Raw genomic sequence first — 141,924 nt, 5'->3', positions numbered from 1 at the left:
ATTTTCCCGCTGAATTGACGTGTGACGCCACATGACACGTCACCTGAGATTTTAAGTGTGACGTCACGTGACGTCACACGGGTAAAATTTTTTCTCTAAATTTAGCATAAAAATTTTCCACGAAACTTGGCAAAAACTTTTACCGCTAAAATTAGCCGAACAATTTTACCCTCGTGGCGTCACACGTGACGACACACGCGACGTCACGTGTGACGTCATTTTGTGAAACAGCCCTTAATGCAACGCGCGGTTACGCCGACGCCGCTCAACTTAGAAACGGGTTCCTAGGAGCTGTGCTCTAAAACAACGTTACAATAATTAATGATTTTACGCCAACTGGATGATTCTGATCGATCATCGCAAGCCAAGATAATGAACGAAGCATATCCAACTTTGGCGTTCCGCTTCGTTCCATGGAAGTCTACGAGGAGGCCCTGAAACTGCCTAATTAGATCATAATTATCCTGTGGTCTCGAATAGTTACATGCTGAAACAAAAGTAGGCTCCATCATTCTCTGCTAACCAAGATAGCCTTTGAATGTCTGACTTTGTCGTCGTCTTTCATCAATTCGCGCTGCGCTAATCTTGGTTCAGATCAGCCTAAACTCCAAGTCCACCCCACTATTTTTTTGCAATGCCACTCTTCTACATGTCCTCTCTTTGACGAATTTATTTTTCTTTATAAAATAAAACTTACGCCACCCTTTTGGTTTCTGTGTTGTTATGTATTACTGTTGAAACACTCCTATTGATGCCACGCACTCGATCGAGCGAAGGGAGTTCGTCAAACTCACTCCAAGCCAAGTGTGTTCCTCAGGAAGGAGCCGTGTGGCACACTACAGAAATGACACTAAGGGCGAAGTGCACTCGCTTGTAGTGACACTAAACTAGCCCGTCTGACAGGGGTATTAGTCGTCAAAGCATGACTGTAGTCAACTTCAACGATGAGTTTTATGTGCAAAAAGCGGGTGTTTGTATTGGTTCCTCATAGCCCCAGTTTTGTGTGATATTTTTTTAGCATCAATGCTAAAAAGCATGGATGCTAAAAAGCAGCGAATAAAAAGACTGAAGGGGAGATAGTTAAGCGTATTTTATAAAGTCCTCAGGTGACAACTGCGTCAGCACGCCTTCGATTTTACTAAATGACAAGAAAATTTTCTTTCTACAGGGTGTCACAAATGAAAATTTACACGGTCTTTTTTACCGCAAAAATAAACTAGGCATCGCCGAACGCTCATTCTGCGCCCAAAGGTAGAGCTAGAGGTCACAACCAGATGCCAAAGTTTCAGCCCGATCCGATTACTTAATCAAAAGTTATAACTGATTTTCTGAAAATTTCAATGGGAAAATGGAGCCCATTTTTGCCCGTTTTCGGTTTCTGGTGCCATAGAGCCCCATGTGTTCGAAAACTCCGGCGGCCACCATTTTCCCATTGAAATTTTCAGAAAATCATTTATAACTTTTTATTAAGTTATCGGATCGGGCTGAAACTTTGGCATCTGGTTGTGACCTCTAGCTCTACCTTTGGGCGGAGAAAGAGCGTTCGGCGATGCCTAGTATATTTTTGCGGTAAAAAAGACCGTGTAAATTTTCTTTTGTGACACCCTGTAGATGGTTGAACTGATACGAATGTTTAAATCATTGTCATCTGTTGTTTGTTGTTTATGGGTTGTTTTATCCGATGTGGTTGGCATGATGGGAAAGAGTGTTCACGCACGTGTGCTGGGTAGTTTGCCTTGATTAAATCAGTTGAAAGTTAGCGCCAGTCCGTGTTCTATGTGTCCCTTCGTCCGTGTGTTTTTTTTTTTGTTTTTTTGCGCATTTTAGTTTTTTAGATTACAATGAACAAACTAGCCCAATCCAAAGTTTTAATTCGGAAAAATTCCCCTTGTCCCACTTCTTTGGACAACACTCATTCACCATTGTTATCCTGGTTTCCTCCCTTGAGATAAACTTACTAGTTCTTTATCCCGATTGTTGTATCTTTAAAAAATCAGGGGCACTCCTGTACCCATTTGTTTTTATACACACACTGGACTTTACTAAGCTTAATAAAATCACCAGCAGCATCACGTTTATTATTTTAGTAATTACAGTAGAGAAGTGAATGACCCCAGCATATAAAGTGTGGATGACTGAGTCTTTACAGAGTTAATGAAAAAACAAATGTTGCATTGTGAAGAAGCACACAATTTAAAAGCATACCTCGAACTAAAAGAAAAAAAAAACTGAAAACAAACCATTATGCAAAATTTAAAATTAGAAGAAAAAAAATTAACATAGGCAAGCTTCTAGTGGAAATAGCTTTGTCAAATTATCTTTATTAACGAGTTATATTGTTAAGATCGTGCATTTAAACTAACAAATCATTTGATCTACAGTTAACGATTCAGCGACAAACATTTGAGAAATTGTACAAATGTAGACGTTATGTGATGACCATAATGACAGTACAATAAAAAAAGAAAGGACATGTGAGATTTCTTTAAATCTGACCCGCGAGTGAAGAAAGTACTTTTTTGGTCCAAATTACTGTCAATGAGACACAACAAACCTTAGGATCGCAGCCAGTATTTTGGGACGTAATATGACATTTTGTCTTGCTGGCCATAAGCCGTCTATAATAATGAACACTCGTAGCGTTGAGCATAAACGTTCAGCAACGCACCTTTTATTGAACAAAAAAAAATCCCAATGGCGAAATAGTGAAACATCCCGATGTTTCACTATTTCACCATCAAAAATCCCGATGGACGAAATAGTGAAACATCCAACATATGTTTACTTTTTTATATTTTTTTCGATCACAACGCTACGCCGCAGCTACTGCACCGTAAGAAAGGCAAAAACTTCTTCCAATGTGAAATCCTCGGGACCCGTATTGCTGAACCGACACAGGAGCATTCTTTCGTTTCGGACATCATAAAAAGGACTTCATTCTTTCAACTTTGCAGCACGACAGGTGAAACGGACGACACAACGAAACAAATGCGGGCGCGGGGGAAAGGAAAGACGGATTATCCGATTATCGTTGTCGCCGAGTCCTGCCAGTGGATTCCGTACGGAGAATGAAACAGACACTCGCGAAGAAAAAAAAAAAATTTCAGACTTTCCACTCTGGTGAAGAAGGAAGCAGAGCAGCGGAGCTGTACTATATGCCGCCATCTATGAGCGACGGTGGCAACCAGACAACCGGCAATTCTGTTGTCTGGTTGCCGCCGTCGCTCATAGATGACGGTAATTGTCCAGAGGGTCGTGTCGAGATTTATTTGTCCACGGACATGAAACTGGGGAACCTAGCTCCGCTGTAAAAGCAAAACATAATACAATATACAACACGATTCGTCGTGAAAGCATCTGATAAGGGGTTCGGGCCCACCATCGCGCTCGTCCACTCCCTTTTTGCCCTTTATTAATACAATCTCTACTTATACTCGGATATGGATGGAAACGTATGGGAGAGCAAGTCGTCTGCTTCTTGCGCAAGAGTTGCGATGACGTCAGAACGACGCCGAGCTCTGATTGGCTTATAGCGAGTTCGTTTCACGGCACTCGTGCCCACGCGTGCCCACTCGCAGCGTGGAACGGGTTCGTTTCGGCCGGCACTCCACGAGTGGTTGCACTCTCCGAGTTCGTTTCAGCGCTGACACCCCACGCGTGCATGCACTCGCTGCACCGAGAAAATCGGGAGTGCGCCAAAATGCAATCCCGTCATGCCTCGCTCCGGTCGAGCCGGCGAGGAGCGGGAGCAGACGACGAGGGTTCGTCTGCTACGATGTGTCGCGGAACCGAACGGGAAAAAAAGTAGATTTTCTCATAGATATCGCGTCCCGCGGGCCATGAAATCAAACGCGAGCTTGAATTGTGGGCGTCTGCTATTTCCCGAAGGAAGCAATTGACAACCCGTGATTTATTTGCAGGTTTTAAATCGCTCTGTTGCCGCACAAACGCTGAAATATACCAGTGTGTAAAGAAATGCTCAGAACAAACGCAACAGCGGCCCCCGAGATGTCTATCACCATCCGCGTGCGGGTGAAAAATTTAACATTTTTCGACAAAACTCCCCCAGCAGAAACCTCTGACTGCCCAATGAGCATCAGAGAAAGCTAAAGATGGAGACCGAGGGTTGGGCAACATCATCATGTTTAACATTTACCTACGTCAGCTAACTTACCCCGTCGTATTTTGTTCGAGAAAGCTCTCATTCTCGACGCCCTCGCCAAGGCTAATATCTAATCCTGACGATCCAAATCGAAAGTCCCAGTTTTGCTGGATATTCCAACAGGATAGTCTTAAGCCGTACCCTTTCAGTAGTTCACGAATAATACCATGCTCAAACGGATCAAGCTTCTGCTCGGACAGCATCATCAGTTTTCTTCAGTGTAAACGGTTATAAGAATTGAAAGATCGCAACCAGCTGCTTTGTAGACAGCTGGTTGCGGAAATTTACGCCGTCTGTAATTATCTCTACAGCAGCCTAGCTGCTTGAAGTCATTGCAACTATAAACTACAGGTTGCAGCGACCAACGTTTGTAGATAAACGTTGGTAGCCGACTGCATTCTCGCATTCCCACGCATCACTCCGAACAGAAAGGCGCTAGTTTTGGTTTGAAGTCGGTACCTTTTCTACAACATAGATGGCGGCAGCGTCAGTTTTCTGCACTCGGTGCATTTGGCGAGTTCGTTTGAGTCCAGTTTTCCGTGCAACACTCTGTGAGTGCGATGCATTCTGGGAGAGAACTCGAACGGTGCCAGTGCGTGTGAAACGAACTCGCTATTAGATTGAGAGGACAGTGCGTAGGCCTCAACACTAGATGCCTTGAGGTCTACCCACTATTTTTTTTTTTTCTCCTTCAAATCAGCCAATAGGAGCTCGGCGTCGTTCTGACGTCATCGCAACTCTTGCGCAAGAAGCAGACGAACTTTCACAGCGCATACCTTTTTCGGTCGCGTATGTTGTGTCACCGCTGAAAGAACAATAGAGAACCAACCACCGCGCCGCGTCCGAAAGAAAGCAATCACGCCGTATACCGCTATGTCGCGCGCGATGTAAACGAACCGGGCACCCTCACGTTCCGGGAATCACGTGACATTCGCGTGCTGCTCAGTGGTGACCCCTAGCGTGGTTCTCGCCGCGAATAAAGCGATTCCCAGCCTTATGCGTACTCAATACAAGAGGCTAAATGAAAATAAAAATTGGCTGTTTGAGAAAACTTCTCTCAAAATTCTTGCAAATTTAGGTTTTTTTAACAAGTTTGGAGCAGGATATATAATTTTTATTCATAAACGCTACGAACATGTACAATACCTCATCAGATGGCTTACCTTCACAGCTACCCAGTGGTAGTTGTTTCATGACATAGTGCTTATATACACCAACTCATGTTTACAAACAAACCGGAGCGCCCCTAGCGGACGTCACCGGCGCCGCGCATGCGCCGTGGATGGTGGGCAAGAAGCCCGCCGTCGCCCATAAACAAACCATTGAACTGCGTTGTTGTCGGCGTCGGTGGGAGTCCCCGTGCTCTTTTTCGCGTTGGAATCGTTGATTCTACGTCCTCCTAACAAGGTCTGACTACTTGAGCGGCTTCAGCAAAACTATCGAGGCAAAACTTTGCGTGAATAATGTGACTTGCGGCGATTCATTTCACGTGGACGCCGCAGAATGGGCGCTAAAGCCTGACTCCCACGTCGAGATTCTGCTCGCTATTTTCAGTCGCGACGTCGCTCGGACTGCAAAAGCGTGGACCGTAGCTGAGATGGTGGACATCGATACTGAAAACCTCAAGTAGAATCGGGCATTACAAGTCGGTGATGGCCACTGGTAACAATGATCAACAACTTCTTGTATCTGTTTACACTTAGCCGACTTACCCCAACCAACCTTCAAAAGTGTTTTGAGACCTGCACTTAGTTCTTATCGCAATTACCGGGTCAATGTTTGGTTTACGAGCCGCTGTCGTTTGAACGAACTGACGACAAAAAGCAGCCAAGTTTGAAAGAGCAGACGACAGTTGGAACGCACGCGCAATGGAGTACGGGCAAGACGCACCGCGTCCCGCGTCAACAAACCATTCGAATGTCACGTTGTCGGCGTCTGTGTGAGTCTGCATACTCTTTTTCGCGTTGGAGTTGTCGATTCTACGTCCTCATCGCAATGTCTTACCACTTTAATCGCCTGAGCGAAATCATCAAGGCTCGTTACGCTGCTAAACTTTGCATAAATAATTTGACGTGCGGCGATGTATTTGCATGACCGCCGCAGAATGGACGTACAAAACCATGATGAGACTCTTCTAGTTATTTTCGGTCGCGACGACCCTCGTGCTGCAAAAGTGTAGAAGGTATGGGCGATGATCGACGTCGATGCTGAAAATCGGAAGCGGGAACAGACAAAGCGTAACAAGTAGGTGATGGCCACCGGTACCAATGATTAACATCTTGTATCTACTGCTTACACCGAGCCTACTTAAGTCTTTTGAGGCCTGCAATTACTTCTTATTGCAATCACCGGGTCAAAGTTTGGTCTACGGGCCGCTTTTGTTTGAACGAGCAGACGACAAAAAACAGACAACTTTGAAAGAGCAGACGAAAGTTCGAACGATCAGGCGGCCGTGTGAATTTAAAGACGCACTGAATCCGTGGGTGGTCCGGACAACTTGGGGGTTTTCTCTCGGTCATGTTGGAACAAAGCAAATACATCTGGCGACTACAAATTGTGGCCCGCACACGCAATCGTAGTTCGACAGCGTCAGGTTTGCCCTTTTCACGGCTGCTATCGACGTTCTCGGACGAACGGAGGGTGCAAAAACACATGAAAACTGATCTTCAAACCTTCCCAGACTCTCTTTGTAAAGCCCCCATCGCAGCATTTTGACGAGAACGCAGGTTTTTTGTCTCGTTTCTTCCAAAGGAACACAGGAATGCATGTCTGGCACGGCGACTTCTGCCCACCGCCCCAGACCGGAAGTGCGTCCGGCGCGCCACCACCGCGGCGTGACGTAGGAGAGTTGAGTCATTTCCGTTGCCCTCCAGAGAAGAGGGGAAGAAGGAGCTCCCCTCTTATCAGGATCCTCCTTTGTGCCTCCCGGATTTGCACAGGCGTCGCCATTCTCCTCCCAGAAGATTATAGAAGATTAACCTGTCACTCAAAATTCTTACAAAAGCAGCTTCCCTCTCCTCCTTTTACTTGGTGTTCAAAAAAGCCAAAAGTGCTCAAAAGAGCAAGCTTGCAATTTCCTAAAAAAAAAATGAACATAAAAGCTAAAAGTATTTAGTTTTATTTTATAAATAGTCTCTAGTAGTTTCTATTAGGTGTAAAATAAATAAGTAGTCTGAGTGAAGTCTGTAACAAAACAGCCAAATTTCTAAAAAAAAAAGTCAGGTCGAGTTGCTTTATTTATTCCACCAGGTGTCATTTTAATGCGGACCGCAAGTTCGTCTGCTTTTTGCGCAGGGGCAACGTTATTAGATTAGCTGAGTAACGGAACTGCTCATAGACGCTGCTTGCACGAGCAGTATACGGCTCTGCCCCTCCCCCCTCTCCCCCCCCCCTCTCTCTCTCTCACCAAGGCTCACCCCCCCCTCGTTCGACGCGCCGGACGGCTGCTATGGGAACTGCCGTGTATTCTATGGAATACGCACGTTTTGAAGCGCAGCGTCTAGATGGCGTTCTACCGTACTCTATGAAACAAACAGTTTTGAAACGAAAATCTAGATGGCGCTTCGAACGACGGGAGGGCAGAGCCGTATATTGTGAGAGTTTGGCCACTAGGCGGAGCAAAGGCCGCCGCCAGCGCCGAATATTCCCCCCGCGGTTAGAGCGTAAACTAAATATGTGACAACGCGTCGACCAATCAGCAAACCACGACGTCACAACATTGGAAACGACATTTAAAGCGTGATATAGAAGCGTTCAATCTCGCAGCAGCACTGGCAGCACGACGACGACGACGACGACGTTTAGAGGATGCCACAGCGGGCGTCGGCATTGCCTCAATCTATACTTCGTTTCAGCTTCGGTCCAGACGCAGCCAAAGCTACAAGCGCGAGCTCTGGGCTTTCAGCATCCCTGCCAAGCACGCGCGCTCGTGCAGTGCAAGCACTGTTCTGGGCCACATGCTCGCGCTTGTAGCATCGGCTGCGTCTGGACCGAAGCTGAAACGAAGTATAGTCCCTGGGTCTCGGTACCTCGGAGGCGGCAGCTTTCTGCTCTGACTGAGCTACCCCCTTGGAGCCTGATGCTTCGACCCCAGTGAGCGACAGCATCATCATGCTCCTGGGGCTCCTTTGTGCAACTGTGCGCCGATCGAACGGCAGGCTGCAGATCCCCCTGGCCCGCTGCTGACCTGCCTCAACGAAATGTGGGCATTTTCAAATTGGATTGGCATCCTCCTCCGCAATAGCAACAATCCATCTCGTCGTCATCTTGCATGTATAGGGTGGTTCAAGTCACCAGGCTCGATCCAAAATGGACCGTAAAAATCTACGCCTGCACGTAGCAATCTAAACCTTTCGTCAAAGGTGTAATTCACAGGTCGGTTTTTTCTTGTAAAATTACAAAGCGTAGCTCTCTTTCTGTAAAAAATAAAGCCAAGAACTTGCCAGGGTCTACGGCGGGCGGCGAACCAGACGACACAGTCCAGTAGCGGGGTGTGTGTTGGCGTTCGTATTGATAGATGGCGTCGGGAGCAGCGTCTGAAGGTGCAGCCGACCAGCGAAAGAAAGCAGACGAAATTCGTTGGCAGCAAAAGCGCCGCCGTTATGTAGACGCGTTTCTTTTTTACTTTAAGGATTATTTTTATTGTTCGCATTTATTTTCTAACCGAAGGTACATTTCAAAAAGATTATATTCATTTTAATAAAGCACGGTGGTCGCGAGCCGTCGCGATAAGGAGGTAGCGCCATGTATCAATACGAACGCCAAACACACCCAGCCACTGGACCCCTGTCGTCTGCGTTGCTGCCCGCCGTAGACCCTGGCAAGTTTCTTGGCCTTATTTTTTACAGAAAGAGAGCTACGTTTTGTAATTTTACAAAAAAAAACGACCTGTGAATGACATCTTTGACGAAAAGTTTAGATGGCTACGTGCAGGCGTCGATTTTTACGGTCCATTTTAGATCGAGCCTGGTGACTTGAACCACCCTATATATACTCATCGCATTATCATGTTCCTTATAGACGCGGCACCGCGGGCCTCCATGGTACGGGCTGTTGCCTTTTCACGGTGCCGCCGCTCTCCAAAGCCAAATAAAGATATTATTATTAATAATAAAACAGTGAAAAGGGGTGGGGCGCGCGAGCGTCTTGAGACGCGGTTGGCTCGGCTCAGGCTGAGACGGTCCCGCACGGCTCGTACGCTGACTTTGGCAGTGCTTTCCTTCCCCCAGTCTCAGCTGAGACGCTGTTTCTAGCAAGTCGGCCCTGGTTCGAACCGCACGTTCGTTTATTCTACCGTTGAATCTGGACCTGACGAAATCCTAACATGCGCCAAGTTTTCAGTCACCAAAAGTTATACCTTCTTACTCAAGTCACGTTAAAACGTCTTAAATTAGTCGTGTCACATATTTAGAGCTCACGACCACCGCTAGGGGCTGTTTCGAGGCCTGTGATTGGCCCCGAGACGCTCGCCTATTCCAACCAATGTATGGCCAAACTCTCCCCATACACGGCTCTGCGGGAGGGTGACATTAAGTGAGTGCGGGGGAGGGGTGGTACCCCCTCCGCGGGAGTTCCGCAACTGAGGTGATCTATATGTTGCGCACGGGTTGCAGTGGCGTCATAACGCCAAGCTCTCATTGGCTCTGGTGAGAAGAATAGTGAGTATACCTCAATGCTAGCTGCCTTGAGGCTAGCTACCCACTATCCTTCAAATCAAAGCTAAGCAGAGTTCGCCGTTCTGGCGTCAAAGCAACCCCTGCGCAAGAGGCAGACGAACTTTCGCTCCGCGTTGCTCTGCTATAAAACCGTGCGGAAAAAAAAAATAATATATTACTTTTTTTTTTTTTTTTCCCGACAAATTTGGAGAATTCCGGTCGACTTAAAATGAAACCACTCAAAATAACTTTTTCTTCCCTCGACTAAATGCCGATAGCAAGCAGTGCGTCTAGTCAATGGATGGAAGCTGAGCGCCATCTATCGGCAGGACCACAAAATGAAATACCCGCGATTTGCAGACGACAAGTTTGTCGGCGTCCGGGCTTAGAAAAACTCTCGATGTCGTACTTCTCTCGTAGCCTTTGACCAAGTGATGTTTCATCCTTCAAACCTTTTGAGAGGTGAGGGCTAATAGGTCTCTTGGAAGCCTTTCTTAAATGTAGGTTAAGATTGGTGCAGAAGTTTCGCCTCCAGCTCGAACTTTCTATTTTCTTCGATAACACCTGGCTGTCTCGTGAGCTCCGAGCGTGCCGGTACAGAAGCACGACGGAAGGCTAGGAGCGCGCTTGTTGGAGGCGGAGCTTGTTCTGCACTCTTTGCACAGTAGATTAAACTACGTGTAATACTCCATTTTGCTTTAGGTACGAGCGAAGCAGGAACTACAAAAGCGAGCTCCGGGCTTTACAGCGTCCCTGCCGAATACGCGCGCGTGCGCGCGGCCGAAACATTGTTTATTACTGCTCGTGCCTGTAGCTTCCGTGTTGCTCAGTTGTATAGTCACTGTCCAGAGTGAGCTCTTTCCGATGCCCCGTCTGCAACACCCGCCCGTTGCCTTCCGGCGTGTTTTGCCCGAGCGTGCACGGTCGAGGCTCCCGAGACGCCCAAGCGTTACCGAACGGAAGCTTGTGCTGGAGTCGGAACAACCGAAGAACGGCCCTGTACCATTCTAATCATGTCAGTAACTGTAATAGTCATCGAGCAAATGGTTTATGCCGATCGGTAAGTGTTTCACGATGATGCCCCAGCAAAATTTTGTTTGCAAAGATGAACCCCGGAGAAGGGCTTCGAAATTAATACTATTTTCTCTGTGCTCTTCCACAATGAACTAAGGACTCTTTGTCTCAGCCAGTCGCAGTCAATTCGGGAGCACAAGTTCGTCTGCTTTTTGCACAGGGGTCGTGATGATGTCAGAACGCCTACCTCCTATTGGCTGATTGAAAACAAAAAGAAAAAAGTAGTGGGACTAGGCTTAGCGTTGTTGTCTACCGTTGGGGTCTAACCACTCTCCTTCCGATCAAAACCAATTAGAGGTCGGCGTCTTTCTGGCGTGACCGCAACTCCTGAGCAAGAAGCAGACGACATGCTCTCCACATTTTCAAAACGGTGCCTTTTTCCCTGCGTCTCCTGCGCTGAAGCTTTGAACAAATTGTGGCGCCCTCATTTTGGATATAGTACAAGCTTACCTGATTGAGCCTCGCACTTCTTATGGCACGTTAATAGAGTTGTTTTGTTTTTTTCTGTGTGGTTATGAAGAACGGAAAAACACTTTTGGACGCTCTAAATCGGATAGATTCAACGCCGTAAGTCAATCGAAAGTGCCAAAATCATGCCACCAACACTAGAATTCGCGTCTCTTATGGTAGTGACGTCAGAACATCTGTATTGCGCCGCATTCATTTTTTTTTTATTATTTCTACTTTGGATTGCGTGAAACGGCGTCTTTTTGCTCACGCTCTTAGCGTCTTAGCTTTGACCTGTGCTTCGACAGCGTTTGAATTTTGTTTCTTTCTATCCTGTCTCGCCACCACGCGTCCTGCACCAGAGCTGGCGCGCTTCTGCTTTCGTGAAAGGTCGAGACGCTCAAGTTTGTACTACCCAAAACAAGCCGCTTTTCGCAGCGCCCACTGGGCAACGCAGGAGACCCATGGCTAGGAAAAGTAAGAATAACGAAGGGATCTTTGACCCTTTGAAAGGACCGCGGAAGTCGGTTTCTTAACTATCGAGCTAAGATTTTGTATGAAGGTGGTCGAAGATGGTTCATTTTGTGTCTCAAAATTTCAAAGGATGGTCTTACCTGAGTAAATAGTAAAGCGTGAATTCGTTACCAACAGGCGTTCGTCTGCTAACGAAAAGCATCGGACTTTCGCAGCAGCCGACAGAAGGCGGCAGCTGCAGTATATAACCGAAATATCCCGACAAATTATATTTTTCCTTGGTTTTGTGTCTTTTCTGTGTTTTAGTAGTAACAATACCCAAATAATGCGCTACACCGAAATTACCCACGCCGCACTCGACTAATAACATCGTCTGCTATCGGAGATCAGTGTCTGCGTTCATCGTCTTACTTGCTTTCATAAATCGGCTGTTACGCCAGACACCTTTCCTTAGCAGACGGATACCGTAGGTAGCGAATTCACGCTCCCAACTTTTTAGTCCTTATTCAGGTAAACTCATTCTATGAAATTTTGAAACACAAACGGCACCATCTTTGGGCACTTCTGTACAAAAGCTTGGCTCGATACGTTAAAAAAAAAAAAACGATTTATGCGGTTTCTTCAAAGGGCCAACCAAGCATTTGACTCACTCCGTCATGCCTCGTCTCAACAGCGTGGCCTACACTTTCCGGGTCGATTAACAACCTGTGTACAAGGACCTATCCTCCCATAAATTCCAAAATTTCAACACCTGCCCCTGATGCAGAACACGAAGATTCTTCCCTCTCCCACACTATCGTGGCAAATGCAGTAGTAGGATAAAATGTATTGTGTATTGCTTCGCGATAATCTTTCACAAATGAATTTGGAACGCAATTTTTTTTTAGTGTGTGTGTGTGTCTCGACGGTGCGAACATCGTCGTGCATAGTTAGCGTCTCTCAAAAAAAGCCCTACCAAAGCTAGCGCTCCAGCGGAAGTGGAACGCCGAGTCCGTGTCTCTTGCAGTCACACACTCCAGCTATGGCGGGCTAGAGAAGTGGAGGTGTGAATGCCCCGCGACTGCCCAGAACACAACAACTTTCTTCTATTCCTCAACACGCTCTCTTCTAACGGCGGTACTCCACTTTTAGCCCACCTTAGCTGGACTGTGTGACTGCAAGAGACGCGAGCTCGGCGTTCCACTCCCGCTGGAGCGCTAGCTTTGGCAGGGCTTTCTTTGAGAGACGGGATACCTATGCACGACGATGTTCGCGCCGTCGAGACACACAAAAAAGAAAAAAAGAATGCGTTCCAAGTTTGTTTGTGTAACAGTATCGCGAAGCAGGTGAGAATGTTCGGGCAACGGTACAAGGACCGGAGTAGCCCGGAATCGCGGAAGCAGCTCGGAGTAGCAGTTGGGGCGCCGAAGAACGTGCTTATTCACTTCCCCTTTCGCCTCCTCCCCATTCTCCCACCATATGAGCGAGTGCGCTCGCTCAAACACCCCGTGACGTCACATGAACCTGGGACGTCATTATGTCACGGGATATCGCGCAGGTGACATAACCACGTCGCATGACGTCGTGAGATCACGTACGTGACTCTGTGACGTCCCAGTCATGTGACCCCATGACATCGTGACATCGCACACAGCTTATGCCCAGCTCATTCACAAAACATTCTGTGCTCCCCGGCTTTGTCAGCATGATCACGATAGTGGAAATATTATTTATTCATTTTTTTGTGAATCCCGCTATTCGCCAGAGTCAAAGAGCTTAAAGTCCCTAAAACCTTTCGCGAACTTGGCGCTAAATCTAATGATCCGATGACTCGCAGTTGTACGAAGCGACAGCAGACTATGGTAAACAAAAACGCGTCGTTTTTGAATCCACGCTGTTGCGATTAATCTTGTGCCCAAATGTGTTCACTTCGCCAGTTTTCCGGGACTCAGCAAGTATTGACTGCATGTGGGGAGCCACAGATCGACCGCTAGTGGTGCCACCACCCGGTGACGACTTCTGTCCCAGCTGCGCTCGCACCGGAGGCGAGCACCCGGTGAGGACGTGAACCGGCGGCCCGGACGTTCCCTCGTTCGCCCGCTACTCGCGATTTCGACCCCGCGTCTTTAACCTTACTTTCACGGGCTCGCCTTTTTGATCATCTGTAGCTGTGGATGTAGGTAGCACCCGCGACTGCCCGGAACACACTAAACGCGCCAAAAGAAGGGGACAGAGCAAAGATTGACGGCAACACAAGGCGCCCTCGCAACGAAAAGTTCACTAGATGAACACTGACTTGCGTACCAATCCAGAAAACAAACACGTCATTTTCAGCCACGGCCGGACTGGAAGCGAGCGCTCTCTTTCTCTTCTTACGGCCTTCGCAATCGCCCGGGAGTCAATGGCATTTTTTCTCCGTGTGTAGCTCACTTGCTTGCCGCCAGGGGCGCAACCACCTCACCTCTCTCAGAGAATCCCTTCGAGCTGCTATCTGCTATCTGGTGAAACTCATTAGTCAGTTTGGGTGCGCCGCTTGTGTTAGCTGTTGACTATGAGTAACAGAGGTGATCCTCTGTTCGTCTTAATGCAAGGCCAGGATGAAAGCGGACTTCATTATCCAAATCCTAGGTTCCTCTCACTTCTGGACAACATTGTTGTTTTTGTTTTTTTAAAGGCTGTTAAGCACCTTCCGCGAATAAATATGCACGAAGTTCTGCAACTACTCATTGCATCCTATCTTGAAGACGCGCCAATCTAAGTTGCCCAGAGGGCATTGACAACACTCACTAAAAGCGCTTGGCTTGTTTAATTTGCAACAAGTTCCTCAGAATGCTTCTGATTTACCATGCAAAGACGGTCACGGACAGAAACGAAAAATCAGCTGGATATGTGCACAAGCCCTCGAGGAAGCACTTTAGGCTGTAATATGCACTGTGCGAAAATAATACAGACTACTACACCCACGTCTAGAGCAGCTGACCCACTTCATGTGCGGCCTATGAAATTATGATGCAGACCACGGCAATAGATAGATTGGGCCTGCACACATTTCACGAGAAAGTACGAATTACTTATCATTTAAAGTTCCTCCACGTAGAAGGGGTCTGTCTCCTCCTGTTCTTGAGTTGCAACAGAATTCCTGGAGGTAAAGACGAGTCTAGTTCTTCCGCAATTTCATTCGCTGTCTCTATACTTACTACTTTTTAGTCCCGAATATCTCGGAGATGTGCGTCAAATACTCACCGTTTCGGGCTCATCAGAAGCGCATTAGATAGTGGCTGAGGGTCTAAACGTAAGGATCAGGTGTCAAAGGCTATCAAAATCTCGGCCGCAAGTTGCGACAGCGCTGAGATACACTGTCAGACGCGCTTTGTGCAAACGGCAAAGGGTAGCCAAGGTGTCAGGTGACAGCGCCCCCCGCGAATGGCGGCGGGAGGTGGCGATTGCCCCGATTGCAAAGGCCGTAAGAAGAGAAAGAGAGCGCGCGCTTCCAGTCCGGACGTGTTTCAGCGTGCCCACTCTTCCTCTCAAAATAAAAGTCTATTATTAATCGAGGACAAGGAAGGTTCGCTGAAACACTTATTAGTACCCATTGTTTTGATCACACACGATTTATAGATTTCCCTGGTTGTTTTTCCGCTATGTCGCCAGAGAATCGTAGTGTTTGGAAAAAGTGGAGTGCACACACACATCGGTTGCATGCAACCGATGTGTGTGTGCACTCCACTTTTTCACTCCACTCCACTGTAACGGGTACAGCATTTTGGGGCATTCAGCAGTCTACTGCAGTAGACTGCTGAATGCCCCAAAATGCTGTACCCGTTACAGAAAGTAAGTAACGAAAGCGCTACTTGTGCCAAAAATTAACGAGCAACTCAGATTCGCAACCGTCCCACAAATGTAACGAAATATCGCCACCATTAATTTCAAGTGTAACGAACGTTACTTTTTTTTAGAAAGTAAGCCTATTTTTTTTGTAATTTTCCCAATTCCCTAGTTAATTGAAATAAATTAATATACGTTTGAAATATTCAGTGTATAGCAAAGTTTCCAATCCCAAACGTGTGGAACGTCCTCAGAAACATCAAATCTAGTCGTTTTTATCTAGAAACCTCTCACACGGTTTACAGGAATTTAAAAAAAGCGCGCGAATTATGAGAAAAAAAAAAACGATAAAACGCGAATCTCTCAACAGCGCCTTGTCAAAGGGGTCATGAAATGATATCGGGTTGGAATGTTCATGACTTTGCACTGGTCCTAGTCTGGCCCAAGTATATTCGCACAGACCGCCCACTGAATCAGAATCTTCACTGTCGCGGTGAATTTGCGAGGATAAAAGGGGACTACTTCTTCCATTCTTGCCTTCGCAAAGCTTGATGACGTAATTGTGGGATCGAAACCATCCGTCTGACGACCGTCGAGCGCGGCTCATAGATTGCATGCAAGAACTGCGTGAGCACTCGACTTCGGCTCGAAACAATCAATGCCTCGGCGGACACCCGGGTAGTGGCTCGTGTCCAACCGCTGCGGTGATGGGAATAGCCGAACCCTAACAACGCCTGGAGCTCGGCACGCGTTTTGCTATTTGCCAACCCCAGCGCGTGGCTAGGATTAACGTTGGCGCCATAGGATGGGCACCAGGCCACGTGGCCGCTTGCTCTGGCTCCGAGTTGAGGGGATGAACGATGCTCAAATTTCTCGAATTTTTCTGGCGACTGCCATAGCCTAGAAAGAAAAAAAAAAAAAACTAAGGGAGATTTATATAGTTATTAACGTTAGGGAGTGATTCTAAGTAATATTTAGCGAAAGTAAGAAAATCGTTTCATGTCGGAATAAACTCTTTTTAAAAGTGGGCGAACAAGCGCACTCTGCTGGCTGTATACGCGCAGAGTAGAGACCGCGAGCAGATTCGCCGGTTCTTCAGATAAGTTCGTTCGGATGCTTTTTTTAGGTGCACTTAAAAAAGGGCCATTAAAGGTATGCCATGACGGAGTCGGGGCATTACGAAATTTATCAGAATCCCGTGAGGAAAAACTAGTTTGATCAGGTGGACAGATGCTAGGGCTCATTCAAGTAGAATAAGTAGTGAGGCGACGTTCGTGCCGTTGATAAAACTATAATTTTATTAATGATAAGTCGAATCAACGGCGTACAACAAAACAAATTAAGAATCAAAACAGATAGGCCAACGAACGGCACACTCTAAACGTGACTTAAACGTGGAAACCAAGCCTGCATCCGAACAAAAAAAAAGAAAAAGCTTGACTCGCCTGGTACCAATCCTGTACACCATTCCAATATTTACAAGTCGTTCACCCAGCACGCGCATGTTCGTCGCTTCGGAAAGCGAGTAAATTACGCGCCTCACGCACGAACACTGCAAATGAAACCGGCCAGGAGCCCTGTATTTTGCAAAGGTCCCGACTGGTGTCCCATGCGTGCAAGCACGTGCAGCTTGCAATTACACGGGCTTGTCAGCACGAGCAGAGACATGGCGGCGGCCAGTCGCTTTGCTGAGAAAAAGTGCGCATTATTTTAAAAGTTTGTCACGACCACAACCAAGAAAATAGATCACTAATTAAAAACAAAACGAAAAAAAAAAAAAAACTTAGCTTTTTGGTTGCCAGGTCCTCATGCCATCCAATGCCTGGTGTCGATTAATCCAGTGACTTCAGTGTTGATGGCCATCGCAAGAATAGCACCACACACGCATTTTCACAAGGAAAGAAGCTGTACAGAAATTGGGCAAAAAACAGCCAATCGGCTCGGCGGTACGCGCGGAAGAGCCGCCTTGACAAGCTTTCCGGCAAAGGTGGGCAGTAGATCGAACTATAGGGGGCGCTTTATCGAGCTTGTTGTCCCCACGGCCCGGTGTTTACTAACAAAGAATAACAAAGAAACTGAACCTCGCCTTGCACGGCCTGGCCACGAGCGCTTCGCTTTGACCAGGGCTTTTGGTCGCACGAGGAGCGGCCTTCGAATCGTCATCTTCGATTTCTCTAAACAAAAAAACAAACAAGAAAATTCAGTTTCCTGTCCCCACAGCTGAAGCGTTCCGCTAAAGGCGTGACTGTTCGATCTCCTCCCCAATAACTGTTCCGAATATCCATGACGGTATCATAATAACATACCAACTGAGGCTCAGACGACGGGATTCGTGCGTTTCAAGTGGAAGCATGCCCCGAAGTTCCAACCTCCCACACTAGGACGCCAGTGTGCCAAAGAGCCAACACTAACCTACAAGAAATATTGGAAGGTCGCGAAGCTGGAATGCAAGAACCGCTGTTGACAGACAGTGTAATAACATCCACCTACGTCAAGGGCTTTCGAAAAAAAGAGAAAAGCTACAAAGGCAAAAAGTGCTCCTCTTTTGTGCACTTGCGTCTTTTTGCGTATTATATCGTAGCCTTAGGAGTCATTATATAATCCGCGAACGCGGAGGGTACATGGATGTAACAGGAACGATTGGAAGGTAGAGTGCGCTCCCCCCGTGATCACGTGGGTTCTTCGGAATAGTGGCGGCCGCGGCGTAGAGGAAAGGGGGGGGGGGGGGGGGGGGGGGGGGGGGGGGGGTTTGCAGTTGGCGTGTATGAAGGCAGTTCAAGACTGGGGTCTTGCGTTCATACATAAGCATTTTTCAACAAGAAAAGGCGCTAACAGCTACCGCTGTAAATAAAAAAAAATAAAAAATAAAGTAAGGAGTAACCAACAACGTAATTTTAAAGACGATAGGCTAAAATAGTAAAGCTGATACTTTACTCGTTTGTCATTTAGGAATGTAACGAGTACGTTAATGCGTTACTGAAAAAGTAACGCGTTACCAGAGACGTCGTTAATTGACGGCGTGCAAGTTTTGTCCGCTCTTCGCGCACCTTATAGTATAGGGCTGTGCGGCTGAAGCTTCGCCGCGCAAACGCAGCGCCACTCCTCCCCCTGGCGAGGCGCGCCCATATTTGTTAGCAGTGCGAAGAGCAAACGACGCGGGAGGCTGGTGCGCTTGTCGTGCTGGCCTCGCGCTTCGTAAAGTAATGTACCGAATGTAAAATGGTAGGGCACCCGTATATTCACCCTAAAAAAAGCCCGTGCGTCTACTTTCCCGCACAACACCCGGAGAGCCAATCACCGCAACTTACGGACGCAGCTCAGCGAATGACGATGCCCAAATATAGTTTAGACCAAAAAACGCAGTCTGAGTTGTGACATTAAGCAATGCAAGCGTGACGTTTTGCATTGCTGTATATATTATATATATATATATATATATAGAGAGAGAGAGAGAGAAAGATGCAGGGTGACGGTATATATATATGTATATATATATATATATATATATACCGTCACCCTGCATCTCTCTCTCTCTCTCTCTCTATATATATATATATATAGGGTGTTTTTTTTAAGCTTAACAGATTTGTTTAAAAAAATCCGTGAAAGCTACACTTATGCCGCTTGTGGATGTGAGTTATACGGCCAGGGGGACATATTATAGAGGCCTAATCGTAACGATCAGTCGTCTAATTAATTCAAATTCGTTAATTAACTTTTTAATTAATGAAAATAGGCATGTGGTCCCAATTAGAAACTTGCTCAGCGTCATCGAAAACCACTAAATCAGTCATTTTCAGAAAGACTTTCGGCGCGTGAGAAGCGTAGTATTATACTAAAGTTACCACTCGTGGAGCAGGTATAAGGCTAAGGCTAGATAAGAGAGGGAAAAATCGCGCGGGCGCCTTATCGCAACCGCTAGCTTTGTACCTGCTCCACGAGCGGTAACTTTAGTGCACCAGTGCGCTTCTCACGCGCTCAAAGTCTTTCTGAAAATTACTAATTTAGTGGTTTGCGGTGACGCTGAGCAAGTTTCTAATTGGAACCATATGTCTATTTTCATTAATTAAAAAGTTAATTAACGAATTTTAATTAATTAGTCGATTAATCGTTATGATTATCTCCCTATATTATGTCCCCCTGGCCGTATAACTCACCTCCACAAGCGGCCTAAGTGTAACTTTCACGGCTTTTTTTAAACAAATCTGTTAAGCTTAGAAAAAAACACGCGGTATATATATATATATGTCATGTGCCATTCCAATTTGTGAAGGTGAATGACCAGCGAACCTGTATAGCACACGACATAGACGTGGCACAGAATTTTGAACAAAGGTACGAACACATTGATTGTCTTGATCGGTGGTTATCGTGACGAGAGGTACGCACACTCATTTATGGTTGTCTCGATCGCTGGTCAATGTTTCGCGTGGACGACTGTCGCCGCCCCGAGGAGCCGGCGGAAACTAGAGACGCGCGACGGGACCGCCACCCCGGGAGAGCGGAAATAAAGGAAACTAGGCACGCAAGCGGGCATGGAACGACGACAAAGAGAGGGCGGTGCCAGCGTAGTCGGGGGCCGACGCGGGTCGCACCGCGGGAAATCTTTGAGAAACCTTTATCATCTACCTGAGAGTCTACTGATCTTGAAAATGGTGCCTACTGATAACTAATCTACTGAACAGAAATATTGCTAAATTACCCAAGCATCCAAGGAGAATGCAGAAAATGGTGTTCTACGCGCCGCACATGCCGGCGTCTGCAGCAGCATAGCCTCCTCAATACTGACAAAGCCTGGCAGATCGCCACGAGAAGCAGCCGCCGAAATTAAAAAGGTATAGAGCGGAAGACCACGGATGAGAGGAGAGCCACGAACGTGCGTGCAAGATCCCATTTGTTTTAGGCTTTTGCTTTAGAACAGTTACAGCTGCCATAGCCTCCTCTATTGGCGACGTGAGCGATCGAAAGTATCGCTGTGGTCGGTCCACCACCATTGGCCGTATGCTGACTATAACGTCAGCAAAGCATGTCTTATCGACGGAAATAAGAGGAATGGAAGAACTTCAATTTTGACGGTGTTGGCAGTGTTGCTTCGAGACCGCTATATATGATTTCAGGCTTCCAGTATGCTCATTACAAACACCATCGAGCTTGTTGTTCACAAGGTAATCACGTCACGAAAGGTAACCGAACGAGGGCGCCACAGAAACATAATACTCACAATGACTGGCATGTAGTTCGACGACGGAGAGAGCGCACCGTTGCAGATTTAGATCGCGAGAATATGGTAGCAGAGAGCAGTGGCGTAGCCAGGATTTTATTTCGGGAGGGGTTTAACGGCATCCCCCCCCCCCCCCCCCCCCCCCCCCCCCTTGAATGACGGAGAATGAGCTCGCTGACACGGGCGCTCAGACAAAGATTAGGGAGGCACTGTTAAGATAAAAAGGGTAACGCTGCATTGTCGTTTTTCAAAACGGAGCAGGCTTCATTTACAGGAATACGGGCGGGGTGGCTCATTGTTCTACTGTCGTCGTAATTGCGGCCCACCAACCTTAAAAACTTCCTCACAACACACAACTCCCTCCACTTTTTGAAGTAGCACTGCAATACCAAGGCGTGAACGCCAGACAAAACACAAAAATAGCTATAGTTTCACAAGAAACAAAAAAATTAAACAGCGAACAATTTTTTTTGACACTGAAAAATTGGAGCAACTGACCACGCACAAACACCAGGGGTCCATATTTAGAAGGAAGGTAATTCTGAAGAATCACAAAACCAAATTCTATCATCAATTAACGGTTTAACAAATTCGTGCTACAGAACCAGATGCCGAAGGAAAGAGATCGAGCGTTATCTTTGCTAGGCCGTTTTATCTTGCAGCGTGGTCCAAAGGCAGCAGCAGCATATCCTCGGGGTAAGAAGAAGTCATCAGTGCGAACTCGTCGTTCGTCACCCGGAGGAATGACATGACGCACCACAAAGAAACTACACGCCGAACGTGGAAAGGAACTTGACTAGCCTTGCGCCTGTGCGTAGTGAGAATATAAAGGCTTGTCTCTTCAAGTTTTGATGTTCCGTGAAACGAAGAGATTAAGCTAAGAGTAATAAGGTATTGCATCGGATGCCACCTTCACATACAAAGCAGAAAGCCAGACGGACTTCATCGGATCCGTGAGCGACGATTTTCGCAAAGTCAAGGAAACTTCGCCAAAAATAGGGAAATTTTAGGCGTCCAATGCAAGAGGGAGAAACGTGAAGCGCCGGTCACGTCTGCGGTATACTGGCGGTCGCCCTCTGTCCGGAGGCCCTATTTCAGAACGTCCATCGTCTCCTCAAGATCCTAGTGGCTCTGCAACTGCGGAAGCCGAGCGCTCGTTCTCTTCACTACGACGGTTGAAAACATACCTCAGAGCGTCCACTTCGAGTGAGCGATGCTTGGTGTATACTTCGTTTCAGCTTAATTCCAGACGCAGCCGATGCTACAGGCGTGAACATGTGGCCCTGAACAGTGCTTTCAATGCACGAGCGCGCGTGTTTGGCAGGGACGCTGAAAGCCCGGAGCTGGCACTTGTAGCATCGGCTGCGTCTGGACCTAAGTTGAAACGAAGTATAGCGTTTTTGAATGTTCACCGCGACATTAAAGTTGAAGCGGAGGACGTCCGGGATATTTTTTTCCGTGAACGCAGGCGGTTTCATTTTATTGTGTAGGCGCTTGGCATAAATGAGATGATAAAGAGAACCTGTAAATTGCATTCTAATATCACTAGTCACAGTTACCTTTTTATTCGCGGTATATTCTAGTCGAAAGCACGTACTTCTGATCAGAAAAGATGTGTGTGAGCGCAGCGCCACCCGTTGCTTACAGTGCGATTGTTTTTTTCTTTTTTTACCATTCATTTATTATTCCTTACATCACTGACATTATTTATATTATCACCGTGTGTTCGTTTTGTTATGTTCCCATTGTTTTGATTGAACTGTGTTTCAGTGAGGATAGTTTGTCATCCTTCGCCCCACAAATGTTTCGAACTATCCGTTCTCTATATATCTGAGATCAAGTTCCGCATCCCATCGAATAAACATGAATTAAGCAATATTGCATATTTTATTAATTTGATCTTTTTCTACCCCACAAAATATTTTTCTGAAAGCCTATGAGTTGGAGATGGTCCGTTCTCCCCCGTTGCTCCGTGCCTCGCGTGTAAAACCGACTGCGTGAGCAGGGGAGCGAGCGGGCCCCGCTTGGGGGGGGGGGGGGGGGGGGGGGGGGGGGTAGCTTTGGCATTTCGGGAGGGGTTTCGACCCCCCAAACCCCCCCTCTGCCTACGCCACTGGCAGAGAGCATTTCGGGGATTCTGGTATTCAGCGCACAGCTTTTGCAGCGGCGAGGACCCCAAACATGATTTTCAAACCCGACGAGAAAAAAAGCGGTAGCGCGAGGAGCGCGAGGAGCACGAGCGGACATTCCCCGTGAACTTGATAGTATAAGTGCTTCCATAGGCTTCGCATAATTCCCGCTTTAACTTCGGGTAAGTACCATTCGTCAGAACTGGTAATTCCATCGCTCGAGAAAAGTGTGTTTCGACGTCTCGCCGCAGCGGGGCGCCCATTACATGACTCTTTTCTCATCCGGTATTTGCCGCTCTACCTCTTCACTTTTGGCGGCCGCGTCTCGAGGCGATCTGCCAGGCTTTGTCAGTACAGAGGAAGCTATGGGAGCAGTAACCGTTCTAAAGCAAAACCCTAAAACAAATGGCATCTTGCACGCGCGCTCTTCAACGCTTTATTTTGGTTATTTACTTCGAATCCTTTATAGAAGGAAGGCCTGCGCGTGCGGCGCGTGCGAGCGTATAGGTTTTGTTGACGCACATGAAAAATCCACGGAACCCAAGTCACAAACAGCTTCGCCGTAAACCAGCATTTATCTTGAGGCGGATGTCATACCAAGATGAGTTGCTGGGCGAGTTGGTTAGACATGTTGACTTGAACAGCGCAAATAAAGTAAAGAAGGAAGAGACAACAGTTGGTCTCTTCCTTCCTTATTTTACTTGCGCTGTTTACGTCAGCGGATGCCATAGGTGACGCTGTCTTGTAGGTGCGAGACCCACTTCGCTGTCGACAAATGTTCCTAAGCCAGGATTATCCCTTCCACCCCGGAGACCTAGCCCACAGGTAGACTTACTTTGCAAAGATCCGCCTCCCTAAAAAAAAGCGTTTCTTTTTTAACTGACAAAAAGCCAAAATAATGTTGCAACGCGGCCGTAGTCGACTTTTAACGTGGTCGTCGCCACAATCTAAAAAATGTTTGTGCGTCTACTTTCACGCACAACACTCGGAGAGCCAATCACCGCAACTTACGGAGGCAGCTCAGCGAATGACGATGCCGAAACATATATGTTTAGACCAAGGAAACGCAGTCTGAGTTGTGACATTAAGCAATGCAAAACGTCGCGCCTGCATTGCTTAATGTCACAACTCAGACTGCGTTTTCTGGTCTAAGCATATGTTTCGGCATCGTCATTCGCTGAGCTGCCTCCGTAAGTGGCGCTGATTGGCTCTCCGAGTGTTGTGCGGGAAAGCAGAGACTCACGGGCTTTTTTTAGAGTGCATTGCAACCTGACCCGTACTGCTATGGAAGGCGGTTTCGCACTCGGAGCGCGGCGCCATTGCTCAGGAGCTACCTCTGGGCAGCCGTTCCGTGCTTATTTTGCGCCCCCCCCCCCCGCCCCCTGATCTCAGCCAACGGCAGCGTGTGCTTGACTGCCTCGTCATCTCGCTGCGCGTTTTCTTGCATGCTGATTCCCCCTTTGTGCTCCGATGCGCGAAAGAGGCTTTTTTGGAGCTTTACCGCGGAGCGTGGCGAGTCCTCATCGTTCGGCAGCCAATGTGCTTGCGGCTATGAGCGAATGAGAACTCCCAAGAATCAATCAGGAAGCATGATCGCAAAGTCGGCTCTATCCCTCGGATTGTCGTCGGCCACATTTGTCGGTTTCCACCGGTCTCTGCAATAGTTGCCGTGCGCTACTCAAACTATTCGTTCGAAAGAGGTGGAAATGGAGAAACATTTGGAATTCCACAGGGCCCAGCACGCACGTGTACGTCGCTTCACAAAGCGAGCAGGGCACGCGCCACGCGCACGTATACGTTAAAAGTGGCACGGTCCACTTTGCCGAATCGCCTCACACCACGGAGAATTCTGGGAACACAGCGGTGCGCGCCCCGCACGCATTCGCCTTAGGCTGTCGTTGGCGTTTTTCACCAGAACTTTTTTAGAGTGTCGGCGCATCGTATACCACGAGGGTTTCGAGGGCGTTTATTGAGTAATAACACTAACTCACAAGGACATCCCTGCGGCTTATGTCGCGTGCCAAGATGATTCCTTGAATTGGATTCCACGCTTCATACGAAGCACAGATGTGCCGGTGACTCGCTTTCGGTTCTCGACGCAACGCAGTCAAACGCACTCAAACGCAAATGTCTGAACCGGCCTTTAGGCTGTCGTTGGCTAACGCACTGCAGGTACATTTGTTTCCGAGCTTTGCTTCGCAAAAGGTTACTGTAACAGACGCGAGCTCGTGCAGCGCGTGTAACTATACGTTCCGAGCGTGCTCAGTGGGGCTCGGTTAATTTAGCAAAAGGTGAGCGCAGGCAGTTTTGACATTACTGAGACAAAGCCTCGACAACGTCGGATAAAAAAATAAATAAAAAATCAGCAGTATTATTTAGAAAAACGTAATATTCTTCAATATCCCTTTAAAAGCCGACGACCAGACTCGAGATTCTGCAAGGCAGAACATCCTCCTCCTCACCATGGGGGAGGAGGGACCGGGCAACGGTGGACAGGATAGAAGGGGGGAGAGGAGGAAGCGAGAGAAAAGTGGAAAGCGCGAACTGGACGTCGGTCTTTAAGTGGGCCATGAAACGATTTTCTTACGTTAGAAATAATGCTCAGAATGAACCTCAGGCGCTAATGGTATGGGGGACTTCCACTGCTTTTTCCCTACGCGCACTAGCAGTCACAGATGAAATTGGAGAAAACGGAGTACGCGACTACAGTATGTGCCGCGAGGAGTTCGAAGCATACTGCACTGAATTAGATCTTTACTGATTAAAATCGTAACCTCTCTTCTCTCAGGCAACTTCCACGAGGATGAGGCGCTATTTCGTAAAATACGTGAGAGAACAAGGAAAAGTAAACGATTCAAGTAATCAAGAAAGTGAAACTTACTGCAACAACACCCGTGGTACCATATCTGTCTTGAGCGATTATGAAAGAAACTATGCGTGAAAAGTGTTGCACTCTTTGCTGCGTAAATTCCGATCATCCATCGTTGAGGCGAAAGAACCGAATTGCACCAGCGAAGTAATCCCCCCCCCACGATCGTTCTCCCTCTCGGAAAAGTCAAAACTAATTTAACATCTGAGGCAATTTTTAGAGTGAACGAAACCGCACACAATAAAAATGAAATAAAGAAACAAAAATAGCTAACTCGTTTTCAATAAAGAGATACGTTCAGCTTTAAAAACAACGTGTAATCGAAATTTCTAATGAAATGGTGCACGGTAAGAATATGTTCAAAAAGAAATGCTTGCGCGTTTTTTTTTTTTTTTTTGCACGGCTAATTATTGCAATTATTTTGCACCGCTAATTATTGCAATCGGCAAAAGCAGCTTAACTAATGAGCCAAGCGCAGACCGTACTCCTTCTACCTCTCCGCCTACTTCTATTTCTCTCTATAATGGTTTACAAATGCGAGCCATTCAAGGTCCGACGTGTTGCACGCAGAGCGCATTTTTCAACATATTTATGCACTGGCTAACTTTGCAGAATAGGAGTTTTCCTACAAATCTCATCGCTGTTTGGATAAAAGAAAGCTGCAAGTAGATTAAGCAGGGTTCACCAGTAAGTTCATAGTTTCGATACTTTTCAATTTTCTGGGAAATGTTAACTTCATACACGCAATCCACTTATAAAGTTATGCCGTTTCATAATTATTAAGCATTCAAAACATATAAAATACCAGGAATTATGTGAAAAAGTTTTCGTTACAGCATCTGTTTTTTTACTGCAAACAGTAACTCTGGTGTACCGCGCCTGACTTGATTATCATAGTCGATGTAGACAGAAATAATAAGAAAATTTATTATTTCTTAAAAAAATGACATGACCTGTCATTTGTGTAGGCTACAGATTTCGTGAAATAACAAAATCTGACACACTGAGTAACAAATTAATTACCCTTAGGTATCACAATACAAAAAAAATGCACAACAAACGATACCTGTAAAAATAATAAATGCAGCACACCTGAAAACCACGGCTCTGCTGAAAACCATTAAAAGTCGTAACTCTCTGTTCTAATGTAAGTTTCCAAACCGCTATAACTATAGCTCTGCCATCGGTGCACGTGCCAGATTCCAATGCACGAGCTGTAGTTGGCCACCGTGTTCAAAAAACAGCGCAAGCAAAAAAGCAAAAAAAGAAAAAAAAAAGAAAAGCGAAAGACGCGCAATTTAGCACGCGGGAACGCGGGAACGCCAAAAAGCACGCCGGTCACATTGCTTTCTAAATCGTAGCGTCGCAGTCGATAAGCAGCATTTCTTCACGAGTCGAAGCGTCTGTGCGACAGAAAGGCTTGTGTGAGCCTCCGCTTCACCGATCGCACGCTTTTTGCCGCCTCCATGGATCCCTCGAACCTGAAAAGCGGTCTGCCCATGTCACCACATACCGAAGAGCCGCTCATCAGCCTCCACTTCCCGCAAAAGCTCTGGAGGATCATCAATGAGTGCACGTCCGGCGCCATTAGCTGGTCGGTCGACGGCAAGGTCGTGGTGATCGACTACGCCAACTTCCAGTCCACCTACATGTACGAACAGCAAGAGATCTTCAAGACGAGCAACATGAGGAGCTTCATCAGGCAGCTGAACTTGTACGGATTCCGCAAAGTGAGCCCCCACGACAGGGTGATGGCGCAGTACAGCAGCTCAACGCGGGGTAACACTACGAGCAGCGGCATCCACGCATTCCGAAACGAGTCCTTTGTGAGGGGACGCCCGGACCTACTACGGAGGGTCACTCGCAAGGCCGGGCCGCCCAGAGCCAAGAGACCTCGGAAGGTAGAGTCTGGCTACCAGTCGTCGGGCTCCTCCACGAGCTCGCTCTCCGACGACGCCAGGAGAACGCAACGTCAGGTGAAGTCGCGCTCAACTGTTCCTCTCGAATTATTCGTGCGTCCTTGATTTTCTTCTGGTTTAATCTCGAGCTTCGAAGAAAACACTTTCCCCAAGTAAAGAAAAGCTCCCCGAAGCCACGAACGCTAAAAGTCGCTGTTAGAAGGGTACGGAAACGAAATGTTTGCTCCTACCATGGGCGTACCAACCGGAGGGGCTATGGGGGCGCGTGCCCCCCCCCCCCCCCCAATTTCTCAGAGTGGGGGGGCCAAGGCACGTGTTTTGCCCCCCCCCCCCCCCCCCTCCCCCCTGAAACAGCCGCTACTGGGCAGGGCAAACGCCGGCGGCGGCCAAGAGATATCAAAGGCCGCGGCCCTGGGGGAAGGGAGAGGGGGAGGGGGGTGTCTGGGTTTGCCCCCCCCCCCCCCCCCTCAAAAAAAAAAGTTGGTACGCCACTGGCTCCTACTTCGTTGTTTAGATACGGTCTATGTTGTGACGGCAGCCCATAAACACTAGTCCGACTATTGCTTCTGGGCTGCCGGCAAAATAGTTAGGAAAACTAATTTTAAAACGAATGAACAGATTTCAAGATTGCGCCTGGTGGCGGTCTGTGAAGCTCCGTTGGAATGCCGCCACGTCATCGACCTCTGAGAAGCAGCGCCAGTTCGAGGCAGTATGACTCTCTCGTGGAGCTACTTAGTCCTGAATGTGACTTGGTGGACAACTCTCACGAGACTGCTACGTTGAAGCGGCTCTGTATTTAAAGAAAAACACCTGAATCGTCTTGATTTGGCCTCCAGGATCACGAATATTGAGATTACTTTTCAATTTGGTGCACGGAGGCTGCAGAAATTAACTTTTAAAGTACCAATGAAGCACCCCCATCCCGGGGCGTGACGTCACACTAGGAGTTTTCGGACTCTCGCGCATCTTCAGCGTCTGTCAAAGCTATGCAAGCTCACTCTGGCTATTTTCAGAAAGGTAAAAAAAAAAAAAAGACGTCACGAATGGTGCCAGTGCGGTGGAATATACCTGGCAAGCTTGCAACTGCACGCGCTGCCCACACGAGCGGCACGCGCTTGGCGGCCCAAAAGATCCTAGTTTGACGTAACGACTGGTCGGAGGTTTTTCGTGTTTTCTCGCGTTTAGTTGAATCTTCGGGGAAAACAAACGTGATATTCAGATTCACGGGATAAAAATACGCTAAAATGCACCTCTACCTCGTTTTTTTTTTGTTTTTTTTTTGTTTTTTTTTTTATTAACTTTTACAGGTGCTTTTGCAACGTGCACGTCACACCATCAAGATCGCCGTTCTTTGCAGACGTTAGGCAGGAGCTTGATTTGAGGGTGCGAGCAGCTCTGCCACACTAACCATGCCACTACTCCCCCTCCCCCCTCCCCCCGGACGAGCTGTGAAGAACGTGCTCGAATATGGCACCCTGTGAATACCTTATATAAATTGCTTGCAGGTATCACCGGGGCTGGGTACTGACGGTTCTTCTATGTATAAGCCATAGGGCGTACAGTTCTCAGATGTTACTACTAGGCGAGATTGTCACGCGTTGACGCCACCAAGCGGCGACGCTCGCTACTACAGTACCCTTGACCGTGCGGGAGCCATTGACGTCACGAGCGCGATACGCACCGAACTTCTCGCTAAACAATTTTGAAGCGAGGAGAAGAGAGCTCGCGGCTACGTCATTTCGTTTCCGTGCCCCTGTAAAGAAAAAAAAAGAAAAATGCTTCAACGTTTTGGTGTATTTTTTTTTAGATTTGGAATTTTTTTTTTTTTTTAGTTTTCTGCAGTTAATTTGTTTTGTGCGCAAAATCAACAGAAAGCTGGGAATAGAGACAACGAAAGGGTGAAGGTTTTAAAGAAATTGCTGTTAAATTACTTATAAATTAAGAAAAAATATGTATTCTGAATTTTAAGGGATGCCTACAGGTTACCACGTATGCCTGTTTCTATTTCTTCCGGTACCTCCCTCAATTCTCCTCGTTAGCGACGACGTGCACGCAAACTTTCAAGAACGCGTCGCACTTTTTACACGCATCGAAATGACGTTTGGAACGCAGGCAGCTGCGGGCACTGCGTTCTTATTCGGCTCTTCTCTGACCAAATCAAAAGCCGAATCCAAGATCTCGTGTCCCGGGGAGGTGTGGGGGTGGTTCGGCTATACTCGTGCGCTTGAGCGCCGAAGACACGTATACTTTTCAGAGCACGCGATCGCCCTCGGAGTTTTCGCCGTCGAATGCAAGGACGGGCAGCGTCGAGCGGCGGACGCCCGTGGTGAAAAAATCGAGAAGACAGGAGGGCAAATCGACGAGGAATATGTCGGACACGTTTCTGCATGCCTCCGAGCGTCCAATGTTATGATGAACGGAATCCGAGACTCTATTCATCTTCACCCTAACAATAAATGCTAAGGAGAAAAAAAGAACAAAAGAAGAAGAAGAAAAAAAATGACGTCAGCTTTGGCGTGTGGACCCGTGCAGCATGCGCGTGACGGTGATCCTTTGGCAAGCTTACGATTGCTGGTGCTCGTTCTTCCAAGCAGAGACACGGCCGGTGGCACTCTACAAAATCTGGAGCGTCAGCTTTCCCTGGGCGAAAAATGCGAGGTAATCCGGAATGTCCTTTTTTTGAGTCTTTTGAGTTTAGCCGGTGACAGGGAACGACCCAAGAAAAACGAAGAGTGCCGTGACGGTGCACCTTTGCCGCTGTTAGATTGGCTCCCGAAGATGGCATCGGCTGCGTTCGGATGCAATATGAAATGGACATATTTCCAGTCTCGTCATTCGCCGAGATGTTGATAGCAGCGATTGGCTTTCCGAGTGCTTTGAGGGGAAGCAGACGCATCAGAGTTATTCGACACTGCTCGCGCAATGCTGATATCTCACTCCGAAATTAATTGCGTTCCGCGGTAAGACCGCCGAGACAGAAAAGAGCTCAAACAGACGGGCGCGTCGGTCGTGCTAGTGTGTTACGGGTTTTCTTCGTCCTTGTCCGCGACTTTGCGATATGTTGCATCCCAGGGTCGTCGCCTGCCCTCGCCCGACCGGCAGAGGGTGACACGGCGTGTTTCGAAGAAGCCGCCCAGCCCCTCGTCCCGGCCGTCCACCCAGTCCGCGTCGGATTCAACGGATGCCGGTCCCTCGCACCTGCCGCCCAACAACCGCGCGTCCTCCACCAATGAGGGCGTGCCCTGGTATGACGATAATTCAAGCAGCTGCACGAGCACCGACACGAACAGCCTTAGCGACTATGACTGGGAACACATAACCGCGATGGCCAAGGTGCTGAGCGAGAAGAGCTTACTGGATGAGCTCACCAACCCGGATGTGACCAACTGGCCCGTAGACGAAACCGTCGAAGACATGAGCCTCGGCGCGCTCCAGCCAGTGTGCCCCATCAGCGGTGCCAGCTCCACCGAGTGTGGCAGCAGCCCGATGCCCTCGTCCAGTAGCAGCATGCTCGCTCTGCTGGACACCAACAACTCCCCCAATATGGTGCTCACGCACCAGGCGGGAGGAGGCGAGCCCGACGACATCCCGTGGCTGGAAGAGTCGCTTATGCTCGATTCCGTCTTCGGCAACCTCGACGAGTCGTTGAGCGACAACCTCTATTCCATCTTGACGGAGGAAGCCGAGAACAGAGCCATTGACGATCAGCCCTCCGTGACCATCGACGGAGTTGGGGAGTCGGCCACCAGCTTCTTTACGTCGTCGGACCTCAGCCTGGACCTCCTGCACTCCGTGTTGTACGACGAAGACCGGGCGAGCGAGAATGACGAGTTCAACTTGGCCAGCGTCCAAGAGGCCCCTCAGCACTCTGTGGAACGCACTCCGGACGCATAGCTAACGGATAGCTGGAACTCTGGCTGCAGTGAGAGCTGGTCGAGTTGACTAGCAGCTCTTCATTTCCAAGCGACCCGCGGTGGACTCGGCTTGATCTTTTTGGTGCCTTGTCGCGCGTGTCGTACAACTAGAGTGTTTTGTTAAGTGGTTGAGGTCAACTCCCTAGTGACCTTTTGTTTTGTTACTTTGTTACAATTACATTTCTGTTGCAGTGGCTAAGCTCGCCAGTAGTCTTAATTCTTTTTAGTATACTTGTTTTGGAATCATTGGTAGGCCTGTAGGCTCAGATCTTAAAATGAATCTTCTGTTGACGGAAACTTCCTCAACTCAACGGCATTTCTTTTCACGAGCTCGAGGTGAATCAACTTTCTTTTTTTTTTTTTTTTTTTTTTCTTTTTCTTTAACGTTGCGTGACGCTTAGTTCTGCAAAGCAGCAGAGGCTCCCAGCCAATTTTACTTCCCAAAGACAACTTTGCGAGTAACCTACTGTTCATAATGACACAGGTGCCTCACTCCATCATGGATTGCGAGGCTGACGACACCCCGAGCGACATGATTGCCCTCCTAGACCCTAACGAACCCCCGACGGCGGTCTTCGCGCACTTCAGCCCCTCTCCGAGCGGCTGGGAGCACGCGCCGCGGCTCGAAGACTTCCTCCTGCTAAGCCCTGTCCTCAGCTGCCTCGGCCAAACGCCCAGTGACGAGCTCTCCCGCCTCCTCATGACCGACGATGACGAGGATCAGGATGGGACCAGCGGCGCCGTTCAAGACCAAGTCTTGCCGGCTGCTGACGCAGTCAGTGCCGATCCTGCCTTCGCTCTTGCCGCCACTCAAAGCGGGGATGGTGCCACTCAGTGCTAGAGTAACTGTGTAGTCTCTGCCTCCACCGGAGCCTACACAGTTACTCTACTCAGTGCCAAGACGCTGCGCCACCTGGCGGTATGAAGGGAGGCAACGTCACAAAGTCGGCCTCGGGTTCCGAGTAGGCTTCAACCGGTCCGCGGGAGGGAAGTTCGCAGCCAAGCTTTCTGGTCATTATGTTAGTTGTTTTCGTCCTTTCGTGAGCCTAGTCTAATGCCGCCGATAGTTTAGCAATCAAGAGTTCAGAATGATTTTTGTACTGCAGTTTCAAACTTATTACGAAGTTATACAAACCACGGTGTTCATTCAGCATGCAATGAGTGATGTTTCTTCATTATTTTCTGGAAATAAAAGCCCTTCAAAACAAAAGTGTTCCGTGTACAACTCTACAAATATCATGCAAAGCAGGAAAAACAATTTTTTTTTTTCACCGTGACATGCCAGATTGTCTCAAATCAAATATTGCGCGGAAATAACGCTGCAATTATATTGTAATTGGTGACTAAAGCGCCCCTCAGCATTGTGGCTGAGTTTTTGGGGACACTGCTTTGCTAACCGCAGGCACCGACTACGAAAAGGCTCAGGGGTCCTATAGTCAGTTACAGGTTAAGAAGGTAGCGGCAAATGCCCCTCAAAGGGAATCAGATATCCCTCCGCCACCTCCGCATCCAATAGCCTTCCACCGTTTCCTTGACGTCGCGGCCAACGCGCGAGGAGGGTCTTGCCTTTCTGTACATATTTGCTTTATTTTTCTACTTTGACTTAGCATTGTGGAAGCCACGAGAGGGAGATTAGAGTTCTCCCCCACCGACGGAAACAAATACGACTTTCGGGGATTAGCTTCCCCCCCGATGGATACAAAGGCTGCTTTCAGGGGCTCGGTTCCCTCTCCGATGAATACAAAGGTCGCTTTCTTAAAAAGTGGGATCGGAGACAAGTGGGAATCCATTGAAGCGGAACAAGGAGCGTTTCCAGTGAACTTTTCTTTCGACTGCGGAGAGATTTGAAACGGGCGCATCACACTTGTGGGAGGAGCTTCTCCTACCTTCTTGACTTGTAACCGACTATAGCCCCCCCCCCTTCCTCTCCCGAGCTCTTCGGAAAAGCAAGTACCATCGCCTCCGGACGCACATACCGATAGCTGGCGTCCAGTGAATAAATAAAAATGTATCCCCTCACCAGCTCTGGTCACTAAGTGACCAGAGCAGGTGAGTGGATAAATTTGTCTAACTATTCGTGCAGTCCTGTTCGAAGACCCTCCGTAGTATTAGCAAATACGATAGAGGCTAGTGCTGATTCCTTCGAAAGCCCTTGGAAGTGGTGGCGAATGACGACAGTTGCACCTCTAGCGGACCTGCAGCCTACGGAAGTAGACGACATAGTAACACGTTTTGTAAGCGGCCGATTTTGTTTTCCCAAACGTTGAAACAATTCATTACGGTCAGTGCGCTTGAACCACGGAATTCACTGATCACAACTGCAATGACAGCTAAATTATAGGGTCACAAAAGCAGACATTTGTTATGCCGTCAGCAGGCTTATCCTACGTCATCCAAGGGATTAGATACGTTTGGGACGGGTCCATATCACACAAGCGAATGACGTTTTAGCGAACAGCGACATTTGAACGAATCGATGTTTTAGCGAATAACGGGGGCGCGTCTTAACCGCCCGCCCCCACCCCGCGCTGCGCTTATGCCGCTTCGCGGCGAGAGTCCGCGCCGGCTCATTACAAAAATGTGAACCCCATTGGCCCACCTGTTAAAGCCGCTTCGCGGCGGCCGTCTATTCGTTAAAGTGTCATTCGGTAAAAGGTGGGCGTTCGCTAAAACGTCATTCGATCACGCGAGTGCTTCCCCGTTTGAGGCGTCTCTTTCAGGCGGAAACAAGAAGCGTTTTAAACAACCGTTCAGAAGGTTTCTCTTTGGGCCCTAAACTCGTCAAACACGAGGTTGGAGCCGAAAGTTCGCGAAGCGCGTCAGTTGGACGCCGGCGAAAAAAAAAAAAAAAAACGCGAAGTCATTGTCGGCATAGTCCAATCGGTTTGCTCCATCAACTTCGGCCCCAACTTTGTGTTTGACGAGTTTAGGGCCCCAGGGCCCCTAAACTCGTCAAACAGAAAGTTGGGGCCGAAGTTGACGGAGCACACCGATTGGTCTATCATGACGATGACTTCGCGCTTTTTTCGCCAACGTCCAATCAGCGCGCTCTGTGAACTTTCGGCTGCAACTTTGTGTCTGACGAGTTTAGGGCCCCAGATGTTCTCGGCACACACTCTAAAAAAAGCCCATGTGTTGGCTTTCCCGCACAACACTCGGAGAACCAATCAGCGCAACTTGCGGAGGCAGCTCAACGAATGACGATACTGAAACATGTTTAGACCAAAAAAACGCAGTCTGAGTTGTGACATTAAGCAATGCAACCGTGACGTTTTGCATTGCCTAATGTCACAACTCATACTGCGTTTTTTGGTCTAAACAGATGTTTCGGCATCATCATTCGCTGAGTTGCCTCCGTAAGTTGCGCTGATTGGCTCTCCAAGTGTTGTGCGGGAAAGCAGACGCACAGACGTTTTTTTAGAATGTAGGTAGTTGTGGTTCTAACTCGTGGTTCAGACGGCGTTTTGAAGATCCTTTTCACTAAGCTCCTTTATAAAATCGGCCAATCTGCTCGCGATGTTGAGTGCGCACGTGCCCTACAGCGTGCGCGGGTTCGCCAATATTATAAAGGGGCTTAGTGAAAAGGATCTTTAGAACGCCGTCTGACACGGGTAGCTGTGGTTCTAGCATACATTTAAATGACATCGCCGACGAATTCATTAGCAGACCAAGTGTACTAATGAACGCGATCTCCACATCAGCGAAATCCTCACATTAAACAACGGACTGTCTGATGCGGCATTACACTCTAAAAAAAAGCCCGTGCGTCTACTTTCCCGCACAACACTCGGAGAGCCAATCACCGCAACTTACGGAGGCAGCTCAACGAATGACGATACTGAAACATGTTTAGACCAAAAAATGCAGTCTTAGTTGTGACATTAAACAATGCAAAACGTCACGCTTAAAACTCAGACTGCGTTTTTTGTTTGTTTTTTTGTTTAAACAAATGTTTTGACATCGTCATTCGCTAAGCCGCCTCCGTAAGTTGCGCTGATTGGCTCTCCGAGTGCTGTACGGGTACGGGAAAGTAGACGCACGGGCTGTTATTTTTTTTTTTTTTTTTTTTTTAGAGTGTAGGGAATGGAGTGTTTGTTGTCCGCACTGTTTTATGTTATTCCTCTTTACCGATGATGTTATATAGTACACCCGCCGGCAATATGAAGGTGAACACCTTACCTGGTTCCTTGCCATGTTTTACGGCTCCCGAAAGCTATATATATTAACTCTCAACGTCTCAAGTGGTAGGTGGTTTGGGGTGTCAACTTTGCGTTCTAGCCCTCTTCTGGAACAGAGCTTTTTCCAAAACTTGGAGGAGCGTCAAAAACAAGAAGAGGGCTGTTCACCTTCATATCGCTCACGGGTTACATCGGCCGCTTGGTAAAGCAGCTGAAGCAGTATGTATTTGTGTTATGTTCGTTCTCCAGTTCCTGGTTGTATTAAGTTATTTATTAGTTTACCTGAGTTTATGCCATTCTATCTGATTTCGTTTAATTGCCCAGAAAGATAAATGCGAAACTTTTGCAGGTAGTGAAAGTATGCCGGTGTATTGCTTTATTTGATATTTTTACTTCGTCATAAATTACGCCGTCGTGCAATGTAAAAGGATGACCCATTAATTGCGCTAAGAAACTGTGATTTATTCCGCGATTGGTGTATATATGCGATATGTCATTTTGTGACTTTAATCTCTCTACGAAAAGGGTTCCATGATATGTATTTTATCTATGTGTAGTGAGGCTTTCACAGTTGAAGAAATAGGAGCTCCCCCATACACCCAAAGCAATGGTGTGTTGGTTAGGCTGTTTACTTATTTTGTCTATTTTTTTCAAACAAAATGAATAAAACATTTTTTTTTTTTTTTTTTTTTTTTTGCAAGTGTTCAACAGGGCGCACTTTATTGTCAGCCAAAATCGCTAAGAGGCGGGGTTCAGCCGGTTTGATGGATGTCCCAGACGACGTTCTAATACACGAAATCTGGAACCTTGCATGCTCACGTAGCGTTTCCTAGTTTAGTTTTGTTTTCGAAAGATGCATCAGTTCAGTTGAGAGGATGCGCTAATTACATTTGCCCCAAAATGAAATGTGACGACCATCTTAGAAAACACACGTTGATTGATGGAGCTTGCTTATATTGCGCGTCACCATCAAAAGGCCTAAGTTGGCTACGAGGGCAGGTGGTTACGTCTCCCATAAGTGCAGTGCGTAAAATCTTTCTTTTTTTCTTTTTGTTATGCAAGCTTCGATATGCACGCATCAACGAACTCTTGAGCGAACACTTCTCTGAGCTTCCTTGATGTTCGTTGAAGTCTTCATATGCTACATGGTGTATACAACGCGGTAGCCGGAGTCAACACTGCTTCATGAACCATATGTATGTATATGAACAGTACGAATCAAATAAGATAAGTAAGTATATACATTTATATCACAAGGATGCTTCTTCGTCATTTTCGGGGCTCTGACGAGTAATATTTCAGATATGCAGATGATAGAACCGTACTGGTCAAATGAAAATAAGAAAGCGCAAAAAAGCAAATAATTTTTTTTCAAAACATTTTGGAAAAATTATTTGCTCTTCTCCGCTTTATTTTCATTTGACCAGTACGGTTCTATCATCTGCATATTTAAAATATAGTATAAGTTCGTTTTTTCAGCTTTACAGATTTGTTTAAAAAAAGCCGTGAAAGTTACACGTATGCCGCTTGTGGAGGTGGGTTACACGGCCAGGAGAACATTATGTGGGTGGCTAATATTTGGGATAAGTCGGCTAATCAATTCAAATTCGTTAATTAAGTTTTTAATTAGTGAAAATAGACATATGGTTTCAATTCGAAACTTAAGAGAGCGTCATCGAAAACAACTAAATCAACTATTTTTAAAACGACTTGAAGCTCGTGGGAAACTCGGTGTCACACCAAAGTTACCACTCGTGAAGCAGGCGCAAAGCTAGCAGTGGCGGAATGCGGATGAATAGATTATCATCGCGTTCCGCCACTGCCAGCTTTGCGGGTTACGAAGAGCGTTGCAGGAGGGCGAAAACCATCTACGAAAACTCCCTAATACGGAGTTTTCGCCGTGCCTCAACGCCTTCCGCAACGACACCCGGGGGGAGAAACGCGGTCTACGAAAACTCCCTAAAAAAGTGCACGTACCCATGTTGAGAAGGCAACCCACGTGGCGTTTATTTGGGCGCAATAATACAAAAAAAAAAAAAAGGAGATAGAATCGAGTGTCCCTAAAACAGTCTAGGGGCGACGAGGGGAAAGACTGACCTTCTTACCCCAAAATAGAGGTCAGGGTTCAAACTATTCATACGAGAAGGGTGTGGGCATATTCATGGGCGTACCAACTGAGGTAACCAAGTAACGTTACCTTCACGGCACGGTGACGTCAAGGCCGCGCCGGATCTGACGGATCTCCCGAGATGCATCGCACTCTACGATGGCTAATATTGAAGCACTCGCCGAAATCCCGTCATTTAGAACGAAAAAAAAAAAATAGCCATCCGCTTAGAATACAACCATGCGATTATCAATAACGGGTTTAGCCAATCCCATTCTACTTGTTTCTTGATGCTTTCTGTATATTTAAAGTTTTGATTCAGTATTCCTTTAAAGGGAAAAAAAATCGTGTTTTACATCCATAGTAAACCCAAAACAGAGGAAACAAAAAAACATTTAAAAAAAAAACGGACAGAATAAGTTAACAGAATCCTTCTGATCTTGTTGCATTAGAATCACAATTTCGAAACCTAATATTAGTGTGGAAAAAAACGAAACTTGGTTACGGCATATGCCCTTTCTCCTTCAGCAAACAAAAGTATACTGCCTAAAACAAGAACATTTAGTTTTGTTTTTTTCCCAAGAAAAGACAGGTTACGTTAATACCTTTTATAATCAAAGTTCACACAATAAGAGGTTTACTTAAAGGGGCCAAGACAAGTGTGCTTTTAGTTTAGCTAGCTTTATTACGAATAAAACTGACGTTTCTGAGTTAGCTTTCCTCTCCACACACAAACAGTTGCAGAAGAAACTGGAGAACACCGAGCAGTGCTAACGAGCAGTCACGTGATCTGGTGTCGGTTGTACGGCTCCCAGTGTCCAACCACACATAATTTCATGTCCCCATTTAATTTATTCAACTTTAAAACTTTCCCGTAGAACAGGGGTGGTAAATTGCGGCTCTTTGCGGGTCCAAGTGCAGCAAGTGGTTCCCAGGAACACGTGTCGATATTAGGATCATTGCACTGCTGTAAGCCACTCTTTGCAACAATGAAGGCAGAAAAAGACAACGTACGGCCCTGGCAGACAAACATCTAACTAAGCTGCTCACTGCCCAGGACTGCAACGACATCACTGGAGCTGAACTTCAAGGCGCTCATTTCACGAGTGGGGACGCATTACAAAAACATAATGAGCAATCACTTTATGAGTGGAATTTTCCGTGGCCACCAATTGACAGGAAATAAATAAGAATAAAAAACCGGCTCTTGATTTAAAGTTGTTCTTTTTTTCTGGCTCTTTGCATATGGCCATCTGGCAACCCTTGCCAAAGAAGATAGACTGGGCTCTTGGGGCTCCTAGTATACAAGGTGTATCGGCAAGTTTATTACACAGCACAACAGCAACACATCCTGACGAGCAGCGAAAATGAAATCATAGGAGCCAGAATCGCACAGACTGTCCACCCAATACTGCGCGACGTGTTTTGCTAGAGCTCAGCGTGGCACAAGACACCTGTTGACGACCTGCAGCAGGTGCGAGTTCTCCAGAGCCGCGGCGACCCTCTCCTTGTCATCCAGCTGCTTGTTAACTGGAAGAGTCACAAGTGTATGTGTTCAGGCAACACAGGTCGGGAACCAGTTCTGCTGAACAGTGGCCCATTAACTGCAAACAAGCTAGGCTTTCAATTTTATGCCACTATTACTGTCTCCTCCTGTACAAAGTCTATAATCACGCAACATCTTCCGTGGGAAAAGAGGCTTGAAATTCCAAAAAGGCGAGTCCAAGTCAGTTTGCCCATGGTGGAAATCTCTACAGATCATTTATTTATTGTTTCTGCAAGAGAACTGAGCTCTACTGTGGTACCTTAGGAAGTCAGGTGGCTCAGTTTGCTACCTTTGGAATATGAAATTATAACCTGAAAAGGGAGGAAACAGCTAAAAGGTTATACAGTCGCCGACCGATCTTTCGGACCCAGAGGGGCACCCGAAGTTGTCAGAATAATCAAGCGGTCCGAAAAATCGATTTCAGCCAAAATATCGAATTTTCACGCATATTCCGCGGCGTATTGGCCACTTTCCACTCGCTTGACGTCAATTTTAAGTTCTCGTGCAACTTTCGCCTTATATTGCTCACTTTTTACTTGTTGCTGATCACGGTGCTGCACTTTGTCAGCGCCGTCGTTGGCACAAACAGCGAAGTTGAAGTTGGCGCCATTTGGCACTATCTGGAAACGTTTAGTCCACCAAGCTCGCTTCAATACTAAGCCTATCGGCAAAAAACCTACGCGCTCAAAGACCACAAGCACGGCAGACGGCAGCTTTTCTCGCGGTCGCACACGAAAAGCACTGACCACGAGAACTGAAAGAGCCATAAGAATGGGCAGACAGCGGCCATGTTGGCTATAGCGGAGCCGGAAAACCCGGCTATAGCCTCAACCCAGCTTGTTTACTGCATAGGACGTGGTATTGAGGCTACAGGGCAAAATCAAAGCAACCAAAATGGCGGTGCTATCGCGGCAGCTGTTTTGTGGCTGTAAACTGAGGAAATCACACAAATTATGACTGAAATATCGAGCAAAAAGCTTTATGTAGATGGTTGAGCGTGTTAGTTATTAATTGATGATAAGGAAAGAGGGACATTGAGTCCAAAATTTCGGTCAATGCTATACATTAACTCTAAGGGGTGAGCTATGGTTCAGCAAGAATGTCCGAATAATCGAACGTGTTCAGAAAATTCTGTCTGCGACTGTAATATGAATTCAAATCATAGTTGTTCATAAATTAAATGCTTAAAGGAGCTGTGCAACAGTTTCAGTGCTTTGCTTAAATAATTTGGGAGTTAGTGTCTCGACCTTTCTGAAGTAAAGAACAAAAAACCGCTTTTGCCTGCATGTGCTAGTTTTTATTTTTAAAATGGACAAAGATTGAGGTTTTCGGAACCTCTCAACTCCTTCACCATCTTCCGAGTCACGTGCACCCCGACGTCAATGGGGGTCGCACGGGGTTTCGGTGAAGCTCTCTCTCTAGAGCCATCAGGGAGCAGCAAGAACTCATTTGCTCGCGACCGCGTGACCCCGTGCTGGCAGGCGAAGCGCGAAAAATATGGTGAAAGGAGGAAAGTCTCATCCGAATCCGGCCCCATACCCGTCCAGCTCTGTACCCCTCCCCCTCTGGACCCCTCCCCCTCTGGCTTCTGGCAGCTGTTCGCGGTAGCAGATAGAGCCGTTGGTTTTGTGGACCTAGGAGAGATGGCGCCACCATGAAAACTCTGTATAATAAAAGTTTTATCGATGATACCAGGTTTTCGACGCATTTATATTTATGTTGGAAAGACAAGATTTATAGAAAAGTTACCTTTTATCGAGCAGGTATTCGCACAACTTGCTATCTTTCTACAAGACCCCCATTGACGTCACGCCGCGTGGTTCTCATGGCCGCCGCTCGCGGCTGCAGGTCAGGGAATATTCTCATTTTTGCCTCGCGATTACGCGGCGAAATCGCAACATTTTGAAGGAAGGAGGTTGTGTTTTCTGTCCTTGGTAACAAAATGAACAATGTCAAAAGTAGAAGATGCCAATTCTTTCAATGTTAAGATTGTTGCACAGCTCCTTTAAGTAATAAACATTCATGTGACCAATAGACGATATGCGATACTGCTTGGTGGTCTGGCAGCACTGTGTACACGGTCATCTTGGTAGCATCAAGTATCTTGAGTTTCGGTTTCTCAGCATTTGCAGGGCATGAACGCTCTGCCACTAAGTGCGATTCAAAAACTTTACCGTAAAATACCGGGCAAACACCCACTCAAAATTTAGAGATAATCGCGAAAAAATGGGGGATGGGCGCTTGTCCGGTCATCAATTTTACATATAAATGTACTGTGCATATTTTTTCGTATCTTAAAAATTTGGATATGGGCACTTAATGTGGAATGGGCAGATCCGCGGTATTCTACGGTATTGTTTTCTGACTTCCAATCACCCAAAGTGAACAAAGGACTAGGCCGTCATGCCTTTCATCTCTGAGGACACTTTCAATTATTTTTTCAATGCGAATACGCATGAAGTCGTACCATTTAGCGGTAGACTGCTCCATGCCAATACATGCAACTCAAAATTAATTTTTGTGTTTTTTTTTTTTTTTTTTTTTTTTTTTTTTGTTACTGGCAAAAGTTTTTTTTGTGGAAGGCTATGTGTCCTTCTGAAGGATACTGTGCACTGGGCAATATATTTCAGGCGTTGCAAACAGCTTAAATTGGTTTCAGATAGCATTGACCTCAAGCACAGTTGACGGATGTTGCGCTTTTAATGAAGACTGGTTCAACCCTGGCAGAATAACTGCTTTGACTTTCTCAAAACTACCCCCACCCCCCCGAGCTTCTTCGTACTAAAGAAAATTTTTACCTCGACTGCGACAAAAAAGAAAAGAAAAGGAGATTGTGAAATTTCGCTGCCGCCGACATCGAACCTTTAGCCACTGCGATGAACCTAATACAAACACCATGTTTTATGTAATCGAACATGGCGTTCAAAGAAAAAGAGAGCAAAATCCCGCCTCTACGAGTGTTGAGCAGACACGACGTTTGTGTCTGTTGTGTTTTCTATTCTACATGACCGCGCTTTGAATATTCAAGAATATTATATCAACAAACTCTGCTGTTTAGTTTTAGAGGTGTTTTACAAACTTCGTCTGCTGACGTCAAATCAAGTGTACAGAAATCGCTGCAAAGCAATGAGATTGTTTTCTAATTTTCCAAAGTAATTAATTTCTTTTATTTTTTTTAAATATATGACATTAAAATGAAGGCTCTGTGGTGCTTACAGATTTGGTTGTTCACTGTTAACCATACACATCTTCAATTATGGTTGGTGGCATAGATTATTAAAACTGTCATCTTTCTGCCTCGCTTAAAAGCCTTGGTCTTGTCCGCATACACTGAGCTGCTTGCGCACCAAGGAAAATCTAGGCCAACACTAAAATGTGCCTAAAAAAAAAAAAGAAAGTTCAGAAACAAATTGGGTGCAACTTTGTAAAAAGATTAGAGCCCAGTTCAATAGTTGTAAATGGCTTCACGCTGCATGATATCATCCGCATGTTTCTTCGCGTTGTCACCGATTGTTTTGGTCAAAAGCTGCGTCTCAAGTAACAAATAAAAATAAGAAAAAATTGTGAACCCTGTTCACGTTTGCGTTCATGTCACACACGAATCGAAGGTTTATCGGTGCATCCATAGCGGAACGCACCAACGCATTGGCATCGCATCTCTCGCACGAAGCGTGGTCGCTTGTTTACATGGGGTCTTTGCCGGTCGGGTCACTGGTTTTGTTTTCTCGCCGCTACCAAGGTGGCAGACATAGTTCTCGGCGCGCTACTAGATGGCGCTCTACATTTCGCATATGGTCTATTTGCCATTTTTAATAGCTCAAAGGGGGTGGACTTAAAAATAAGCGAGCTTGTGATTTAGAGGCAGGCTTCGATTATTAACAAGGTCAGTACAGAATGCAATTAATCAGTGCCACCTTCCCATTCCACTGAGGAACAGTTCTCAGTATGACGTCAGAAATTCCGCCTGAAAGCTACAAGTCAACCCAAAGTTAGAGAAGTCCACCGAAGCTCGTGACAACATCGAAGCACGGAAAAAACGACAGGGATCAAAATCTATAGAGTGGCCCAAAGTCAAATTTAGGGGTTTTAGTTGCCCGACCAAGGAAGGGCACCTATGGCACGCCCCAGCGCAGGAGTAAGGATTAACTTGGACCACCTGGCCATCTTTTGACGTGCAACCGAAATCTAGGTTCCACGGCACCCTCTCTGCAATAGTTGCAGAGTCAGAATGCAAGCACATCGACCGGGATTTGAACCCCCCACCTGGGGATCCGTAGGCTTTGCCTCAAAGCCACCGAGGCGGCTGATCAAGCGGCCCTTGAACGGCACTGAGCTCAACAATCAGGTCTCCGTCAGGAGCCCAAGGGAGACCGTGAGAGAGTGCAGAGGATCGCACTCACTGGCCACTTCCGAGACGTGGGTGCCAGGCAGGATCCGGACGTCCACCTTGAAGGTGGGTGGCAAGCGCCGCAGAAGTTGCACCCTGATGGCCAGGCCGATGAGGGTGGCCATGCTGCAGTGTGGGATGGTGGGCCGGAAGTCCACCCGGATCATCATCTGCTCAGGGTCCACCTGAAAGAGAACTCCGAAAGGTCACCTGTGGAATGAGGCATTGAGGCTGTCTACCGCCAAATCGACACTTCTGAGGCTCTACATCCCAAATCGACAGAGAGCAACAAAGATACCATGGCAAAGCACCGAGGATTCCTTTGCTGTAAAATACCAGGGGAGTGCCCACCTGACTTTCACTGAAAACTGAATTAAAGGGACACTAACACCCCCATAAATTTTTTATTTTTTGTTAGGCGATTCATTCTGCTGTCAGAAGACTACTCAATCAATATTTTGCAACGTCACATATATTTTTAATAAAGTAAAAAAACGCAACTGCTCAAAACCGAAACTATACTGGGGAGGAAGAAGAAATATAGAGGAGGAAAGAGGTGGCGAAAGTCAGGTGGCTGTGACACTTTTTTTCCCTCAAACAACACATTTTAAGCTTTTTAGAAGCCACAAAAAATGGGTATCGTATTTCTTTTCTATTTTTAATATTGTGTACGTGCCTCCGATGACCTAAGACTTTGATTATATTTGCCGGGTGTCACTAAACCATTAAAAGACGGTTCGTGGCCACAAAGGAGAGAGAGAGCGCGACTCAAACGGGCCAGTTCTCGATCGGCTGTTTTCGGTTGGAAAGAAAAATTTCAAACCGAGAATTCTTTTCTGGTAGTTTGGCTCTCATATGTAATATACAAATTTGCAGAATTCCCCGGTTTGGAACACGTTAAGAGTGGGCACTTGAACAAAATGGGCGCTTCCGCGGTTTCTTACGGTAGACTAGAGATCTGCGTGGGCTCGGGGAAGCCCAAAAATCTGAACTTGACCCGACTGTCAAGCTGGGGTCGGGCTGGGGTCGGGCTGGGGTCGGGCCGGGGTCGAGGTCTCGGGACTCGACAACCCGACCTTGCTAAATCTAGAAATTTGATTTTAGGAACATGCAAAAAGAAACGGAAAGAGAGTGCAAGCTATAACACAGAAAATGCCGAGATTAATTTCGCTTGGTAGGTGGTCGCCTGCTGCAAGCTGGTTTTTGTTTCTTATTTAGCATAAATAGGAAACCCTTCCGCATTTAAAAATTTTTCCTTCCCTAAAAATTCACTTACACATAAAATAAATTACTGAGCGTCATTTTATTCACGTGTATGGGTGGTGAAGTTTCATAAATCAAGCTTATATTCTGATATCCACACAATCATCATAAACACGGTTTCTGGGCGAAAATAAAATATGGCTTCGTTGGCATTTTTGTTCAAACGGGATATAATTCTAAGCGGAAGAAAATTTGGTTTGCTGTGAATCGTCCCCTGTAAAGAGAAGGCAGAACTTAATCAAAAATATGCAGATGAATGAACAGTCTGATTGAATGAAGTAATCACAATGAAGTTGTCAAAAGTCAAAATCTTTTTAAAGGCGCTGGGATTCAAACTTTGGGTCTCCTAGTTAGCGGTCAGGTATGCTAATTGCTGCACCACAAAAAAAGGTGGTCAAGTGTGCAAACTTTTCCGCCACTATCGTGGCTAAGATTTTGACTAAATTTCGGGACCGCTCTTGTCCGCGTGATTGTCAATCCACTTTTAGACCACGATTAACTTGCTATCAACTTACAGCCTCGCTTATCTTTTGTTCTGCATTAGATTCACAATGAAAGGGAACCACGTTCAATCCCCAACAAGTGATTCCTCGCTTTTTTGCTTGTGAATTTTCGAGTGACGATCACTTCCGACCCCAAGAATGACGTACATCCTTTTCAGAAAATGCTAGGAGCCAGTAATTGACACCACATACTCCTTGTTTAAAAAAAAAAAGTGGGTTCGGGCTGGGTTTATGTTAAAAATAAGTCAAGTTTTGGGCCGTGTTCGGGCCGGAATACATATCGGTCAGGTCAGGTTCGGGTCGGGTTCGGGACGGCTTCCACGAACCATAATCGGGCTCGGGCCGGGTTCAGGCCAGGACATAATCGGGCCGGGTTGGGTCGGGCCTTAAAATTCTGGCTTGATCTTATCTCTAATTTTGACCACCTAAAGCTGCATAACGTGCGACCAAACTTTTGGTCGTTCAGCATCTACGGCACAGTCCGCATTCGTCCAACTGCAGATAGCTAGGCAACCGGAGATCTAAAGGCCAGCGTGTCGCCTCAGAAATAGTAATGTTGCTCGCATTGCTTAGGTAAAGCTGCCCACCGTGGTTTAGATAGTGTATCGGAGGTCAGATGTACCACACGGACACCACCTTGAAACTCGGGAAGAACTAGCTTATTTATACTTTCATTTTCCTCTTGATGCATAAATATTATAGGGTACTCTCTGGGTACGATAAGCTGACAGTTACTCCCTAGCCTTGTCCTCATCCTGGTGACAAAAAGAACAAAGTGGACGCCGCAAGTAAGATACAAGATAATCGCCACTTTAGAGCTGTTTTTTGTTTTGTTTTGTTTTTTAACTTTACGAAACACTGCTACAGTATGTTACAGGTCAAGAAGGTAGCGGCAAATGCCCCTCAAAGGGATTCTAATATCCCTCCGCCACCTCCGCATCCAATAGTGTCCCATCGTTTCCGTGACGTTGTGGCCAATGCGGGAGAGGGTTTTACCTTCCTGTGAATATTTGCTTTATCTTTCGACTTTGACTTAGCGTTGCAGAAGCCACAAGAGGGAGATTAGAATTTTCCCCCTCCGATGGAAACAAATACGACTTTGGGGGGGGTAGGTTCCCCCTCCAATGGATACAAAGCCTTTCAGGGGCTCGGTTCCCTCTCCTGTTAATACAAAGGTCGCTTTCTTAAAGAGTGGAGGTCGGAGACAAGTTGGCATCACTCTGTAGCCATTATCTATTCATTGAAGCGGAACAAGGGGCGTTTCCAGGGAACTATTCTTTCGACTGCGGATGGATTTGAAACGGGCACATCATGCTTATGGGACGAGCTTCTCCTACCTTCTTGACTTGTAACCGACTATAGTATACATCCACGCCACATTATAGATTATAACCTACCGTTATGTGGTTCTTGTCGATCACGTTGAGTTCTTCCAACGTGAGAGGGTGTTCAGGGTCATTGATCGACCTAAGGTGATGTAAGACCGTTAAGGAAAGCGAACTGGAAAACATCATAATAGGAATGGAAACAGTGTACATTGCACATCCCCATATATAAATACTTATAAACACATCTTGGGAAGGAACAGCGGCGAAAAACTTGAACAAGGGTAAAGAAAAAACAAGGGTGGCCCCAAGTGAATACAAATGTTCTCTAAGTCTGTCATTTAGACAGTGGCCCGTCTGTCCACCATAGACCACATGACAAGGGGATCTTACAAACCACGCCAGACATAAGCCACAAACTGTACTACATGCTTTTTGGTGCACTTCCTTTTCCGACGCTTTTCGGCGGTAGCACCGACCTTTGAACATCTCTGACCCGTTTTCTGTGGGGCAGAAAACATCACTGGGACACCATAGCAATCTCCGAATTGCTTAAAAAGACATTGAGGACGATTTTATTTAATTTTTTTTTAAATGGTGTTTTAGGCTTCTTGGGAACCTAGCACGCTGCCTAATTTTTTGTAGACATTTGTGACGTGTATTTCTGTGCCTATGAAAGCACTGAAGAAACCAAAATTGAACTATCTCCATTCTCATTTCTGGGCCTCCGAAAACGGAGGTGACGTAGTGAGTGACGTCAAGTGTGAACAGTTGGTATCGGTAGTATTTAGGAGATTGAGACTCTGGCTACCGCAGTGAGATATAGCAGCGCAGTGGCGCGGTCGTTTCGTCAAATCTGTCAACATGGGCGACAATGCCGCTCTCGCGAGTGAGTTCGAGCTTCCATTCAGTGACCTAACATCAACGGAACGGGAGTATGTGTGTGGCGGCCTCCGCCATCACCCGACGGAGACCGTCCTGCAGGCTCCGAAGCAGTGAGCAACATTCGCACAGGCGAGACGAGAGCGGCACGATGCCAAAGGACACGGACGCAGGGGAGATGCCGAGGAGAAAACAGCAGTGACCAAACCGTTTTGGGAACCGGTTCCTCCGCGGGGGATGCTCCCCAAGAAGGAGAAAATAAACAGCACCATTTATGGTTTTCACCAAAGCCGGACGTCCTCTTTTCGTCGTCAGAGAACACATTGCCCATTTAGCGTCCAGCGTAGCAAAGAGAAAAACAATTACGCTGTTTTATTTACGGTTTAGTAACTATTTCCGGTCAGATTTATACTTTTCATGGTTTTTCAAGCGGAGATTAGAACAGTATTCCTAAAAATCACGAACCAAGACGTGACCGACGGCACGTGTCTCGTTTCGCCCAATTGCCGACGCGTCTCTTGTGACATCGCGCTTCTTGGCCCCGCGACGGTCACGTGAGCTCCGATTCTCCTGGCTTCTCCTGCAACACTTGGGGTGTCGCCTCAGTCAATCCCGGTACGATTATTACCGCGACTGTTTAATTAATTTGTGCGGCACACAAGCGCCGGTTTCGGCTGAAATTTGGGCAATGTGGCTTGAGACGAGCCTGGAACCCAGTTCAATCACCAAAAAGATATCCGAAATTACCTTTATTGTCCCTTTAAGGTCCGTCCGTCAAAATGGCAGATGGAAACCCTGACAGCTTCAGTCTTTTAACCTGCCCGTTAAAACTGTCCACCATCAAGTGGACGCACAACTTTCCTAGGGCGGACCCAAGACGAGACACTGCAATTCTCCTTTTTACCACTTTTGAATGGCCTGACCTATAGTACAGAATGGCCTTTTCTGAACATGGACTAAACGACCAACAACGTTTTTCTTAAAAGCACAACGGAAGGTCAAGGAATTGGAGAACCCCTTTGTTGGACTTTTCAAATGCAAACCTGAGCCCCCTAGCCAGAGTTCTCAATAAACAAAGTACCTTAGCCTGTGTACCAGCCCCATCAGCCCCCTCAAACACAACCAAAAAATTGTTCCCATAGCAAAACACTTTCTTGAAGGTGAACACTGCAAGAACACTTTTGACACTTCTATCCACTTCGCCAAGATAGATGTCACTAATTATTCGGGTCACACAGGACCCAATGCAAACTCCCACTTTTTGTAGTTCTTCGTTGCACTCTATACATGACTTGACTGAAGAGAACAATGGATCATGAGTAGGGTTCCGCGTTTTCGGTTTCTATTTTTTCACAATTCGGCGTACTTTTATCGGTGTTTATTATAAAATACAATTTTCGGTTTTTTTCGGTGGATATTTATGCCCACAAAAGTTTATCGGCTTTTTTTGGTGAATATAAAATAAACGCCAACGGACACAGGATCAGATGACCCTTGTACGTAGCTCTGATATTTGTGATCACTCAAAGAATAACGGCGCAGATACATTGAAAAAGAAATGGACACTTCATTTGGCAAATGTGTGCAACTGTAAAAGAAACAACAAAAAAAACCATAGAAGTACAAACAAGTCAGATATAAAGCCTATGCCCAATAAACATGAAACTTCACTTTCTGTACATCAGGATTACGCTATCTCATTATAGTACACACACATGTACTTGCCAAGGTTCTTCTCCTTAATCCGCACTCTTTCTTTTCTGTTAATATGACCCTGAGCTTCGAGAATGCCCTTTCAACGCTAACCCTGGACACTGCAAGCTGAGGAGATGAAGCGCTGCCTGAGCAACCAATTGTGACCGCTGAAAAAGGCACGGTGTGACGTTTTAAAGCACAACACAACATGCAGAGCTTGCATCACGTCAGTCTTCCTCACAACGAGCTTGAAAGCACGCTCGTACATGGCGAAGTCATGGGGCATTTCGGACTTCACGTTCCGATCGATGATGCGCACACTAAACCAAAACGTCGTAATTGCATTCGCGTATCCCATACATTCGGGCACGTTTCGAATCGATAGACTCTGTCGTTCCACTTTTTCGCCACGGCTCTGTTGTACGACTGGAAGGTCAAAGTGATCTTTTCCCGTTAAAACTGAATTTTAGGAAATGGACTCGACGAATGTTTATCGGTTTTTATCGGTTTAAATCGAAAATTCCGAACCTAAAAACTGACCTTTTTCGGTTAAAACCGAATTTCCAAAAATGAATTCGGCGTACTTTTATCGGTTTTTATCGGTTTAAACCGAAAACTCCGAACCCTAATTATGAGGCAGAGAATACAAAAATGTCCTCTACATCTACACAAAATGCCGAGAAATTTCCAAACTTGTTAATTTCAAAAGAAATCCCCCACAACCTTAGAATTAGAAACTCTGAAAGGGTCTCCAATGTCCAACGGCGACAACTGTTTCTGCACTGCCAAGTATGTCTCTTTTATAAAAGCCCTAGACAGGCATAAGTCTTTAGGTGTCTTAACACTGAAAAAGACTTCTAGGTGCAGGCCTTCCAATTTTTTAATGATCTCCCCCAACTCCTCAACTATGAAGGGCATTACGTAACCACTAATATGGCTTATCATGACAAAAAAAAAAAAAATATATACTGCTTGGTTGGCGCGTGTCTGGTGTCTATTTTGTCTGATTAAAATGCTTCTTGTTTTCTTCCTTCCTTTTTTGTTTAAAAAAAAAAATAGTTTAGTTCAGCGCCGTCCTGTCGTGTTTTTCTTTACCCTTCTCCAAGCTGTTTTGCCGCTGTTCCTTCCCCAGAAGTTCACTTTAAACCAACTAGCCCAATACGTCACATTATTGCACTTGTAAAAACACTGAAGGCACCTTTCATTGCCATGTTCCACATAGAGTGTAATCAGATTGCAACGCCTGCAAAGTATCGTTAATTTGGACGGAGATGAAGGAAGTATCACTTTACAGAGTGGATCCTTCCACGAACTGCGTTTTAGCTTCCGAGTGCTCCAGGGCAACGCGATATGCCAGCCAAAGGATATCAAATATTTCTCGTGCGTCGATTTCATCTTCGATGCTGTCGTCTAATTCTTCCGCTGTCGTTTCTCGATCTTTTGCCCGTTCGTACGTAGAAGGCGCTAAATTGTCAAGCCCGTCATTACGCACCATGTTTGCAGTTTACCTACGATTGGATTGGATTGGATAGTAAGTGCCCGCCCCCGTGCCGAAAACACTACTGAAATAACGTAGAAGAAATTACTTAACTTCTTTAATATAATATTATTATCTCAAATAATATAACACCATACTACTACGCTGATCTTCCTTTTTGGTGTTATCCGTGATACGAAACCTTCATTTCTATTTCGCCCCCGTTTCGCCGTTTCGTTTCGGTTTTTGAGTTGTTCGGTTGTTCTCGGAGAAATGGCAGAGGAAAGCCAAGAAGCGTTCGAAGATTTGAAAGAGCACGAAAGCGGAGAGAATTTTCCGTTGGCATCAATAAAGGTGCTGTTTTCCCTACATTTACAAGAGAGTGCGATTGATTTCGCCAGTAGCTGTTAAAATTAGCTCTGTCCAAATTTTCGAAAGGGGAAGTTGATTGACAGCTGTCTCACCCCTCCCTGTTTCAGAACGCGATCGAAGACTTGTACTGCTTTCGAGACAGCTATTACGTGAATAACCCCAGCGCAAGTGAAACAGAGAAGAACGGTGACATCGAAGACAAGCTCCGAGGCGTCCTCGCAAGTTTAGACGCCAATGAAGGTAGGCCGCGCTGTGAGCTGCGTTGATTTCGTGGATCTTGCGTTCACTTGCGATCTGTCAAACGCCGGCCAGGTTCACTCAAGAAGTCGGATCGAGCGATGTACCACATGCTCAGGGGGAAAGCGCTCAACATCAGGCCACACTTTGAGACCGAAACCTACGAGGCGTTGTCGAGAGCCGTCAAGTTCAACCCCAAACTCGTGGAAGCCTGGAATGAACTCGGGGAGTGTTACTGGAAGAAGGGAGACATCCTCAAAGCGCAAAACTGTTTCGAAGGCGTCCTCAAAATTGTGAGTAGTCAGTTTGCCTTATCAACCGCCACCCCCAATTTATTATTCTTTTGCGCAACTCGTCAACTCGTCGCAAACCTCACCCATTGTGATGGGTGAACTTGAGCTAGTTTGACCCATTGTAGTATCACTGGTCATGGTTTATCTGGCATCGCATCTTGTCAAGCATGTAAAGCACCGCAATCTTGCTCACTGAAGCGCCATAGTGTGCAGCCTCTAAATTCGTATGTGGCCATGTGAAAGGGCCTTGCGTGAGGCTGTGTGCCCTTCCAAGTAACCACAATTTCGATACCATGCTCCAACAGACCAAAGACAAGGTTTCGCTACGGAATCTGTCAATGCTGCTGCGGCAAGTTGGAGAGACACCGGAAGACAAGCTGAAGAATGTTTGCGACAGTGTAGAAAAAGCGAAACAGGCACTGGAGCTGGACATCACAGATGGAAATTCCTGGTGTTAGTATTTCACCCTTCGTAACGACTTTTATCTTGTGACGAGCATGGCTTTGTTTTCCTTTGTTAATGACAACTCTGACCATTGCAGATATTCTTGGTAATGCTTACCTGGCTCTATATTTTTCGGGATCTCAAAATGCCAAAACAGTTCAGGAAGCAATGTCGGCCTATTCAAGAGCTGTAAGTACCTCAGTTAAGCCTGACCCTTTGGCATCAAAGTTCCATTCAAAGTATTTTAACGGTGTCATGTCACTGCCTCACAAGGAGTTGCACAAGTTTAACTTTTTTTTTTTCTTTCTTTTTTTCAACAGCTAGAAGATCCTAAAATGAAATACTCTTCAGATCTGTACCACAATTTTGCGGTGGTAAGCACGCCCGTGTCGTTTAGGCATCGCTTGTTTGTCTTTTTGTCTTCTGAACTTTTCACGAATTGTGCTTACAGGCTCTGAAACACCAGGAGGACTTTCAAGGAGCACTGCAACACCTGGATAAGGCAGCTGCTTTGGACCCCAGTTATAGCAACCCAAAAGAAAAAAGCCAGAATCTACTGAAGTACTTGACCACGCTTGACAAGATGATCTCTAATAAGGTTAGAGAACAAGATGATATCTAACAAAGCTAGTTGGATTTGCTAGCAACTTTTTCCACGGCATGGATCAGTACTATCAGAAGTGCTTTGGGGATGGGGGCGAAGAAGGAGGGAGACACCCCCTCTCCCTCAAATTGTCTAGTCTACTTCGTTTCATACTTAGTGTACAACACTGTAAAAGTTACTGCCTCGAGTATGTTTTCATTTAGCGTTTGACTCGCATGCGTTTTCATTCAAATGAAAAGCTAGATAAAGACATGCTCAGGTTAGTAGTTTTGACAGCATTGTACACAAAGTGTGAGACGGAGAAATCTTTAGTATTTAGGGATCGCCTCTTCCCCCCCTCTCTCCTTTTCCTGTTCCCATGGTGTAGACCTTAGCTGCTGTGCCATTTGGGGCATCCCCTACTTCCCAACAAAAAACCTTTGCTGTTTTTTGTTTTTTTTTATATACTGTAAACGACTTAATTTTTGCGAGGACTTCATTTTCGCGACATGCCTACCATTTGCGAAAAATAGGTCCCGCGAACAATTCTGGTAAAATGTGAACGCAATGTAATTTATGTTGAGATCCCACTGCGTCGCGAAAATTAGAACCCGCAAATTACTCCAGAACTTCAGCTTTGACCTAAATCGCGAAATATTGAGCTCGCAAAAAATAAGTCGTTTACAGTATATATTTGCTTTTTGCCGTTGTTGTAGCCGTGAAAACGGAGAAAGCAGGCATGTATCCACAAATCGCTGCCTCACGGTGTTTGCTTTTTACCTTTACTATTGATGCTCCTCGATGCATAGAGCCTCTGCCAAACGGCAACATCTTTGCTCTTATTAATCCTACCATTTGACTCTGTCCACTGTTAGTATATCAGCGATCCCAATGTGAGTACCATTAAGTGCAGTGGTTGTTGTTTCACAATGAAATACGAGAACAGTTTAATGGTGCTGTGAGGCTGGCTCTTGGCAAATGTGTGGCTTCAGTGCCCTGCACCAACAGTTCCTTCCCAGTTTGATATCCATCACTATAGACAGGGGCTTTTGTTAGGACAAGCATAGTCGTTTGCAGGGGGGGGGGGGGGCCAAGTGTGCTATGGCCCACCTTAATGACTCTAGAGAAGAACAAATTAAGTAAGGTTCTTTATTTGTTGGTTACACAACAAAAATAGATCCTTACTTAATTTGCACCCCTCTGAACTATAGCATGCCCCCCCCCCCCCCCCCCCCCCCTGCTGTGCGTGCCTATGAGGACAAGCCCACAGTATTTTCTTACACTTTCTACAGTTTGATGAACAAGATATATTGTGCGGAGGCCCAGCTCTTTCCACAGATTGTCTTATTTTTATTTCGCAGGCTGTGGCCTTTTTTTTTTGTTTAATTGCGAGAAAAGTTTGACACGCTCTTAAAATTATTTCTAGTTCATCTATTTAAAATAAACATTGCTATAGTTATGTTGTTATTTTTTCCCACTTTTAATAAAACAAGGGTGCATTCACCTGCCCATTAAAGCACACAACATGAAAACTGCGCTCGAGAGGGTGCAGGTAAATGAGCAGGAGCGATGATGCGTCATCCCAGGGGAACCTGAAGCCTCGCAAGGTGAAGACCCTCTTGGCCAGCCTCAAGCCACACCACCTGGGCCCCTTCAGAGACCACGCCACCATCAAGGTCAAGAAGTTCAATGAACTCGTGCCTGGCAAGAACCCGAGCTGCGTCCTGGCGGCCAAGGTGGTCTGCAACCTCGACTCTGAGGAGCGCTTTCCCCTGTGAGCCCCTCACACTTGTCTTGGCCAAGCCGAGCCAAGCCCGGCCCCTTAACAAACCTTTAAAATAGTCCTACAAATAAGATGCCAAAACTCGAGCAGAAAGGTACAGTTAGTGCAAATGGTGCCTCTTTAGGCTTTCTAAACTCAACAATCCTGATTTAAAGGTTTTTTGTTCTTTTTTGTATATGTGGCCGTTGAAAATTGACTCTTCCCCCTTTCTTTTTTTTTTTTTTCTCTTCTGGCCTTGGTGCCCTTGTCAGGCAACTGGTTTTGCCTTTAGCACCAATGACGTTTCTAAGGTTTCCTTCCCTCCCTCCTTGGAAAAGACAAGAGCTGAAACTGGTTGCTAAAGAAGTATTACTGATTTCCATTTAATGTGATGCTTTAAGATGGCTGTACTAGCATTTTGCAATTGCTGTCGGCTATTTAGTGGACCTTTTCCTAGGAGAGTTCTATGCATCTGCATGCTTGCCTCAAACAGCGGCAAAAGCTCGAATCATGATCTGTGGACGGAAGGGGAAGTGTTGGAAGCTTCATGGGGAGATGTGCTACCTCTCCTGCCTCCTCTACATCTCATGCGTTTCCATTTTTCTTCAAATGACTGCTAGGTTATTATGTGCAACGCAGTCTTCTCGGAAAGGAATGCTCATTCCGCTAGGTAATACAAAATTTTACGAAACCCTTTTTCAACCTTGATGTAATCCGGCCAAGACCCATCAGTATCATTGCCAAACGACGTGCCAACAGTCCATTCTCCTTGCAAACTTGCTATTCTGTTTGCGGAAAAAGTTAAAGGTGCAATCATTCACGAGAATCATTCAATCTTAATTTTCCCTATTAAAAAATTCGGGTGAAACAAGAATGGATTTCCGGCACACGGTCCCACCGGGCGTAGATTCTGTGCCGGCCACTTGGTGCCGTCCTTATCTGGCAGAGGTTTATTGAAAAGTATTTTGTTTCGAGATGCAAAGATATTCATATTTTTTGATAGCCACATCTTAGCAAGAGCTTCTTTGATTGGTGGGTGCAGACTGCTTAAAAATATTTGGGAATGCCGATAGGTAGCACTTGTAAATTTCTTGACATGCTTGAAAGGGAGGCTGGTAGAAGCTAATTTGCATCTGCAGATCATATCTTTGAAAGCAACGAACCGACATTCAAATATGTGAAAGTAATCTATGAGTGACACGTCGACTTTCGTGACATTTACACCTGACTCTTTCGTGCCCAGCACACTCTGTACCGTGGATGAAGATGCTGTCTGCTTTGCCGTAACCATCTACAATCTGGCGGAAGGGAAGGGTTTTCTCATTGGTGACACCATCGTCATTCCGGACCCGCTTCTGTGCAAGGCCCACATTGAATACAAGGACCATGTAAGTTTCCAGTCACCTTCACATTTTTTTGTCTGGGAGAATTTTGAAAAATGGGTTTAGCTAAGAAAAAGAAAATCTAGATGGCACGCAATTTTTGGTTTTATGAACCAGTACACATTATACAAGATTCCACTTTAAGTTTTGATATAGTGCTCAAATGAACAACTTTTTCAAGTTAGTAGCATATGCTGTTTGTGCATCATTTTAAGCTTGTAGGCCCAAGTTTTGTAAGCCCGAATTTCACGACATGTATATTTGAAACAGACTGGAGGCGAAGACTTGCATGGTTACTGCCACAGCGAAGCGAAGGATTCGTAAGTGGGGGTAATGAGTTTTAACTGTAAACAGGTACGAGCAAAGCTGGTTAATTATTTATAACTATGACATTCTTCAGTGTGGCCAAATGTGTTTCGTGTTTTCCCACACTTTTGCCGTATTGTTTTTTCTGCATACACTCACAAATTATTTCTGTATGCCTGTAGAAAATCCAAAGTAATCTAGAAAAGATGCACTGAATATAACTAACTATAAATAGGACAAGTCTTTTTCCCCAATGGGGGAGTTAATTCTGGAGGCGTGCCGGGAATCGGATTGTGCACACTTACCCTGTTTGTTTTGCCACGCTAATCAGGAGTCTGACCTTTGTGGCGTCAGAGTAACTTATATGCCCACAAGCGTCATGAATTTATAAACACATGGCTGGCATTTTTAGCTTGATGAAGCATTTCGTTTCATTTTCTTTCCAGGTAATCTCGTTTTCTAACATTCGCGTCGACTCTCCCCTTGCACTGGTCATCAACGGGAGAGTCATGAATCCCTCGAGCCAGGCACCAATAAGTCTTCACGTCGAAATCAAGAGGGAGTAACACAATGGATGGTGCTGGTTTTTTTTTTTGGTTTTTTTTTACTATGGAAGCTTTTTCTATTCAATGTATGGAAGTTTAATGATGGCTCCTTTCCTATGTGGCCTGGCAGCCGAGCGAATGAACTTGAGATCTACCCAACAGTTTCGTGTTGCGCGTTGTTACAGATGGATCGCGTGATGTATCATCGAGCCAATGGCTTGATTACAATGTCAAATTAATGGTATGGGATGGACGAAGTCTCCATCATAAGAGAGAAGGCATCTGTTGATATGCACTCAACAACCCATGAGGACCAATTTTGGAGATGTCTAATGGTGGCTGCCTTAGATGCTGAGTGTGAGAGATCAAAGTTTTTGTGTGTAGTTTCATTTAAGCAGCAGAACTGCAAAACAAAAGGTGACAAGGGATGTTTTCATGGCAGGATATAACATTGTCACTGACAAAGTTTCTCCCCCAAGTTGTTTTCATTATTTGAAACTTCAAATGACTTCTGCATGTACTCTGTATGTCGTATGTGCTAGACTTGGCAACGAATAGGAGTCTATTTTAGAAGTTATTTCATGATCTTTTTTTTTTTTTTTTCAGTATTGAGCAAACTGTTTCAGATACTTATAATCTTTATGGTCACATTAGTTGTTGTTTTTCTTCCCTGTCTTTAAGCAGTGTGTTTGATCTTTCTGAAGAAGAGTTCTGTGTCTGAAATCCAAGTGGGCTTCAAAGCTCTGCAAAAAGGTAGTAATAAAATGTGTGAGAGAGCTGAAGTGATAGAGACATACTGATGAATATGTCAGAAATGCATATGCACATACTTTTCTATCATAAAAAGACCTTATGTGAAATTGCTTGGTGGTCTGACAACACTGAAAGTTTCCCCATCTAATGTTGGCAAGCGTCATCGGTACCAAAGCACGGTGGATGCATTAGAGACAACCGTACGGGCAGTGTGTGAGGGCACAGCAGCTGTGTTTTCCGCCTTCCGACCATAGAATGTGGACGAACAATTTAAAAACAACCTACCGCAACTATCTGATGAAACTCTTGGGGGCCTGTGAGCGCTATCGCGCCATCGCACACTGCCCGTGCAGTTGTCTCCTATGTTTTCACCGTGCTTCGGTACAGATGAACGACGCTTGCAAACATTAAAATGGCGACGCACTCAGTGTTGTCAGACCGCCAAGAAATTTCGCATAAGGTCGCATTTCAACCTGATTCTATTGTGACTGTGTGTGCCAGAAATTAAGTGTTACATACATAACTTAATGTCATTTTGTACTGCTGAAACTGTCTTCTCGGCATGTTTGATTATAAAACATAAGCACAAATTCTGGTCTGAGGAATCTCATACTCGTGTTTTAGCACCTTTAATTGCAAAAAAAAACAAAAAAAACACTAGCGTCAAACTGCTGTTATTGGATGTCTCTGATTTGGAAACATTTCCAATGCCCTGTCGCTCTATGGAACATATTTCCCTAGGGACGTATTCGTGGCGTTCTTAGGAAATTTTTAACCAGAAATTCCATAGGAAATCTTTAACCACGAGTGTATGCAAGGCAGACGCTGCTGCATGAAGGAAACCTCGGCCGACACTGAGAACGAGAATGGATTGCTGGCTGTGTTATCTGTCGTAGCAGCTTGTAGCTACGTGCAGTGTCAAAAATGCTTCCTGCTCAAGCACACGAGTACTATGTACTCATACTGTTATAAATTAAATATAAGGTTATTAATAAGCTTCTTTTTCTTCTTTTCTTTAAGACATAAACTTATGGGGGAGACGGAAATCGCTCTTTGTGATCTCCGCCACCCCTTTAAAATAGCAGCAGCATCTGTCGTACAAAGACATTACTAGGGCAGAATTCGGTGGGCTTTCCAGACTGGAGACATCGAAGGACTACAGTAAAACTTGCAAAACAAAAATAACTTGCACATATCTAAAATATTTTTTGGGGGAAAGCTCAAGAGATGCGTGTTATTCAGTGAAGCAGCCAACTGTCCTGACCATGTACTTCAATTTTGTTCTCTGTTAGAAGCTTGTTAGCTAGTTATGGTCATGTTTGCATAATGTCCACTGCGCCTCTCTTTTAAAAATGCAAGTGTTATTTGGCGGTATACTGAAGCTGGCAGCTTTGTTTCTTGGCCTTCTCTGTTTTCTCACCTTGTATATAATAGGATATGAATTTGTGGTTTGTAATACTAACTACCATGCGACTTTTGAGTGAGACTGAATAAAAAGTGATGTTTATTCAGGTGCTCCAGTTTGATCTCCCTCTCTGGCAATCTTATTTTATATTCCTGGTATTGTTTCTTTCAATATATGTCTTGTTTCTCTTTCCAGATTCAAGTACAGTATTTGAAAAATTGAGCAGTCCTGTGTTAATGAACAGAGTGCAGTCGTGGCGAATAGCTGCGACACGTCACGGCGAACTTGTTGGGCATCGGCATCGCGTTCACACACCGTGGGTTGCGTGAACAAAAGCGTAGGGGACAACATAGATGTCTGACCATTTTGTTCCTAACGCTTTTATTCCTTTTTTGTTGCGGAGCGCAAGCGCTTTCCTGGCACGAGCTCTTGGCAGTCACAGAGCTACGACGGCATTTTGTTACCTGCAATTTTTTTTTTTTTTTTTTTTTTTTTTTTAGCGAGCGTTGGCAGTTTGGCGACAAAGTCATAGAGTGCCCGGTCGCAGATATGGAGCGCGATGATCTGGTAGCAGAGAGCATTTCTTGGGGAACCTGGACGTCAGCGCAGAGCTTTTGCAGCGGCGACGACCCGAAACATACGGTTTTCAAACCCGACGAGAAAAGAGGCGGTAGCGCGAGGAGCACGAGCGGACATACCATCGCTCGGGTGAAGTGTATTTCGGCGTCTCGCCGCAGCGGGGCGCCCGTCACGTGGCTCTCCTCTCATTCGTTGTCTGCCGCTCTACCTTTCCAATTTCGGCGGCCGCGTCTCGGGATGATCTGCCAGTCTTTGCCAGTATAGAGGACGCTATGGTACCACAAATACCCGAAGTGTAAAGTGGGTTGTTAGCGTGATGGCGTCGGCTCTGTGGTAACGCATCCACTTCGCAAGCAGCGTACACGGGTTCGATTCCCGCGGGCGGCGGGCGATCTCTCTCAAGGTGGTGGTGGGAAGAACCCCATAACAGCCATCGATCGCTGTAAAAAATACTTCGAGTCGCGCGCTTACGAATGTGAGAATGATCACTTTCAATCCAGCATTTCAATTTCCCGCCGCTGCTGAACAGTCGGAAGGTCGCATCGATTACCCGCAGATGGCGCCACAGCCTCCAAGGGGGGTTGCCGGGAAAAGGGGCGCCACTCTACTGCGAGCGAGCGAGCTTTTTTGCGGTGCGGGCACTCATGAAGATCAAACATGATAACCTGATAAAAGGCTCTGCCAAAGTCCAGCGCTTTTCGGAGCCATGCTGGACTACATATTACCGGACTTCTTTGGCGACGAAAAGGTGAGCTCCGCCGCTTGGTAGGGCCTCGCTCAACTCGTCCAGCTCCGATATGCGTCAGTGGAAAAACATCGTGCCGGAGCGGCGATGGTGCAGGCTTTCTTGTTTGCGTCGCGCAGCGCTTTCCTTCGCGATTTTTAAAAGCTCGGGAATGGCTTCGGAGGAAATTCCTCGTCTACCTTTACGACGGATACCATCGCTGTCTTCGACGAATGCCCAGTTGCACGAATTCTACTTTGAAGCCAACGATGCTCAACAACACACACAAAATGCTCGCTTTACGGCTAGGCCTAATGGGTTACTTTGCTCGTTCTTATTTTGCTTTCGGCCAACTTTTGCGAGGCGCCAGGGTTGAGTGTGCGCGAACGGGGGGAAGGGAAATCGCGTTCTGCACATGTACTCCGAACACGAGCTTCTCCACTGAAACCTGTCTCGTTTTAGAACGGGCTGGCCAAAATGTATTGCGCGCTGCATTGGCTGAATATCATCGATGTACTTGCGCGAACTGATCCTAATCTTACGTCGTTGTGACGGGGGAAGAAAAAAAAAAGGGGGGGGGGGGGGGGGGCATGCATTCGCTAAATTGACGCCGTCATTAAATCCGACGACGCTTTCGTACTAGTTCAGCCGATTTGAGTGAGAGAAGACCGATATATATCGAAGTGCATTTTAAACAAACTTTTAAAGTGATTCATAAAAAAAAAAAAAAAAAAACTACAGCCCGTAGTCCGTACACCCGTCTTATCAGTTCGTTCACATTTAGCGCGACCGACCATTTTCTTTAGTGGTAATTTGAATTATATTCGGGAGTGTTCCGATCGTAGCAGACGACCCATAAATAAATAACAAACATTAGGGGGGGGGGGGGGGGGAGTAATGATGGAGCGTGGGTGGCGAGTTTGTCCCTTCGCGCCAAGAGCGCGCTCGATGACAGGCTGTTGGTGGCCTAATACGTTCCGGAGTGTTTACTCGGCGTGTTTCGAGGGTACTCTTAACCTGAAGGCTGGTGCCGTTGCGTAACCTTATCAATGCAAAATTCCGCGCTGTAGCGCTGCACCCTAAAGCCCAAACGAGACGGCTGATATTACGCGCTTTCTCATCTCTATATTATATTCCACAAAAAAAAAAAAAAACAGCAGCGGGAAGAAGGAATGTGTTATTGCGTTGACACTGCACGGTGGCGTAAAACAGGCGGCTGTTCGTTTCCTTTTTTTTCTTTTTTTTTGTTGTTTTTTGCTATCCCTCTGCGGTGCACGTACACTGCGCCACACTGTTGACGCAAACACGACGTCGGCGTCTTTTTTTTTAAATTTTATTTGGAAAGAGTATTGTCAAACATGACCGCTTTCCACCGCACTAGTAGTTGTGATAACAGCCTTTTAAGTCTAAAGAAAAACTAGGAAAGAAAAAAAAAACGGCGATCACCTGACCGCCATAACAGTGTCTCGCTCTGTGCGCGTATAGGCCGGCGCTCTGTTTCCAAACGAGCCCTCGCGAGGTGCCGGCAATCGTGCAGTTTCCGCACGAGGTGTGGAGGGCACTTCGCGTGCGCAGAAACCAGATTCGCGTCAAGTGAACCGTCTGCGCATGCGCCCTGCCCATCGCAACGCCGTGACGTCAGGACCGTCGTGTTGATGTATAGAGAGCTACGGGGCAGGTGACCGTATTAAAAAAAAAATCGCATTATATATATATAGCACTGTTCCCCTCAATGGTGAAATTTATAGTAAGTAATTACTGCCCGTGCTACTTCGCACACTTCTACGCTAAAGAGGAGCAAAAAAAAAGGAAGGACGCAACTTGGCCATTCGCCCCCAACTCGTACATTCTCGCACCACAAAAACGGAGGCACACAGACTTTGATGATACGCCTTCTCCTCGTACTGCTGCTACGAGGGGCATCTTGCCCGCTCCTTGCGAAGCAGACCTGGACGAAATAAGCGCTCAGACGTAGTCGTGTGCCCCGATCAATGGCGACCTCTCAATCAATCTACAAGACCCCCGTTAAGACACTCTCGGTGCCGGCGGAGGGGAGGGCTCTTGACACGCGAGGTCCGCCCGTTGCCAACGGTGCCACCGAGACACCAAAAACATTTCCCACAGCTGGTGCAGTTAGCGCAGCGCTCGTCGATCGTCTCCGAGCGTCGCCCGGTTGCAGCGTCCTTTTTTTCTTGGTCATCCGGGGACGCCTACATCGGTTTCTTTTTTGACTCCGCCAAAACTACCAAACGTCGCCACCGAGAATTTCACTCGCTAAAGCCGCCTGTTGTTACCGTCACCGGTGGATCTGTGATCCCCAAAGTTAGGTCTGGTAATTTTCTAAAAGTGTCTTTTCGCGCTCAAAACTACCGTGTGCCGCGTTTCTCTGGTGCCGTTTAGTTGCGGTCACGTTTCGTTTATCTGATCCTTTTGATGCCCTGCGCAATCCGCTCAGAAATCAAATTAATCGGGTAGCCGAGCCCGATGTCACGACCGTTATTCGTATTTCGTTCCCCGCTTCTCTTGTTTACTTAGATTCAGCGAGTGTCAAGCGTGTTTAGTGAAAATTCGCCAGCATGTCCTACTTTTGGGTAGATCCAGTTGCCATATTTCACACTTACAATTTTGATTAGTTTCCAGACTGCACTCGTTGTGATTTCGAGCGTTTCCCGGAATGACACTTCTCCGCACTATGCTAGCTTGAGTGGAGAAGCCAACTTTACGAGCGCGGGCGATTCTTGCTTCTGAATTGCTGGAGCACGCTAACGCAGACCTCGTGTGGGGTCTTTTCGTTCCTTGGCCGCTGGCACAGGCTCGGATGTCCATAGAGCCCTTGGTCCAGGCAGGAGTTCAGCACGGGACTCGATGTCAGAGCCGATGCTGCAGCCCGGCAACGGGCTTCCAGAATCCGGCGTTCAGGCACGATGCCCTCCGAGGTCAGGGTGCGCACATCTCTCTCATTGCACTGTCTCGTTTTCCCTGCGGCTAACATTGTGTAAGGGTTTCACGAAACTTCAAAAAAATGTTAAAACTAAATTTTCACTTTTTTTTTTTTTTTTTAGATAAGCGATTTGGTTTGCTTTTAGCATGCCGCTCAAACCGCGTTTTGTGCACTACCTGAGCACCTTTTCGCACAATTTGTGTTTTCCTTCGAATGCCCGATTTTGCTTTGTTTCTGCCATGCGAATAATGTTGAAAGTGTTTATTTATTTGGCGACACGATAAATACCAACTATGTTTGAAATCGCATGTCGTACGCTTTTTTGTTTGCTTTTTGGCAGTTGTGTAATGCAGTTGTGTAATCGGGGCAAACGTTACAGTGTCGCATAATAAATGGTCGTCTGCTCTTCCCGCACTTAACTCTTTTTTTTTTCTTCTGCATTCTTTGCAATGCTTCGATCGGTGACGTTTATTCCTTGTCTGCTTCGAGCTACTTTAAATACGTCGGAGAACTTGCGGTCGAACATATTCTAGCTTCTACATTCGTTCGTTTCTTCCCCGAGCTTACACGGAAACCAGTAACCTCAAGGTTCCCCCCCCCCCTTTTCACTTTGAAAAAATTCTGCAACTATGTTTATTCTTTGCTTCTTCCCCTACGCGTGTCTCGCTGGCAGATCACTGCAACGAAGCGGTCGCCGGGAAAAACGCCAACGGCCAACGAAATCAGCCTGGAAACAACGACTCTTCTACAGGTCAGAGAATAATACTCCCTTTTTGTTCTCCCCGCAGTTCCGTAGCTAGCATACCCTTGTCTGTGATACTGTATAAAAATTATACCAAAACTGGACAAATGAGCGAGCCGCAGTTTTGGAACCCCGGGTTACCAGACACACTGCACCAGCGAAACTCCGCCCCTTTACTGCGGACAAATGTCTCCACAGTTCGAGGCAAACTGTCGATGGCTAAGCGTTCATACACTTTTTCCTCGTATGCGTTCGTTCGGGAAGATAAACAAATAAAAAAAAAATGAACAGCATTGAACAGTATCCACATTTGTACGACACGCCTTCACTGTCCCGTTCGTTTTCCTCGACACTGCAACGTGGTGAAAATTCTTAAACTTCTAGATATGGAGAACAAAACGAGTGCGCCGCGTTTTGTTCTCCATACCTAACATTAATCCTGCCCGCCCCCCCCCCCCCCCCCCCCCCCCCCCCGGGCCAAAAAAAAGGAATGGCCGGACGTGGGTGGCGAGGGCCTCAGTGGCAAAAAAAACGGCGCTCCGCGTGATTAAAGTGAGGCTGGGCCAGGCGTTGTCGACTCGCATGAGATCATGCATCACTCATGGAGCACCCTGTGGCAGACCAATTTCGGGTTTTTAATATTGCAAGCCGGCGGAAAGACAACGAGAGCGGCTCCGCCCGTGTCACCCGGCAACGCTTCGATGCGGGTCCCCGCTGACGGAGCACGAGTTGTTCGTCGGCCGGGACGGTCTTCTAGTGGCCAAGCGCGGCCGCTGCCAGTCCTACCGTTTCCCGAGAACCGCGGGCACGTTGTGCCGTTTGGTTTCGAGTTCGAGAGAGGCTTAGTCGGACGGGCAGAAAGCCGTCGTCAGCTGCTGAGGATCCGGTCCATCTGTTTTCAACGCGACTCCATGGACGGAAATTTGGCGGACGACGAAGGGGAACACAAGGCAATGACAAGTGCCTGCACGAGCCGTCGTGTGAAAAGACTGCCGCTCGGTGAGGCCGCTTAAAGAAGTCATTTATACCTTTCTCGTCCTTTGGGTGTTTCAAAGCGTAAAGCTTTAATTCGTATGCAAAATACGAGGCGAACGTTACAAAAAGAATGTATGCGGTGCACATCTCGCTTGAGGATGGAGCCCACAATTCCGGCGCCCGATCAGGAACTCTGAAAAAACGTGCTATTTAAATTGATTTGGGGATGGGCATTTCTTGAAATTCTAGAGAAAACAAAGAAATCTTGCAGCGTGCACACATTTCTAAGGTGTATAGCTGCTGATTATCCTCGGCGGTTCAGTGAGTTCACTTCTCGTGGTGCACCGTCGCCCAGGCCGAGAACGTATTGTTTTGAACATTCAGAGGACGCCCCAATATCCTCTGGACGTCCTCCGAACGTCCGATGGAGGCGCGTTTTGTACGTTGGGTAGTCGAGACATATCGAGCCAACAAGCAAACTGAGATGGAGGAAGCGACCGACTTTCGGCGGCGTGGGCCCCTTCTCTCAAGGGACGATCGCGATCTCCTTCGGAAAGCGCTTCAGGTCATTCAGGTACACGAGTACAGGATAAACACTCACGCTCGTAGTGTCGGTTTCGCCACAAATAACACGTACAATATAAACTTTTTTTTTTTTTTGCAATACGTGCATTTGTCCGTGGCGCCGAAAGGAATACCGAGAAATGCCTGTATAGAACCGGCTGTAGCAGACGACGATGGACACGCAGGCGAGCGGGCGAGGGCAGGCGAGCACTGCGCTACCAATACCTCCTAGATATAACAAAGTTGTAATGCTATTGTGCTCTATGTCACCTGCTTGTTCGGCTGGCAATCGTGTTCAATTCGTGAGGAGTTGCAGCCGAACTAAGGACTCCCACCGGTGGCGGGGGGGTCTCTGTTGTGGTCAACTCGGGGGGCGGGGGGGGATTAAGGGAATGCCTTCAGAAAAACAAACAGGGGGAGGGGGGGGGGGGGGGGAGGTCTTGATTGCTCGGCGGCCGACGTACCGCACGCTCACGCCGCACACACTCTCGTACGAAACGTCCGTAGGCAAACGCCACTGCAGGCAGCACGCCTGCAAGACCGAGAAGGTGTACGCGATCTCCCTGTCCTGCGGGGCCAAGTGTACATCGGGCAAAAGGGTCGGTGCCTACACGACCGGCTCCGAGATCATCATATGGACGCGAGGAATGTTGCTTCAGATTCCCGTTCGGGAAGGTCACCCTCGTCCAAGCGTCCCAACGAAAAGATCAACAAAGCCACGCCCAAAACGTAGGCGACCTTGAGCGCAATACCTTGCCCCAACATGGGCTGACGCGCCTGCTGGCTGCAGTGCCCAGGGCCGCGGATTAAGGAATTTCGGGACCCTGGGCCAAGGCAGATCATAAGGCCCCTAATGATGATGATAATACCGACTATGACGACGATGGTGGTGGTAGTAACGACAATGACGGCAATATGCATATTTCACCACCTTATGAAATACAAATATTGTTCATTTTATGGTACATCTTGGAAGGTTTTTGTATTGGTAGATTCGGTGGTAAGAAAATTCAGGTTTCACTGTGTGGAAATGAAGCAGATGCGATTGTGAGGCTGTTTAGGATATAGTCAATCGCCCACTAAGAGGTACAAAACGCAAAGCAATGAACGATCGGGGAAAACGCTAAGAAGTGTCGCGCAGATTGAGCAGCTCCATAGGTCCTCGTAAACTTCCGCTGAAAAGTTCAAAATGATGACTCCGCGTTGCTATGAACATGTTTGGCCAGGTCTGCAGCCTATATTTATACAGCGCGTGTCTCTGCCGGCTTGCGTAAATTCATCATGATGTTGAGGTAGAGAGATGGCAGAGATGACCGCCTTGATGTCGAGTGGCATGATTACTTGGGCACAAATTGCATGAGGCAGTAACCGAAACGATACCAGCAAAATTCCCATTACAAGAAAAAAAAAAAAAAAATCTGCCCCTCAAACTTGCCTTGCGAGTCGCATCTCGAAAACTGTCCCGAGAATATAGTGTTTTTTATTCTAGTAATTGCACCGATCGATTGGAATTTGTCTAACTAGCCCTTTTTTTCATTAATAACTGACTTGAACAGTATAAAGCAACACAGACAACAAAGTAATCTTGATGGTTAAAGTATTCAGGGCTCAAACCGCTTCGTCCACCCTTTTCTAAGAACTGAACTCGATCGTGTGCCAAACTAACCGATTTCTGCATTCAAATGCAGAAATCTGTTAGTCTGTTAGTTTCGCTAAGGCCTCGCTTGTAATGCCCGTCTAGGAACCTTGACAGCTAGTGACGGAGGTTGTCTCGCCTCCGGCCACGACGAGAGAAGAGGGGAAGGAGGAACTCCCCTCTTCCCGAGAATGCCTTTTGTGTGTCACAGAAGTCGCTATTGTCCCGCTACAAGAATGTAGAAGATTAACCCGTCACTTAAAATTCGTACAAAAGCAGCCGCTTCGGTGGCTGGAAGTCTGGAACGACTAGGCCATCCTCTCGACGTCAGCCTCGCCGTAGCTTTGCTCGTCCCGAGACGACCTACGTCACGATTGCGTTGGATGTCACGTGGTCTCCGCTGGGCCTTCTCCGAGCGCTTGCCAGAGTGGGCCGTTTATAACGAAAAATACAGCCACCAGGCTCAAAATACAAACGTTCGATTGTCATTTACGGATATTGTGGATCATATTCAACCTATTTTTGAACACGACGGGAATATTTCAAATTTCGTTGAAATATTCCTTTCTTGAGAGGGCTGAGGACGGTGCGATATAAGTTCTAGGGCTCCGTGTTTTCGGAGTTCATTTTTCGTCGAATTCGGAGGGTGTTTTTCGGAGCTTATTTTTTGCCGAAGATTCGGAGTTTATCGGAGTTTATATTTTTTGATTCCCAATCCTCCGAAATTCTGAGTTTAATTTCGATGTTTCCTATTGAAAATAAATAAATAAATAATAACCGAATGTAAACGTACGCCAGATGAAGAAAAAAAACGCGCTTGTATCAATTGAAATATCTTCAGTTGAATTTGGCATTGGTGCCATTGCCATTGGCAATACTAATTTATCCACGACAAAAGTCACACACAAGTGGCGCTTCGATAAACGCGAATACTTCAAAATCAATAAACTCCCGGAGGTAGTCGCTAGGAAGCTCGTAGGCATCCTATCCTATTCCATCAATCTAGCCCGTTGCCGCGCGAGGTGGAGTGATTAAAGAGGTAATAGAAAGTTTGAACTGCCCTTCTTCCCCAATGTTATACAATCCCTATGGTCCATAGCTTTCACTGTTACTAAAACGTACCCTTTTTTTTTTCCCTCTAAATCACAAATCGCATGGCCCAAACTGGGAACCAAAAGAGTGGCTTTTGTCGTGACCCGAATGTACAACGAACGACCTGTTGCCCTGAATCAACCTTGAAGAGACAAGCGGCAAGACCTCCTTTGAAAACGGTCCGAGATGTGAAAGATAATTATGGTGGAATTTTCCCAGGACCATTTAACTTATGGAACGTGTGATTAAGGTTAGTTAAGCACAACGTTTTGTTTTCATGAGGCTTAAGTCGTGCTTCTTTTGTTGACTATGCCTTCTATTATAAATCCATGAGAGGAACCAACCCGTTACCAGGACAGTTCTCAATAGGAAGTTTTCGTAGACCGCGTTTCTTCCCCTCCGCAACGAAGCCGCCGCTACGGCGCCTGCGCGTCGATGGCCTTGACTGTAGAGTTCCGGGTATCGTAGTGGGTTGCGGAGAGCGTTGCGGGACTGCCACTAATAGCTGTTACTCATATATATATACATATATATTAAAAACATAAATCACACGTTCCATAAGTTGAAAACAAAACCATTTCAAGATGCAGTAGTATGGTAGAAAATAAAGTAAAATACTGACTACAGTTTTCATTATTAGGAAATACAAAGGTTCCAGGTCTTTGTTAAAGTATTCCAATACTCATAAGAGTACAAATCTACTCTATCTGATAAAAATACACGCCATGATAGCATCTATACCATCCCTGCTCATACATACGCGCTTAATTAACCCTTACTAGAACAGGCACGACCGACTAAAAAAAATGTAAAGCTCCTACACTTCACGTGAAGGTGAAGGACCAGCGAATCTGTTATCTTTACGACATCTGGGGCATCTTCCAAACCTGCTCCAAAAGGCTGAAGAAGCTCGTGTCCACTTTATGCCCCACTCTGGCCTCGAACAGGTGCCGTAGGATATCAAGGACTACGTTCTTGTTATCCAGGTGTTGGTGTTAACCTCTCTCTCATCAGTGTCACGTGGTATATGCTGCGTGGCCCGTGGGCACATTCGGGCTGCATTCGGAATGTAATCCAAATGTTACATTCTTCTTGTTCTTGTGTTCTTGCACCCGATCCGAATTTCGGATCGGGTGCAAGAACATTCTCCTAATTGGTTACGCGCTCCACGCGCGCTCCCACCGGCAGGTCGACGACGTGGGGACGAGCGGTGCCGCGTGACCCGCGGACAAGTCGAGGTGTCCGTCGACGTGGTCCCCGAGCCCGTCCGGGCGTCGGCCGTCCCCCGGGAGGCGGCGTCCGCCCAGGTGGCCGTCAAGGTGACGGCCAAGGCGGCCAGTCCCAGGCCCGATGCCACGCGAGACGCCGGCTCTGCGTCGACCCGGTCGTCGTCGATGGGCGATCCTTCGTCGACGGCGCCTTCGTCGGCGTCCCGGAGGTCGGCCACCCAGCGCGACGCCTGGGGCGTCACGCGCGTCGGTGCTGCAGAATGGACCCCCTTCCACTCGGCGGTCATGTGAGTACCCTTGCCTGGCCCGACTCGAACTCATCTTGACGCTGTTGGCTCTTCGCCTGGTCATACCAAAAGTCTTCTATCTTTCCTTTTCGTTCTTTTTGCTTTCTTCGTGAGAAAAAAAAAAACACGCTGAAGACTGTTTACGTGTAGGAATGCGGAAGGCATTCCTACACGCCCCGCCGGCATTACGGCTTCCGTGACGAAGCATCTGCGTTGCTGTGCTTTTCTTTGTGTTTTATTTCTGAGGCGCGTCCGCTTTGACTTTGAGCGGCGCGTGCTTGATGACATTTTTATGGCCATCGTTTGGGCACAACGCCGACGCCTTTTCGCGTAATGGGACATATAAGGCTTTCGCCTTAAAAGGGACACGTGCGCTGTTATGCGAGAGGAACTGTTTCCCCGCAGTACACGCCAGCGCAACGTTTACCGCTCGGAGCGAAAACGCGGATGATTTTTATCCGCGTTTTCGCGTCGACAGCCTTCCGCCTGCTGCACGAGTGAAAACTTTAGCGCACCCCCCGCTTCACAAGTCTCCCTAAAATGTATTGATTAAGAAATTATCGATGACGCTCCGCAAGTTTCTAACTGGAACCCTATTTTCACTAATTAAGAAGTTAATTAGTAAATCCTGGGCAATTATTTTGCTGATTAGCGTTTTTTTTGCAATCCCCAACGTCCGTTATTGCTAGCAATTTGTTCCCGAAAAGTTTTTCTTTCTCAACCATGGGGATGTTTTTTAAGTATTGCAGAAACACCCAGTATTTGTGATTCGTTTTGTTGTTTCTCAACAAATTCAGTTGCAAATCATTTTAAAATTTCTAAAAGGGACAGAAAATTTCCCAGCTCATGCATTTATTAAAGACGCCATAATCTTCAGCTTCACAATGTTGACCTTCCGGAGCAATGTTTGCCATCTTTTACCCCTGAGGAAAAAAAAAAAAAAAAAAAGTCTGGCAATTGAGGGTGACGTGCGGACCCGAGTTTGCTCAGCCCTGTACAGTGTAATGAAATATATCACCAGAATAATGAAAAAAAAAAAAATCTTCAGCATAAGAAGAAAATTTATTTCGCTGATATTTCTTATCGCTACAGTATGAGAGTACAGGATGTGCAACAGCAACATTAGTAGCGCAGAAAACGACAAGAAATTATAAAAACAGCCGCATCGGAACACTTTCTGCTTTTGTAATCAACTCGAAATCACCATTTCCTTTGAGATGTTATGGAATCGAACCATTGCTTGCTATAACAGTTCCTTCAAGGGGCACTGACACACCAAAGGTCATATTTATTTTTTTATTGTCTAAAATGATGCAAGTTGTAGTCATGGACACGCAAAAAAATACTGCATCGCGAAAAATATTTTACCACGCAAGCGCCTTTTTTTTTTTTGGCACCCTTCTCTCCCGTTTCTCACCTCCTCGCTTCTGTTGATTTGTGACGTCAGAAATCATGAAATTTAGAAGCTTTGCTGGGTAGAAGAGCGTGTTGGTTTAAGTCATGGATGAAGAAAGAATAAAACAATTAAACAGTTACAACACAACCACATCTTTCAACTAGCACAGACGAGTAAACTTTCAACAGCGAGCAGCCGACTATACCCAGGAGGAGAAGGGGGGAGAAGGGAAGATAAGAAAACGCGAAGTGCAAGTCAGAGTGGTGGGCTTATCTCGGGTTTTAGAAATTCAACCTCAGTTTTCGTCAGCAGGAGGGAAGGGTTTGATACGTTGTTTTTTGCTGTGGTCATGGCGAATGATTCTATGATCTCCCTGCCGAATCTGCACCAATCACAGACTCCGCGAACATCACAAGGAAGTTTCGAAGGCCTCTCCAGATTCCTATCATCCATAGTAATACATGCCCGTTCGTGTTTGCGTTGTCATCCCCTCTTTGATGAAACAAAAATCCTGGGGGGGGGGTGGGGGGGGGGGGGGGGGGGGGGGGCATGACAGCAGATTCGGCAAGGAGATCATAGAATCATTTGCCATGACCACAGCAAAAAACAATGTGCCAAACCCTTCCCTCCTGCTGACGAAAACTGAGGTTGAATTTCTAAAATCCGAGATAAGCCCACCACTCTGACTTGCACTTCGCGTTTTCTTATCTTCCCTTCTCCCCCCTTCTCCTCCTGGGTATAGTCGGCTGCTCGCTGTTGAAAGTTTACTCGTCTGTCTGTTGCTAGTTGAAAGATGTGGTTGTGTTGTAACTGTTTTAATTGTTTCATTCTTTCTTCATCCATGATTAGAAGCTTTGTAGGCGACATTTTTATAACATTTAATAACGGCAATCGTAAAACATTTTTAACGCAACTGCAAACGCACAATGGCCCTTCTTTTGAAATACTAAAAATCGGGAGTCCGGTGTGATGTCGCCTTTTGGATTTGTATCCTCCCTCGAAAAACATGGCGGCGCTCGATTTACATAGCAGAGGATCATTGGTGATCAGGGAATCGGACGAAGTGGTCTATTTTAGGTGCCCAACGACCTCTCAGACTTGGAAACGGAAATGGTCAAAACGACTAGGTTTGGAGTCTGTGTATAGTAGTTTCGGTTGTGACACCGCCGGGGCAGCCTTTCAGACGTCGAGCGTCGTCTGCTCGCCGCGATAGGCAGGTGGCACGGCACACACGGAGGAAACCAAACCGGTTTTTTCCGGTAAGCTGGCGCCCTTCTTTTCGCTCTCACCTCCTTGCTTCGGGTCGCGGTGGCAACGGCTGGTTTGGAGCAGAGGCGTGAAAGAAAGTCAACTCGCAGGACTCTGCAAGGCTCTGGGGCAAAGCGCCGGCCTACGGATCCCCAGGTGGCGGGTTCGAATCCCAGGCGAAGTGCCCGCAATATGACGGAGGCATATTGCAGAGAAGGCGCCGTGTAATCGAGCTTTCGGTTGCACGTCAAGATCCCAGGGGTCCAAATTAATCCTGTCCTCCGCTGGGGCGTGCCAGATGAATTTCGTTGGTTTGGCACATAAAACCCCCACATCTGACTTTAGGACTCCGCAATATTTGACGTCACTGCACTGGAGGATTGCGCGGGAACTTCAAATTCGACATTTGGAAATTGCTGTTTTCTTCACAAATACTGAATTCCCAAGCTTCGAGTTTTGAGGGTAATGTCCGGGCATGGTTTTTAATCGTTTCGGATTATAAAAAAAAAATATGATTTTGATGTGTCAAGTGCTTAAGTGCAGAAGCACAAGAGAACTCCCATACTAATCTTGTTGTCTGCAAACAAACATTTTCGAATACTACTACAAATCAACATTTACGGCTTATTCTTGTCTCTTCTCAGTTCCGATTCTGAGAACACAACGGCTTCAGAGTTTGTCTCGGAACGAATCCAGACCCTGGTGCGAGCCTTCTCACACCGGTCACAAAAGGTCAAAGAGCGCATTGTAGAGCCGCCCACTCCAAGCCCCTGTGAGTACAAACCCCCGCACCCCCTCCTTTGAACACATATGACGCAACAAGGAATGAGACAATGCTCATCATAATGAATGGTTTAAAAAGTAGAGAGCAGCACTTTAATGGAACTTTTTCCAGTAAGCTTCTGTGCATACATACAACCTCTCCCCTGGCCTCGCTTCCCGCTGTTATATTATATATTTTGACGATTCTCTTTTGAGCATCGGTAGTATGGGGAATAAAAAGCAATGAAAACCGATGCAATCGGAAAATGCCAGTGTGCTCCTCTGCCCTTCATTTGTAGTTCGCAAACAAACTCCCAGACGGCGCTCGTTACTCGAAAAAGGCCCACACGCAAAAAGATTGCTTTAGTCGAGCAATTTAATCGCTTCCAAATGGACCTGATCAATTTAGGCCTTGCGGCACCTGCATGGTTACAACGAACCAGTTCAAACGCCCACCTACAACTGTGATAAGGAACGCTCCATCGGTCTGCACACTTTCCAGCCCCACCGCTGGAGAGGAGGCAGAACTACGAGAGTCGACTGCGTCTGGATTCCTTTGCCCTTGCGGAAGACAGGCCGTCTGGAGACCAAGCCGAGTCTGAGTCGCTGCTCAAGCTCGGCTGCTGCACCATCAAGAAGAGGAGGCTCTTTCCCAAGACCATCGACCCACAAAGTATGCAAAAAAAAAAAAACGGCAACTTTGTTTTTTTAATTATTTATCCGTAGGCAAATTTTCCATAGCTATATATTGAATGACGAATTACTGGTAAAAACCTTTTGGAATAAATTTTTGTTCTCTCCTTGAGACTTGGAGTTTCTATGCCACCCTGCAGGCAAGCTGTACATCTCGTGGCTCTTTGTGGTGAGCCTGTGCTTCCTGTACAACTGCTGGGCCATCTTCCTAAGGGCTGTCTTCTGGGAGGGCTCCTACGCTAGGGAGCTGGGATACCTGATATGTGACTACCTCTCTGACCTTGTCTATTTCCTCGACATCCTGCTTTTCAAGTCCAGGATCAAGTTCCACTCAAAGGGCATGTGGGTGGTAAGCCTTGCACACCCTACCAATAAGAACCGTTTCTACATTTTCCGCCACCGTGCCTCTGTTCTCGAGGCACACTTTGATAACCTGATTTCTCTAGAAAGTTTTAAAAATGAAAAAAATGGTGAAATGGTGACACGACAAGCAAACGTCCTGTCCTTGTCTCTGTCAACCCCCCCCCCCCCCCATCAAGGACTTCTCTTTACTCTTCATGAGTACCACATAAAGCAATATTAAAAAATAAAAGTCAAAACAAAAATTTTAGTACCAAATAAAAGATCTTTCTAAATGACAATGATGCAAAGGTCAGACCTCACACTTGTTTTGCCCGCAACTTTCAGGAGGATCCCAAGCTGACACGAAGAAACTACATCGGCAAGCTAATTTTCAAAGTAAGCGATATGTTAACGGCAATTACATACCCTATTTTCTATACTACATACTTTTCAATTTCTCCTGCGAGATAGGTCTATTAGCCTCCTCCTCTCCCAAACTGGGAGGGTAGCAAAGGGGGAGATTAAGAAACTATAAGAAAGGAATCTGCACACCCTTTGCACAGAGTGAAGGCTATGTCAAACCGGTGTTCATTGAACCTCTGTGAGGGAATATGAAAGGTGGGGACATGAGCACAAGTAAAAAGCCTTTGGAGTGCACATTTGGGTGCTGTCTTAATCACTTCGTGCTCATATAAAAAAAAAAGTTTAAATAGTTTCCGGAAGCAAAACTGTTACTTCCTATTGTTTTCTTTTTTTTTTTTAATCCTTCAAAATTTACTTTATTCAAAGTGTGCGAAATTTGTTTTGCTTCCCATCTTCCTGGTGTCGCTGGCTGTTACACTGCACTACGCAGGCTGCAGAATGGAAGGCCTTTGCAAGGCTGAACTGGGTGTTACCCGCTTCAAAGTGTTACTAGTGAAGCCAACTTGCTAATCAATTTGCCAAGTATTTGGAAATGTGGCAATCACTCATTAAAGACATGCCATTGGACAAGTGTGGCACAAAATAATGAGCTTCTCTCCATACAGATGGATGTTGCCTCCTTGCTGCCACTGGACTTCCTCTACTTTGTTTATGGCATCAATCCTCTGCTCAGAGTGCCACGAATGCTCAAGGTATGCACTCTATGCTATCTAGGAACATGAATGCATGGCTGTTGGTTCACAGCACTTCAGTGGCTGTGACACAGTATCTGCACAACTGGCACGTGGTGTGTGTCCATAAAATTTGTCCCTACATTGAAACCAAAACTACCTGTGCAGATACAAACATTCTGGGAGTTCTTCAACCGCATCGATGCTCTTGCTAAATCGCCCTACATTATCAGGTGAGCCAAACAAGAGCATTCGAGTACTTGCAGTTTCTATGCTATAGCCAAGGCCACTAGTATCCCGAGATCCCATTGAATGAAACTTGGGCTAATGAAGCGATATCATCCAAATAACATTATCCATAACTAGACTTCACATGCATTGGGAACTCATCATGTTCAAACTGCAACAAAAATATGAAATGCAAAAATTCAACTCAGCATGCAATACATGGGCAGGCATGATATTAAACAATCACTTTAAATGTATTCAAGTTCACAAAAGTACATTTATTTTCAATTTTGCATGCATAAAGAAAGCACCATTTATTAGACTTCTAACAGCCTGACCAGTAAGAATGTCTTCACCTACATAAGACTCGAAAATAATTAAATTACAGGGTGCTTCGAACACTGCTTTACATGATGTACCTGATCCACCTCAATGCATGCGCCTATTATGCCATCTCCAAGTATGAAGGGATTGGCTCAAATCCTTTCGTCTTCCAAGGAGGCAACAAGACCGCGTGAGTACAGCCTCCATTTCCACCATTCACTGACGAGCTCTTAGTTTCTGTCCTCACGTTTGGCAACCGAGCACAAAGAGTGAAAGAAACCTACTTGTGCCTTGCTCGGCAGATACGTGCGCTGCTTCTACTTTGCCTTCAAGACGGCCACTTCCATTGGCAAAAATGCCAAACCGAGCAACGAGCTGGAGTATGTGTACATGACTCTCTCCTGGCTGCTCGGCGTCTTCCTCTTTGCTTTCCTCATCGGTCAGGTAAAAGCACTTTGGCACAAGTCTCAGCAAAAAACACAGCCCACCCAACGTTACACAGTGGTCCAGTTTCCCCACTCCACTCAATTTTCTTCTTCCAAAAAATAAAGCGGCGTCAATCGTTCCGTGTTCTCAGGTACGAGACATTGTGGCAACAGCAACCCAGGGCAGGACCCAGTGCCGCCAGGCAGTCGACGCCTGCGTGCGCCACCTTCGGCGGCTGGGCCTTCCAGACGACCTTCAGCGTAGGGTCAGGCTGTGGTTGAACCACACCTGGGACCAGAAGAAGACCCTCGGTACGCCTTTACCCATCCTCTTCCGCTGCTCTCCATCGGCGAATAGCAACGAGTTGGGAGTTTCTGGTTTTCTTTTAAATGCACAAACCAACGCCAACAACCCGTTGTCGGTTGTGGACGTAAAAAAAGCACCCTCTCCAAAGTGCAGACTAGGACTCGAGCCAGGTTTCAGTCCTGTGTTAGTGCGAAGATTTGTTGCTCTCTCGTGTGTCGTGTACTATTCCTCCCTACTGATGGCAGTAACAACAACACTGTGGAATGAATGGCAACTCGTTTATCTTATCGCCACCAAATGCCATTGCGTGCCAGAGGGAATCTGCTCCCATCTTCAATCCGCGCTTGTCCAAAGCTTTTTCTGCTTCTTCCCTTTCAGACGAAAACTCCATCCTGGCCACTCTCCCTAGGAAAATGAAGACCGACATCGCCATTAGCGTGCACTACAACACACTGGCCAAGGTTCAATTTTTCCAGGTGAGTCAGACAGTTACCTATAAAGCGCCTTGTACTCATTTCCTTTGGACCAAATCGTCCCACATGAAAAGATTGAAACAGATTACCGAGTAACTCGGAAAGCCAACCAATTCTTCCAATTTAAATCTTTCAGGACTGCGAGCGGTCAATGTTGAGGGATCTGGTGCTCAAACTTCAGTCTGTGCTGTTTCTGCCCGGGGATTATATCTGCCACAAGGTAACTAGAGTTGTTGTGGGCGACATTGTAGAGTTTACAGAGTGAAGGACGCAAGTAGAGCCCTGCGTGGATACCAGTTTGATCATCCGCATCCAATCTGCATCTGCATTGTTCTTAAATTGTGTCCGCGTCTGCAAAATTCGGAACCGCATCTGACTCGCAATCTGCGCATTTATTTTACATCACGAAATCAAACGTGAATGAAAAAAAGTCGCCCCTTTACCATACTAGCGTGACAAAGGCGGCAGTTACACAGAATGTGATCTGTTAGTGTGGAGAAACTGTGTACACATGTGAAGACCTTGTGTCATGCAAGGTAAGTGTGTGAGCACTCCATGGATGTCTTACTTGTGGGCTCCATCTTCTGCTGCTGCAGTGTAAATGCGACTTTCTCAGAGCCTGGAACAATCAGAATGCGGCAGCGCCGAGCAGAGCCCTGGCACCAGCTCGAGGCAAAAGAGAACCAAACACTTGAAACTACCTCAAACCGTTACGGCAAATGAGTCTGCTTTCTTTTTCATGCTTTTCTGTCACTCTTTTCCTGGGGAAGCCCGAAGCGCGCTTGTTTCACGAAGCAGAGCTCAGCTGCATGCCTGAACACGCGACGTTTTACCCCTGCCGGGAGTTACACTGAGGCACTCAAGGAAGACGTTCGGCTGGCACTGGTGTGCAATCAGTGAGGAGACGAGCGCTGCGTCAGTGTTCGGCTGGCAGTCGGCCTGTCGACTTCCGTTGATGGCACCTAACCGGATATGGTTAGGTGCCTGCCATATAACACATTCTGTCTTCAAAACCATCTGGATGGTACCTTTAGAAGGGTGGTGAGCTGGGCTAGTTGGTAAGCATTATACATGGTTAAAGTCAGCAAACAACGTGAGGAAACTGTAGAATACAGGAGACAGGAAAGACGCTCAACTCACAACTCAATATTTCATACAGAAGAGAAGCAGAAAGAAAATGACATATAACCAATAGGCACATGCTCATGGGACGAGAATTTTAGGGCACGGGGCAACGGTTTGAGTGCATCGAAGCGTTAAAAAACTAACTTCCTTTTCAGATAGAGTAACAGAAGGGTGGCTCACGCAGTGCTCCCCCAGACCTTGTATAATATATGCCTCGTAAATTTCTCTGAGGAGTTTTTCCTTATGTCGTCCTCCGATAGCCGTGCTGGCCAGATCAGGAGTACATGTTTAGGATTGACAGTGCAGAGGCAGGTGTCCCCCCTTTGTCAACCTCATAGACAGGTTATGTTCATGTAGCCTATCATTAATACATTTTCCTGTCTGTCCCACATTGGCATTCTCTACCTGGGAATCTTTCAGAAGCAACCAAAATATTGATTATCCAGAGCCTAGGCCACAATAAGCCTCAATGAAATTTCAGGCTCTTTGCCACAATTTCAACTCACCAAATGGGGAATCGTAGGCCAGCACTTCGCAATGGAACCACCAAGGTGGCCATTCTAAGGGGTTTAGATCGATTATTTGGATTGTGTGATGCATGTTTCCTTTCTGGTTTAGAAGTACCAAAATGATGAAAGCACTATTTTACTTTATTCTACACAGGGGGAAATAGGAGTGGAGATGTACATTGTCAACAAGGGAGTCATCAATGTCATGGGTGGCGAGAACAACAATGTTGTGCTTGCCACACTCACCGAAGGCAGCGTGTTTGGAGAAGTCAGGTGAGCAATACTTTGGCGGATTGATTGGACTGACATTTTCCTCTTGTTTACGGTGCGAAGGCAGATGCAGTTTCCCTCTAGCCAAGTGCTCACCAAGTCTCGAACGGAATGCAGATTAGAGGTACTTGCTTTAAAATCGGGCCCAGCACGCAAATAACAAATTCTAGTTTAAGAGCAACAAGACAAACAGCCCAAACACCTGCACTGAATAATGCCTGGTTTCCGCAGGCTTCACAAATTACCTTGCGTGAGAAAGGCTAGAATGATTGTGTCAGGTTACACAACAATAGTATGGTTTTAAAATATATATATATATTTTTTTTTTCTATTGTGTGCATTGCAAATGGAACCTCAGCCTCCTGGGCCTCCCGGGGTTCAATCGGCGTACGGCAGATGTCCTCTCTGTGGGCTTCTCCAACCTCTTTGTCCTAAGCAAGGACGACCTCAACGACGTGCTTCACTACTACCCCGACGTGGAAGCCATGCTCCGGCGCAAGGCCAAGTGAGCGCTTGCAGTTTCTGGCTTGGGCAGACGTCCCGTGTGGAATGCATAAACGTCCAATTCGCAAATGTCCATATAATACAGCGTGCTCAGAGTCATTGTTCCGGGCAACCTTTGTTACCAGAAATCTCCTGACCCAATGAACATTCGTCTTAGGAGCCAGATGCGCAAGAACCAAGCCTCCAACGAGAAGACACTCGAGCGCAAGGGGAGACGGCTCAGGGTCGAGCCAATCATCAAGACACCCCAGAAAAGGCCCAAAACTCCCAAGCTCGTGCAGACCGTCATGCAGGTACGACAGAAAAGGACTCTCACATCTGGAGGACCCAGTTATACATTTGCCCCGCTCGCTCTTCCCAAACACTTATCGAGCACATTACAAAATATCACATAGACCGCACAAAGCAACATACGAGGAGCAAATATTTACCTATGAGGAAAGGTTGAAACTTATTGCAAATATGTAACATTGGATGAAAATGGGAGTTGAGTACATTTCCCACTGTTGTCAGATACAGGAGTGCACCGGGATGAGTGCGTATTTCCAGAACGCACTCATTGCCTTTTGTTGCGCACTGGCTGGATATGCCCACGAGACCCCAAAGTGTTAGTGAAGCTAGAAGGCTCGTGTTGGAGGCAGAGCTTCTGGTACATTTTTAACATGTATCCAGTGGTGCGAGTACAGGGGTGAGGCCATTGCCCCCCACACATTTCTATGTAAATATTCGAGGAAGGGGAGGAAATCTCTCCCTCTCTCCTCCCTCCTCCCTCCCTCCCTCCCTCCCCTCCCCCTCCCCCCCCCCCCCCCCCCCCCCCCCCCCACTCCCACTGCTGTAGCCCCCACCCCCCTTTAAGAGACTTTAGCCTCTGCATGTGTGACTACAGTAACAAAGGATGGTGAAAATTCATCGATGATGGTAACAAAAGCAACTAAAAATCCAGGAAGAGCAGAAGTAAGGAGGTACCCTCTTACGACGCAGTCTCATGTGTAAAGCTTGAAGCAAGTTGAGAATGTCAGAAACAACTACCTCGATGATGACGCTCTTGTGCAGGTCCTCCGACCAGAATCCAAGACTTCGGTTTTCTCGAGACATGTGACCGAGGTGCAGCGTGCAGCAGAACGGCCGGCCAGCAGCACGTCGAACTCGACCAGTTCCTCCACGGAGAACCTCGGAAAGCCAACGGCATTCACGTACCATGACGACGACGGGGTGGAGCAACAGGTGCAGACGTACCACGACATCACCCAGAACATACTCACCCTGAGGGCCACCTCGGCCACTATTCAAAGATCCCGGGGCGACAAGACCCCCACAGTGGCCAGGTGCAAGAGTTCGCCGGCCATGGTGTCAGCACTCAGGGGCACAGGTATGTGGCGATGTGTCTGGCCCGACTTTTGTTCACTCGTACATGTGAGTGCAAGGAAGGAAAGCTTTCCAATCCGATAGGTAAATGAGCAATATTGTGATTAACTTGTATAACCACAGGATAGAATTGTGCCCTGCTTGCCTATCATTTGGTTAACGGTTTTATTAAGAAACAAACATACTCGGTGCCCTTTTCAAACAGTACAGATAATGAAATGTTGTCCAGACGACTTTGGGAGAGCATGAAAGGCGGTTACAATAAACTGTATCCTATCCAGATTGGCTACTCTACCGGCTTTAATGGCAATACGTGTTGGTTTACATAAACCAAGTGAAATGCTCTGCAAGGGGAGGCCTTAATTGTATGCCAACAGCTCCAAGGCCTTATCTGTTGCTAATAAATTAGTGTGGCACACACTCTGGATGTGTGCTCGGCTGATGACTACAGACTAAAGCTCAAAAGCATCACAGACAAAGTGGTCGCTTAAGTGTTGGCCAGGGCCCCAATCTGGTGTTTGCAGTTTTTCCCTCACATCCAGGCTGTTCCAAGCACCGACACAGTTTTCTTTGCTTCTTCTCACTAGTAATCTGCAACCTGGATGACCTGAAGGCCATGTCAGTCTCCCACAAGCGAAGCCACACTCCCTTCGCATCCCTGACACGCTGCTTCGGCAGCGATGACAACGCAAGCCCCGAGTCGCCACGCCGTCAACGGTGGCGCAAATTTTCGGCCCGCAACCGCATTACACCTGTAGAAGTCCCCATCCCCAGGCCGGACGAGGCTGTTGCCCCTTCTCAGAACCCGACCAACATCAAGGAGACCGAAGGCGCTTCCAAAGAATCTGCAGAAAACACCAGGGAGCCTGCTCCCAGTGCTGAAGACGGCTGCATCTCGGAGCCAACCGAGAACCCGACTACGGCACAAAGTAACGAAAACCCAGAGCAGAGCAATCAACCGCAAGTCATGGCGATACCGGAAGTGGAAGACAGCGATTCTCTCAAGTCTACGTGGCTTCCCTGCATCGAAGATGACGACGATTCAGAAAGGGACAACCTTGAGTTTGTGTCGCCCCACTTTCTGTCCAGCTCTTCGCCGAGCTGGAACTTTGATGAACCACCATGCTGATTTTTTTTTTTTTTTTTGCGGCGAACATATGGGATACTTTCTGCATTCAAAGGCAAGGGCAATGTATAAACGTCGCTAATATGTGCCAAAGTATAAGGAACCCCTGAGCCATTGCCTAGATGAGCAGCATTTACTGTGCTCATTTTCTAAAACGATTACTTGTTGCCAGGAATCTCCATAAGATACACCACGAGGTTCCCGTGGCAAGTATAAAAAGGTTTTCAGAAAGCAGTAAACACTCATTTCTGTCACCCTTTTCTCATTGCACAAGCACTAAGCATCTGACCCTAAAAACTGTAATACCACTTTTAATACCTCTTAGCTGATTCAATGCACATTTTTTCACAATATATTGCAAGTAAATGATTGCCAACTATAGAAATAATGAAAGCTGCAAATGCTATTGAACACATGGAGTAACAAAAGCTTTAGTGGCTGGTAAAATTTCCCCCATTTGCTTTTGCCTAGAGGAAGGCTTCTTTTAGCTTTGGACCAAGTCAAACAAGTCATCTTTGCTAATAATGAGGGCTGGCATTCAGCTAGCTGGTGTACATGGCACACACTAGTGAGTAGTGTAAGTAATAATAACAGAACAATAGCAGACCCCAGAATGCACTAGCAACTTTCTGCAAACGCTTCTCCTGTCAATACACAGCCAAACGTTTGCAATACTTCTAGTCTGCAACATGCCTACACCGGAAAAACTTGTCAAATAAATTTTGTACTATTTGTATACCAACACGACTGGTTTGTACCTCCTGCTTTACACTCACATGCATTATAGCAGCAACACTGCATTCCCAGTCATAGAAAACAAGCAAATCGAAATTTGGAGAGCAATTTGGAAACTTAATTGCGAGTGATAATTAAGAAACAGCTAGAACAAGTGGTTTATGAGAACAGTACACATTGCCATTTTTTAGGAAATTTTTATGTTAACAGTACGCACTGCATTTCACAGTAATGCTCCCAAATGAGACTGCCAAATATAGTACTACTAAACAAAAAAACTGCCAAATTCTACTGACTTGGCATGCAACCGCTAAGAAATCCACCGCCGTGGCAAATAAAGAATGCTACAAAATGAAGACTGTAGGCGTATATTTTTTTCTGCAACATCTTTTTATCACGAAAACGTTGCTCCACACTATAAGATGCTATAGATACGGCTGTACTTTACTGCCATAATATGCTTACAATATTGGTGATGTTGATGAAGCAGCTAGCAACCTCCAGTACAGCAAATTAGGACGAGGGCAATCACGTCATTTTCAGAAATGCTCAAAGCCTAGGTACCTTGGAGCTGTAAACACATCGGACGATCAACAAAACAAAGCTCTCCATGAACTGAAATAGGGCTAAACGAACCCAGCACCTAGCCTGACGGAAATGCTGTAGGAGGTGAGGGCTTCTCGAAAATGATGTCGTGAGATACTTGTGTGTCGTCGCTGTCAATGCCATCTGGAACATCCCCATCCGTTGCAGTGTGCTTTCTTGGGAGCCCAGTGAAGTTCTATGGAACGGAAAAGGCATAATGGGAGAGTGCATTCCAAGACACGTTGCACGAACACATCATTTTGTGACATTTCTTCAAAAATCTTAAAAAGGCCCAAGGAACCCTCGATTTTGGGACATTCTGCTGCGATGTAACTGCTGTGCAGGCAGTATTGTTATTTCGTGAGCTCCACATCTGGTCTGCTTATAGAGCAGTGGTCTCAAACCCATCTTGGGAAGTGGGCCGCATACACGAAATTCATACATTACTGCGCAAAAGTAATGTATGAAGTACACCTGCTGATGGAAGTGCTGAAGAAGACTGTAATTGTTCATACACCACTTTGCGAGTGTAAAATGAGGCTACCCAGAGCTAGTTTGTACAAAGCCCCTCCTGAGTCGCTAAACTCGTCAAACACAAAGTTGGGGCCAAAGTTTGCAGAGCATGCTGATTGGATTCTCGCAAGGATGGCGTCACGCAGGATGAGATGTCAATCATCCAAACCCCCTCGGTGCTCAAATTCCAGCGAGATTGTGAAACACAAAGTCGTAGCGATCTTCATCGAAGCGGGCGCGAGCCCGCTTTGATGAAGCTGTGGGGCCAGCCGTTTATGCGGCTGAATGATGAAGTCGCACCCGCTTGTCCCTATATCCCTACACCGCGTTAGAGTCTAGGCTGTCTAGATTGTCCCCAGGTGAACTGTGAATATTCTGAACTTTCTCGTCGCAAGACCGTCGTTTCTGGAAGTTATTGGCGACGACAAAGTGACATTTCACAACTTTGGGAAAGAGTAATTTGAGGCCAATATCTTCGATTCGGAATAGAGGCGACGACTGAACTTTGTGATAATTGGAGCCGTGCACGGTGTACGTGACGTGGCTTTAGAGCTCATCTTTCGCCAATGTCAACAATGCTACCAGGGTCACTCAGAAGTGGTGTGTGTAATGATGTCGGTAATGTTTGAGATACGAGGGGGCGACGGAGTTGACGAGAAGAAACTGGGAAAAGGAAAAAATTCACAGGGTCTCTTAGGTTATCTCTAAGACGATTTGAAGGTGAAAGCCGAGGCACCGATGTAAACGTGATAGCGAACCTCCAAAGACAGCGCGCTCCCCGACGGCGCACTTCTGGCGCCGTTTCATTAGTACCTTTCACGTCGCTGACATGCTTTCACTCAAGGACTTTGGAGGCCTACTGAATGATAAGACATAAGGCTTTTGCCTTAATAAAAAAATGGGTACGACCAACAAAAAACAAAAAATGAAAGCCGTTTACAACTCCCTGTAACGCCGAATTAGAGCGCAGCTCTTAAGAGGAGGATGGAAGGGTACTGAGGGGAGGGTATACCCTGCCTCCCTCCTCCTCACCTCGTCATCCTGCCTGCTACACCTGCTCCTTTCCCCCCTCCTCTTCCTCCCCTCCTCCTTCTTCACCCCCCATGGCCCCCGGTGAGGTAACGTGACCCCCCGAGGTCACGTGACCTCAGAGGGGGGGGGGTCACGTGACCTCAGGGGGTTCACATGGTCACGTGACCTCAAAGGGGTCACATGACCTCACGGTTACGCCGACGCCACTCAAGCCGGAAACGGGTGCCTGAGCTGCACTCTAAAAAATATGGGGGTCAGGAAGTGCTGTACAAAATGTTTTGGAGAGAGAGAGGGAGGAGGATGGTAATAAAGAAGGGGGATATCTTTTCACCCGGACTTGTTATTATACCTTTCTGAAATGTCTGGTCACTATACAAGAGTCTATGGTCTCGGGTGATTGCCTCCGCCCCCTACACATTCATGCCCCTTGCCCCCTCTTTCAATGTCACCAGGGTGAATGAATAGCCCCCCCTCCCAGTCCCCGTTTCGACGCCCCTGCTTAGATGCATTACAACTGAGCAACGACGAGGAACAGCAGAGCTTGCGATTTTCGAAATAATGGCTCTAGAGGTTTTAGAGTTAAAACGATTCATGTCCCATGAACTCACGAGTGGCCATGACAGACTTTCAAGTGAGAGGTTCGTGCTAGGGCTCATTGTTTGAGGGCGACATCCTTTTATAGGAAGTAATATTTACTGGCGGCCATAGCTGTGTGCGTGACTGCTGCACGCATACATATGGCCAGCTTGAACAGTTCTTTTGCAACTTCGATGGTGTTGATTTTAGAATGCCATTACCTCAAGCCTCCGCCGTGCTTTCTAGAGACCACTAAACATGTTGGTCGCAGCTGATAATCTTTGTCGTGATGTCACACGTATGAACCACGGTCGTCTCCGCACGCTTTCTCGTGCTGCTCTTGTTCGTCGCCTAGGGAGTGATAGGGATTTTTTGCCACTTCAATAAAAACGTCACGAAGATAAACGGATTATCAGGTTTGTGAGAAAAGTAAACTTTGCGGCATTTTTTTGGCCACCCCCGCTACGTTATAACGCAAAGAATCTTTGTGTTTGACGAGTTTAGCGACCCTGCATGACAGCTATAATTTAGTTATAAGTAGGCTTCCAGATATCACAAAAACGGAGCACAAATTGGTGATATAGTGCCATGGCGCTGGCTACTACGAATATAATTATATGTCAGCCTGGACTAAATACTATGTTGCCAGGTATGCTCAGTGACAGTGAGCTGATAGGTAGTGGGCAAACAAAACATAACTTCTGCAATGAAACTCGGAAGCTTACCATCTTTCGTGCACGATCGCAGCACACGTTGAAAGCGAATTCACTCATCTGAAATTGAGCAAAGGCCACATTCACAAACATATTCCAGCCCAAACTAACCAAAAAGATTCCCGAGTGGAGCTACTTTTTAATAAATGTTTTCTTACAGTGAACTCGTTCGGGATTGCCAGGCCCTGGAACCGGTACATGACCCCCAAAGAAGTTTCGATCGGGTGTACCTAAGAAATTGGAACCCGTCAATCAGCAAACGACACTAAACCAACCGATGCCAGGACACTTTCTGACCAAAGACAGGAGTAAAAGCTGGCTTAGAATGCATCAGAGAAATGCCTACTCACTGCAACCACCTTGAAACGCCAAATCTGGTCCAATGACCCTATCATAGGTCCACTACTAATGTCCACGTGGTCGAGCAACCGGTAGAGCGTCACGGAGTTACCAGTGGCTGACATGGATGCGATCCGTGGTATCTGCTCCACTTTGTACCTGAAATGAAAATGCCCAGCAGACTGAGTACCTCAAGCACATTAACCGTACGACAGCTGCACGCAATCAACAGGCAATATCGCTGCACGTCTCCTCTTTTAAAGGGGACAGCAAAGCAGTTTTTTTAGCTACCCAAATTACTAAACACATGTTCGGAATATGTAAGCTTTACTCCTCCCGGCATGCTCTTTATTATCTCTAAATTCAAAATAGCCATTGAGAAACCGTGTAAATGTCACTGAACTACTGGCCACACCACCATGGGGACAACAATTTTCTGCTCAAAAAAACACCAGTATATTATTTAAAACAAATGTTGTTACGTCAAGCCACCCATAAAAGCAGCTCCGCTCCGCGGAAGTATGGCGGCAGGCTGTGTGCGTGCGAGCCCTGTGGAACTTGGCGGAACCCAGCCAAACTGGATTTTCATCCTCTCCCACTCCTACTCAACTACTGCAGTGGACGGGCATTCTGGATGGCCAAGTCACGCGTCAATGTCCCCAAGTGGCGAAGCTCACAACCACACCAGCTTCTTCGCAGCTTTGCCCATGAAGGTAAACATGACGTCACGAACGTGCTGGGGGAACCGGATTTCCAGAGACACATCGCAGTCCCCGACAGCTGCTCTTTGAACGCTCGCTAGAATCGGCCGCTTGGAAAAAAAAATGTAGCCATCTATTTAAAATACAAACGTGAGATTGTCATTAGCCGATTTTGTGGATCATGTTTAGCTCATTTCTGAACGTGAGAGATATATTTCAATTTTTCATTTCAGTATCCCTTTAACGCAGTTTTAATTATTCTTCTCAATAGTGACACAAAATGATGCCTCATTTTTATTCCACTTGCATGTCCGGAAATTGAAGCAGGACTCAGGATGCCTAATTTGGCTCAATTCACTACAAAATACTATCAACCCTATGTGCATGAATATTCTCTGAATTCGCCACAAATATTAAACTATTTCAGGCTCCAATTCTGTGTCAAATACAATGAATACCACAACATTTTCCTCACTCATGATGATTTGGTTTTTAATGCAAAAGCATTAACTTTCTCATAGAGCGAACCAGCGTTATCAGCTTTTGAAACCGTGCCAAACGGCACCTAACTCCCCTGTCCGATAGAGTGAAGCCTGTAGTCCGTAGCAGTGAATTGATGGATAACTTGCCATTGGCTGGTGCGCATCATAGTTTCAAGGAACGCCACCCTATGGCGCTGCGGCCCAGCGCCAGTGGAAGGAACACGATTAACACGGTGGCGCGCACTCGCCAGAGGCCCCGAGGGCCGAGGGGAGGGAGAGAGCGGGTGCTCTTCTCGGCGCCGACGAACATGGTGGTGCCTCAATATCATATCGCAAAACTCGAAAGAGCACTCAGCGGCGTTCGATTCGACATTCATGCTTTCGCATTCACAACTAATAAGATGTGCTTTGGTGTCCTCCAAATTTTTTGGCCGCCGCCCCCCCCCCCCTCCCCCCCCCACTTCAAGCAAGATAATACAACTGAACTATACTTTTAGCTGCATTCATGGCTAAATTTAAAGTGTAAATTCCTGAACCACAAGAAATAAAAGGAACACACTTGTTGTCCTCAAATATCTTGAGCGCCAGGGATGCGTCAACTTCCAGTCTCTCGAAACGGTGACCTCCTGCCGTCAGTCTTCTCCCCATCCCAGACAGCACGTGAAGTTCGTCCTGGAACAATGAACAATGCAGCGAAACGTATTACCCCGCAAACTTTTCTCGGAAACAATTACGCTGTGGCCTACCTTAACCCCTTGCCTACTGAGGACGGGTGTCACTCGTGCCACCCCAGACGAAGCATAAAGTCCGACCAAGAGTGTGACTCGCATTTCGGTTTTGGGGCTTGTTTAGCGCGCTTTTTGACAGATGGAAAAACCACCCCTGTTACTCTATGTACAGTGCGCAACACTGTTAGCGCGAACAAGCGATCGCCGGTTTTTCCAGTTTTTCTCTTTGAAACCAAGGGATGTCATCCAAGTCTTTATTGCTACGGAAAGAGCTAATTTAGTTCTATAATGTAAGCGATAACATTTCGTGCTCGCTATTACTATTAAGAAGTAAAATGCGAAAATGCACCGATGTTGTGTTCGCGCTAACAGTGTCGCAATGTGTACCTTGTGTAGTTTGCTCATTTGTTTTGCTGTTTGACGGAGAGAGAAAGCTTTATTTAGCCAAGAAAAAGAAAAGCAGTTGCTTGCAAGCGTTCACGCTAAAACAACATGGCTTTGGCACGGAGGTTCGCTTTAGCCGACAGATATATGAAACCTTCTTTTGAAATGGATTAATGCTCCGGAATGTGTAACGATGAATACTTCAGCCTCGCCCATTTTTTCAGAATCAGACGATGGTTTGATGGGCAGTGACAGGAGTGATGAAAACTATGTTGAATCCTGCAAGCATTTCATCAACTTCGGCATCTCTACGTCAGTGGGACTCAGACCAGAAGTCCTGATTTAGAGAAGATATGACACCTGGAAGTCGAGGAAACGTTTTTGTCTTATTTTAATGAAAATTGCCTGTCTAAAATAAAATTTTGCTGTACATTCCTTGAAGAAAAAAATCAATAGGCAAGGGGTTAACAAGAGCAGCTGGCAAATGCTAGAAAAGCAAGCTGAAAAAGGACCCTGCACCACCTAAGAGCATGGAAACCGAAAGGAGCTTTCAAAGTCATGCACTTGTACTCCCAGCACCTTTCGCACATTGACATCAAGGTGGAACTAAACAATCTTTCGATTCCACGTACCTCCCGGGGTTGCCAGTTCTCAATGTTGAGGTCTATGTTATACACAAAGCTCCCGGAGCGAACTGCAAGGCAAATAGGCGATGAAAACAAAAGAAATCTGCAGTTGGCAACATCCCACTGCACACCACCCAAGGACCTCACCTTGAGGCTGAGGCCAACTGTGCAGCTGCACATAGAAGTTGTCCTTGAAAGCATGCTCTACAATATAGCCCAAGAGGAAGCTGCCTGTCCTCCAAAAGGCCTGTAACACATTACATGCATTATTCAACAAAATGTTGCACAACCTTTAATCTAGCATCACAACACCACCACGACATGGCCGGTATCAGCTTTTCCAATCCAAGTTTGCCCAATGGAACTAGTACACTATATGTAATACATACTATAGATAGACCCTATATATAGACTGTCATTTGAAGGGTAAATCAAACAAAACTGCCCAGAGATTTCACTTATAAGTAAGTCACTCAACATTTTCTCGGTTTGTTTCCCAGAGGGTGCAAAAGCCTTGTCAGGTACCTATACCTTTCGCTTCAGATCCCTCTACAAAAAAAAATAATCTGGAGAAAAACACACAAAATAAGTATATTGTAATTAATAACTAGGAAGTTCTACATAGATATCACTTCCAAGCTTCGTAGAGTTTGAGCATCACGTTTAAACTATAGTCAAATAATTACAAAGTTCACTAACGATTTTGTTTTGCAGCCTTTCATGCAAGACCAGGTCGGTAATCTAAGGCACAAGTGAATAGAAATATGTAGTAATCAGCAGCCTGCCTTGTTGACGAAGTAGGGATATCTGTCCCTGTAGAACTGGAAAGTGAGTTCACAGTCCTGGGTCAGGGGTCGACACATGTCCCAGGAACGTCCATCAACTTCTGCAATGACTGCTCTTTGCACAAGGCTTTCGTGGATGTCTGTGGCGGCATGCAAGGGGCAAAGTTAGAAAAACGTGCCACTCCCACGCTGATGTCTATGCACGGCGGTCAATGCTGGAGACGTAGGTTACACACACATGTGCCCTAAGCTCTGCTCGATAGCATGCAGAAGGTTGCCAGAACTATACAGGTGGCAATGGGCCCTATAGAACAAGTTCAACGGGTGAAATCAATACTTGAAATGCTGCCGGCATAGAAAAGACATCACGCAAAATGATCGCAGCGCCAAGGAGCAAGCCGGGATGTTAGTTCCGCACGCAGAACGTGCTGACTTCTTTGCTGTACAGTGCACAGACAGTTGACATGCCTGCTCCTTGGTGTCCAATCGTTTTGCATACTCGTTAGAAGCACATTACTTGAACGTTACGTGCAAACCAGCCTGCAGCCTTTACTTACGTCTGGCACAGTCGTGAGGCGTCGACAGGTTCTTATTCATCACGAGGGTGCATTGTTCCAGCGGCCCGGTATATTTCACTTCAATCTTTTCCACCCTAGTGATCAAGGCAGACTGGCGCTCCTTCTCCTTGCTGAAGAGTTGGGTACGCTTTTTCCTCACCTCTTCGTTTGTGAGCTTGCTTTGGCCGGCAACCACGTACGAACAAACTTTGAGGAAAGAAAAACAAAACAATAATCCGCGCTTAGTAGCACGAACGTTGATCGCTACATAATCGAACAAACCAGCAAATTATTTTTAGTTCTCGAGGTCAAGCCCAAGATGATTCCAACCGAACTAAGCACGTGTTTTCGGCAGCACGGCCTGGGCTGAAATTTTGTAAATGTGGTGAAAGTTAGCTTATCTCCTTTCTTGACCATCATATCGATACAAATGAGGGTCATTTTTGAGCTCAAACACGTGCGGCGTATCAGCTAGGAAACAAGCTAGAGACCAGTACAATCCTTAAAAAGGCTACTCACAGTTCCTCTGTCGTCCACATGCCCTTCTGAGTGCCAATAAAACGTGCCTAGATCTATTTAAAGACATTCTTGCAGTGAGGGAGTGTGCCTTCAACAATCAACAAACGCCATGCCCGATGCCCGACGACCATGCCGAGATTGATGCCGCTGCTGATCGCGCTTCTGGGCACTCGCAGTGCTCGCAGGTCTCAGGGACACTCTAATTTCGCAATTTTAAAGGGATACTTCAACGAAATTTGAAATATTCCCGTCGTGTTCAAAAATAGATTGAATATGATCCACAATATCCGTAAATGACAATCGCACGTTTGTATTTTGATCCTGGTGGCTGTATTTTTCGTTATGAACGGCCCACTCTGGCAAGCGCTCGGAGAAGGCCCAGCTTAGAGCACGTGACATCCAAAGCAATCGTGACGTAGGTAGTCTCAAGACGAGCAAAGCTACGGCGAGGCTGACGTCGAGAGGATGGCCTAGTCGTTCCAGCCACCGAAGCGGCTGCTTTTGTACGAATTTTGAGTGACGGGTTAATCTTCTATAATCTTCTAGGGGGACAATAGCGACTTCTGCGACACACAAAAGGGATTCTCGGGACGAGGGGAGTTCCTCCTTCCCCCCTTCTCTCGTCGTGGCCGGAAACGAGACAACCTCCGTCACTAGCTGTCAAGGTTTCTAGACGAGCATTACAAACGAGGCGTTAGCGACATCCACCAGGTGCTCTTTGCTAATCGTTTAATTCGTTTTAAAATTCCTTTTCGAGACTTTTTTAACAAGATATTGGTATGTTCCATGTGATACTGCTCTTTTGAACACATATAGACCAAAAAATGAGCGTTGAAATTTCGTTGTAGTATCCCTTATTGGTATGTTCCATGTGATACTGCTCTTTTGAACACATATAGACCAAAAAATGAGCGCCGAAATTTCGTTGTAGTATCCCTTATTGGTATGTTCCATGTGACACTGCTCTTTTGAACACATATAGACCAAAAAATGAGCGCCGAAATTTCGTTGTAGTATCCGCTCATTTTTTGGTCTATATGTGTTCAAAAGAGCAGTATCACATGGAACATACCAATAAGGGATACTACAACGAAATTTCGGCACTCATTTTTTGGTCTATATGTGTTCAAAAGAGCAGTATCACATGGAACATACCAATATCTTGTTAAAAAAGTCTCAAAAAGGAATTTTAAAACGAATTAAACGATTAGCGAAGAGCACCTGGTGGATGTCGCTGACGCCTCATTTGTAATGCTCGTCTAGGAACCTTGACAGCTAGTGACGGAAGTTGTCTCGTCTCCGGCCACGACGAGAGAAGGGGGGAAGGAGGAACTCCCCTCTTCCCGAGAATCCCTTTTGTGTGTCGTAGAAGTCGCTACTGTCCCCCTAGAAGATTAACCCGTCACTCAAAATTCGTACAAAAGCAGCCGCTTCGGTGGCTGGAACGACCAGGCCATCCTCTCGACGTCAGCCTCGCCGTAGCTTTGCTCGTCTTGAGACTACCTACGTCACGATTGCGTTGGATGTCACGTGCTCTAAGTTGGGCCTTCTCCGAGCGCTTGCCAGAGTGGGCCGTTTATAACAAAAAATACAGCCACCAGGCTCAAAATACAAACGTGCGATTGTCATTTACAGATATTGTGGATCATATTCAACCTATTTTTGAACACGACGGGAATATTTCAAATTTCGTTGAAGTATCCCTTTAAGACCTTACCAGGTTATATGGGTCCCGGTGTGTCTTTTCAATTTTAATTTTTTAAATTTTTTAGACAAGCTCAATAGTCGAAATTAAGAACTATCAAAACTGAAACTGGGCGAATGCTAAACTGACTAATGTTTCACAACTCATTTGCATATATTCCTTTATAAAATTGAAGCAAAAGATATCACATCTTGTACGGTACAGAGGAACTCATATTAGCACTTTTACGAGGTATCAATCTGGGGTAGTGCTCAATTTTCTTTTCTTTTCTTTTTTTTTTTTGTAGGGGTTTTAAGGGGTTTGTAGCGTAGAATCGAGGTTTGTGGCCGTTTTAGCCCCTACACTTACACGCAGAGGTCGGCATTTTAGGTCGCCCTCACTCAACCTCACAGCTACACACTCACCTTCAGCCCCTCACTCACCTCCATCCTCAGTCACACTCATCTTCAGCCCTTCACTCATCCTCCCGGACCTCACACACTCATGGCCCTCACCACCCTCGTGGCCCTCACCGTCCTCACGCCCCTACCGCCCAAAAAGCCCTCATGCACTCGTGGCCCTCACGCCCCTCACATACTCATGGCCCTCACGCGCTCATGGTCCTCACGCACTCATGGTTCTCACGCCCCTCACACTCATAAATATTCCTGGCTCAGAAACTCGCTCAACCTCACCTCACCTCACCTCACCTGTGAAGATGAGGGCGAGTGAGGGCCCTCATGAGTGAGATTTGCCAAGGCGCTAAGTGCTTAGCACCTCGGCATGCTAAGTGCTTAGCACTTAGCATGCCTTCGCACTTAGCACTAGGGATGTCGTGAACCTGTCGAGTTCGAGCTCAACCAGGTTCGACTTTTTGGAACTACTTGTGAAAAGTTCGACAAAGGTTAGACTCAGGTTAGACTGCTATGTGCATGCGCAACAGGCTAGCCAATTGGTTTCGGATTGGAAGATGATGGCTAAGGGATGAATTAAGGGCAGCACTGATTGGTTATTTCAGTTAATACAGTAAAAAGAATTAAGTTATTAACTTCTTCAGTGATTAGAATTAGTTTCTTTTAATTGCAACTTTTCATAAAATTAAAATAACCCTTTGCATAGAAAAAAAATTCTCCAAACCTATACATGCTTGTATCAAGGTCGGGCCACACTGTCCACAAAGTGGAACCGGTTAAATTTGGTTAAAAGTTTGAAGGTTCGTCGAACTGGTTCGAACCAGTGGAACCCAGAAAGTTCAACCTAAAAATCCGGTTCGACAAAAGTTTGTGACACCCCTACTTAGCACCACCACATAAACTGCCTCGGTCAATGGGTCTTTCGTATTGTGGGTGACCACATATGTGCACCTTATGATACTTAAACTTTTTCAAAAGAACTTGCACACATTCACTTGTTCTTCCACAGCATTCGAGAAAGCTGTCTGCACAACAGAGATCTAGATCAGCAAAGAATGATAGATAAATACAAATAACCAGAGCTGAGAAAGTTCACACACTTTAATTTCAGATTGTATATTCTGCAACGAGGGTAGCAAAGTTTACAAACCAGGGATATGCCCAGTTTTTCGTTTCATCAAAAGCAGCCAGCCTGGCTGCTTCTGGAAGACCGAGGTGCCAGGATTGAACACACAGTTCAAACCTGTGCAGAATCATGGCCCCCACATCAGGAAATAAAATTATGAGCTATGAGCTTGAAGAAAGCTCTTCACAAAACGAAGACGATAAGTTAAAGTTGTGTGGCATGAGGTGCTAGCATGTTGGTCAATACCATATTTACTCAAGTGATAGCCGCACTATTTATGAACAAGACCCTTCCGCCTACTTTCCAACAGAACACGTATACAGCCAATCATTGCGTTGCGCATAAATAACATAGCGAATCACCAGATCGAGAACACGATTCTCCATACAAATGCGATTTTCACAGATGGTATCTTTGCACGAAGATGTTATCTCTGTCCTGTAAACAGCTGGAATCATGGTGTCGATCGCGGTGATTGGCAATCTGCGTGCTCCGCGGAAAAGCGGACCCTTAGGTTTTCTCCATAAACAGTGTGGCTATTACTCGAGTAAATACGGTAGCCCCGCTGGCACATTACACGGCCTTCAATTATTTCTGAGAGTCATTGTGCTCTGCTCCTTCCTCATGACGATGCTTGTTGGGGTCATCTGGTTTCATTGCAGGGAAAAGCAGCACCTCCTGTAACACAAACATCACAACATCATTTGCCTACCCCCAGCAACATCAAGCAAAACACTCTGCACAAAGGAAAATTAAAGGTTCGAAAGTGGAAGGAACCGAAAAAGAGACATCATCTCTGTTTTCTCTTTCTTTTCTGACGTTTCCACTTTTGAACTTTTTCACTTCTCTTAGTTCAATCTCAAAGTAATTTATACCGTGATCATGGAATACATAGTCACAAAGAGTCTCAGCGATTAATTTTGAGGTGTGCCAAGAAACAAAAAAAGGGGGGGGGGGGGGTTTGTGTTGAGTTGATTGGGGGTTAAAGGCACATCAGCATCTAAGGCTATAATGTGCCAAGAGTGTGAACTATTGCAGAAGAAGGGTTAAAGGGAAGAAAGAGTTATAGTAACTGGTGACGTGATAAAACTATGAATATGCATGTGTATAAGTGTAAAAGATATGGTCACGAGTTTGGGGTGGAAAATAAAATCACAGTCGGTGTATAAGGCCAATATCAGTGAGAAACTTAAATATGCTATCATGTGAAATGAGTGGTTCATCACCTAGAAGCAGGGCTAGGTGCAGTGGGACATGTTCTTTATATAGTTGCGCGAAGTGTTTGTGACGGTGCACAGCCTCCCACCGAGCCCAACAAGGGGATAGGTAATGTGTCATAACAAGAGTGGCTTGACTGACACAGTTACACTACCAGTGCTGCCTGGAAACAATAAACAAGTGTGGATCTGGGCGAGGGTATCTGTCACCACCCAAGGTTAGCACCTGCAGCGGCGTAGACTTTCCATTTTCCCCAGGAGGAGGGGGGGGGGGTTGCTACGCATTACCTTTTCGCAAGAACTGGAGATTGAAGCTAACGAAAGCACACTGGGATTCCATGTATTTTGTCAATAAAGGCAACGTGGGCGTTATTTTGTTTACATGCCACTACTAGAAGCTCGTTACATGGCATGTAAACAGCGTCTCGGTAAGGATCATGGCCCGGGCCCAAGGGGGGGCTCTGCTCTGCCCCCCCCCCGGATCTCACCAGGGGGGGCACGAGCCCCGATGCCACCCCGAAGTCTACGCCTATGAGCACTTGCCACCGAAGAAGGTGAAATAAGAAGGAAGAGGAGAATAAGAAAGGTAAAGAAAGGAGAGGTCAAGAAAGGCGACTAACTGAATCATTCTGGTCGGGCCAAGCGAGGAAACCCGTCTACGAGAAGCAGGGGTCGAAGTGATGTATTGCCTTGCCTGGGGGGCCCCGAAGGGTCCAAACATACCCCAGGCTCAGCTCCCCAACCACCAGGATGCCCCCTTCCCCGGATACGGATTAAGCCACACACAGCCAGGCGTGGGTGGGCAAATCCACACGGTTCGGGTTTGTAGTGCCGCGACTCGCTAAGAACCTTCTAAAGTAGATGCCCCCTGCGTGTGGGCACGGCAGCCCACGTGGCTGGGGTCCGTGGTGACGCCACTCACCAAGCACCTTACACCTAAGGTGTAAGTGCCCCCTGTGAAGGGGGGGGGGGGGGGGGGGGGTGTTAACAGGAGTTGCCTTAAGTCAAAGAAACTGTAAAGGACCGGCAATAGAGTGGTTTCAGTAGTAAAATCCTCCCAGCCTCCCAATTGGCTCGTTTGGTACAGCTGAAGAGAAGCGTGAACAGGGACAATGACAGCTGCCAAAAATATATGTCCTTGAGCGAAACAATATTTAATCAATGAACATTCCACCCAAGGTCCTTCCAACTGAGCTTCAATTCCGCCTGTTTATTTTCCTGTCTGCTACAACATGTGATGCTTCAAATGAGAGCCTGACATCACCACAATAATGATGTTTAGAGAAATTAGACCAAGCATGCATATTGCCACTAACAGTAAGCTTTTTTCTTTTTCTGCTCCACTCGCCAATATACAGCGAAGTCTTATTTCAGGGACCTCAACTAGAACACTATGTATAATTAACGAGAACCTGTAGAAGAATGACTCGCCTTGATGTTGTTGGAGTCGGTGAGGAACATGACCAGGCGATCGAGGCCCATGCCCCAGCCAGCTGTTGGAGGCAGGCCATACTCCAGAGACGTGCAGAATGTCTCGTCCACCAACTGAGCTTCATCATCACCAGCCGCTTTGTCCTGAAAGACCATTGTCCTCTCATGTTCAAAATACATCACACCTTTTACCAAACAGTTAGATCTTCCTTGTAGCTTCTCCCATCTTCTCGAATTCACCTGTTTACACAAAAGTCCCCTCATACAGAGAGGCTCCTCACATTTTCTAACTTTAATATCAGAGACAGCAAACAGGTGCAATTAGAAGCCTGAAGTCCCCTTCATAGGGCATGTTTTGTATCCGTTTACCACACACAACTAGTTTCCAACACCTAATAACTTTTTTGGGCCCCAAATCAAGAATCAGTATCATGTTTCAGCCGACAGGATAGGCAAAATCTCGACTCAACATCTCACAAATAAAGAGCGTAAATTTCCTCTAGAAAAGAGCACTTCCGGACATCCTCCGAGACGAAGAGAACCGAAAGACTGACCTTGGCCTGCTGCTCAAAGCGCTGCCTCTGCACCAGGGGGTCGTTCAGTTCCGTGTATGCATTGACCACCTCCTTGCGGGCAATGAAGAGCTCAAAGCGCTCCGTGAGGCCCTTAACGGACCGGTGCCACTTGGACAGCGGGCTCATCACTTCCGGGTGGTCGCACAGGAACGTCGGGTTCACAAACTGCTCCTCCAGGAAATGGCCCACCAGCTTGTCCAGTAGCCGGGCTGGCGTGCGCGGCGGGGTACACTCCACCTGGTGCTTCACGCAAAGTTCCGACAGGAGGGACGTAGACTCTGCACAGCAGAAACACAAAAGAAATGTTACAGTTCCCAAGAAAAAAGACATCGGGGAAAAATTGGCAACCTAGTGCACACGACATAGAGAGAACAAAAATAGAGTATCACATAAATAAGGTTCAAAGATTTTAAAGTTTTTTTTTTTTTTTTTTTTTTTTTCTTGTAAAAATTGAGTGTTTGTTTTTTTGTTTGTTTTTTTTTTGGGGGGGGGTTTAAGTTTTCTCTTATAGATTCAATGTTTTTTGTGTAAATTGGTTAAGTCATAACCAATTTACACAAAAAAACACCGAATCTGTAGGAAAAAAATTAAACCCCGAAAAAAAATACCCCCTATTTCGAGAAAAACAATAAACTCCGAAAACGCAGAACCTATACACATAAGCAACTTTTTTCTTAACGATTTTGAAACAATTTAAAATTCTGACCAGAAATGTGGGTAAGTTATGAAGTATATATATATAGAGTGATCCCAAGAATCCCTTCACATCTGCATGTATGCTTGCTACCATTACGTGGCTGCAGTCAACAGTTGAACCCACCATAGTGATTCGTGCGACATGCCGCTGACCAAAGGTTTCGTAGACAGTCTTCTCGTCAGATGCCCTCCGACCCATTTGAAACCCCACAACATAATTCCCAACGATCTAAAAAAATTCTCTTGCACATTATCTGCTGCTTATAAAACCTGAATCCCTCCATACTCCAATGTGTGCAAGCATTACGCCGAAGACAAGAAACTGTTTATAGAATACAAAAGGCACAGACGACTATCGTGCTGTCCGCATGCCTCACCTGGAGAGCTCAGGTTTTCCGGCGAAGGCAGCGGGGTCCCCAGGGCCTTCTCGAGGTCGGGAAGCATCCGCACCCGCCGGAACGGAGGAGTGAAGTCGATCTCGACAGCCTCACCGTCAGGGCCGTCCGGATGGTAGGTCACCTTGTACGATCCTGTCAGGGACTTCACCATTCCTGACGAGAGACCGAGCCAAACCAGAAGTAAATGCAGAAAATGCCATAGAAAATACAAGAACCTGTCGCGGTCAGCAATCTCAAGACCCACCGGAAAGCATGACCTCGGTCATGTCCATCAAGTCGTTGTAGTCGGCGTAGGCCATGTAGAACTCGCAGGTGGTGAACTCAGGATTGTGCGTCAGGTCAATGCCCTCGTTGCGGAACTGGCGTCCAATCTCGTAGACCCGATCCATGCCACCGACCACCAGCATCTGTTGCCAGGCGACCAAGAACTGCTCCTCAAGCTTCGCTCTTAAGTTTCACCCCTTTTCCAAATTACTTAAAGGCAACTCCACTCAATCCCAAGAATTTCGGGGTAATGGGTGATTCCACATTGTCTTCATTTGTTTTCCAAAAATTTAAATATTTCCCGTGTCATCTTCCTTTGACGGAATCGCAAACCGAACCCGAAACTTTGGCTGCAGCGCGTCCTTTGTATCTCAGCTGACTCTGCATCCAACACCACTACGGCCTGAGCACATCATTTATAAATGCAGTCAAAGTTTGTAATCAAAATATTATCTAGAGTGAGAAGGGGGGGGGGGGGGGGGGGTTGTTACGTCAGAATTCACTATATTAACCTCTGGTGCAGGCACGTAGCCAGGATTTTGTTTCGGGGGGGGGGGGGGGGGGGGGGGGGCCTATGACAAAATGCTGTATAAGGGGGAGGGGGGACAGGATGTCCCAGCAAAATGGAAGATTTTGCTGGGACATCCCCCCCCCCCCCCCTGACTACGTGCCTGCTCTAGTGTACTCCTGGTGCAGCATGTTCCTATATGCTGCAACCAGTGCACAGGCGCACGCATGTCCCGTGAACTGTTAATCATGCCGCTAGAACATCTGTGAGCTTTGCCCAGAAAGGTAAAAACAACCCGAAATAGAAATGCCTCCGACAAAGTTAACTGTGCCACATATCACAGGCCAAATTTAGCAGATTTCGTTGACTCGGTACATCCCAAAATTTGTTGGCCATTTTAATAAACACTTGGAGTGAATTTCTGTAATATTTAACTTCTGAACTTCCTAAAAGATACTAAAGACAACTCCATCAGTCTCTCTATAACAAAATTCAAGCAGAGTTTCCCATTCAGAAGCCTCTAAGAACATTGAGGAGGTGCACGAAAACCTTCTTTTGAGAACAAGTCTCTTTTCAAATTCAAGATGCGTCCACTCAGAAAGAAATGTGAAATGCTCAAGAAAAGGGGATCCTGGCAACACATAAGGCAAGCACCACTGTTGGCACTGACAGCATCTTCCATCCCGCATCAAGAACTCAGAAGAGCAGACAGAGAAGAGTGGCACGACTGGGCATGAAAACAGTGAAACACATAATGTGCCTTCCAAACAAACGTGAGCGAGCGAGGTAAGAAAGACAGGCAATTAAAGGTCAACATCACAGTCGACATGCACCGGAACACTGTGAAACTTTTGAGATGGCATCAGCACTTTCATGTCTGGAAAATATGTGATAGTTTCAATCTCAGGTCACAACCACGATGCCTTTAGACTGTGGCAGGATTGCAACATGGACCAGTAGACAAGAACATTTGAAAGCAAGCGAAAGAATGTGGCCCAACCTTCAGGTAGAGCTCAGGTGCAACCCGCATGTAAAGGTCCATGTCCAACTCGTTATGGTGCGTGATGAACGGCTTCGCAGTGGCGCCACCAGGAATCATGTTCATCATGGGAGTCTCCACCTGTCACCAGATGCAACAAAATGACACGAGACATTTCCAGTAACTCCACTCACACACCAAGGAACTATTCCTTCTTTACAACAGTGCATGCTAGATATAGGCACCAACACAAAATCGGCTATCTCACGCTCTACTCATACGGATTCCTGTTAAGAAGGGACATATACCGTACCAAAATTTCAAAAATTTTTTGGAAAATTTTAATTTTAAGGTTTTCGGATTTATAGTCTAATTATACACCCTTACACTAAATTTAATAACCATGTGCCAAATAGCTAAATTGATATAAAATATTTTCAACACATTGTGAGGCAGTAACAAAGTAAAGGAGTTCAATGTTTGAGTGCATTTTTCTCAGTTCAACTTTTTGCTGCAAATTTCATACGAAAGAATCTTTTGTTCGAAGGTAAAAGTATTCCGATACTACAATCAACATGTTTCTGAACTGAAATTTACTGGGGAATTGGGCTATCTACTTTAATTTGTTTTAAGTTGAAGTCCTCATTGAGAAAAAATATGTTTTCAAAAATTGACATGGGACACATATGCATCTAATATTTCGAGGTAATAACTTTTCCTGAATATTTTCATTTGAGTTATAAAAACTAGATAGCCCGAAGTCCCCACATCCCCCACTTTATATTCAAGCAGTCAAAATGATGCTTAATAGCTTCATTTGCATATCCTAGATTTAACGAAGAGTGACACATCTTCTCATGCAGGTATGTAAAGTTGTCCTAGAAAGCTGAAAGTTTGCACAGTACACCTACATTAAATCTCTCCTGCAAATTTCATTCCGAACACTTGAGTAGTTCTGAAGTTGATCCACTAGCCAGTGTCCCCCCTTAAACAAACATTTCATTACCTACCGCAAAATACCGCACAAGCAGCCACTTCGTTCAAGTGCCCACTATTAACATTTCCCAAACTTAGGAATTCTGCAAATTATATGTTAATGCCCGATTTGACTGGACAAGTGTATGTCTAGATTGATCCAGTTTTCAGCGAAAGTGGGGTGGGCACCCCCCGGTATTTTATGGTAGCTTGGGCCCCAGATAAGAATCTGTCCAGTACACTATGTACCTAGTAGTTTTGATCCTAGTAGCCTACCAGATGCAACAGAGAACTTGCTACAAACAATGCAATCACTTGTGCGTGTTAACCATTGTGCTCTGAATGTTATCACCTGCCATCGAGCAATGCTGCCACGCATGAAATGGGCTTTTCAGAAAAGAGCAACTCACCTCAAGGAACCCCATGGAGTCGAAGAACTTGCGGACATAGTTTACCACCTTGGAGCGCATAATGAATTTCTGTCGAACGTTCTCGTTCATGATCAAGTCCAGGTAGCGCTGCCTGAACCGAGTTTCCTGTAAGGGCCATGGCAAATATAAGTCATCACAGAAGTCACAACTTTGGAATAATGCGGACAGTAGAGGTTAGCAGAAATGGACTGATGGTTGAACAGCAAGTAGCACATCCTACCTTGTCCTTGAGACCAAAGTGAAGGTGTGGAAGCATGTGAAGACAAGGGGCCAGCAAAACCATTTCCACTGGGACAATGCTCAGCTCTCCCTTTTTCGTCTTGCCTTGAAAAAGAAAGAATAAAAAAAATATGGTAGATTAAGTGGAGGAAGTAGCAAAACCAACCCCTGCCAGAAATTGCCTTTTGTCCTTCAAAACAAATGTCCACTTTCTCCAGCTTGCATCCCACCGCTTGAGAATACTCTATGATTTCACCTGGTTGTCCAATGCAGCCAAGGATGTCTCCTCTTCTCAGTTTGGCATTCATCTTCACAAACGCTTCCTCCGAGCTATAATACCTGTACAGAAACAAAAGCAGAAATATTTATTTCCTTTGGTCACCACCGAGGACCATTCGACTGACGCCATAGAAAACCTGCCGAAAAAAAGTTGCAAGGCACCTCTTCTGTTCAGGATCCCACACCGAGTCAAGTCAAGTCGGCTAACCCGAACAACCTTGGCAGCGACAAAATGGTCAATTGCACAAACAACTGCCTCGAGCGAATGACTCTTAGGGTCTAATCGTCGGAAGTCACCAAACAAGATTCAGATGGATGGAAAGGAACTCACGAGGCGTTGGCCATGACCTGGATCTTGGTTCCTTCGCCGCGAAGGTCGTAAAAGATGAGCTTGGTCCCAGATTCACGCTTGGCGTGAACTCTTCCAGACACGGACAGCCGGACGTCTGTCAACACCTGGCCTGCCTCGAGCCCCTCGTAGAGTTTCACAAACTCGGTCAGAGACGTCGACACATGGAACTTGTGAGGGTACGGGTGATCCCCGGCCTCCTTGAGCTGGGCCACAGCCGCTGATCGCAGCCGAAAGAACTCCTGGAGCATGTGAAAAAAATGGCAACCTTCAAGTAGGGCGGGATATTTTGGGTTCGAATCCGGCTCCACACCATCAATGTGAAGCCGAGGGTAGCCCTTGGGATTCGAATTGAACCTGGTATTGTTCCGAATTCGAGAAATGGACGAGAAGCTAAAGACTGTTTTGGCGAGCTATCTTAAATCTTGAATACTGCATGCAATTTATTTTTTGTGGTTGCTCAATTTCTGCAAATTCCACAAATGAAAACAAAGATTTATATTTAAAAAAAATTACTGTGTACCTATACTCCGCGACAACTTTTCTTGGCAATGCAGTGGAAGGTACAGGCCCGCGTCCCCTCTCCCATTTTGAGTGTACGCAGGCTCTCCTCCTCTCCCCGGAAATGGGGGAGGAGGAGAGCCTGCATACACTCAAAATGGGAGAGGGGACGCGGGATGTACCTTTCACTGCATTGCCAAGAAAAGTTGTCGCGGAGTATAGTAAATAACCCTTATTGGGGTGAAAGAGGCACATGCTTCAGAATGAAGGCAAATCGCAACTGAAGTCGAACATAATTTATGTGACTAGCCACGAGTCTTTTTCGAGCCGCCTGATAAAGTTGTCTGGAGCTGAAATACCAATATACGTAAAAAATTGTCACAAAAAAAAAAAAAATAATAAATAAATAAATAAATAAATAAATAAATATATATATATATATATATATATATATATATATACATATAATTTGTAATGCCACCAGGCTTTAAGAGTATGAAAAAAGATAATCACCTGCTGCGTGCATCTGCAAAAGCTAAATATGGAGCCTGTTAACACCGCAGCTAGAGCTAGTTGGTTTTCCATGTTTTAGTACTTCACAGCGCATTTAGGTCTGCACTGCCGGGATTGCAGGTGTGCGGCACAACTACATAGTTGCACTGTGCTAGACCGAAGCAACAACCAGCTAGTAAGGGATAATAATTATAAAAAATAATTGAAGCGAAGCGTACTGCTAAGCTTGACGATGGATGCCCGTGAGCAGCAAATCTCTCACCTTATCTGCAAAGGAATTGGCTTACCTTACCTTAAGACGATAATCGCAAACTATTTTATGAAATCGTTCTAATAGGCGGAAAGGAAAAAAAATGACACAACAATTTCCAGATTTTGTTTTAACAATAAGAAAACCAAGACAAAATACAAAGAGTTGTGAGTTCAGTGCTGTGTGTATGTTTTTGTGTCTGTAATTGAGTGAGTGCCAGCTTTTGTGAGACGTTTATGCGCAGTGAAGTACTAAATATGAAGCCAAAACAATTTCTGAAAGTGAACTCGGCATATGTCAGTAGAACTTTACCTAAGGACACAGGCCAAAAGATGGCATCCACTATTCATGGTGATGCAATGCCATACAAACATTACATCAACCAAAGTTAGAAAAAAAAAAAAAGGAACACTTTAGAGTGAGATTTAGCCAATTGGCAGGTCCGGAGTTCTGGCTGAGGCGGTTGGAAACATCCAAGATGGTTAATAAAGAAGCCTACAAAAAAAACGCACATTGGGATCCATGGTTTCTTCATCCTGGGCTGCAGCTGACTCGGGCTTTGGCCCTCCGGCAGATGCCTTCTCAGACTCTTGCTCCCTCTTCAGTTTCTCCTTCTCTGCTTTTTCTTTGGCCTTCTGCTCTGCCTTCTGCCTCCGCTTGAGTTCGCTGCAATCGAATTAAGCACACACAAGGTGTACAAATGACCAAACTCATCAAATACTTCAAGCTCCGTATGCAAGAAACAATCCGGTATTAAGGCTATACTCTATAGCAAGGATGCCATCACCTTAGAAAGCACCATTTCATCTATAAATCTTTTAGAGCACACGAGCTATTTTATGAATGATAGAAACCAAAGACTAAGAAAAAAATAAGTAAAAAGCCGACAACATAGAGCTGTGAACATGTGAGCACGGCAGCTCGAGGGTAAAGCAGCACCAGTGACATCACTCAAACAATGGGTCATTTGCTTCAGGCTCAGGCATAATGTATATTTTTAGGTGCGTGCCTAAAAAGGTACATGTTCAGTCTCATCTGCATTTCACTCAACCCTATCTGAAATATCCGGACACAAACAAAAACGAAAACGGCCCATTAACAGTGCTCACTCCACTCTGCCGTTCTTTGTTTTCCAACCCTACTCAGTAGGCATAAGCATTGCTGACTAAGAAGGATGTTACCATTCACTAAAATGTCGCATAAGGTAATTCAATAGTTCCCAAAGATGCACACTACCTTCAGAAAGTGTACCAAGAGACCCTTAAGCACAACAAACTTTACAACTTTAACAAACAAAAAATTATCTCCTCGCAAAGTGCCTAAACACATTCAATGCTGAAACCATAACTGTCACGACTCGCACTTGATACTGCACGGATGTCTAATTGGAATGGTGTCACTACTACATCTAAGAAAACTCTGCACCAAATGTTGACTTCAACTGAAAGCAATGCAACTAGGTTACGAGTTGTGCCTCAGAGATCCCTCAAGGAAGGGACAACACAGAATTCAAGTACTGGACTTTGCGTCCCAGAGGCTATAATGGAACATCAAAGCCACAGGGAGCTAAAACAAACCAAAAACTGCTCCTTCTCTACAGAAGATTATAATTGTGAAAACTGTGCCACATAGTTTAACTCCTTGTTGTGGGAGATTAGTGTACAGTAAAGAAGCAAGACAGTAGTATCATGCGTGAGCTTTAATTATTCCAATTACATTTCTACAATAAGAAATTTTGATTTACTATGTTTCTGATGGATGCAACGCAGCTAACATGCTCTGTTGTTGGATCCCTATTGTTTTGTGAAAACACATTTCGTAGACAACTTTTCATGGACTTGCATTTCATGAATACGCTATGTTTCATGGAAGCTTGTTTCGTGGACACATGTGTCAGAGTGCTGCAAAGTTTCGTCAACATTTTTTTTTTTTTTTTTTTACTAAGTTGCTAAAGGTTATTTTGTGATTTAATGAGGCATGTTTACCCGTTTACCCAAGCCTAGAGGCCCACCTCCTCTCTCCCACTGTAAACCAGGCGAGACGCAAAATGTTTGTTGCAAAAACAGCAGGGTTGTGTTCGACAAAACGTCGCAAGGTCTGTCAATGAAACAACACGGAAAGTTTTCCAATGAAACAAACTGCCGATGAAACATTGCATGTTAACGAAATGATCTGTCGATAAACCATTGTTCGATGAACTGAATGCCAGTTTGTTGTCATTTTGGCATGGTCCTCGTGACATTGGACTTCTCCGGATAAGTGGGTAATAGGTAAAAAGATGTTGACCAATCACCAACCTCGAAGCCCGAGATGCCAGTCCCACAGTACAAACGCGACTTGAGATAGCCGACGGACAGACACTCGTCTGCCATGGGAGCAGACGGCTGTACCGTAGCAGGCGCTGGCACACTGGTCTCAAGGACATCACCTGGGCCGTGCCAGACCATTGTCTGAATTTTTGCATCATGATTTCTCGAGGTACTAGTTTCTAGTCTGTGTAATTTTTGTTGTTCACAAAGACAAGAGTAGGAGCAGTTTTCGCAATTTTTCAGCAAGGTCTTTGCTAGAAACGAAGTCATTCCGAAGTTTTTGTACGCCGTCATATCATGAACTGCGTGACTGCGGAACACTACCAGAAAGTTGCCCAATCGTATTACCTCGCTGCTTTGCATTATAGAAAAGGGGCGATACCGAACTCGCGCAATTCTTTCAGATGTTGCGCGAGAATATGCGCAGCAGTCTCCCCACAGCGTTGAATCGTCGTTGTAACGAGACATTCTAGCAGACGAACACCAACGCGGAAACGCTGTTCTGGAGAGAAAGGTTAAACTAGCAACAACAAAAGAATGACGGTGTATTTTCGTTTTTCTTGCGCTGTACGAGGACGCCGACACCACCTAGGACACGTAGTTATAAAAAGTGCAGATGATGGCAAAACACGTGGATACGCGATCGGCCATTTATGGTCCTTCCGATCGTGCCAACAATAACCCCATCCTTCTGCTGCCATGTACTAACGATCAAATAATAACATTTGCGCACTTCCTTTGTTGATTTAGTACAAATAAACGTGCTTACTTCTTGCTTAGCGGTGTGCCGGCATCAGCCATTTTTGGTGTTTGAACTTTGAACGCGTGTGCGTGTGTCAGAGGCGAGCGCCTATCCAGAGATCTGCCCGTGCCTAGATCTGGGGACAACGCCAGCGTAGGGAAAACCGCTCGTAGGGAATCCGTTCGGGTGGTGGTGATGATGATGATAGCGTCACGTATGACTCGCACACTGGTGGTATTGCCTGGCCTCGCTGTTTTCAACGGTTCTCAGTTTGAACCGTTTGAACTTCGGATGTGGTTGCTCCGTTGCTTTTGTGAATGCTAGCGGCATAACGCCGACCCAGATAAGTACAAGTGCATGATTTGTGACAGGTGCTTCAAGAAAATCTACAACTTAAAGAGGCACCTAAAGGAGGTTGACGGCATTGACGGGACGCTGACACGATCTGGATCACACTGTCCGCTGCCGCCTTGCATGCGATCTGTGTCCAACGGCTTTTGCGTTCCATTGGGGACTTGCTGCGCCACTTTGAAGCGAAACACGGGTTCGTCGCGAGGCGTGAGGAGTTAAAGTTCAATTTGTTGAAAGGTAAGTGCACTCGCTTACTTTTGTACAAAAGAAAAATCGATCACAATGTCTACCACTGTTACAAAACACGGTGTGGGCCTATAGCAGAAAAGATATAATTCAAGCTCTTGTTTAAAGACTAAAAAATCTGAAAAGAGACGACAATTCATTACCACAAATTTGCATCCGCACCAATGGTGACTATTGCGATTGCACAGAGGGATAAAATACACTCGTTCCTCTATTAGCATGAGCTGGCACATGAAATCCCAGCATATGTTGTCGTATAGGAAATTAATCAAAAGTATTGTTGGGCTAGTTTGATCATCTCGAAAACATTGCAAAATAAGAGGATAAGAACAGAAACGCAACGAGCGTTACCATCTAGTATCGACTGACTGTTAAATGCGTGTTTAGAGAAGTACGAGAAGAAAGTCGGTCTGTTAATTTTCTTTCTTTCCTTTTTTTTCTTCTAGGGGGTTCGTTCATCTTTCTGGAGCATCAAAATGCTACATTGCCTTTCTTTGAATCTCAAAATGTTGCACTCTTTTCGATAGTAGCACTTGTCCTGTCCCTCTCTCGTATTTTGTGCAAATTGTTTTCGAGATGCCTGAAACTTGCTGTGCGGTACGAGTTTATTCTTTCGTTCCCTTCTGAAAAGTGCTTTCAAAGTGGTAGTTTGTGACGTCGTATACAGAGCTCTTTTGTTCTGCAGGTGCACGGTCCTCAAAAAGCTTGCACACCACCTGCACTAATCAAAGCTATGCACGCTCAGCGTGCTCCCGGAGAGGTGGCAATCAGTTCATTGCATGACATTTCAGCGACACACAATGTTTCATCGACAGCTCAGATTAGCTTTTTTTCTGTAATAAGCTGCACGAGACTGTCGCCGCGACAGTCTCGTGCAGTGTCGGTAAGGTGGGTTAACATTTTTGTAATGAGCCGCTGCGAAGCGGCGTGAACGCAGGCAGGCAGGTGGGTTAATGCATACCCCAGTGATACACGCAAGATGAAATGTCCCTACAGCGTGCAATTCGCATAATAAGTATCAATGAAACGATTGTGTCTACGAAACGCGTGTCCATGAAAAGTTGTCCACGAAACATACTTTTACGAAGCGAGTTTCAATGAAATGAAAGGGACCCCTTATGGAGTGGCATGCGCTGTGCAGAGCCGTATATTGAGAGAGTTTGGCCAGTGGGTGTGGCAACGAAGGCGCCGAAAAGGAGAAAATTAAATGAAAGGAAGAGAGCGCCGAAGGAGCGAGAGAGAAAGAAGGGAGCAGAGAGGAGACCGCCATTTTTTCGCTACGCTGTCGGAGACTGCTCAGAGAAGAGCACTGCTGAGGCTATGCGTCGTCTGCTACGGGCCAACTTCTTCGCCTGAATAAATGTTTGTGGCCTTACGGTGAGAAAACTTCATTTATTAGCTTTTTAACCCACTGAGGAATAACAGTATATCATTTTCTTGCCAGAGCCAGCGATATAAAAGGAAATAATCGTGATATAGATGCCGATCCCATGCATTCCGCTGGGAGAATGAACGAAAATGGCGGCCCTCCCCACTCAGCTGGGAGCAGCCGGGAGCTCACATGCATGCGCTCATGCCTCTCGCTCTGCGCCGTGTGCTGATTGGCTCACTTGGGAGGAGGGCGTTACGGCGGCGAGATCATAGACTGACCAAACTCTCCCCATATACGGCTCTGACGTAGTGTAGCCGAAAACCTATATTTGACGTCGTAATTGGTGAATGGGAAACATGGATATCTTGCATTTGCCAATAATTTTTCACCAAATAATTGTCATATTTGAATTCATGGGGTAAAACCAGGCAAGAATTCACCTCCAACTATATTTTTAGGAACCACTTCAGCTTTCTTTAAGCCATGTTACTTTACAAACACGACTTTCACATCAGGACATCAACAGGATCGCCTCCTAAAGCACACCTGTGTATGGGAATAGCCATACTTCCAGCATATATACCTACCTTATAACGTCCTGGAGGAGGATTTTACCACATGCAATTGATTTAGCACTGAATTGTTTGTGCGGTAACATACTTCCTCGTTACGTTACGGTATGGTAGGTCAAGAAAGAGTTGAGCCCTTTCTAATACAAAATCTAATGTAAATTTTTATTCCTTCAGCTAGTGCATGTTCTCGTGCACCGACGCTAAAGCTTGTGGATAGGACATAAGCTTCAGCACAAACCTGGCACACCTGATTGTAGCAGCTTTGGCTGTTGCCACAGATATGTATGATGGGAGTATGGCTACCTGGGGAGTGGAGCAGAGGGGTCATAGTGTTACCCTAATATCCCGAGAGATAGCCCACCTAAAATCAATAAAAAATTGGCTCAAAATAAGGAGTGTGCTCACTTGCAGTGTGAAGCAATAATGGCTCTATTTGCCAGTCGGTAACGGTTCATTATGTCCCGCCATAGCTAACTCGACACTATAACTAGACACATTATATCCCGCCATAGCTAACTAAAAGAAAAAAAAGCAAATGAAGCCAAAAACTGGGGTGGCTTACCTTTCGGGGCCGGGGCATCTCAGAATTTTATGGTAAGCATATATCTCGCGTCTACAGTTTACATGGTACCAACACACTGGGGTTTTTCAGCTGCTCTTGTGACCGCCACTATGATGGGACTTGACTCTTTTCTAGGGGTGTATGAATACTTTAATATTTGAATACAAATTGAATAGTAAGCTCTAGGATAATTCGATTCGCGAATAAAATTCGTAGTGTTTGGTTAACCGAAGATTTAATATGTTCTGTGAAAGATGCGCGGTCGACATAGAGCCAATGAAACTTGTGCTCCCTCTCCGTTGTAGTGCGCACTTGCATTGAACTTATGAATGTGCAAAACATTTTTTGTTTTGTTTTCCCGTCACTTGCATAGCAGGTGCACTTGCAAACACCACACATGTGGAGTGCAGTGAACCTGTTCTTGCAGACCGTAGTGTTTGGGAGTGCACCTACTATGTGGGCATTAAGAGCACGAAAAAACCATGGACCGCATGCTACAGCTAAAAGTCTGATCGGGATGTACATTTAGTGAAACAAACATGAAGATGTTTTAAAGCAGGGGAATATATGATGTGACTGACATACCACTCTTAATTCAGGCCATTTCATTTTAAGCTTTCTTTCTTCTCTGCCTGCCAGAATTCAGTGACTGGAGGGAGGCTGAGGAAGGCAGAGAGCACGTTCACTTCGTTCTTCACGACGGGCCCAAGGGACGAGATGAGGGTGTCCTGAAAATGTATTGCTACTGCCACCGCTCTGGATCATTTCAGAGCAAGAGGTAAACGACAACTGAGAGCCCAGGGCACTTGTAAGACTAATGTGCAATGCTTAGCCACAATTCAAGCAACAGAGAAAGATGGCAAGGTGACAGTAGAGTACCAGGCAGAACACTACGGCCACCTGAAGGAACTGAAGCACCAGCGCCTCTTTACGACTGAGAAGGAGGCTTTAGCTGATAAACTAAAGCAAGGCATCCCCGCCCGTAAAGTTCTGGTAGACGCACATTCTTCCGCTGGCAGTGAGGTGGGCAGGCTACATTTGTTCTCAATGAAAGGCATTGGCAACATCTCCGTCGAGCATGAAATTCTGACGAAAGAGCTACGGCACAAGAATCACAGGAGGAACTGAACAAAGTCAGATTCCCCAGTCTGTACTGACATGGAAGAAGGAAAACAAAGAGAGCTTTGTGCTTGCCCTGATGACTGTCCCTCAGAAAGAACTCGTCACAAAGCTTGGCTTGGCCCCAAGTTCCTGTGCATTGACTCTACTCATAATACAAATGGCCACAATCTGCAAATGAAGACTCATGACAGTTGCAGAAGATCAGTCAGGCATGCCATGCACATATTTGATCTCAATGTAACTAGGCACTAAGACTATGAAACGCACCTTAAGGCCATAAAGGTAATGCATGGGAGGAAGTGATGGGCTGTCCCCAACATTGGATGCTCTACTCCTGGCATGTAAGCCACAACTGGGCTCTGAAGTTGCAGTCGGTCCAAGATATAAGCAAACCCGTGACCGTCTTTGCGACGAGTTGTGGGCGCTGAGAAATTGCAAAGATGAGGGTCAATTCCAACGAGCTTTGACGGGCTTCCTCTGTCAGAAACTACTGTAAGTGGAGAGGCTGACCCAAAACTAATTCAACAAGTACAGGAGTTTGTTCAGTACTTTGGGCACTACCATGGTGGCAGAGCAGAACAGTGGGCGCTCTGCTTCAGAAAGGGCATTCCTTTCAATACTACCAACCACTTGGAGGCAACGTACAAGGAGCTGAAGTCACACTACCTGCATGGAACTCACAATCAGAGGCTCGACAAGCTGTTGATGACCCTCTTCGAACTGACCCAGTACCGCCTCTATAAGCGTCTCGAGTCGCTCGTAAAAGGAAAAACTGATTGGCATGATGCAGCCCTTTTTCGGAGGCACCAGGAGAGGATGAAAATTCCAGCATCAGATATAGAGCAGCTGCAAAATGGCAATGGCTGGCTTGTAAAGTCTCAGTCCCAGGCAGAGAGAAGCTACCATGTTGAGAAGGGCGACCCCTGCCAGAGTTGCGTGCTCCGTTGCAAGGACTGTGACATCTTTATCGACAGTTACAAGTGCACTTGCAATGACAGCCTGATTTCAACATCAATGTGCAAGCATATTCATGCTGTAGCTTACCTGGGGCTTCATGTGACGACAGTGAAGGAGGTTGACATTAAGCCAGGTGTAAAACTGCCAGTAACATCATGTGAAGCAACAGGCTTTACGTAAGATGATGAGCCACAGTCCCTCTTGGATGACATTCGGCAGGGTATTGAGGTAGGGATGAAGAAGACTCAACCAAATTCAGAGGACAACATATGTTTAGCAATGAGTGGACTGAACAAGTCCCTCTCCAGGAAGAAATTGACAAGCTCTTCAAGCTCCCTGGTGTTGAAATACCGTACCAAGGCCCAAGTACTTGACTCTGTTCCCGATGAGACTTCTCCAAAACCTAGGGTAGTCCCCCACAACAAAAAGATGGAAGAACAACCACGGTGCTTTCCCACCAAAAAGAAACGCCCTGGTTCTGGTCCCATGCATGGCAAACCTCCCACCAGCTTGGAGCAGCAGCAGATCATGGAGGGCCTTGTAGCCAGGTGAGTTCCTACAGAAGGAGCAGCATCCGCTCAGCCCCCTGTAGATGTTCCGAGCATGTCTGCTCGCCCTCAAGGAGCATGGCTACTTTGCAAATCAGTAGTTTTGACTATTGGACTACAAAAAAGGGGCAGTGTTCCTCTTGCAAAAAGGAATGGCGTGTTAGACAGCTTGGATTTCTTTCCACTTTGAAGAATGTCAAGAGATGCTCGAGCTAAAGGCAAGAGGGGCATCTCTTGCCATCCTCCAACAGGCTTTGTTAGGCAAGACATTATATGCTGACCTTAATCATAACGCTTTTTTAACAACCAGGTATTGGCAGTTTTATTTTAGTTGATGCAGAACGGTTGTCTCTAAATTAACGGGTAACCATAGCGCCTCGAAATGCTCGTTTATGAGCGTGCCCCTCGCTGAAACTGGCACTTTTTTTAGATATTACTGTACGAGAATATGCAGTTTTTTCCACTTTGGATAATGTCAAGAGGTGCTCGAGCTCGCCATTCTCCAACAGGTGGCTTATGTTATCAGCTGGTCTTAATTCGAAAAGTGTTTTAATGGCCAGAGCTTGCCAATTTAATTTCAATTATACAGGTTACTTCTAAGTTAATGTGTAACCATTTTACCTCAAGTTGCCTGTTACATGCTTATTTCTTATTTTGCATACTGCTGCACAAGAATGTAAAAGTTGCAGTTCCCGCGACATACCAAATTATTTTAGTATGTGACATATGCTTTAGGATATAATGGTTTTCTTGCTAATAAGTGCCTATAATCACTGTTTCATTGTTTTGTGAGCCAAGAGGGAGTGACCACTGGCAACCACAAGCATGAGGATCTGCTACAGGAAGCATAATCATGTAAGTCATCCCTGTGTGCATGGGATAGTTTGTAACAAACTAGGTGAGATTCAATTGCCAGCATTTTAAAAAGCAATATTTCAGAGGAGAGTAAAAGTACAGGCAAGCTGGTGAATTGCAGACGAAAACCTGAAACACCGGAAGGAAAAAGGATACTAAAAAGAGGATGACACACACACACTGTCTCGAACACAGCTGAAGGTTTATTCTAAAACCACACCCTTTTATAGCGGTATACTGCAGTCAACGCCAAGAACCCTTGCACCAAGTCACACACCCAGACTGTCAGCAAGGGCAAACAAAAGAAGAAATGCACTCGACGCTTCCACACATACCAAGGTCAACCAACTGACAACAAAAAAATTGCATTGGTCAAAAAGTTTGTACTTGCTTGTGAATCACCATCAACAAGACACACAATTTCCAGCAGAACCAATACTAAGAGTTTCTTTTACCACACGTTTGAACTGATCTCGCTTGGCTTATCACCGTGGTGGCCATCCAATTCGGATGACAACTGTTGCAAACTTGTAAATGTACTAGTTTCTGAATTTGGGGACAGCAGGAGAAGACACCTTTTATGCTCCATGATGCACTCATTAACATAACATCCACTTTAAACTATGTATGAAAACCCAGATGCCAAAGGAATATTATAAACACTACCTTCTTGACATTCAGTGGCAGGATTCCTATGCGTTTCCCTGCAACCTGTTCTACCTCTTGTAAAAGGAGTCGACCTACTTTATCTGAAGTCTTCAGAAGCACGTTATCATGGTCACTCTCGTCGTTGTCTGAGGCCGTCTTGTCTTCACAGGCAATGTGAGACTCACTCTGAAGACAAATTCGGGGTCTTCAGCATCGCTGCTGTCCGAACTGCTGCAAGAAACTGCTCTTTTTCTGGGGACCATCACCGCCATTAGCATTCCTCATGCGTGTCGCAATTTTTGAATCCATGTTGCCAGGCCAACAACTGCTGTCAGGCTAAACACATTGCAAAAGCTCAAAATACTTCTTTTTTTCTGGCGCCTTTTTAGGATGAAAACAGAAACCGAAACCAATTTTTGACCGTAACTTGTCTTTGACGCAGAGAGCAGCACAGCATGAGGGTGGACGAATGTGACTCGTCATTGGTGATATTTGTACAAAGTAATAACGTGCACAGCTCGGACCAATGTAATTTAGCACACAGGTGGAATATAATTGAGACATTGCCTGTCCCTTTTTCCTATCTCTTCTAGTTTTTTTTTTTTTCCCTTTCTTTGACCATAGTCTCAGGTGTCAACCGTCAGCTTGCCTGCACGTGATCCATTTTTTTTTTTAAATAAAATTGGCCATTTTTAGCTATATTATTGAACAGAGCTCACCTTAGTGAACAAAAAAAAAAGAAAAAAAAACTACTTTTTTTTGTAGTTTACGCATGAAAACCAAATTACATTTTAGGCCACTGTCTATTTTGGCAAAGGGAGGCAGAAAATACATAAGCCAAGTTTACTTCCTTCCCATTCCCTCAGTTTTTCAGTCGTAATAAACGCCACGGTGGCCCAAAAGGCTGTTTGATGATATTGCACAGAAAGGAGTAGGCATTCACCCATAAAAAGTGTTGTTTCCTTAAGTGTGGGGGGCTCAAACTTTTATATAATTAATGCACCATCTAGATCACTTTTGTAGTAAATGATACCACGATAGGTCAAGATAGCAATTTATGTTGTTCCTTCAAAGGGTTATGCCGCATTCATACTCCTGCTGTAGTTTTACAAATCAAGAGACTTGTATGACTGAATCATGCCGGTTGTGGACTAGCTTGTTGAAGGCGCCATATAAATGACGACATGAGCCATCGATTTTAGTGGCACCAACTTTTTGTCGAAGCGCCCATTAGGATTGTCAAAGGTAACGCTATCAACGCAGTTTGTCTGTGCAACGCCATCAATGCAGTTTCTATATCACTGCCGTTCAAGGTCCGGTAGCTAGCCCAAATAGTCTAGCATCACATACGAGGTTCGTTGGCACAAAATGCCACAACAAATGAAGTTCAGGCACCTTGTGCAGCCTAACCGACAAACGTACACCCCATACTGCAACGGCAAAAACACAGAGCTCGGCCGCTTCTGTCCAGATACCTTCTGCGCATGCGCAGGTTTCCTGCCGTGTTGGTAAACAGAACACGCCGCACGTCGGTGTATACACCTTGCCAATTTGTAATTTATGTGATGAAGATTTCTACAGAACTGAAACATATCGGCTGTTGCTGAATTGTGCCAAAAACATTAAGGGTGATTTCAAATGAGATCAACCAAGGGGTGGCTGGTCGACATTTCAATTCAATAGATATTTTTATGTCATTGCCTAATATCCGGTATTTGCAACTCCAACGCCCCATACGTGGTGCGGTGGTAGTTCCAAGATGGCGGAAGAGACGAAGATAGATTCTTCAGGATTTCACATGCACCTGCTTGTTCACGCTTGTCAGTGCGCTAAAAATGATTCATTTGTCTACAAATGCGGAGCAGTTAGGGCAGGATTATATTAAAGGTGACGGAGATATTGATGCGTGGTAGAAAAACGAGCATACTGATATTTAAAAGTTGCAGAAACCCCAACTTGCTAAGCTTTGTGGTGTGCGCTTTGTGGTGTGCGAGCGCGTTTTAGGCACCAACCACGTCACTGTTTGTGGCAACATATTTTTGAGGGTGATGAAGATAATGGTGGCCATTAGTGCTCTAAAAAGTGAGCCGTGCACGGTGACCATCAAGCTCCGGAAGAGCAGCGTTCACAGTATTGATCTCTTCGTGTCGCAGGCTCGCAACTCGCTGCTCACCTTCTAGGTTTTAGTGCATTGCAACACGTGGATCAAACGGCTGTATGGTTATTAATAGGAAGTTTGTTACCGCAGGCTACCGTGCGGTGTAGCATTGCAACCGGAAGCTCGCATTGCGTCTTTCAAGAACAATTTTCAGCTCACGCCTGGAGCGTTGCCGTGCTCACGGTAGCCTGCGGTAACGCTATGCTGAAACTGCCTATTAACATAATTGGCGTGTTTAGGGGTTTTATTTATTGCTCTTTAAAAAATGTATATTTTAATATATCATACATTTTTTGTTGTGTGTTGCAACGTTGCTGTCCCTCTCGGCAAAACTGTCCGTCCTAAGCTCTTGTCAACGTTACCAGATTACCTCACTTGTGGAACGCTCGTAGAAGGGGGTACCTCCCCTCACTCGCTTCAGTCCGCCTCCCGTCGTTCGAAGCGCCATCTAGATTTTCGTTTACGAACTGTGTGCTCCATAGAGGGCTGTGGAACTCCATCTAGACGCTGAGCTTCAAAACACATGTATTCCATAAAATACACTGCAGTTACCATAGCAGCCGTGTGGCGCGTTGATCGAGGCGAGTCGTGGTGAGTGAGGGGAGGTACGGCTCGTCCATACTGCGTCTATGAGCAGTTCCTTAACTGAGCTAATCTAATATCATTGGCTCTTGTCACAAACGGCTGGCTAACACAGACACACTTAAAATTCTTTGAGCATTTCTTTATTTCCTTTGTAATTACTTGAAACCAAGTATGCATATCCTGTTTTTCAAGAGAGGCTTGAAACAAATGGTCATGTTCCTTGTAACGGACTTGAAACGCAAACCCATTCTTGATGTGTATTGCTTGACATACTGTTGCGTGACCAGATTTTTCCTACTTGGGGCAAAGAATAGACTTTTTGTAGACTGTATGCTGAAGCTCTGCACTAGTAGCAGGAGCGTTTGCAATCAGGTTGAGCATAGATTGAGCTGGCGGCCATGCACAAGACTAGAAATCCGCAGCGGATGCGATGTACGAAAAGTCCCTAACGAAATTAGACATCGCGGTTTTTTGTGCAATGTTGTTGCAAGGCGGAACACAAGAATTCCTATTTTAACATGCTCACTTTGTTCGTTACAACTGCTTCACACATGAAGGCCGACAGTCCCTGCCACCGTTTTTCCCGCCGCCGCCGCTGCTCCCGCTCCTCTGGTTCTCTGTTCATACGCAAGAGGGCGAGTGGCGGGCTGGCAGTGCAAATAAATGAACCCACATTTATGTTTCTTCAGAAAAAAAAAGCTGGGGTCACAAAAAAAAACCATATTCATGTTGAGGTGGACAGTCGCATTCATGCATTCTATCGGAGCAGGCACCTTTGAAATAAAAGAACAATCTATGGGTACATGTTACTGGAAAGTTTAATAATATCAATTCATGACAATACACTTTTTCTTCCAAAAAATGCTAAACAGGCCTGCTCGATCGATTGCCTGCGAAATATGGGAGCCTGTACCTTAAAGGAACACACAAGTGGATTTTTAGATCGTCTATTTATTGTTGTAACTCAATCTATAGGCTCTAAGCATCCTAAAAAACCTGAAATCACATTCAAGAGCGGTTGATTTCTCTATTAAAAGTACAATCAAAAATTTTTCCGCGCCTCTCTTTTTGCATTGTGGCACAGAACACTAGGGGGTGCCACCAGACGAGAAGGCAGCAGGGGAGGGCACGTGACAGTAAATCACGAGTGACGGTTTCCCGGCAAACTGACTTTTCGAAGGCGCGCATATTCGAAAAATTTAGTTCGGTGGGAAGCCGTCACTTGTGACTGGCTGTCGCATGCCCTCCCCTGCTGCCTTCTCGTCTGGTGGCACCCCCTAGTGTTCTGTGCCACAGCGCAGGAAGAGGGGCGTGGCACAATCTTTGATTGGCTTTCGATAGGGAAACCAGCCAGCCTTGAATTCATTTCGGGTTTTTTAGGATGCTTAGAGCCTATAGATTGAGTTACGACAATAAATAGACGGTATCAGAACCCACTTGAGTGTCCCTTTAACAAAATAATTTGTAATGGTTACACCAACCATGTCAAAATAATTTTCTTTGTTTCTGATTGATTGTTTCTAAACAGTACTAGTCTTCTTTTAATGTTATTGTTTTAGTTATTTAATTTCAAAGATGCCTGCTCCAATAGTGCGCGTGAATGCGACCGTCTACCTTTATGTGATTAAGATTTCTTGTGCGCCCACATTCTTTTTCTGATGAAAAATAAACATGTTTATTTACACCGGACATTAGGCAATGACATATAAAAATATCAATTGACTTGCAAATGTTGACCAGCCATCCTTCGGTCAATCTTACCCAAAATCACCCTTAAATTGTCCGAAACTGCACCAAAATGCCTCCATAACTTTTTTTTTGTTTTTACAATTTTTTTTATATAATAAGTTTTTGCTGCGACATGTTTTACTTTAAATTTCGTAGCTCCAAATTATTATTATTTATTTATTTTTTTGTTTCTAGGTTGCCTTAAAATGTGGACTTTTGTGCTCCTAAGCTGCTCCAAAATGTACATGTTCTGCTCCTGAACTGCTCCAAAAAATTTGTACAGAATTTGTTTTAACTGTCTTACCCAGTCATGGGCAGTACCTATACTCTGTTTTACTTTAAAGGCACACTGACAACCCCCCCCCCCCCCCACCCCAATTTTTTTTTACAATTTTTTGTTAGGCGTTTGAATACTATTTAATTAATATTGTGCTACAGAGTCACATATTTTTATTAATAAAGCCAAAAAACGCAACTGCTCGAAACCAAAACCCCCGCATTACATGGAGAAGTCGAGAGGAGAAAGTGAGTGGCGGAAGTCACATGGCTACACCTGACCGTGCAATTTTTTTTTTCTTTCTTCCACGCCCAGCAGACGAAATGCATTGCGGGATTTGTTTGCCGTGCGATTCCTTTGCAGTTGTGTTTGTTCCGCTCGCTGTTCTATACTTCAACATGAGTTGTTTTGTACATTTAAGTGTTGGCAATTAGTAGTGAGTGCCCGTGGTGTAGCATCCGCTGGTGGATTCTGTCACCTTTTGCTACAGCAATTATTGATTATGTGCAGGTGCCTGGACCTCGAGACCGGTGACCTTGGAGATGTCAGCAAGGCTACAGGGTGATTTGTTCACCGCAGGGCTGTGCAATTTAGTGGCATGGAACTAGTGTCTCACCTCGGAAATCTCCATGGCGAGTGAACAGTGTAAGGCTGGTGGGGCAAGAAGTTTATTGGAAGGTTTTGTCATGCCATGGGGATGAACATTCGTGACAGGTTCATCTCCCAAACCAGCTACGCAATAGACGCAAGCCTGCTAAGTCACTGGGACATGGATGCATTACAGTCATTAGTGTGTGGCACAGAGGACTTCTAGGGACACGGCAGGAGACGAACATCCAATATTTATATTCTGCCTATATTCAGTGAACAACCCCCCCCCCCCCCCCCCCCCCCCGAGGTCATGTGACTCCCCCGGAGCATATTAAAGAATGAGGGGAGGAGGAGGGGTCTACCCTTTCCTCAGTACCCTTCCCTCCTCCTCCTCAAGAGCTGCGCTCCAATTCGGCGTTACAGGGAGTTGTAAATGGCTTTCACTTTTTAGAGCGCAGCTCTTAGGCCCCCGTTCCCGGCTCCAGCGGTGTCGGCGTAACCGCGAGTAACCCTCGTAACCCTGGTGAGGGTTACGAGGGTTACTCTCACGAGGGCTACGAGGGTTACTAACCTTCGTAACCCTCACGAGGGTTAGTTACCCTCAAAAGGGTGACCCTCCTGAGGGTCATGATAGTTACTCTCACAAGGGTCACGAGAGTTGCCCTCAGAAGGGCTACTACGGTTACCTCGCGAGGGTCACGATGGTTATCCAGGTCACGTGACCCCCCCCCCCGGGGTCACGTGACCTGCCGATACCCCGTTGACGTCATCGCCACTGATGACGTCATCAGTGACTTTACTGATGACGTCACCGGCATCCCCATCGTCATCATCAGTGATGACGTCATTAGTGACGTCACCGGCATCCGCATTGTCATCATCAGCGATGACGTCATCAGTGACGTCACTGATGACACCATCGCTGATGATGACGTCATCAGTGGCGATGACGTCAACGGGGGGTCACGTAACCTGGGGGGGGGGGGGGGTATCCGCAGGTCATGTGACCCCGGGGGGCCACGTGACCTGGATAACCATCGTGACCCTTGTGAGGGCAACTCTCGTGACCCTCGTGAGGGTAACAGGGTAACTCTCGTGACCCTCGTGAGGGTAACAAAGGTAACTCGTGAAGGTCACTGATGACGTCATCAGCATCGTCGCGTGACCCCCCCCCCCCCCCCCCCACGTCACGTGACACCCCAAGGTCACGTCGCTATGAGGAGGTAGCGCCATCTGTCAACACGGAACACCAAACACCCCCTACTGGACCCCTGTCGTCTGCGCCACTGCCTGCCGTAGACCCTAGCAAATTTCTTGGCTATGCTTTGTAATTTTCCAAGAAAAAACTGACCTGTGGAATACACCTTTGACGAAAAGTTTAGATTGCTACGTGCAGGCTGGATTTTTACAGTCCATTTTAGATCGAGCCTGGCGACTTGGACTACCCTATATTTGTAAGAGGTTCATAAAATTGTTCACTGCAAACACATATCAGCAATCTTAATAATTAATGAGTCATGTTTTATTTTCACTTGATTTGGGTATGTTTACGATAAATATTGAGCGAATAAAGTACAATTAAAAAATTGGGTTTGTAGAACAAGTAATAAATAATGGGCCAATTGGTTATGGACGCCAGCAATTGACTCCGTAACTGTGACGTCATGAGTCCAAACAAACCATTGCTAGGGTCGATGTTGCGGACAAATACATGTGTCTAGGTTTTGCTACGGAAACCCGACTGTCCAAAAATCAGGAGTAGGGTTTAAACTTCTAAATTTCACAGATACAGAAAGCTTGAATGTCTTATATGTTTAGACAGAAGTGCCAATAATTGCTTGTTTCTGGAATATTTACAACTGCAACTTCCAGTCCTCAAGATGCCTGCAGCGGACTACGAACACAAGAAGTATGCCGTCTGCCACAAGCTGGCTCCATCGTTGGAATCGTGTGAATAAAGACTATATTCTGAAGTTGTATTTGTTTGAAATATAATGACCTTCAGACACTTATAAGAATTCATAGTGGGGTGCAATGCAAAATATGGTTCATTGAAAGTCCAGTCGTCGATCGAGGTGATTGTCTGCTAAAAGGTTGCATTGCACCTGTGAGAAAAGCACTTCAGGCGATCGGTTGAGATCCCAAATTTTTTTTGCGGACTCACCCTATGTGAGAGTGCTTCATACCTGGTTGTAACCATCGCATGAAGAGAGGTTCTTGCAATTTCTTCAGATTCCCGCAAGACCCCAAAGCGTGAGAGAACTGGATAAAAAACAAGGTGAGTACATGTAGCACTGGCGGACAGTTGCCTTGATGTAAAAAAAGGGCCAAACACAACCAAGAGCACGTAAAACCCATATTCTGTTCAGTCATACTGTTTGAAAATCTGGCGGTATATTTATATCTTATTACTATAATATTGATAAAGTAGTTGCATGCAAGTAGTAGTGAGAGTAAAATCCAGATCAAACTTTTGGTAGTCTTAAAGGCCCGTTCACACTCTTGCGACCCCAAGAGAGACCAGACCGGTTTTGAAGCCTCTTGCGATCTCTTGGGACCAGCTCCGCTGCAGCGCATCCAATCCTAAGATATCGCAAGAGGCTCAAAAGCCGATCTAGTCTTACTCGGCCACGAGACTGTGAATGGCGCTTAAGGCCCGTTCACTCTTGCAACCGAGTACGACTGAGAAAGACGAGACTTGTTAAAGCCTCTTAAAATTTCTTGGGACGAGAGAACACGCTGGCGCCATCTATGCAGCGACCCTGGAACTGCATTTAACAAGAGCGAAGGTTTTGCGGTATTTCCGAGGTCAAATGTGCGTAATACCTGCGGTGCCGTCCACAGCTGCAATGGCGCTGTGGACGGCACTGCGCGTGCGCAGACGCTTCAAGTCACGCGAATTCAGTTTCTGCGCGCGCACAGTGCCCACACCTGGTGTGGGCAAATGCGGGCTTGTTTGTAAACAGCGTGTCGGTCTATCAGAAAGGCTTGTTTATAACGTTGACAAAACTTTTCGAGCCAAGAAAGAAAGGATAATGCGCGACAAATAGAAAATATGCCGGACTGTCAAGTTTACACTGCTACCCAATAGATGGCGCCAGTGTGTCCTCTCGTGAGAGGTTTCAAGAAACCCAGTTTTAAGAGGTCGCAAAAGTGTGAATGCGCCTTAATATTTGTATGGTAAAACGGCGTTCAGAAGTATGCCTGTGTCCATACGCTATCCGGTTATTTTGTTTATGCTTAAATATCTTTAATGATTTCTTTTCATTGTGCTCTTCATATGTTCTCCTGTTTGGACTATCTTTTTAATTTAGTATTTAGTACAAGCCTCAATAATAATAATAATAAAAACGACTTACCTCGAAGGCGTAAGATTTGTTTCTCATGGTGGCCTGCACTACGCCGGTAATGCACCTCGGGTCGTCGTCGTAACTGATTTGCATGAGGTAGGTTGATTTTACGGCATTTTCGCCCCTCCGAACAAAGCTATATTCTTCACAAGGAAAAAAAAAAAAAGGCATATTGCGGAGGTTTTGACGGTCATGATGATGCACTTGTTTTTGTTACTGGTTTACAGAAGCAATTCAATGAAGACGCCCGCTGCAACAGAGTTAGGCCAGCAAATCTATTGTGTCGTCTGCTATCAAAGCAAAGCGGAGTGTCATACTTCAGAAGAGTATTTGTTTGAACCCAGACGACATGTTGTGACAGTTTCCCCGCAGACGCTGGAGGCCTTTCAAAGGAAACAAAAAAAAAAACGGTCGTTTTCACAGACTTACAGCTCGCTGAGGTGTCGTCCAACGTGGAGCTGTTGCACTGGAGCTTTCTGATCGCCTTGGAAATTGATTAAAAGTATTGCTACGTCTCACGCGTCAATCAGGTTGAAAACACGGTAGGCACCGGGAATAACGTGTCGGAACGCTTAAACGTCTGTCTCCCGTCGTACCTAAGTAACTGAAAAAGAACAGTGATCATATTCAACTCGTCTGCGTCCTAATAGGCGCCCAACTCGGTCAGAAAGTCTCAGCGCACCTCCCGCACTTGGTAGCTACGACCAACGTGATAAGCGAAGCACTTTCACGTAGCCGTATCGAGGTAACAGAGATCTTCGCTATCTTCAGTTTCAATTGAACGTTTCGAATAACCATGTTCCTTGCACACGACGCAGATGCTATCTCGAGCTCCGAGGCCTGTAGTACGCGCGGAATGCCCAACCATTCGGCTTCTTGAGACTGTAGTTCCATACCACGGTGTAGATGTTATTTTACAACGCCTACACACATGTAGATGTTACATGCTCACTGCATTCGCGGTACACGGATCTACTTACCCACCTCTGAGGGCTGTAGGTGCGACGACGAAGATAACAGTGGGGAAAGGCGTCATCAAAACTTAGAACGCAAGGAAAAAATCCACGGAGAACCGTTACAACATGGCGCCGGATGTTTGTAAACATACTCTCGTTACCGTGCTCTGGTTCCCCAGTTTCGAAACAAAAATGCGTTTAGCATATTTAAAATTATTTTCGCAACTTAGATAGCTTGATCAATTGAGTATATATATTCCCATTTTTTCTTTAAGTTAAATTGAGAGCTTAATGACTTCGCAATGAAGCACACTCTCATACTCTCGCAGATCAGCATAGGTTTGCTTCACCGAAAGACACCGCTGTATTGCAGGGAAAGGTGCTCGCTGGCATTGGCACAGGTGAAAATGTCCTGTCCAAATTCCCCTTCCGACAATACAGTACATATGCACTGTTAAGGTAATGGTTGTGGGGGTGGCTTGTCTGTGGCCAGGAAGGAACACAGGGTCAGTTAAAAATGATTATTATGGAATAAAAATACTGGAAAGCAGCCTCAGAAGTAAAGGCACTAACACAACAAAACAATGGATGACCTTCAAGTGTAGTTTATTTTATGAAAAGGAAGCATTTTAGTCTTATTACATTAACACAAACACACATGCCAACCAGGCAGCTGGCAATCAGAGGGATAGAGCCTTACAATGTGGCAGTGCTAAACTCCAATTTATGAATAAAGAATTTTTTTTTTTTTTTTTTCACTTTGTTTTGTAAGAGAGGTTATTTTCCATCATGATTAGTTTCGCTCTTACCAACTATCCCAATCTACCACCCTACCTCAGCTCATTATGGGGGGCTAGTTACACTTGAACAATCTGCAATGGCAAGAGGAAACTAACCACCGGAAAGAGTTGAGCACAAGAGGAATGCTAGCGAGTTCATTTCATTGCCAGAAAATTGATGGCGTTGTCTCACATGGTAAGAACAATGCACGCTCATGAATGGACTGTGTGAGACCATCAAAGTGCAGGCAGTGACTCTACTTGATATTCTGGGGACTGAACACAACCGCCTCAGGCTACTCTTAGAGAGAACCATAGCGGTGGTCAAGGAACCGGTACAGCAACACAAGCCCAGTTTACCTATGATATGTAGGTCTTCCATTCCCTTTGTAACAATATACAGGACACCAGATTGTGGGTTAGTACTTGAATTTCAGCATCGAAATACACGTGAAAATATATTCCTGGTCTCACAACATTCAAGGGAATAATGTATCTCGTTACATTTTCAACTGGGCTTGCCATGTCATTATCCCAACTACCGAAATAGTTATCTTCTCCAAATGCTTCATCAGCTTGCACAAGCAGCTGACACCAGTTGAGAACAAGCTAAAACGTTGTGAGGAGATACTTTGTAAAATGACAGGACGGCGGCTTCTGTGATACTACAAAGCCAGTTTCCTTTAGACAATATAACATAAGATTATCATATCAACCAAGTATGCCTCCACGGTGTAGCCCTCGAGCTCGGTCGGGGATGCCAAGCTTCTTTGCTTTGCACTGCGCGCTCGCACAAAGCTCCACCGCTTCACCCAACATGCTTGCATGAAGCTTCACACTTTACACGACAGCACTATGGCAAAGCATCTTAATTTTTGCGGGACGTGGGGGGGGGGCTCAACATTTTGCAGACATATTTTCAGACTTCGAAAATATTCAAAATTACCGAATAGTCCTATTCGATTCAAAGTATGAATCGATTACGGCATTATTTGCTTCAATATTTAAAAGTTATGAATATTTGCACAACCGTTGTCTTCAGCATTATTTACAATTTACAAGGAAGCTGCTATCATGTCTACCTTTCACGGGATCTTCCGAATCTTTTGTTCAAATCGTGATTATAAACTTTTGGACTTCGACCCAACGGAAACTATCCATCTGCACACTCCGCAAGGACAATTCACTGAGGCGGTCATTGGCCATCATTGATCGAAGTCTGTGTTATGTCAATCTGGGCCTACAGAGAGATTGTTCACCCCTGCAGTTTGTAAACATAAAAAAATAAAAATCTAGAATGGGTACATGAACACCTAGAAATGAGCCTTGAAGCTTTTCTCAGACTACAGTTTTGGAATGTTTCTTACAGAAGCCTTCCTTTTCGGAAAATAAAAGGAACTGTTCTAGTTCATTGGGGAAATCGTCCGACAGACCAGATTTATCCATTGCCTGGAATCACCACTGTTTCAACGAAAGTGTGCCGCGGTCGGCAATAAAAAGTAAACTGTAGGCAGACTTTGCTGTAAGCAGTGAAACGAGTTGAATGCAGAAGGTTGTCAATCATGCCAATATTGGTATCACAGTGCAAGTTCAGTGAGGCATCTTGAGGGTGAAGGTTGCCATTTGTGCCGATCGGTTTGCTTTCTTATAATTGTTGCTTTGTACGTAGTTCCCGATGTTTCCTTCGCTGCCTGTTTCATTTCATTGAATCTTTTCCTTAGACCGGATACATAATCACTCAATGATTTCGTCAGGTTTACAGCTTCATTCAATGTGAGCGTCTGATTATGTAGCGTTCTGATGGCATTGAAGCATTGCAACACTCTATCCCTGAATTAAGCTACGACTGTTGCAGTCATACCCATAGTCTTCAACCATAACCCATGTCTCTGCTACTGTCGAGACCGGTTATAACGATGTCGGTTATAACGAAATAGCGGCTACAGCGAAGCGATCACGATTTCCCATTCCCTATTGTACTTCATTAACCGAAGTCGGTTATAACGAAATAGCGGATATAGCGAAGTGATTTCTGATTCCCGTTGACTTCGTTATAACCGGTCTCGAGAGTAGTTCTTCCTAACCTTCAGACCCTCAAGGCGACCCTAATTTCTTGAGCGAACAGAGCTTCATAGCATCCGCTCGGGCTGACCACCACGAGTCTTGGAGTCGCATGGGCATGAATATCGTATCACTCTGTTTCAAATCAAGCCTGCAGAATATCCCGGCGAAGGGTAGACGCAGAAAAAAAATTTATGTACGCTGTACGCAACGGTTAACACAGACCACTGTGCGTGTTCTGTGTCGAGTGCTCTCGTGCCAACGCCAGCTGCCATTGATTCAGCAATGGCCAGCGGTTGTGATCAACCTGGCCGTGTTCCGAAATTTACCCAATCTCACTCTAGAGTAACAGTTTCATACCTTGGTGTTCGAAAACCTTTTTGCGTCTGGCGTTGCTCAGCTTGAAATGTCACATGACATGACCCGCAGGAGTAGCTGGGATCCAGTCGAGTAAGGTTTGGAACACGCCCCCTGTCAGGGGGGGATACCCTCACAGAGGGCCCTATTCATTTGAGCAGTTAAATATGGGTAATCTGGCCCTGCCCCTGGGCGACAAGAGCAACATGGTGAAATGCTGGCCTGTTACATGGAGGCGCCAATTGTATTGCCGGATAATGCATTATCCGGCACCTTGACTCAACCTTTACAAACGAGTGTTCTCGAATTTTCTGGTGACAAGGAATCCTAGCAACCTTCAAAAGGTGCTATGGAACCCACCTTTCCCTTGCGCCCCTTCCACACTCCTTGATACTGCAGCATTCATGCTGCACCAGGCACGTCATGATTTACCGCTTTGCACCATCGTGCTCACAAAAGTTTCAGTGCTTTGCTCCGCCACACATGCATCACGCTTCACCGCTATACACCGGTGCGTTGCGGCAGTGTATAGCAGTGAAGAAATACTTTGAAAATATTTGAAGTTGCCGAATACTCCTCATCAATTCAAAGTGCGAGTGGAATACGGCGTCATTCGCTTCAATATTCTGAATTTTAGAATATTTGTACAACCCTAAAATATGTCGTAAAGTAACGCTCAGGCACCTCTACAAATCCGGAGATCACTGCAAAAAATTGGGAGATGGGCACTTGATATGCTATCAATGTTATCTATATTTCCACTGTCCATATTTTTTTAGATGTTACAACATTTAGGGGTGGGCGCTTAGTGTACAATCGGCGGATGCTGGGTATTTCATGCTATACATAGCATTTGAGTAGAAAAATGCAGTTCCTCACTTTCCCATAAAAAAATGAAATATATATATTTGGGTGCTTGCGGAATTCAAAAGACCAGCCTATGAAACCTGGTTTGGGAACCCTGGGTGTATAATGTTCACCTGTCTGTAAAATGCTTCTCAAAGCAATTTTTAAGAAAATAAAACTGAACCATCTAGAATGGCCCAAGCTGAAAAAGGCTTCCAAATATTCCGTTTGTAGCATTCATAATTAGGCACTGAACTTTTCGCTTGATGCTTTGATTGATTTTGTTTCTTTTTATGGGAAAAAGTGCACATCAACAATGGAAATCAGAGACATGGTTTGCAAGCCACCCAACCAATGGTGTGTGAGCCCCCCTATGGCTGAAAAAGACGAAGAGAACACAGACACAGCGCTCACTTACGACTGAAAATTTTACTTCTGCATGGTACAGTAAGTAAACATAAAAAGAAGCAGACAGATACCATTTCAAAATGACCAACCAACTAGCCCAACTACACAATTTGTTGCAGTTCTTCTATGGCCCTGAATTCGTTCCTTACCACGAGAAAAGTGATGATTTTTCAAGCATCTCTGCAGATCCCTTCATTTTTAAAGCTATTTGGCACATACCATAAAATCCCGAGGTATGTACCTTCCCAGTCAGCAACATTCACTTGTATCCCGCCACAGCTAACTAGCCGCACTTGTGTCGAGGCCATCACTGATCCCAACACTACTATTACTAGAAGTAGTCTATCTTTCGGTGTTTAAAAAGTGAAGCAAATCAAGCCAAAAATAGGGGTGGACTACCTTTTGAGATCTTAGAGTAGAGTATTATGACACATCAAAATGCAGGCACTGAGATGCTCTTTAAAAATAAACAAACTTTGAAATAACGGATCAGAAAGGTTCTTGTAGGAAAGCTCTTCATTCTAGCTCATAATGGCTGGGATTGCACATAGGGGAAAAGAGACACTAACTGCCGAATTCACAAACCTTTATTCCAATTGAGGCACCCCCCCACTTCCTCAAGGAAGGCACGAGGGACGGCACTGGCCAATCGCGAGGACGGCTAAGCAGCCTAGGCCGCCTATTTGTCGTCGCGACTGGCCCCCCCCAGCACCGGCCCTCACACCTTCCTTGAGGAAGTGGAGGGGCGCCTCAATTGAAATGAGGTTTGTGAATTCGGCGGTAACTTAGCTAGTGCTAGGGTCCGGCAAATTGGAGACATACACCTCCCCACTGGCCACAGGCTCCACATCTTAAACACCTGTAGACTTCGAAAGGTTAGAATGGGGCACAGCACCCACCAAGGATAGAATTACCATGAAGTTTTGCGAGTGCCTTGCCGAGCGCAAATGCAAGACGCTGGATGCCGCGGACACGGCACACGTGGTACTGGTCGGTAGCCAGCTTGTCGAGGTTGACCATGTTGCCTCGGTTGAGAAGAGGTACTGAAACATCAGCGAATGAATTACTTCATAGCATAAAACAAAGCTGGGTTGTGACTACTCTTTGGAACCACACAGGACACACATGTCTAACTTGGAAGCAGCCAATGAACATTATAGGTTTAGGTAGGGGTCAGTATTTTAGATCTAATTGTGCAGCTATATTTTTTTGTGTGTGGGTGTGTATGTGCAGGGAGTGGGGGTTGTTAACTCATTGCAAATGTTTTATGGGGCTGGTTGCTTATTATTGGGGTCCACTTTCGTTTAGTCAGGGGAGGATCTAACTGTAAACACAGACATCAAGGTGCAGTACTCGGGCTCGCCTTCTGAGTTAAATTTCTGTTCTCCTTGGGGACCGGTCCTCGTGTGCCAAGTTCACTGTGATTTTAAGAAGTGATTTGAATAGTTTCTTATCAAAAATGTTTCAGAACTTCCCAATGCATAGAGGCAGTTTCAAACTCTGTCAGAGTTTAAAACTGCCTTCTATACATGTTACTTTCACAAATGGTATACTCTTTTTTTAATCTATCTTGTTATATTCCTGACATAATTACCTATTTTTTGGATTTTCGAACTTTCAAGGAACTTACCGACCTAAACACATGCTTTTTTGACCTGTCTACAACTGTATCCATCGCTGAGTGCTTATAAAAGAACAGGTGTAATAGAATACATTTCACTGAAAAAGCAAAAAGATAAATTTTCTGGCGTATATTAACTGATAAAAACCAAATATTGGATTTCGAAATAAAAACCAATAAATGTATGCCAAATTCAAAAAAAAAAAAAAAAAAAAAAAAAAAAACGAAAACGCTGATCTTGTTTAGTGTTTTCGGAGTTAACTTTTTTTGCTCGAATTCGGGAGTATTTCTTTTTCAATGTTTAATTTTTTCCAAAGATTCTGTGTTTTTGTGTAAATTGGTTGAAGTCAACCAATTTACACAAAAAACACCGAATCTGCACAAAAAATTACCACCCCCCCAAAAAAAACAAGTACCCTCAAATTCGAGAAAAATTTATACTCAGAAAACACAGAACCCAAGTTATCGGTAGGTTGTGACTTTCCAGTTTTAACCTAAAAATACTGACAAACATCAGCCGATGACGAAAATGCAAAATCGGTTATAACAGAAAAACACCGTTTTCGGAGACGATTTGGCGCTAGGCGATTACTATTTTGGTTGAAACCCCTAATTCTAGGCATTTGCTGAGCCTGTTTTGCTACCAAGAATTAAGCAAACTGGGGTCTCCAATCAGTGGGATCGCTGACCTTGGAGCACAAGGGCCCGAGAGGTGGGTTAGACGGTTACTACCAACAGTCACAACGCCCTTGTTGGTTCATGTCAGAGGACGGCAGATAAAAAAGCAACTTGTCCCAAACCATTTTTTTTTTCACCGATCATCGCTGTTTTTAGCGTCTACATCATACAACAAGTCGAAAGCAGGGTTGTGCAGTATTGCAATACAAATGTATTGCAATAGTATTTCAGAAATACATTTAGTGTCTGTAGTTCTGCATTGCAACACTTTCTTTTTCACCACTATCTGTACTTCTGTATCGAAATGCATTTGGGATGTTTCTCAGTACCGCAATACAATCAAGATGGGATGTATTTCGTTACATTTCTTGAGAAATAACCCCCACCTCTGGATAAAGAAGATGACAACTTTTTTTGTTTTGCTAGAGAAGGCCAGAGGGCGTTATGAGGGGTATGCTGTGCATTTGCTATCATGCGAACCTAAGTTTGTTCGGAACTATTTGTGTCGGATCTTAGCAACCCCCTTCTTTATTCCGCAAAACTGAAGAATGTTTTCCACCATGCTTCTGCCACCCCCCCCCCCCCAAAAAAAAAAAAAAAAAATCTTGACTTTTTTTTTTTTTTTTTTTTTAAGGGACGCTGGGGCATTGTTACTATGCTGACCAACGTTCATTCCAATTCCCAGAAATATTTGTCTATGCGACCTCTTCTCTATTCTGCGAAGATAATAAATGTGCTGTGAGCGGCGCATTTCTTAGTGAAGAAATGTGGTTCCCAGCTGTGAAAGTAATGTTTCTTTGATTTAATATGAACCAACTGTTAAGCAGCTATTTTTTTTTTTTTTTTGTTAACATGACGTTGCGTTTGAATGGGCAATGGCTCACAGGTGGGGTATTTGAGAAGCTCCTGCTCCTCAAGTGTAACCGAGTTTGCACTTGCATGTCTTTCTTTTGTATCGCTTCAGTGTAAAACAACAGACAAAGCAAGAATGATTTTCATTGCACCTCCTGACTAATTTGTTGCCTATGATATGACAGTTGGCACCTCAAGCAAATTGGAAAAATGTATTTCAGTATTTGTATTTCTGCCATCTCTAAGAGGTATTCCTGCATTTGTATTTCCAAATACATTTTGCTCCTTGTTAAAATGTATTTCCGATGCATATCACAATACATTTTTACAGATATATATAAGTATCACTATTTTAGCTATTTTGATGTATCCCAGCATTTGTATTCCCAAGTACATTAAGTACTTTGGCCCAACTCTGGTCAAAAGACACCAATGTTTGAAAAATAAATAAACAATGAAAAACATCCGCCAATTTTTCTCATGAATAAACACCGGAGGATATACGGCCTAGTTATAGGTTATTTATATTTACTAAGTAAAATTCATTTTGGGTGTGTTTGTGGTATAAAAGTACAATCAAAACTCAATGTAGCTCCTTAATGTTTTCAATTAATCAATAAACTGGAAACTAAAAATAAAGCCTTTTTTTTGCTTTAGATAAGTGGAGACTGTTGTGAAGAGGCCACCGAGGCTTTGTTACCTTGCAGACCAGGATCTGATCAGAACATTCTGTCTTTGTACATGAGGACCCTCAGGGTATAATTAATTGATTACGCAAAATCTTAACGGCTTATGATAAGCGCAGCTTGCCATGAGTTATCTGCCATTTTGTGGTTTATGACGAGTGCACCTCATCACATACTGTTTTGTTCCTTTTGCAAGGTTTGCAACAAGGTCAGTGAATAAGAACAGTGTGAATTATCTTTATGATAGAATAATAAATATAAGAAACTGTTTCATATAAGGTCTGCTTAAAAAATGTAAAGCATTATAAGGTTAATCAACAGGAGATGCTATTTTCTATCTTAAAAGAATAACAAATGTTTTCCATGAAACTTTATCTAGATTCTGAACATCTAAGGCACTGCAAGCACAAGCTTTACAGGTGTGCTCTGCACTTTCGTGCCATATCGATGGAGGGGAGCAAAGTTTATGCTTTCAAATACTATCAATAGATAAGAGAACAGCGATTCCTTCCATCGTGACGTCACAAGATCATTACTAAAAAGGCAACCTCACTATATCAGAGCATGGAGACACCTCAAGATAATTTAGGAGGACCAAAAACTGATTTGGAGATGAAGTTAACATTGACAATTGTGCAAACTGGTTGACCATAGTAAAAGAAGCAATGTGTAAACCATGGACAAAGATTAGAAGACAAACAAACCACAGAACACCATTTTTATCGGCAACTGTCGAGAGCGTATTTACAGGCGCTAACATAATGCTCCACGGCCCTCCGCCCAAATCGACAGGTGCTAACTGATTGGACATCATTTGAAAAGCTCATCCACAAATGCAAGTGAGTGTAGCAATTGTTCTTTTGGTCTGTGTTGCTTGCATACTATATGTAAAAAGTAATATATATGGCTGGAGTGATCTTTCTTGGTGTCATGAATACCTGGTTGTCAATAACACAGAATATGAGATTTAGAATATCTCAAAGTATGCATAATGTGATACCAGTAGTGGAGCTAGCTGTAGAATTCTCTGGAAAGAGTAACACCTGCACAAAGCAAGCTTGAAGGTTCTGTCAAACTACATTAGTGATGGGTGTTACCTTGTGGAATCGAAAGGTGCAGCTTTGTTTTTGCAAAGCATCAGCAACCTGCGTCAGGACGCAGATGGCCGAAAGCAATGTTTGGTGCTTCTGTTGGGAGATGGAGCAACGTGCTGCAATTAGAAAAACCCGTGATGGCGAGTCCGACGAGGCTGAAGATAATCTTGCTGTAACACAGCTTTCTTCTAATATTGCCACGCACGTCGCTGAGCGAGCGCGTACGTGGCCAAATGGTTACTGCACTTGATTGTAGCGCAGAAGATTTGGGTTTGATTCCAGGCAGCGGAATGTTCTTTTATTTATTCTTTCTACTTGGCGTTCTCGCAAATTCGAGAAATTTCTTGTCTGATCAAGCTACGAATGTTCTACGCACCGAAATGTCTAGGCCGAATGTTCCAGAGACCCACGCGACTACAAAAGGGACTCCGCATGGCGAGCGAAGTCAGTCTCTTCCTAGCGCTCAATCCTGCTGCTTCGACGCCTGCGACGCTAGCCTTTCTCTATTTTGTTTTGGGCACAAGTTTGCCCCGTTAAACGTTTAGTTTTGTCAGTTATTCGCCGCCTCACCATTTGTTATTCGTGACAATATAGCCATGCACGCAGACATGAAAGCCACAACAGAAAAACGCAATTGGGGTCGAGACACCCTGCCATAGACCCGTTGCACCACAGTGCGGTTTACTTTCCGTGATGTGCTGTGCCATCTCTCAACATGAGAACGAAACACAACCCTCGACCGATAACTGAAAATCTTGCATATATTCTTCCGATTTTTCGCACAAACAAATCAGTGCCTTTAACTTTCACATGGTAACATCCACCACTGCAACACACCTGTGACAAAATATGAAGCTCGCTGCACCCAGACTATTATTTTTTGCTTCCTTTTACAGCAAACCCCGCTACTGTGGCAACCTACATTTTGGGATCTGTTTTGTTTCATCGACAGACATCTCATCGACAACTTTTAATCAAACGACATATTGACATACATTTCGTCGACACTGACATGCCATCGACAATCGCTCCGCTAACCGTACGGTGTTCTGATGTTTCGTTGTGCATGTCACTGGGGCATGCATTAACTTACCCGGCCCGCCCGTCTACGTCATTTCGCAGCGACCGTCTGTGGCGGCTCACTACAGAAATATTAACATACCTGGCCCACCCACTGATCTCCACTGGAGGGGGCTGGATGGTGCATTGAGCAAACAAGTATGAAGCCACCAGAGGTGAGCGGCTTGTCCCGGAAGTGAGCGCTTGGCAGGCTTTGTAACCCTTCCGAGTGCTGGTTCGAAAAGCGTCGAGGGAGCTGGATTTTCGCTTGTTCTTTCAAGAGAGCCTGCTTGTTGCGCATTAAGAGCGCATGCAGACCCAAGAAGCATCATGGGAAGCCATTCAATGTAAACATTTTGAGATTCTAGTTGATAAAGTTGTGAATATGTCTCAAGTTTAAATGCCTCATTCTCGGAATTTAATCTAGAACGGGAGTATTAAAACCCAATCAGAGACACAAAAAAGCATGGTCCAAAATATTGACTGAATGCACTAGGAAGACCAGCGCACGCCCGACTTCCGGGACAAGAATCAAACTTCCGGTGGCTTCACTTGCGCCAGGCTCGGACAGCAGCTAAGCGCCATCCAGCCCCCTATAGTAGAGATCAGTTGGCCCACCCACTCAAGCTGCTTAGCGGCAACATTCTGCGGGGAGTCACTACAGAAAAAAAAGCTTATCTGAGCTGTCGATGTCACAAACTGTCGATGAAACGAACTGTCAATAAAACGTCGTTCAATGAACTGACTGCCCCCCATATTTCAGTATCAGGATTTCTCCTTCAAATAAAACGTATTTAAAGATACCTTGTCACCTATTTTTTTGGTCACACATATGAGTTATTTTGCAATGCTTTTTTTATAAATGTATTTTAGTGTCAGTACTTTAGCTGTCACTGCTGTGTATTCCAGTATTCGTCATTTCAAATGCTTTTTAGGTTATATCTGCCCAACCTTGTCACTCAATGAACAGCATTCCAGAGGCATCATGAATGCCTGGCTACCAATAGCACGGAAGATAACATCTCGTCACAAGGGGCATGTCACATGTAACTCAAAAGGACAGTGCACCAGGGGTGAAAGTTCCATGTACTTACGTCGACATTCACGATGGTAACGCCGAGGGCAACACCTTCCGTACTAGTAGCCGGTTCAGGGACAGCCTCTCATCCTCCCTGGCATGCCCGAAAGGCCCACCTCGTGGCACCAGCTTGAATACGAGCACGTGGCTCGTCAGGCCTTTCAGGGTGGACACAAGCTCCTGAAAAGTGGAAAGGTCATTTGACTTATGCATAGGACAAAGCAAAACTACCGTAAAATCCCGTAAGGATGCCCACCCAAAATGAAGAGATAAATTGGGAAAAACATGGGGTGGGCTATTTTTGGGAATACGACAGCAAAATTTATTTAAAAAAAACGCGATAAGCCACTGGGCTATCCGCTACAAACCACATAAAACGGGAACTGATACCGCGGATTGCGGACACGGCACATTTGCATTTATGATGCGATAAACACACAAGACTTTGCTAAGACATCCAGTGTCATGGTAAAAGGGGTTGAGGACGCAGCAGATTCGCTTTGCCGTGTTTTCACGATTTTAACGCGCAGGCTGATTTAGCTTTCAGATATTGGCCGGTTCTACTGCGCAGGTAAAATAATGAAGATTGAACACATACCTTATAGAACGGGTTTTATGAAACGAACGCCAACAAAGTTGTCACAGTGCGACGATGTTTCTTCGCTGTCCACAGAGGTGATCGCTTGCGCATGTACGTGCGAGTGCGCGTCGTCGGCTTTGGGAGGGTCGTCTTCCGAGCACCACTGCGAGCTCGTCGGGTCGCTGGGATTGCGAGGCCACGCAGTGCTGCTCCGTGCGTTATCTTTTCCCGCCAGCGGGACTTTGGTTTAAATAAGCCTCCAAGTGGATTTGCCATGATTCCCGTTGAAACAGTTCAAACCTGTGGTTCAAACAGTTCAAACAAGCCGCCCCGGCAACCTGAGAACCGTTGAAAACAGCGAGGCCAGTGTGGCGCCAGTGGGCAAGTCATTCGTGAAGCTATCATGATATAGGATGGTCGAGAAATAAACCACTTAGCTGGGTTTGAGACGTCCCTTTTTGTGTCCGATCTTTCTACTAAAATGTTTCCAATTTCTTCGACCACAGTCTCAGGTGTTATATGACATAATTATCATCATCATCACCACCACCCGAACGGATTCCCTACGAGCGGTTTTCCCTACGCTGGCGTTGTCCCCAGATCTAGGCACGGGCAGATCTCTGGATAGGCGCTCGCGTGTCAGAGTGCTGTTAACTTCTTTTGGCCAAAAGTCAGTGGCCAAAGTCGCCAGGACGCGGCCTAAAAGTCGCCAGTTTTAGCGAAAAGTCGCTAAGTGATAATGCTTTTTCGGAATTCTTTTATTTTATTTTATTTTTTTTCTTCGACTGGATGAGATGCGGGAAGGTTTTTATTATTTTAAACAATATATTAAATTACTTTCTGCGGTGACGAGTCAAGTGCTCGCCAACACCTTGAGGCTTTGAGTGGCCTTGAGAGCAACTCAAGTCAAGGCGTTGGCGGAGGTCCTGGTCCACGAACAAAACAGCGTTGAGAAGACTGCATTGACGTTGTAACATCGGATGTCCGCAGAAACGGCTACCCTCGACCACCTCGACGGTTTCCCATTACCCCCCCTCCGATCGCGTCTGTGTGCTCTACATTAGCCGTACCCGCGTGGCCCTTCCCGCGTCCTCGGTCGCTACGGGATTGCGGTGATTCATAAGCCCGTGTCGACAATCGGTCATAGCCTCCCCCTCCCGAAGGATCGGCCCCCCAAAGAAAGGGCCCAAGGCTTGGTCTACCCCATACCATATAAAGATTGCCCGGCCTCATACTCCCCATACGTTGGCGAAAGTAAGAACTTCGCCGAAAGTTTACGCGACACAAGTACGTTGTCCGGAAGAAGGATGTGGAGGCAAGCGCCCTCGCGGAGCACGTAGAAGCAGCCGGCCACACAGGCGACTTCGAGGGAAGCACCGTGGTGGCCTTGGAGAGGAATTGGTGAATGCGGCTCTTCGTTGAGTCTTGGTTCATCCAAGGCATAAAGGGGAACGTAAATCGTTCTTCGGACTCCCTGCCCAGCAGCTACGTTTCGGGACTGCGTGACGTTAGCAAAGCTCCATACATCCACATGTTTTTTCCGTCACTCACCCGTGAAGGGACCGAACTGTCCCGAAACGTCGGGTAAATGTTTATTAAATCATTTTTGGTTAGAGTCCCTATTTTTCGCTTAATGTCTATTCCAAACCAGGCAGAGGGCTGCCGAAAGTTTTGCTTTCAAATCCCTGAAAAAAGAAGTGGTTCTAAATGATTCGGGGTTTGAGAATGTCTTCGTCTTCGCGTCAACCAACGTTACATCGCATCACCCTCACGCTCAACAGTGGCCAATGTGCTTTTTCTTCTTCCTTCCCCTCTTCACCGGAGAGAGAAGCAACTATAGTCAGTTACAGGTTAAGAAGGTAGCGGCAAATGCCCCTCAAAGGGAATCAGATATCCCTCCGCTACCTCCGCATCCAATAGCGTCCCACCGTTTCTGTGACGTCGCGGCCAACGCACGAGAAGGGTCTTGCCTTTCTGTACATATTTGCTTCATCTTTCGACTTTGACTTAGCATTGTGGAAGCCACGAGAGGGAGATTAGAGTTTTCCCCCACCGACGGAAACAAATACAACTTTCGGGGATTAGCTTCCCCCCCGATGGATACAAAGGCTGCTTTCAGGGGCTCGGTTCCCTCTCCGATGAATACAAAGGTCGCCTTCGTAAAGAGTGGGATCGGGGACAGGTTGGAATCCACTGAAGCGGAACAAGGAGCGTTTCCAGTGAACTCTTCTTTCGACTGCGGAGGGATTTGAAACGGGCGCATCACGCTTGTGGGAGGAGCTTCTCCTACCTTCTTGACTTGTAACCGACTATAGTTGAAAGCTGTTCACTGGAAGCCGCCGGAGAGCTATCCCACTGACCATGCATTTCCTTTTTTTTTTTTTTTTTTTTTTGAGACAAGGATTTTTTAGCGAATACCCGTCTACGAAGCTTTAGCAATGGCAATTTCCCTGGTTAGCTCCGTTGGTCTGGTAGAGCGCTCCACTGGAAATGGAGAGGTCCCTGGTTCGATACCATATCAGGACCAGGCGGATTGTATCGGTCGCGCGACAGTCACCGACCCGTGTTTGAAGAATTGTGTTTGTCCTTTGTTTCCCTTCTCCGGGGATTATTATTGTCATAACTTCTAAGACCAATTTTCGCAAATTTGCGAAAATTGTTCTTGTTTATTTTGGGGAAGGGCAGGAGGAATCATGTGTTTGTCTTTACAGATTTAGGCTAGGTGGCGCAAGCTACCGCTCGTTACAAAGGGTATTTGCCAGTAATATCTATCCACCCGAAGGCACTGCGTGAAGGTGTCAACCACAGTGAAATCATAACCAGTGGTCCCACTCAAGGCCACTTCCGGTAATCGCGCATACACAGCGCTCCTCAAGCCGGATGGCGACAACTGAAGTTATAAAACAAAAACAAACAAAAAAAAAAGGGTAAACAAGAATCGCAATTGACTAAGTTGAGTGCATTAATGTTAATATTTTTAGAAAACATAGTAAGCTAGGTAATAATGATAAACCAACATGGAAAGAAAAAATCGAGCAGTTACCGTTAGTGCCGTTAGCTTCAAAAAGTTCATTGCCCTAACCGAAGCCATGTTTTTAAACGTCGCCGGTCGCGTTGTCGGTGTTGCTGTTCTGCGGATTTCTCTTTCCTAGTACATTTCCCTTTCGGTTGGATCCTCGCTTGGCGTTTTAATGTCACGTGAGTTACCGAATCACGCTATGAATGTGTTCTAAATGGGCCTGCTCAGGCAAAAAGCCAAAAAGCCGGGGACTCACTTCGCCGTTCGAGATTCCGGGATTCCGCTTCAAGTTCGTTGCTGGTGAGTGCAAACATTTTAAAGTGCTCGTGCTGTCCTTCGCGTCAGGCCATGGCACGATCGTCTTTTCTCCCACGCAGTGTATGTGACTCGGTTAATTTCTTAGTCGTTGTACGTCGGACGTGACTTGTAAAACGGTCAAACGCAATGAAATGCTTGTTCACGCGCAACCTCCACGTATCGAAGCTTGCACACCACTTTATTGGAAAAATATAAATATCGTGGCAAATGACGCGGATCAGGACCGAACCTGGGATTTGCTAATCTGTAAAATCATAAAAGAGAAGTTGGCATCATTGCATAAGATATTAAAAAAAAAAAAAAAAAAACGCAACATTATAAAAAGTGAATTTACCAGTTATATATTTGCAAACAGGCTAAGCAAGTTGACTGGGCACATTGAACATAATTCTGAATTAAATAGTCAGATGGATGTCCCTTGAAGGGAATTAACAGAAGGCACCTCTAAAAAAGTGTTGCTCAAACATGCCAATTTCCTGGACTCAGACCTGTCTTCTCTCTCCCCTCAGGATACCCTGTGGGTATGGCAGCATCTGGCACCTGTCGTCCAGCATGCGTCGAGACCCCTCTTCCCCCCGTCAAGCTCCAGACATTATTTATCTCCGCTTGGCACGTCATGCAGTAAGACCCACAGTACTTATCTAATTTAGAAGTATAAGCAGGGACAGATGCAAGGGGGGGCAACGGGGGCAGCCGCCCCCCCCCCCCCCCCCCCCCTCCCCCCCAAACAAAGTCGACCCCCCCCCTCCCCCCTTCTCGGAGGGCAATTTGACATGGCTGGACCCTCCGGTGCACACGAAAAAAGGGGAGAATAGCATCCTTACAAATCCCCCCCCCCCAGACGGAGTTCTGCCCCTGAGTATAAGGTGTGTCTCACTTCGTCCATTCACTGTATGCTGTTACTTTCTTGTTCCAGTACGATGGTTCCTCGGAGAATCGCAGAGAATACCACGAGGGCGACAAACTCTGGAGGCAAGCTGCAAGGGCCGGACACCAGAGACAAGGACCATCAGTAACCAGGGGGATGAAGTGAGAAGACTCAAGAGGCAGCTCATCATCTGGGCCACAAGAAGAAAATCGGAGACCGTACGCTGGGAAATTTGTCGACCTCATCCTTGGGTGGCATGAACATTTTCTGGTCATATTCGTACGTGAGGTGAACTGTTACTGGAACTAGGTTGACTCATCCTTCTGCAGCTTACAGGGCATTACCAAAGCTACGGCACCAACGAGACAACCGGAACATTTGGCTGAGGGACGGGACAACATATTGTGGGAGTATACTCCTCCTACGGAGAGCTCTCACAATACTTGCTTCGTTGCTCTGATTAGCTCCAAAGGGCGGCAGTGCTTTTTTTTGTAAAATTAGGCTGAAACAGATTATAGCTGTAATAGGGCCACCGAAATTGACATTGCGGCATAACATTCCTCATGAGGGTTCTGGCATCTATTCTATGATCTCTTATGCAATTATGAATGTCGCAGCCACAATTGGTCACTTGACAATAATCTGCAACTCGTCGTATGACAAACTGCGTAAATAGTTGGGTAAGTGCAGTAAAGGTAGTTCTGCATATCTGGGAAAAAACAGTGGCTGGGAGGGCTCTAGCTCTTCCTCATCACAATCTGTCTTAGGGAGGGCTGTCTCGAAAACCCCTTTTAAGTCATTAGTCTGAAAGCGAGTTTCTGGGATACCACTGACGCATAGTAGTTTACGGCATCTATGAGACACTTAAGAAGAAAAACCTTGTGGAGTTGCAAGCTGCGAACCAGGTTGCAAACTGTGAGGATGACTTAGATCAAGTCCTGTTTTGTACGAGTGGTCTCAGCATTTGGCATGCAAGCTGTGGAGCAGTTCTGGTAATTGTAACTTCAAGCTCCTGAATATTGGAGCTATTCCCATCAGCACGACAACCACAGCTGGTTTTCGTGCCAGTATACCTCGTTCTGAAGTCACAGGAAGAAAACAACAGTAATTAGTTGCTGCCATCATGTTGTGTTAGCTAGTAATCAAGAACAAGATTTTTTCTCTTGAGCTTGGACGAAGTGTTCTTCAATTAGTTTTCTCAAAGCCCCTTTGACACACAATGGCACACATAACCTAGCTCAGAGGACACCCTACCTGTTAGTAGTGTTTCCAGTTTGTGCTAAATCACGAAAAGAGCCCTTGAAGAATAAGGTAGTGTGAAAAAGGAAATTTTTAATTCCTCATGCCGGAGATTCCCATCTGTTGGAGTTTGGATAGGAACAAGCTGTGGTCTGCGCTGTTAAAAGCCTTTCTGAAGTCTAACTGGACGATCTCGCACAGAATTCGGTTGTCGAGGCTGGTGCTGAGTGCATGAGTGGAAGCTGCTAAGGCCGATTCGCAGCTCCTGCCGGGCGGAAACCATATTGGCGGGGGGTC

General features: G+C 45.8%; 6 protein-coding genes and 2 long non-coding RNA genes across 10 annotated transcripts; 4 read left to right on the top strand and 4 right to left on the bottom strand.

The window, feature by feature from the left end:
- Positions 1-27,300: 27,300 nt before the first annotated feature.
- Positions 27,301-31,647, top strand: LOC115324044. The gene is made up of 2 exons (XM_040223472.1): positions 27,301-27,564; positions 30,826-31,647. Exons 1-2 carry the CDS (start codon positions 27,301-27,303, stop codon positions 31,645-31,647), a joined length of 1,086 nt encoding a protein of 361 aa, XP_040079406.1.
- Positions 31,648-38,614: 6,967 nt separating this feature from the next.
- On the bottom strand, positions 38,615-51,224 carry LOC8050485 (cytosolic iron-sulfur assembly component 2B). The gene is made up of 4 exons (XM_002433720.4): positions 50,922-51,224; positions 47,049-47,128; positions 43,899-44,070; positions 38,615-39,482 (listed from the first exon to the last, which is right to left on the bottom strand). The coding sequence occupies exons 1-4, from the start codon at positions 51,046-51,048 to the stop codon at positions 39,388-39,390; spliced, it is 474 nt and encodes a 157-aa protein (XP_002433765.3). The 5' UTR covers positions 51,049-51,224; the 3' UTR covers positions 38,615-39,387.
- Positions 51,225-51,289: 65 nt separating this feature from the next.
- LOC8050484 (tetratricopeptide repeat protein 5) lies at positions 51,290-59,222 on the top strand. The gene is made up of 10 exons (XM_029984503.4): positions 51,290-51,384; positions 51,510-51,642; positions 51,715-51,932; positions 52,238-52,385; positions 52,474-52,565; positions 52,697-52,750; positions 52,828-52,974; positions 54,546-54,733; positions 55,965-56,109; positions 56,856-59,222. Exons 1-10 carry the CDS (start codon positions 51,304-51,306, stop codon positions 56,973-56,975), a joined length of 1,326 nt encoding a protein of 441 aa, XP_029840363.2. The 5' UTR covers positions 51,290-51,303; the 3' UTR covers positions 56,976-59,222.
- Positions 59,223-60,283: 1,061 nt separating this feature from the next.
- LOC8050483 (cyclic nucleotide-gated cation channel) lies at positions 60,284-82,813 on the top strand. Of its 2 annotated transcripts, none has more exons than XM_042287501.1 (20): positions 60,284-60,439; positions 63,228-63,357; positions 64,030-64,107; positions 69,554-69,881; positions 73,170-73,297; positions 73,790-73,960; positions 74,121-74,329; positions 74,668-74,718; positions 75,351-75,437; positions 75,585-75,649; positions 76,033-76,158; positions 76,271-76,412; positions 76,546-76,705; positions 77,079-77,176; positions 77,310-77,393; positions 78,962-79,080; positions 79,436-79,582; positions 79,739-79,874; positions 80,635-80,950; positions 81,534-82,813. In XM_042287501.1, exons 1-20 carry the CDS (start codon positions 60,398-60,400, stop codon positions 82,073-82,075), a joined length of 3,159 nt encoding a protein of 1,052 aa, XP_042143435.1. In that variant the 5' UTR covers positions 60,284-60,397; the 3' UTR covers positions 82,076-82,813. The 2 variants fall into 2 exon arrangements, with proteins under 2 accessions (XP_042143435.1, XP_042143436.1); XM_042287502.1 differs by having other exon boundaries at positions 63,228-63,351; positions 81,534-82,337.
- Positions 82,814-82,988: 175 nt separating this feature from the next.
- On the bottom strand, positions 82,989-92,006 carry LOC8050482 (39S ribosomal protein L39, mitochondrial). Its single transcript, XM_029984506.4, has 10 exons — positions 91,348-92,006; positions 90,829-91,035; positions 90,272-90,411; positions 89,634-89,733; positions 89,493-89,554; positions 88,308-88,420; positions 86,577-86,724; positions 86,385-86,456; positions 86,239-86,286; positions 82,989-83,588 (listed from the first exon to the last, which is right to left on the bottom strand). Exons 1-10 carry the CDS (start codon positions 91,412-91,414, stop codon positions 83,451-83,453), a joined length of 1,095 nt encoding a protein of 364 aa, XP_029840366.1. The 5' UTR covers positions 91,415-92,006; the 3' UTR covers positions 82,989-83,450.
- Positions 92,007-94,527: 2,521 nt separating this feature from the next.
- Positions 94,528-107,306, bottom strand: LOC120838987 (lysine--tRNA ligase). Of its 2 annotated transcripts, XM_040500544.2 has the most exons (13): positions 107,234-107,306; positions 106,453-106,583; positions 104,668-104,821; positions 102,874-103,133; positions 102,520-102,602; positions 102,265-102,368; positions 102,024-102,149; positions 100,660-100,779; positions 99,132-99,294; positions 98,867-99,040; positions 97,773-98,071; positions 97,219-97,362; positions 94,528-95,248 (listed from the first exon to the last, which is right to left on the bottom strand). In XM_040500544.2, exons 2-13 carry the CDS (start codon positions 106,578-106,580, stop codon positions 95,159-95,161), a joined length of 1,845 nt encoding a protein of 614 aa, XP_040356478.2. In that variant the 5' UTR covers positions 106,581-106,583; positions 107,234-107,306; the 3' UTR covers positions 94,528-95,158. The 2 variants fall into 2 exon arrangements, with proteins under 2 accessions (XP_040356478.2, XP_040065094.2); XM_040209160.3 differs by lacking the exon at positions 106,453-106,583.
- Positions 107,307-107,403: 97 nt separating this feature from the next.
- On the top strand, positions 107,404-120,057 carry LOC121046378. The gene is made up of 3 exons (XR_005798128.2): positions 107,404-107,794; positions 110,949-113,791; positions 119,698-120,057. It is a non-coding gene; the product is annotated as an uncharacterized LOC121046378 (long non-coding RNA).
- Positions 120,058-128,537: 8,480 nt separating this feature from the next.
- Positions 128,538-136,607, bottom strand: LOC115311605. The gene is made up of 3 exons (XR_005715214.2): positions 136,202-136,607; positions 135,620-135,783; positions 128,538-129,578 (listed from the first exon to the last, which is right to left on the bottom strand). It is a non-coding gene; the product is annotated as an uncharacterized LOC115311605 (long non-coding RNA).
- Between the last annotated feature and the right edge of the window lie 5,317 nt (positions 136,608-141,924).

This window comes from Ixodes scapularis, unplaced genomic scaffold (genome assembly GCF_016920785.2).
Source record: "Ixodes scapularis isolate PalLabHiFi unplaced genomic scaffold, ASM1692078v2 PGA_scaffold9__187_contigs__length_104089568, whole genome shotgun sequence".
Classification (NCBI taxonomy): Eukaryota; Metazoa; Arthropoda; class Arachnida; order Ixodida; family Ixodidae; genus Ixodes; species Ixodes scapularis.
This window is presented reverse-complemented; position numbering and strand designations above follow the sequence as displayed.

What these genes read in the sequence shown, in the direction of transcription:
- LOC115324044 (XM_040223472.1), top strand. Translation starts at nt 27,301, where the DNA reads ATGGATCCCTCGAACCTGAAAAGCGGTCTGCCCATGTCACCACATACC. An exon ending in ACTTGTACGGATTCCGCAAA is followed by an intron (nt 27,565 to 30,825) that starts GTGAGCCCCCAC and finishes GTTGCATCCCAG; the next exon opens with GGTCGTCGCCTGCCCTCGCC.
- LOC8050485 (XM_002433720.4), bottom strand. Translation starts at nt 51,048, where the DNA reads ATGGTGCGTAATGACGGGCTTGACAATTTAGCGCCTTCTACGTACGAA. An exon ending in TCGACAAGAACCACATAACG is followed by an intron (nt 44,071 to 47,048) that starts GTAGGTTATAAT and finishes GTTCTCTTTCAG; the next exon opens with GTGGACCCTGAGCAGATGAT. An exon ending in CCACGTCTCGGAAGTGGCCA is followed by an intron (nt 39,483 to 43,898) that starts GTGAGTGCGATC and finishes TGACTCTTCCAG; the next exon opens with TTAACAAGCAGCTGGATGAC.
- LOC8050484 (XM_029984503.4), top strand. Translation starts at nt 51,304, where the DNA reads ATGGCAGAGGAAAGCCAAGAAGCGTTCGAAGATTTGAAAGAGCACGAA. An exon ending in TGTACCACAATTTTGCGGTG is followed by an intron (nt 52,751 to 52,827) that starts GTAAGCACGCCC and finishes TTGTGCTTACAG; the next exon opens with GCTCTGAAACACCAGGAGGA. An exon ending in ACATTGAATACAAGGACCAT is followed by an intron (nt 56,110 to 56,855) that starts GTAAGTTTCCAG and finishes TTTTCTTTCCAG; the next exon opens with GTAATCTCGTTTTCTAACAT.
- LOC8050483 (XM_042287501.1), top strand. Translation starts at nt 60,398, where the DNA reads ATGCTGGACTACATATTACCGGACTTCTTTGGCGACGAAAAG. An exon ending in CCAAGGTTCAATTTTTCCAG is followed by an intron (nt 77,177 to 77,309) that starts GTGAGTCAGACA and finishes TAAATCTTTCAG; the next exon opens with GACTGCGAGCGGTCAATGTT. An exon ending in TCGTGCAGACCGTCATGCAG is followed by an intron (nt 79,875 to 80,634) that starts GTACGACAGAAA and finishes GCTCTTGTGCAG; the next exon opens with GTCCTCCGACCAGAATCCAA.
- LOC8050482 (XM_029984506.4), bottom strand. Translation starts at nt 91,414, where the DNA reads ATGTCTTTAAATAGATCTAGGCACGTTTTATTGGCACTCAGAAGGGCA. An exon ending in ATGTGGACGACAGAGGAACT is followed by an intron (nt 91,036 to 91,347) that starts GTGAGTAGCCTT and finishes CTTTCCTCAAAG; the next exon opens with TTTGTTCGTACGTGGTTGCC. An exon ending in CAATCCCGAACGAGTTCACT is followed by an intron (nt 86,287 to 86,384) that starts GTAAGAAAACAT and finishes GCTCAATTTCAG; the next exon opens with ATGAGTGAATTCGCTTTCAA.
- LOC120838987 (XM_040500544.2), bottom strand. Translation starts at nt 106,580, where the DNA reads ATGTCCTTGAGACCAGTGTGCCAGCGCCTGCTACGGTACAGCCGTCTG. An exon ending in GGAAAACCTGAGCTCTCCAG is followed by an intron (nt 98,072 to 98,866) that starts GTGAGGCATGCG and finishes TCTGCTGTGCAG; the next exon opens with AGTCTACGTCCCTCCTGTCG. An exon ending in GCTTTGAGCAGCAGGCCAAG is followed by an intron (nt 97,363 to 97,772) that starts GTCAGTCTTTCG and finishes ATGGTCTTTCAG; the next exon opens with GACAAAGCGGCTGGTGATGA.